General features: G+C 34.0%; 1 protein-coding gene across 1 annotated transcript; it reads right to left on the bottom strand.

Moving 5' to 3' along the window:
• Positions 1 to 66,049: 66,049 nt before the first annotated feature.
• On the bottom strand, positions 66,050 to 124,835 carry LOC145291229 (wolframin-like). The gene is made up of 5 exons (XM_080136824.1): positions 124,380 to 124,835; positions 79,741 to 79,947; positions 74,573 to 74,773; positions 72,661 to 72,800; positions 66,050 to 68,224 (listed from the first exon to the last, which is right to left on the bottom strand). The coding sequence occupies exons 1-5, from the start codon at positions 124,411 to 124,413 to the stop codon at positions 66,449 to 66,451; spliced, it is 2,358 nt and encodes a 785-aa protein (XP_079992950.1). The 5' UTR covers positions 124,414 to 124,835; the 3' UTR covers positions 66,050 to 66,448.
• Between the last annotated feature and the right edge of the window lie 19,344 nt (positions 124,836 to 144,179).

The raw sequence follows: 144,179 nt of genomic DNA, 5'->3' as shown, positions 1-144,179 counted from the left end.
GGCTTCAAGCTGGATGCATTTGCTCCACCTAGTTCTGCAATTTGTATCTGGTTTTCATGCTACTGACGCCATTTTGCCAGATCTTGCCTCTGGTTACAGATTACACTGGACTTTCAGACAGCTAACCATTTCAACATTGCACTTATCTACTGGTTGCAGAATTCTCTCTTAAAATAGTTCTCAGATAATATCAAAATAAATCATATCTATTTTCACATTGCTCTCATGCATTCTCTAGAAATTGTTTGCCCTGGCAATTCATATTTATTTTGTTTATGTTTTTGGACTCTTTCATTAGTAATTAATTACATTTGTTATTTTAACACCCTTGTACATATCATATTTTATCATGTCTATCTTATGTTTCTTTGACAAAACATTTTCTGTGAGAAATACAGGGGTGAACGATAAAAGTGTTTCCCTAAGGAAAACAACACTCCAGCTTTATTCTAAAACTTTTATTGAAAAAAATCAATTCAGCTAACTTAATTATGTAGTAGAACTGACATCTATTCAATGTAGCCGCCTTCAGCCTCAATCACTGCCTCGATATGGGTTTGGAACTGGGAGCATGCCTTTTCCACAATACCGGTGGGAGCTTGGTGGATGGCAGTTATCAGGCATGCTTTGGTGTTGTGAGAAGTCATGTTGGTGATGTTCTCAACATATGACCAAATATAGTCCCGCAGGTTCAGGTTGGGGGAGGAGGAGGGCCAGTGAGAGAAAGGTACAAAGTCGTAGCATTTCTTCTGAAGCCAAGCCTGGGTCTCTTTGGACTTGTGAACCAGCACCAAGTCCTCCTGCCACACCCAAGGTCTTCCAGCAGCCACCTGATTGTACCAGGGGATCACCACACTTTTCAACATATCCAGATACACTTTGGTGTTGACTTTCAAGCCAACTTCAAAGATGTGAGGTGGTATGATGTGGTCCTCACTTGAAACCACACCAAAGACCATAACCGTGGCCAGAAACTTTTTTTTCATCACCCTGAGCACGTCTCTGTTATTTGTGACAATACAGCGATGCATTTGGAGGGTGCTAGCAATGATCCTGTTGTCATAACTTGAATCGGTAGAGAGCATGAGTTGTACAGTGGCGCATCTCTGATCTCGCTCGTTGAACATTGTATCCTATTGCTCTTGGGATTTGTACATAACTGGCCAACTAGTAGATGATCTGCAACAAAAAAAGAAAACCAGTTTTCATCAAACAGAAATGGAATCATGTCGTCTTTTCTAGGGCACCAATTTTATTGTTTCACCCTGTACTAATTTTTATTAATGCATAATTGTACATCAAATGGATACCATAATATTTAGTTCACGACACCTTATCATAATAAATGTCCATACAAAATTTCAGTCAAATCAGTGCAGTAGTTTCTGAGAAAACTTCTAGAGTAAATGTGGTATTGTAATGATTAATCCCTATTAATCTCCAATTGTGCATTGAATGGATACCATAATACTTAGTTTGTTGCACTGTATCGTAACAGAGGTCCATGCAAAATTTCAGCCAGATCGGCCCAGTACTTTCCAAGAAAGAACAAACAGACAGAAAGAGAAATATGGCACAGATAGAACAAACAAAGAGAAATATAGCACAGATTAGTTGTTTGATGTCCATGATAGAAGACTTTTTTTTTTTAATTTATTTTTTCATTATTGGCAGGGTTTTCTACAAAAAGACCTCACAGTTATTTATTTATTTATTTTTACAGATAGGGTTACCACAAATCAAGGCCCGGAAGCCACTCGAGGATAAGGGTTAATGAGTGTATGGTAGTCATTGGCACAGTTGTACAGTAATCTTTTGTGGTGGAAATTTGGTATAATTAGATTATTTACGAGGACAGTTCAATAAGAACTTGTTTACGTTGGACTTGAAGATGACAATACTGTAGCTGGAAGCAGACCAGCAGAATAGAGTTCCTCAGGCTGGCAGCTGTGCTGAGTCAGTTGTAAAGTAGTCAGTTGGAAAGCAGACCAGTGGAACAGAGTTCTACAGGCAGGCAGTTCTAGGAACTGTTCATGGAATCCACGTTTAGGTTTAGGCACTGATAAAAAGTGGGGGAATTTATTGATAGTGATTTTGGCTAGACGAGTGTTTTTTGTGAAAGATTGGCGAGAGGGGACCAGAGAGTGGAGCTCAGTCGAACACTTGCCATGAAAATAACAATAGAGCAGAGACAGGCTTGCAGCGTCTCTTCTGTGAAAAAGACGTTGCGCAGAAGAGAAAAGGGCATTGTTTACTAGATTATGAAGTTGGTTTTGAACTCTGTCAAGGAAGAATAGGTGCCCCGAGCAGCTCCTGACCAGATGTGGCAACAGTATTCCATGATGGATGTACTTGGTTTTTAGTTCGATAAGATAATTTAAAAAAAAAATTCAAATATTGTCACAAATTATCAAAGAATGATGGGAAAAGTGTTATCTTGTTTTTTTTATTTCCACATGAAAACGTGGGAATTAAAATAAAGATTAAAATTTATATTTTAATTTTATGTCTGAATTGCCCAACGTCAATAAAAAGTGTGAGAATATTTTTGTAATTAATAAAATTCATCCGGAAAATCCATAATAATAAAAAAAGAACAATTTCAAAATTAGATCAAACTTATAATCGGAAAATAAAAGCTAAACTTCTTTGCCTTGTATAAAACAGAATTCAATATATAAAGAAAAGTTGCTCGTCTGTCTGTTCCCCCACCCCCATCCCACACACTGTTTTTTCATTTTCTTATTTTGTTCTACCTGGGGATAGAGGATCCTACTGGGTCTCAGACATTCACCTGCTATCTCATACATCCAAACTGAGAAGCCTTTTTAAGATTCTAACCACCCCTTTAAAGTGTTTGTATCTCTCTTTTTGTAAAAAAAAAATAAAAAAATAAAAAATACACAAGACACAGCTGATATATTCATTTTAAGCATTGCTTCGAAAAAATATGTAATTAAAAAAAGAAAATTCATTATTTGCGGATCAACTGTTATAGAATTAGTAAGAAGGAGGTGATCGACATTTAGAGTGACAAATGTAATTATACAGTAATTTTAAAATAAAAGTCACGAATCACTCCAAAAAAAAAAAAAAAAAATTGAGAAAACGGTAAATAAGCAAATAAGCAGTGGTTGGTTGGTTGTTCTTGTTTTACGGCATATCAACCCTTTTCAGGTTATTTAATGCCGAATCCAAAGATTTTGAAAAAAAATTTTTTTAATAGAATATATTTGTTGTTTTCACGTCGGTTTCTATTTAACCCATAGTTGGGACCCAAACAGGTACTACCACTCCAGGTCAGAGTGGACCTGGGAGCAATGGTAATTAAAGGGTGGCTCCACACTCCCTAAAGCCCACAAGCTGGGGCCTCACCATTGGATATAGTTTAAGGTCATATTCAGGACCCCCATTGAGGGACTTTTACCATCTGCAGGGGGGGGGGGGCAGTCGGCGTATTCTAATGCCCCACCGACAGGGCCAATAAGCAGTGGATTAATGTTTCTGTCCAAACTATTTTCCTCATTGTGTAGCGATCGCTACATATGGTTGGAACAAATCTCCAGCAGCAACATTTTCATAGCAATCACCGTTTTCAACAGCCATGCATATGAAGAACACGCAAGCACACAACGTTGTGATGTAACCACCCGCACATATGCAACAAAGGACTATGTTACATTTCCTGGAACATTCAAGAACTATTCTATATAAAGATTTGCCACGAAAAATCAAATCAGTTTTTCTCTTGGTTTCTCAAGAACTGGATGTTCCAATTAACTCCGTCACAAGGGAGATGTTAAAATTCCCCATCTTGAATTTACACGCTAAGCGCATGAACCTTAATTCTCATCATGGAAAGTTATTACATTGAATGAGAATTTAATTCTTTTTTTTTTTTTAAACAATTTTATTTCAAACTACTGTCCTTACAAGATGAACATAAACGCATGCTTTCACCCTGATGATTACGGACTGTTGTCTTCTTAAAAATAATCACATTAATTCCAAGTCATGCACGATACTCTGGACATAAAAATCAGTAATTTCAAGACTTGTACTACTCTCACAAAATCTGCACCTTGCTAATCCTGCATTACAAACACTCCACACAAGAAAACACTTATGTCATAACGATTTAAGCTAACATTCTTGGCATGTAAATAAATGTTGTTTATTTCATATTAATAGAGTGATTTCAAGTTCTTTGTCAAGTGTCGTTATTATCCGGTGTTATGTCTATATTTTTATTCTCATTTATTTGAGGATGTGCCTTGGTAAAAGCATTCTATTAATTGGTGATCTTGCTAAATTTACTTTTAACAGTCCCGTGGATATCTCCCTAGTTTTGAGTTCAAGAAATTTCAGCACCTGCAACTTTGGTCCTAAAAATTGATAGATCCCCATTATGTATTTGTAAACTCCTCCTCGAGTCCTACAATCGTAAGAGTCGAATAAAGTGGAAGATTGCATCCTTCCGGCTCATGGTGAGCTCAATACAAAATACAAATGTCTGCGCCCATGCCTATGGTAGTTATAGAAATCAGGGGAGGTCACTAGTTACTTCTTGTTCAGGGGAGATCACTCTGATTGCCTCATATTTTCTCTATATACTCATCAACATTATTTCTCCCAATTATTGTGAGAGATTTTTTTTTTTTTTTTTTACATATGCATCACCACTTATCAAGGCCGATAGGCCATTCAAGGATAAGGGTTAAAGAGTGTACAGTAGTCAAAAGGACAATATAGTAATCGATAGTAATGGAAGTTTGGTAAATTTGTTAACTTAAGTGGAATGGCTCATCAGAAACTTGTTCGCGTTGGACTTGAAGACAACCATATTATAGACAGCTGGAAAGCAGGAAAACGGAGGACAATTCCACAGGCGTGCAGTTCTAAGAAAGAAGCTTTGATCATGGAATCTATGTTTAGGATTAGGCACAGATAAAGAGTGGGGAGAATTATTGATAGTGTTTACAGCTAGTCGAGTGTTTCTTGTGAAAGTTTGGTGAGGGGGGATCATAGATTGAAGCTCAGTTGAACACCTTCCATGAAAATAACGATACATCAGAGACAAACTCGCAACATCTCTTCTGTGAGATAGAGGTTGCAGCGAAGAGAAAAGGACATCTCCCACCAGGCCACAAAGTCTATTTTGAACTCTATCAAGGCAGGACAAGTCTTTTCTAGCAGCTCCTGCCCATATGTGGCAACAGTATTCCATCCTTGGACGTATCTGGCTCTTATATAGATTTAAACTTGCAAAATTTAAACTTAAATGAGATAGGGAGGCACGAAACTTGGCATTGCCCAGAAGCAATAACTTTAATGCATTTCATTATAGTGCTGTATATGAGGCAAGATACTCGGCAATACACAGTAGCACAAATAATAATTATCCGATATTAAATTTGGTAAATGATGTATGTTAATCCATACTCTAGAACAGGGGTTGGCAACCTCCAGCCTGCAAGCCAAATCTGGCCCTCGAATGAATTTTCTTTGGTTTGTCATGCTACTCAAAGCACAATATCAATATAAATAAACTGAATCACAGTGCCAATTGAAAGACTGAATATATTGTGTCAAAATTCCAATTCTTATTTAAATTCACCTGAGAACATGTTTTCAAGTATTTTTGATTTTTGTTTATCAAAATTTAGACTTAAATAAAAATTTATTTTTTGTATGTGTGTTTGTGTTTGACTGTGCATGCAATTGTAGAAACATAATTGTTCATCCATGTGGTCGCTTCATGAGGGAAGAAAGAGCGCCAAAACAAAACAAAAAAATATATATATAGTTATATCACACATAATGGCACGATCCCAAACAAATTCGTCCACGCAATCCTGAACAATACCTCTAAATCAGCATGCTACGTCACCAAACAATATTGTTGAATCAACATGCCACATTCCTGAGCAACACCATCGACCGACACGAACAATATCGTCGAATTGACATGTCACAATACGAAATACAGTAACGCAAGACATCGTATCAGAGGAATATTTTTCAACTGCCCTCGAATGACTCATCGGCCATTTTTTTTTTTTTTTTTAGCAGACTTTTGATTTGCAATCTAAATGTCCTTTATGAGAATGTCATTTGTAACTCACAATTCGTTTTAAAGAGATGTAAAAATTCTGGTTGTGTGTTAGATTTAGTTTTTTTTTTTTTTTTTTTTTAAATCTTTCTTGCCAATAAATCGCGAGGAAAGCTATTAAAAAAATGTGCCCCATATTTAAAAACACCCATTAATTATTTTGAAGCCATCAATTAAATCACCTCTTGTTATTCTCTCTGGTAAAGTAATTAAACCTAAATATTCAAACTATTCACATAATTAAGATTCATCCATTTTTATTAGTTACTTTTCTTTATAAACGTTTTTCAATTTTTTAATACTAACGTGTCACAAACTCTTGCTTCGCTTATTTTATACGTTTGTCCTCGCATTCCAGGAGTGACGTTTCTGACAAAGAGGGAAGAATTGCCGTTTTATAAGTCAGAATCTGCTCCATCTAACACTTATCGTTGGCAAGTTTTGGACCTTGAAGTAGTATTGTTTTAGCTCTTACATCAAGTGGCTTCATGACTTGTCTGGAGCGATTTCATTAAAAAAAAAAATGGCACTCGAAGATAAGGGTTAACGAGTTTGTCGGGTTGATTCTGAGGCAAATACCTTTACATGATTGTGTAAGGGGACCCAACACATTGTATGCAGTATATTTGTCGCAAGGAACATAAGACAAGTAATAACTTTTTTTTCTTGTAACAACAACATTTATTTCCAGGCACTTCCCTGAATAAAACGTGATCGTGCTCCTTCCTTACCTCTGTCCTCTTTAACGTGAGCGTCCTCCCTAACGTTCTCTCTCACCTTTTTATAGTCGTTTTCTTTTTCCTTACCATGACATCATTTCGCACATGGCTCAGTATTTGCATATAGCCGCTATACACGCGTCCAAGCTCTGTTACAATTGGAGACAATGTTTGAAATCGGACAGAATTTGATTATTAAAGACGAGAACTCAACAAGAATTTATTAATATTGGACTTTAAAACGACTTTGTTGTAGCCAGCTGATAAGCAACCACGTGGGACTGTGTTCCACAGACGGGTATTTCTGTCTAGATGCTGGCATCCACAATTGGGTACAATGTTCTATATTACTCTATTGATAATGAAATAATAAATACTCATTGATTTAAAACTAAAATCGATGTATTTTTCTGTTTAGGAAAATATCTGCACATTTAACATGTGTTTTTATGGTAATCGGGGGAAAAATACCAACTTTATGGTTAAATATTTACAGATTTATAAAGAATTGGAGTGGAATTGATAATTGTATCAGAATCAGGAATTTAGTACGAAATCAGTAATTATATTGGAATCATGGAAATATATTGGAATCCTCCCATCACTAATATATATATATATATATATATATATATATATATATATATATATATTTTTTTTTTTTTCTTAATTTAGCCTTGCCTCGACAGTCGAGTTTTAAATTTCTTCCATTTTTTTATGCACATCTTATCTTTCTTTTAATAATATTATTGGAATTTATTCCCTTTTCCTTGTACCTATTTGTGAATTATTCCACGGATTTCTGCCTTTTGGATTACTTTGGACCATCTTCCAATTGTGTGATTCCCTTGGATTTTACATGTACGAATGGAAATTTAACCAACTTTCTTGGATTCTGCATTTTTGGATTTTATCATCATTGGATACTTTACCTTTCACCAGACTATCCATTCACGTGAAATCACTTTTTTCTTCACCTTATTCCCTCTGCTTCACTTTTTGTTATCAAGTAAGATCTATGACTTACTTGTAGTTTCATTAAATACTTTTGCAAGTAAAATCCGATCTCGCATTTTACTAAATCATACCCTCTGATGAAAAGGAAAGTGCTTCTTGGAAAATTTGCGGATTAAGGACTATCCACTTATTTAATGTTTCCTTTTCAAATTAAATGTTTTTAACTCTTTTTCAAAGTGTTTTTTAACATGTTTTATTAACTACTTGCTCTTTATATATATATATATATATATATATATATATATATATATATATATATATATATATATATATAATCTCCCCCTCATGTTCTTCCGTTACTAAAACATAACCTTTTTTTATCCCAAACTTTCACAAGAAACACTCGTCTAGCTGTAAACACTATCAATAATTCCCCCCACTCTTTATCTGGTACTAAACCTAAACGTAGATTCCATGAACAAAGCTTCTTTCTTTGAACTGCACGCCTGTGGAATTGTCTTCTGTGTTCCTGCTTTCCGGCTGACTACAATATGGTTGTGTTCAAGTCTAAAGTAAATAAGTTCTTGATGAGCCGTTCCATATAAGTTATCAAATTTACCAAATTTTCATTACTAATGATTACTATATTGTCCAATTTCTACTGTACACTCATTAACCCTTATCCTTGAGTGGCCTCTGGGCCTTAATAATGTGGTGATGCCTATGTAAAAAAAAAAAAAAAAAAAAAAAAATCACAATTCATATTAAATGCCAATGTGGTTCTTGGTTATACACAAAGATGCTCCAAGATGGCCTCTACCAAAACCAGAAAAAAAACTTGATTCCAGTAAAGCAACTGATCTTGACAGCATTCCAATTATAATACTAAAAAAGCTTCAACAAGAATTAGTTCCCGTGCTTATAAATTTGTTTAAGTGTTGTCTCAAAGAGAAATACTTCCCAACACCCAGGAAAACCTCATCATTATGTCCCGTATTTAAGAATTCAGGTGATCAGTCATCTCCCTCTCAGTACAGACCAATAAGTGTCCTGTGCGTCATGAGTAAGTTGCTGGAATCTGTGTTTATAATAGAGAAGTGGTTAATCACTTTAGCAAAAATAACCTTCTTAGTGACACGCAATATGGTTTCCATTCTGCTAAATCTATACCAGATGTGCTAAGTGTTATTTTTCATAGGATCAACAAATCTCTCAAGGCCTTCGTTTATAGGAAAATTCCTTTTTACATATCAAAAGCCTTTGATAGGGTATGGCATAAAGGTCTACTCCACAAGGTCTCCAGTTATGGCATAGCTGGATACGTCTTCTCAATTATTAAATCATTTCTCTCTGATAGGTTTATAAGAGTAGTGGTTGATTGGCAGAAATCAGAAGCTCACAGTATCAATGCTGGCATCCCTCATGGGTTCATTCTGGGTTCAACTCTCTTCCTGATCTTCATCAACAATCCCCCAAATCACATTCTAAGATCATTCGTAAACATTTATACTGACAACACTACCGTCTATGGCAACACGTCAAAGGCTGTAAATAACCAAAATCTCTCTGATTCTCTTTCCTTTAATCTTAAGCATGTGGTGCAGAGGGGAAAGGGGTGGCGGTTAATTTTAATGCATCTAAAACCAATTTCCTATCTTTCCATCATCAATGCTCTGATCCCTGTCTGGCATCAATTGAAATAAATGGCTCTCGTCGGGGAGGCTCCCTGTTTTGACAAGCTTCTGGGCTTGACCTTTATTCCTTAACCTGAAATGGAACACGTACATCAAATCCGTTGCCAAGGTTGCTGGAAAAATGATGGAATCATTCTATTGCTCCAGTAGATATTTCACTGCCGATGCAATTCTCTACCTGTATAAAAGCCAAGTACGTCCTAGGATGGAGTACTATTGTGACATCTGGGCAGGAGCCGCTAGAAGTACCCTATTCTGCCTGGACAGAGTTCAAAATAGACTTCATAGCCTAGTGAGGGATGCCCTTTTCTTTTCCCTGCAACCTTTTTCCCACAGAAGAGATGTTGCAAACCTGTTACTGCTCTATTGTTATTTTCATGGCATGTGCTCGGTGAGCTTCAATCTTGCCAAACTTTCACAAAAAACACTCATCTAATTGAAACGACTATCAATAATTTCCCTCACTCTTTATCTGTGCCTAAACCTAAAGGTGGATTACATGAACAAAGCTTCTTTCCAAGGATGATTACGGCGATATTGTCCCATTGACTACCATACACTCATTAAGCCTTATCCTACAGTGGCCCCTGGACCTTGATAAGTGGTGACTCCTTTGTTAAAAAAAAAGGAACCACAAATTTTTTATGTTTTTTTTAAAAACTAATTTCGACATAACGTGTCAATATGTGAAATTATTTTTACTTAAAAGGGATTTTATTAAATATCTAATTACTGGCAGACTGCCGGCATAACTTTTATAGCTGAAATCATATTAAATGTCGTTATCATTGCCATAGATCAACAAAACAACAATCTGACCCTCATTTGCCCTTGAATATAATAAATAAAAAATGTCAAAGGTGAGCGATCGGTTTGCATAAATCTGACGGCATATTGATTTACATTTATGTAAATGGCGCAATAATGTTTATGCTTGTACACAACTTGCACGCGAAATGGACTAGCTATTTATCTGGTAATCATGCATAATGACCTACTTGAGCGTGACCTACATAAATACAAGGCCGTTCTACTAAAGTCACATTATCTGCTAACGTCACAGAATAAAATACAATGGCCACGGTTAGACATTTATATTGGGGTTTTAATAGTAAGCTAACCTTCCTCTCCTCCTGTTTTCCTCTCTTTAAAATACACATAATAACAATAATAATGCAGACGTACTATGCAATATTGTTGCTACTTTGCCACAGAACTAAGTCAACTGTATAAAAACCAAAAGGCAAGGATCTTTCATGAGATGTATTAAAACTCTATTTGAGGAACGGACAACATTTAAGAATTCAGGTGATAAGTTGCCTCCCTCTCAGTACAGACCAATAAGTCTCCTGTGTGTCATGAGTAAGTTGCTGGAATCCATATTAAATAGAGAAGTAGTCAACCACCTCAGCAGAAATAACCTTCTTAGTGACATGCAATATGGCTTCCCTTCTGCCAGATCTACAGCAGATGTGCTAATTGTTATATCTCATAGGATTAGCAAATCTCTTGACAAAGGCTTCCTTTCTAGGGCAATTGTTCTTGACATATCAAAGGCCTTTGATAAGGTTTGGCATAAGGCCCTACTTCACAAGATTTCCAGCTACGGTATAACTGGAAACGTTTTCTCAATCACTAAATCATTTCTCTCTGATAGGCTCATAAGAGTAGTGGTTGATGGGCAGAAATCAGAGGCCCTCAGTATTAATGCTGGTGTCTCTCAAGGGTCCATTCTGGGCCCAACTCTCTTCCTGATCTACATTAATGATTTCCCAAAACACATACTTAAATCATTCGTTGACATCTATGCTGATGACATGACCATCTATGGCAACACAGCAAAGGTTGTAAATGACAAAGTTCTCTCTGATTCTTTCTCTTCTGATTTCAATCGCGTGGTCCAGTGGGGGAAGAGGTGGCTGGTTACTTTTAATGCATCTAAAACCAAGCTCCTATCTTTACATCATCAACGCTCTGATCCCCATCTGGCATCAATTGAAATGGATGGCTCTTGTCTAGAAGCTCCCTGTTTTGGTAAGCTTCTGGGATTGACCTTTACTCCTGACCTGAAATGGAACATGTACATCAAGTCAATTGCCAACTGGAAAAATGGTAGGAACCTTCTACCACTCCAGAAGATATCTCACTGCTGTTGCAATTCTCTATCTATATAAAAGCCAAATACGTTCAAGGATGGAGTACTGCTGCCACATCTGGGCAGGAGATGCTAAAAAAGCCTATTCTGCCTTGACAGAGTACAAAATAGGTTTTGTGGCTTAATGGAGGATACCTTTTTCTCTTCCCTGCAACCTCTCTCCCACAGGAGAGACGTTGCGAGCCTGTATTTTATTGTTACTTCCATGGCAAGTGCTCGTCTGACCTCCAATCTCTGGTCCCCCCTCGCTAATCTTTCATGAAAAACACCCGTCTAGCCGAAACCACTGTCAGTCATATTCCCCACTCTTTATCTGTGCCAAAACCAAAACGTAGATTCCATGAACAAAGCTTCTTTCTTAGAAGTGCATTCCTATGGAACTCTGTCTCGTTTGCCTGTTTTCCACCTGACTACAACCTGGATGTCTTCAAGCCCAACATAAACAAATTCCTGATGAACCACTCCCTTAAGTAAGACACTTTATCAAATCTCCAATACTAACATACTGTACTCGCACTAACTCTTATCCCTGAGTGGCTTCAGGGCCTTGATAAGTGGTGACCACCTTGTAAAAAAAACATACCTCAGTATTTGTATTTAAAGATGAAGCATATTAACCTACTCAAGCATGGTCTTTGTAAATAGAAGGCCAGTCCACTGAAGTCACATGCTGACATCGTAGAATAAAGTGCAAGGACCACTATAAGCGATAGATGACTCTTATAGGAGATAGTCATTTCTGTTTCAATTCTTAGAGAAATTGCTGAGGGATTTAAAAAACTGGTCCAAAACTTATTGAATTTGAGGATTATGCATATGAACGTACTTGAGCCATTGCTTATTGACTACATATTGAATTTGATGATCATGCATATGAACGTACTTGAGCCATTGCTTATTGACTACATATTGAATTTGACGATTATGCATATGAACGTACTTGAGCCATTGCTTATTGACTACATATTGAATTTGACGATTATGCATATGAACGTACTTGAGCCATTGCTTATTGACTACATATTGAATTTGAGGATTATGCATATGAACGTACTTGAGCCATTGCTTATTGACTACATATTGAATTTGACGATTATGCATATGAACGTACTTGAGCCATTGCTTATTGACTACATATTGAATTTGATGATTATGCATATGAACGTACTTGAGCCATTGCTTATTGACTACATATTGAATTTGACGATTATGTATATGAATGTACTTGAGCCATTGCTTATTGACTACATATTGAATTTGATGATTATGCATATGAACGTACTTGAGCCATTGCTTATTGACTACATATTGAATTTGATGATTATGCATATGAACGTACTTGAGCCATTGCTTATTGACTACATATTGAATTTGACGATTATGCATATGAACGTACTTGAGCCATTGCTTATTGACTACATATTGAATTTGACGATTATGCATATGAACGTACTTGAGCCATTGCTTATTGACTACATATTGAATTTGATGATTATGCATATGAACGTACTTGAGCCATTGCTTATTGACTACATATTGAATTTGACGATTATGCATATGAACGTACTTGAGCCATTGCTTATTGACTACATATTGAATTTGACGATTATGCATATGAACGTACTTGAGCCATTGATTATTGACTACATATTGAATTTGATGATTATGCATATGAACGTACTTGAGCCATTGCTTATTGACTACATATTGAATTTGAGGATTATGCAAATGAACGTACTTGAGCCATTGCTTATTGACTACATATTGAATTTGACGATTATGCATATGAACGTACTTGAGCCATTGATTATTGACTACATATTGAATTTGACGATTATGCATATGAACGTACTTGAGCCATTGATTATTGACTACATATTGAATTTGACGATTATGCATATGAACGTACTTGAGCACTTGCTTATTGACTACATATTGAATTTGACGATTATGTATATGAACGTACTTGAGCCATTGCTTATTGACTACATATTGAATTTGACGATTATGCATATGAACGTACTTGAGCCATTGCTTATTGACTACATATTGAATTTGACGATTATGTATATGAACGTACTTGAGCCATTGCTTATTGACTACATATTGAATTTGACGATTATGCATATGAACGTACTTGAGCCATTGCTTATTGACTACATATTGAATTTGATGATTATGCATATGAACGTACTTGAGCCATTGATTATTGACTACATATTGAATTTGACGATTATGCATATGAACGTACTTGAGCCATTGCTTATTGACTACATATTGAATTTGAGGATTATGCATATGAACGTACTTGAGCCATTGCTTATTGACTACATATTGAATTTGACGATTATGTATATGAACGTAATTGAGCCATTTCTTATTGACTACATATTGAATTTGATGATTATGCATATGAACGTACTTGAGCCATTGCTTATTGACTACATATTGAATTTGACGATTATGTATATGAACGTACTTGAGCCATTGCTTATTGACTACATATTGAATTTGACGATTATGCATATGAACGTACTTGAGCCATTGATTATTGACTACATATTGAATTTGATGATTATGCATATGAACGTACTTGAGCCATTGCTTATTGACTACATATTGAATTTGAGGATTATGCAAATGAACGTACTTGAGCCATTGCTTATTGACTACATATTGAATTTGACGATTATGCATATGAACGTACTTGAGCCATTGATTATTGACTACATATTGAATTTGACGATTATGCATATGAACGTACTTGAGCCATTGATTATTGACTACATATTGAATTTGACGATTATGCATATGAACGTACTTGAGCCATTGATTATTGACTACATATTGAATTTGACGATTATGCATATGAACGTACTTGAGCACTTGCTTATTGACTACATATTGAATTTGACGATTATGTATATGAACGTACTTGAGCCATTGCTTATTGACTACATATTGAATTTGACGATTATGCATATGAACGTACTTGAGCCATTGCTTATTGACTACATATTGAATTTGACGATTATGTATATGAACGTACTTGAGCCATTGCTTATTGACTACATATTGAATTTGACGATTATGCATATGAACGTACTTGAGCCATTGCTTATTGACTACATATTGAATTTGATGATTATGCATATGAACGTACTTGAGCCATTGATTATTGACTACATATTGAATTTGACGATTATGCATATGAACGTACTTGAGCCATTGCTTATTGACTACATATTGAATTTGAGGATTATGCATATGAACGTACTTGAGCCATTGCTTATTGACTACATATTGAATTTGACGATTATGTATATGAACGTAATTGAGCCATTTCTTATTGACTACATATTGAATTTGATGATTATGCATATGAACGTACTTGAGCCATTGCTTATTGACTACATATTGAATTTGACGATTATGTATATGAACGTACTTGAGCCATTGCTTATTGACTACATATTGAATTTGACGATTATGCATATGAACGTACTTGAGCCATTGATTATTGACTACATATTGAATTTGACGATTATGCATATGAACGTACTTGAGCCATTGCTTATTGACTACATATTGAATTTTACGATTATGCATATGAACGTACTTGAGCCATTGCTTATTGACTACATATTGAATTTGATGATTATGCATATGAACGTACTTGAGCCATTGCTTATTGACTACATATTGAATTTGATGATCATGCATATGAACGTACTTGAGCCATTGCTTATTGACTACATATTGAATTTGACGATTATGCATATGAACGTACTTGAGCCATTGCTTATTGACTACATATTGAATTTGATGATTATGCATATGAACGTACTTGAGCCATTGCTTATTGACTACATATTGAATTTGACGATTATGTATATGAACGTAGTTGAGCCATTGCTTATTGACTACATATTGAATTTGATGATTATGCATATGAACGTACTTGAGCCATTGCTTATTGACTACATATTGAATTTGATGATTATGCATATGAACGTACTTGAGCCATTGCTTATTGACTACATATTGAATTTGATGATTATGCATATGAACGTACTTGAGCCATTGCTTATTGACTACATATTGAATTTGACGATTATGCATATGAACGTACTTGAGCCATTGCTTATTGACTACATATTGAATTTGACGATTATGCATATGAACGTACTTGAGCCATTGCTTATTGACTACATATTGAATTTAACGATTATGCATATGAACGTACTTGAGCCATTGATTATTGACTACATATTGAATTTGATGATTATGCATATGAACGTACTTGAGCCATTGCTTATTGACTACATATTGAATTTGAGGATTATGCAAATGAACGTACTTGAGCCATTGCTTATTGACTACATATTGAATTTGGCGATTATGCATATGAACGTACTTGAGCCATTGATTATTGACTACATATTGAATTTGACGATTATGCATATGAACGTACTTGAGCCATTGATTATTGACTACATATTGAATTTAACGATTATGCATATGAACGTACTTGAGCACTTGCTTATTGACTACATATTGAATTTGACGATTATGTATATGAACGTACTTGAGCCATTGCTTATTGACTACATATTGAATTTGACGATTATGCATGTGAACGTACTTGAGCCATTGCTTATTGACTACATATTGAATTTGATGATTATGTATATGAACGTACTTGAGCCATTGCTTATTGACTACATATTGAATTTGACGATTATGCATATGAACGTACTTGAGCCATTGCTTATTGACTACATATTGAATTTGATGATTATGCATATGAACGTACTTGAGCCATTGCTTATTGACTACATATTGAATTTGACGATTATGCATATGAACGTACTTGAGCCATTGCTTATTGACTACATATTGAATTTGAGGATTATGCATATGAACGTACTTGAGCCATTGCTTATTGACTACATATTGAATTTGACGATTATGTATATGAACGTAATTGAGCCATTTCTTATTGACTACATATTGAATTTGATGATTATGCATATGAACGTACTTGAGCCATTGCTTATTGACTACATATTGAATTTGACGATTATGTATATGAACGTACTTGAGCCATTGCTTATTGACTACATATTGAATTTGACGATTATGCATATGAACGTACTTGAGCCATTGATTATTGACTACATATTGAATTTGACGATTATGCATATGAACGTACTTGAGCCATTGCTTATTGACTACATATTGAATTTGATGATTATGCATATGAACGTACTTGAGCCATTGCTTATTGACTACATATTGAATTTGACGATTATGCATATGAACGTACTTGAGCCATTGCTTATTGACTACATATTGAATTTGATGATCATGCATATGAACGTACTTGAGCCATTGCTTATTGACTACATATTGAATTTGACGATTATGCATATGAACGTACTTGAGCCATTGCTTATTGACTACATATTGAATTTGATGATTATGCATATGAACGTACTTGAGCCATTGCTTATTGACTACATATTGAATTTGACGATTATGTATATGAACGTAGTTGAGCCATTGCTTATTGACTACATATTGAATTTGATGATTATGCATATGAACGTACTTGAGCCATTGCTTATTGACTACATATTGAATTTGATGATTATGCATAGGAACGTACTTGAGCCATTGCTTATTGACTACATATTGAATTTGATGATTATGCATATGAACGTACTTGAGCCATTGCTTATTGACTACATATTGAATTTGACGATTATGCATATGAACGTACTTGAGCCATTGCTTATTGACTACATATTGAATTTGATGATTATGCATATGAACGTACTTGAGCCATTGCTTATTGACTACATATTGAATTTGACGCTTATGCATATGAACGTACTTGAGCCATTGCTTATTGACTACATATTGAATTTGATGATTATGCATATGAACGTACTTGAGCCATTGATTATTGACTACATATTGAATTTGATGATTATGCATATGAACGTACTTGAGCCATTGATTATTGACTACATATTGAATTTGAGGATTATGAAAATGAACGTACTTGAGCCATTGCTTATTGACTACATATTGAATTTGACGATTATGCATATGAACGTAATTGAGCCATTGATTATTGACTACATATTGAATTTGACGATTATGCATATGAACGTACTTGAGCCATTGATTATTGACTACATATTGAATTTGAGGAGTATGCATATGAACGTACTTGAGCACTTGCTTATTGACTACATATTGAATTTGACGATTATGTATATAAACGTACTTGAGCCATTGCTTATTGACTACATATTGAATTTGACGATTATGCATATGAACGTACTTGAGCCATTGCTTATTGACTACATATTGAATTTGACGATTATGTATATGAACGTACTTGAGCCATTGCTTATTGACTACATATTGAATTTGACGATTATGCATATGAACGTACTTGAGCCATTGCTTATTGACTACATATTGAATTTGATGATTATGCATATGAACGTACTTGAGCCATTGCTTATTGACTACATATTGAATTTGAGGATTATGCATATGAACGTACTTGAGCCATTGCTTATTGACTACATTTTGAATTTGACGATTATGCATATGAATGTACTTGAGCCATTGCTTATTGACTACATATTGAATTTTACGATTATGTATATGAACGTAATTGAGCCATTTCTTATTGACTACATATTGAATTTGATGATTATGCATATGAACGTACTTGAGCCATTGCTTATTGACTACATATTGAATTTGACGATTATGTATATGAACGTACTTGAGCCATTGCTTATTGACTACATATTGAATTTGACGATTATGCATATGAACGTACTTGAGCCATTGCTTATTGACTACATATTGAATTTGATGATTATGCATATGAACGTACTTGAGCCATTGCTTATTGACTACATATTGAATTTGACGATTATGTATATGAACGTACTTGAGCCATTGCTTATTGACTACATATTGAATTTGACGATAATGTATATGAACGTACTTGAGCCATTCCTTATTGACTACATATTGGACTACATATTGAATTTGATGATTATGCATATGAACGTACTTGAGCCATTGCTTATTGACTACATATTGAATTTGAGGATTATGCATATGAACGTACTTGAGCCATTGCTTATTGACTACATATTGAATTTGACGATTATGTATATGAACGTACTTGAGCCATTGCTTATTGACTACATATTGAATTTGACGATTATGTATATGAACGTACTTGAGCCATTGCTTATTGACTACATATTGAATTTGACGATTATGCATATGAACGTACTTGAGCCATTGCTTATTGACTACATATTGAATTTGACGATTATGTATATGAACGTACTTGAGCCATTGCTTATTGACTACATATTGAATTTGATGATTATGCATATGAACGTACTTGAGCCATTGCTTATTGACTACATATTGAATTTGACGATTATGCATATGAACGTACTTGAGCCATTGCTTATTGACTACATATTGAATTTGACGATTATGTATATGAACGTACTTGAGCCATTGCTTGTTGACTACATATTGAATTTGACGATTATGTATATGAACGTACTTGAGCCATTGCTTATTGACTACATATTGAATTTGACGATTATGCATATGAACGTACTTGAGCCATTGCTCATTGACTACATATTGAATTTGACGATTATGCATATGAACGTACTTGAGCCATTGCTTATTGACTACATATTGAATTTGACGATTATGCATATGAACGTTCTTGAGCCATTGCTTATTGACTACATATTGAATTTGACGATTATGCATATGAACGTACTTGAGCCATTGCTTATTGACTACATATTGAATTTGACGATTATGCATATGAACGTACTTGAGCCATTGCTTATTGACTACATATTGAATTTTACGATTATGCATATGAACGTACTTGAGCCATTGCTTATTGACTACATATTGAATTTGACGATTATGCATATGAACGTACTTGAGCCATTGCTTATTGACTACATATTGAATTTGATGATCATGCATATGAACGTACTTGAGCCATTGCTTATTGACTACATATTGAATTTGACGATTATGCATATGAACGTACTTGAGCCATTGCTTATTGACTACATATTGAATTTGATGATTATGCATATGAACGTACTTGAGCCATTGCTTATTGACTACATATTGAATTTGACGATTATGTATATGAACGTAGTTGAGCCATTGCTTATTGACTACATATTGAATTTGATGATTATGCATATGAACGTACTTGAGCCATTGCTTATTGACTACATATTGAATTTGATGATTATGCATATGAACGTACTTGAGCCATTGCTTATTGACTACATATTGAATTTGATGATTATGCATATGAACGTACTTGAGCCATTGCTTATTGACTACATATTGAATTTGACGATTATGCATATGAACGTACTTGAGCCATTGCTTATTGACTACATATTGAATTTGATGATTATGCATATGAACGTACTTGAGCCATTGCTTATTGACTACATATTGAATTTGACGCTTATGCATATGAACGTACTTGAGCCATTGCTTATTGACTACATATTGAATTTGATGATTATGCATATGAACGTACTTTAGCCATTGATTATTGACTACATATTGAATTTGATGATTATGCATATGAACGTACTTGAGCCATTGATTATTGACTACATATTGAATTTGAGGATTATGAAAATGAACGTACTTGAGCCATTGCTTATTGACTACATATTGAATTTGACGATTATGCATATGAACGTACTTGAGCCATTGCTTATTGACTACATATTGAATTTGACGATTATGCATATGAACGTACTTGAGCCATTGCTTATTGACTACATATTGAATTTGACGATTATGTATATGAACGTACTTGAGCCATTGCTTATTGACTACATATTGAATTTGACGATTATGCATATGAACGTACTTGAGCCATTGCTTATTGACTACATATTGAATTTGATGATTATGCATATGAACGTACTTGAGCCATTGCTTATTGACTACATATTGAATTTGAGGATTATGCATATGAACGTACTTGAGCCATTGCTTATTGACTACATTTTGAATTTGACGATTATGCATATGAATGTACTTGAGCCATTGCTTATTGACTACATATTGAATTTTACGATTATGTATATGAACGTAATTGAGCCATTTCTTATTGACTACATATTGAATTTGATGATTATGCATATGAACGTACTTGAGCCATTGCTTATTGACTACATATTGAATTTTACGATTATGTATATGAACGTACTTGAGCCATTGCTTATTGACTACATATTGAATTTGACGATTATGCATATGAACGTACTTGAGCCATTGATTATTGACTACATATTGAATTTGACGATTATGCATATGAACGTACTTGAGCCATTGCTTATTGACTACATATTGAATTTGATGATTATGCATATGAACGTACTTGAGCCATTGCTTATTGACTACATATTGAATTTGAGGATTATGCATATGAACGTACTTGAGCCATTGCTTATTGACTACATATTGAATTTGACGATTATGCATATGAACGTACTTGCGCCATTGCTTATTGACTACATATTGAATTTGACGATTATGCATATGAACGTACTTGAGCCATTGATTATTGACTACATATTGAATTTGAGGATTATGCATATAAACGTACTTGAGCCATTGCTTATTGACTACATATTGAATTTGACGATTATGTATATGAACGTACTTGAGCCATTGCTTATTGACTACATATTGAATTTGACGATTATGCATATGAACGTACTTGAGCCATTGCTTATTGACTACATATTGAATTTGACGATTATGCATATCAACTACTTGAGCAATTGCTTATTGACTACATATTGAATTTGACGATTATGCATATGAACGTACTTGAGCCATTGCTGATTGACTACATATTGAATTTGACGATTATGCATATGAACGTACTTGAGCCATTGCTTATTGACTACATATTGAATTTGACGATTATGCATATGAACGTACTTGAGCCATTGCTTATTGACTACATATTGAATTTGATGATTATGCATATGAACGTACTTGAGCCATTGCTTATTGACTACATATTGAATTTGACGATTATGTATATGAACGTACTTGAGCCATTGCTTATTGACTACATATTGAATTTGACGATTATGCATATGAACGTACTTGAGCCATTGCTTATTGACTACATATTGAATTTGACGATTATGCATATGAACGTACTTGAGCCATTGCTTATTGACTACATATTGAATTTGATGATTATGCATATGAACGTACTTGAGCCATTGCTTATTGACTACATATTGAATTTGACGATTATGTATATGAACGTACTTGAGCCATTGCTTATTGACTACATATTGAATTTGATGATTATGCATATGAACGTACTTGAGCCATTGCTTATTGACTACATATTGAATTTGACGATAATGTATATGAACGTACTTGAGCCATTCCTTATTGACTACATATTGGACTACATATTGAATTTGATGATTATGCATATGAACGTACTTGAGCCATTGCTTATTGACTACATATTGAATTTGAGGATTATGCATATGAACGTACTTGAGCCATTGCTTATTGACTACATATTGAATTTGACGATTATGTATATGAACGTACTTGAGCCATTGCTTATTGACTACATATTGAATTTGACGATTATGTATATGAACGTACTTGAGCCATTGCTTATTGACTACATATTGAATTTGACGATTATGCATATGAACGTACTTGAGCCATTGCTTATTGACTACATATTGAATTTGACGATTATGTATATGAACGTACTTGAGCCATTGCTTATTGACTACATATTGAATTTGACGATTATGCATATGAACGTACTTGAGCCATTGCTTATTGACTACATATTGAATTTGATGATTATGCATATGAACGTACTTGAGCCATTGCTTATTGACTACATATTGAATTTGACGATTATGTATATGAACGTACTTGAGCCATTGCTTATTGACTACATATTGAATTTGATGATTATGCATATGAACGTACTTGAGCCATTGCTTATTGACTACATATTGAATTTGACGATTATGCATATGAACGTACTTGAGCCATTGCTCATTTACTACATATTGAATTTGACGATTATGTATATGAACGTACTTGAGCCATTGCTTGTTGACTACATATTGAATTTGACGATTATGTATATGAACGTACTTGAGCCATTGCTTATTGACTACATATTGAATTTGACGATTATACATATGAACGTACTTGAGCCATTGCTCATTGACTACATATTGAATTTGACGATTATGCATATGAACGTACTTGAGCCATTGCTTATTGACTACATATTGAATTTGACGATTATGCATATGAACGTTCTTGAGCCATTGCTTATTGACTACATATTGAATTTGACGATTATGCATATGAACGTACTTGAGCCATTGCTTATTGACTACATATTGAATTTGACGATTATGCATATGAACGTACTTGAGCCATTGCTTATTGACTACATATTGAATTTGACGATTATGCATATGAACGTACTTGAGCCATTGCTTATTGACTACATATTGAATTTGACGATTATGTATTTGAACGTACTTGAGCCATTGCTTATTGACTACATATTGAATTTGACGATTATGTATATGAACGTACTTGAGCCATTGATTATTGACTACATATTGAATTTTACGATTATGCATATGAACGTACTTGAGCCATTGCTTATTGACTACATATTGAATTTTACGATTATGCATATGAACGTACTTGAGCCATTGCTTATTGACTACATATTGAATTTGACGATTATGTATATGAACGTACTTGAGCCATTGCTTGTTGACTACATATTTAATTTGACGATTATGTATATGAACGTACTTGAGCCATTGCTTATTGACTACATATTAAATTTGACGATTATGCATATGAACGTACTTGAGCCATTGCTTATTGACTACATATTGAATTTGACGAGTATGTATATGAACGTACTTGAGCCATTGCTTATTGACTACATATTGAATTTGATGATTATGCATATGAACGTACTTGAGCCATTGCTTATTGACTACATATTGAATTTTAGGATTATGCATATGAACGTACTTGAGCCATTGCTTATTGACTACATATTGAATTTGACGATTATGTATATGAACGTACTTGAGCCATTGCTTATTGACTACATATTGAATTTGACGATTATGCATATGAACGTACTTGAGCCATTGCTTATTGACTACATATTGAATTTGACGATTATGCATATGAACGTACTTGAGCCATTGCTTATTGACTACATATTGAATTTGACGATTATGCATATGAACGTACTTGAGCCATTGCTTATTGACTACATATTGAATTTGACGATTATGCATATGAACGTACTTGAGCCATTGCTTATTGACTACATATTGAATTTGACGATTATGCATATGAACGTACTTGAGCCATTGCTTATTGACTACATATTGAATTTGACGATTATGCATATGAATGTACTTGAGCCATTGCTTATTGACTACATATTGAATTTGACGATTATGCATATGAACGTACTTGAACCATTGCTTATTGACTACATATTGAATTTGACGATTATGCATATGAACGTACTTGAGCCATAGCTTATTGACTACATATTGACATCTCATAAGAAAAAGTAATTGTTAGCTGTATTATATAAAAAAAGAAAAGACAAAAGATTGTAAAAACAAATCTTATTTAAAAAAATGTTACCAGTGCCTAAAAAATTGACTTATAATAAAGCTTTCGGTGGTGGAACAATAAAAAATAAACTTGACACAAGGTCTGTATATTTGCTGTGGGTGTAATAGAAGATACTACTCACACAAGCGGTAGCTCATCTGCTTAACATGTCAAGTGCAAGAATCGAGGAAAGATACAGAAGTAAAGAACTTGTGTTTGTGTCTGGATTCATTTTAATGTGTGGCTTGAATTTGCATATGAAAGGAATGGCTGCTTTAAGAAGGACAAATTGGAGAGGATAGACGGTTGAGTGATTGATAGCCGAGAGAAAACATTGAAGCCGAGGTTTGTTGTTGATGTGAATTACAGCATTAGTGAAAAGGTGTTCCATCAGTTTTCCTTCCTGGATTAGAGTAGGGGAACATTCATCCCTCTCTAGAGAGTCTTTCTGGATTGAGACAAAATAAAAATCTCCAAAATAGCTAATGATTTCTCGTACTCTGATTTTCTGATATATATTTAAAATCAAACAAATGTTTAAAAAGAATAATAGCGATCACGCATATTAACCTACTCGAGCGTGGCCTACATAAGTAGAAGGCCGTTCCATTAAAGTCATATAACTTGCTAACGTCATAGAATAAGTAAAGCAACAGACGACTATTACATGGATAGTCATTTTCTGTTTCAATTTTCCAAAAAATGTGGAGGAATTTATAAAAATGGTTTAAAACCGATTGAATTTGAGCCATTGCTTGGTGTCAACATCATGACACCGCATAGGAAATAGACGGAGCCAGCTGTATTATATACATTAAAAAAATATTGTAAAAATATCCATTTAAAAATATATTAAAACAGATGCATTTTTCAAAATTTAATGCACTTTTTAAAAATAAAACTTCACTAGAGTATTTTCCCGGTAAAAATACTCTTCTTCTTTGGAAAATAAAATCCAATCAGTTTTATAAATCCCTCGATAATTTCTTTGAGAACTGAAGCAGAAAACGACTATCATCCGTAATAGTCGTCTATCACCTAACCGTCGCTATTGTACTTAATTCTGTGACATCAACAGGCCATGTGACATTAGCGAATGTGCCAGATCAACTACTTTCGATTCTCGTCTGTCTCTCTCTCTCTCTGTCTCTCTCTCTCTCTCTGTCTCTCTCTCTCTCTCTCTCACTTCACTCTCTTTCTCACTAACAAGAGTGATAAAAAATGACCATCCCCCGTAATAGTCGTCTATCCCCTAACCGTGGCTATTACACTTTATTTCATTACATCAGCATGTTATGCGACTTTAGTGGAACGGCCTTTTATTTACGTAGGCCATGCTGGAGTAGGTTAATATACGTGATTGCTATTTATCTTTTATTTATGACTAGCAGGGCTATGTGGTATTGCCTGGAGCAAAAGTGTAACATAATCTATTAAAGCTTCTATTAGTAACAATTTCTATCTTTCTCTCTTATCCCTTCCTAGCCTCTACCCAACCCATTCCTCTCTGTGAACATATACACAGAAAATTCGCCTTTGTATGGATTCCCTGAAGAATTAGTCAGTGTAAGGGAAGTAATTCCTTGATCAAGAATTGGAGTTATTTCCCTTTTGTTAGTACACGAAAAGTCTAGAAAACCGACCCTTTCTGACATGTTCTACACCAGTTTAGTGTCAAAGAATGAATTTTTTTTCCTAAATTTTAGATATTATTCGACTGAATCAACACCGATCTACAATACACCAACTTTGTGGGTTTTTTTTTTGTATTTTAGGACTTTTAGCTAGACATGCACATTTATATAATTCAAGGAGAGTAAAAAGTAGATTTTGGGTTTACTTTCGGCAGTTGGGTAACTCTCACTTCCTTTTTTTTTGTCCTTTAGTCCTCACATTCCAGGAGCGATGTTTCTGACAAAGAGGGAAGAATTGCTGTTTTCTGGGTCAGAATTTATTCCATCTAATGCTTATCTTTGGCAAGTTTTTAACCATGAAGTGGTATTTTTTTTTACTCTTTATATCAAGTATCTTCATGCCTTGTCTGGAGCAATTTTCATATAAAAAATAGACTAGCATGGCTACCCGGCATTGCCTGAGGCAAAGGTGTCACACATATGATTCTATCTCACTGTCTCTATTCCTTTCTCTTTCCTACCCTTCCTCACCATTTTCCCCTCTCCCCCTCTTTCTCCTTCACTTAACCCATTCCTCTCTGAACACACACACACACACACACACACACACACACACACACAAATCTCTTTTACATAATAGATTCTTTTGAGGAGTGAGTCTGAATTTTCTTTCCATATTAATACATAAAAAGTCGTAAAATATGTCTCAAACCTCACAAAACCTGAGCCAATTAACCCTCAAAGAATTAATAATTTTTTTAAAATTTTAGATATTATACATCCAGAACACTGCCAATCAAAAATATATAAACTTTGTGGGTCTTTGTTTTGTAGTTAATTTTACTGTAACATTTTCATGCTAAACAAACGGTTCACACATAGTCCTTTATACCTAAATAAATGCATTTTGCACATGTGTGTTTTGCTCATGAGCGATCAAGAAAACAAATCAACAAACCAAAATTTTTTTTTACATACATGCCAGTCGTTGGTCTTTTTTCTGATCATCGCTTTCCCAAGTGTGGAGCATTGATTCCTTCATGGTTGTTAAGCTTCTGTTTAACTCAAGATGAATCTACTCATGCATCAAAACACAATGGAGACTTGTTGGTTTTCAAAGGTTTTATTTAGAAAAAAGGTTGTTTATAAGAGGAGAGACTAATATCTAATTCTGATTGCTTTTTTAACTGTTTCTTCTTATTTGCTAACTTAGTTTGTCGATGGTTGACAGAATCTTGGGACTACATTCACTTAGATTCTTTCTACATTATCAGACGGAGGTCACCTCTCTCGCCTTCCGACTCTGACTGACTAAAAACTCTGTTCTGTTCCCTGAATGCATGATGTAATTTCTATGTAATATCATTTGACACCTGCATTTCTAGCATGTTTGGCCTAGGGAGGTAACCCTTGAACCCCTGCTTCAATCACGCCGACTGTACTGAGTCTATTTCCGTTTGCTGCCAAGTTATGCTGACATGTAGTAATGTGATCCTTGCGAAAATTCATACTAGATAACATAATCTCTGCTTACTGGCATAGGATCCCAGTACATAGCATTATTATTTTTAGCTGGACAGATAGACATACACAAAAACAACTACCCTTTATATAATAGACTACTGTGCTATGCTGGATATAGGGTTAGGAAGAACTATGATATAACAAGAAAAACAATGTGACACCTTGGGTCGCCCACTAAGCTCCGGTTAGATTATTTGAATCGGGTAAAAAGTGCCTGCAAAGTCAGTTAAAATTTCAAAAGATCAACATAAAATACCAAATTAATCGCTTGAATTTTTTGAGATGAGGATTAATTATTCGTATTATTTGGATTTTTTCAAACTACTGTTCTCATCTTTAGTGTTATTTTCACAACGTTTCGATTGATGTAACCTCTGACCTTTTTCATGTCATGTATCTGGTATCTAAGTAGTCATCTATAGTGATAACTAGGGCTGTGACAACAGCATATTCTTTTCATTGTTTTAACTCTTGAGTATATATCCATTAATATCTTATATTTTTTTATATAGACTGATGTGGTTCTCGGTTGATTGTGTCTTACTGTGTTGGATATATACTTGAGACCCAAAAGAATGAAAAGAATATTCCGTTGCCACAGCCCTAGTGATAAGTAATAAGATTTTACATTTAAAAACAGAAATAATTTTAACACTCCCCATATTCATACTAGAATTGTCCACAAAGATACGTGGCATAGTGGATAAAGTTTTTGGTAAAATTCTGGAGGTTGATGCGTCAATCCTCAGTGCAGACTACACTCAAAATTGTAAATACAGATTCCATGAACAAAGCCTTTTCCCTAAAACTGCTCGCCTATGGAACTCTGTTTTGCTGGCCTGCTTTTTAGCTGACTATAACATGATCATCTTCAAGTCCAATATAAACAAGTTCTTGTTGAGCTGTCTCCTTAAATGATCAAATTATACCAAATTTCCACCACTAGCAGTTACTATTGTGTTGTCCCGATAACCACTGTACACTCATTAATCCTTATCCTCGAGTGGTGTCCGGGCCTTGATAAGTGATGGATCCTGTGTAACAACCTGGTTCTACCTGGTTATGGTTGATAAATAACTATTCGGTTCTACCTGGTCATGGCTGATGGGACAGCAGTATAGATTAAATAAAGGGTTCTGTTTGAAATTCTGTGCAGGTTCCAGAGTTTGACAAAATACACCTAAAGGCAATTGGAGATTACATCGACCAAAACGTTAACTGCTGAGACAGTAATTTATCCTCAAAAAAGGTAACAACGTTGTTACACGAGTAGAAGAAACAACCAACAAAATACTCAACTGAAAAAAGAAAGGTTTATTGGAGTAAGGAGTAAAATGAATTACCTTTTATTTAATCAGTGTTGTATCCTTAAAAAGGGATACAATATATCCTCTATTTAATTAGTGCTGTATTCTTGAAAAGGATTACAATATACCCTCTATTAAATTAGTGTTGTATCCTTGGAAAGGGCTACAATATACCCCCTATTTAATTAGCGTTGTATCCTTAGAACGAGTTACAATATACCCTTTATTTAATTAGCGTTGTATCCTTAAAAATGGGTTACAATATACCCCCTATTTAATTAGCGTTGTATCCTTAGAACGAGTTACAATATACCCTTTATTTAATTAACGTTGTATCCTTAAAAATGGGTTACAATATACCCCCTATTTAATTAGCGTTGTATCCTTAGAACGAGTTACAATATACCCTTTATTTAATTAGCGTTGTATCCTTAAAAATGGGTTACAATATACCCCCTATTTAATTAGTATTGTATCCTTGAAAAGAGCTACAATATACCTTCTATTTAATTTGTGTTTTATCCTTAAAAAGTGTTACAATATACCCTCTATTTTATTAGTGATGTATCCTTGAAAAGAGTTACAATATACCTTCTATTTAATTTGTGTTTTATCCTTGAAAAGTGTTACAATATACCCTCTATTTTATTAGTGTTGTATCCTTAAAAAGTGTTACAATATACCTTCTATTTAATTTGTGTTTTATCCTTGAAAAGTGTTACAATATACCCTCTATTTTATTAGTGTTGTATCCTTGAAAAGAGTTACAATATACCTTCTATTTAATTTGTGTTTTATCCTTGAAAAGTGTTACAATATACCCTCTATTTTATTAGTGTTGTATCCTTAAAAAGTGTTACAATATACCTTCTATTTAATTTGTGTTTTATCCTTGAAAAGTGTTACAATATACCCTCTATTTTATTAGTGTTGTATCCTTGAAAAGAGTTACAATATACCTTCTATTTAATTTGTGTTTTATCCTTGAAAAGTGTTACAATATACCTTCTATTTAATTTGTGTTTTATCCTTGAAAAGTGTTACAATATACCTTCTATTTAATTTGTGTTTTATCCTTAAAAAGTGTTACAATATACCTTCTATTTAATTTGTGTTTTATCCTTAAAAAGTGTTACAATATACCTTCTATTTAATTTGTGTTTTATCCTTGAAAAGTGTTACAATATACCTTCTATTTAATTAGTATTGTATCCTTGAAAAGTGTTACAATATACCCTCTATTTTATTAGTGTTTTATCCTTGAAAAGTGTTACAATATACCCTCTATTTTATTAGTGTTATATCCTTGAAAAGAGTTACAATATACCTTCTATTTAATTTGTGTTTTATCCTTGAAAAGTGTTACAATATACCTTCTATTTAATTTGTGTTTTATCCTTGAAAAGTGTTACAATATACCTTCTATTTAATTTGTGTTTTATCCTTAAAAAGTGTTACAATATACCTTCTATTTAATTTGTGTTTTATCCTTAAAAAGTGTTACAATATACCTTCTATTTAATTTGTGTTTTATCCTTGAAAAGTGTTACAATATACCTTCTATTTAATTAGTATTGTATCCTTGAAAAGTGTTACAGTATACCCTCTATTTTATTAGTGTTTTATCCTTGAAAAGTGTTACAATATACCCTCTATTTTATTAGTGTTTTATCCTTAAAAAGTGTTACAATATACCTTCTATTTAATTTGTGTTTTATCCTTGAAAAGAGTTACAATATACCCTCTATTTTATTAGTGTTTTATCCTTGAAAAGAGTTACAATATACCTTCTATTTAATTTGTGTTTTATCCTTGAAAAGTGTTACAATATACCTTCTATTTAATTTGTGTTTTATCCTTAAAAAGTGTTACAATATACCCTCTATTTTATTAGTGTTGTATCCTTAAAAAGTGTTACAATATACCTTCTATTTAATTTGTGTTTTATCCTTGAAAAGTGTTACAATATACCCTCTATTTTATTAGTGTTGTATCCTTGAAAAGAGTTACAATATACCTTCTATTTAATTTGTGTTTTATCCTTGAAAAGTGTTACAATATACCTTCTATTTAATTTGTGTTTTATCCTTAAAAAGTGTTACAATATACCTTCTATTTAATTTGTTTTTTATCCTTAAAAAGTGTTACAATATACCTTCTATTTTATTAGTGTTGTATCATTGAAAAGAGTTACAATATACCTTCTATTTAATTTGTGTTTTATCCTTGAAAAGTGTTACAATATACCCTCTATTTTATTAGTGTTGTATCCTTGAAAAGAGTTACAATATACCTTCTATTTAATTTGTGTTTTATCCTTGAAAAGTGTTACAATATACTTTCTATTTAATTTGTGTTTTATCCTTAAAAAGTGTTACAATATACCTTCTATTTAATTTGTGTTTTATCCTTAAAAAGTGTTACAATATACCTTCTATTTTATTAGTGTTGTATCCTTAAAAAGTGTTACAATATACCTTCTATTTAATTTGTGTTTTATCCTTGAAAAGTGTTACAATATACCTTCTATTTTATTAGTGTTGTATCCTTGAAAAGAGTTACAATATACCTTCTATTTAATTTGTGTTTTATCCTTGAAAAGAGTTACAATATACCTTCTATTTAATTTGTGTTTTATCCTTGAAAAGAGTTACAATATACCTTCTATTTAATTTGTGTTTTATCCTTAAAAAGTGTTACAATATACCTTCTATTTAATTTGTGTTTTATCCTTGAAAAGTGTTACAATATACCTTCTATTTAATTTGTGTTTTATCCTTAAAAAGTGTTACAATATACCTTCTATTTAATTTGTGTTTTATCCTTAAAAAGTGTTACAATATACCTTCTATTTAATTTGTGTTTTATCCTTAAAAAGTGTTACAATATACCTTCTATTTAATTTGTGTTTTATCCTTGAAAAGTGTTACAATATACCTTCTATTTAATTAGTATTGTATCCTTGAAAAGTGTTACAATATACCCTCTATTTTATTAGTGTTTTATCCTTGAAAAGTGTTACAATATACCCTCTATTTTATTAGTGTTTTATCCTTAAAAAGTGTTACAATATACCTTCTATTTAATTTGTTTTATCCTTAAAAAGTGTTACAATATACCTTCTATTTTATTAGTGTTGTATCCTTAAAGAGAGTTACACTATTTAACACTGTTACTCGTTTGGCAAAAACAACTAACCTGACAACAGAATGAAGAAAAGAACGGTTATTACAATAAAGAGTATAATTAATGGATAAACAAAGATTAGTGAGACATTGTTAATCTCTGAAACAGGATATATTATAGGTCAACAATTGATCAACAAAACAGACAACACACATTATAAGTCATTAAGTCTCACTGTCCCATAAATAGGACACCAAATAATTTCTTTTTAAATCTATAAGATAATTTATAATGATGGATCAATTCGTTTAATCCTGAATCGCCATTTAGTTTGACCGAGAATGAATCTCAGGTCTATGCTTAGGCTCAATTGTGTGGACTTGATCCTTCAGTCCTTAAAAATCCATTACATTCATTGGCGTCCAAAGCAAATGTTTCAGACATCGTTCATTAAATGTGGGTCACACTGTACTGGAGTCAATCTTGCTTGAGCTCAAACCAGATCTTCTTCCATCTCCACCCTCCACCTCCTCCGTTTTAGTGGAGCAATCGTAATTGATCTGGTTTTTAATTCTTATTTGATTCTTCATTCGAGAATATTCACTCATTTTATTTTTTTTTTTTCAGATCAAGTTTCACATTGCTATTAAAGATTCTGCTTGTCTGTCTGTCGGTTGATTAGTTCCTCACTTTGTCTCCGGCGCGTCAGTTTGAAATAGAATTTTTGTTGGTCTGCCATGCTTAACCTATTAGATCGCACTGTACTATAAATAAGACACCAAATAATTTCTTTTTAAAATCTATACAATTATTTATAATAGTACTGTATAATTATACTTTCAAGAAAGAATAAAATTCATCTATATTCATTAACTTTGTTGGAACCAGCTTAAAAATTCTTGTGAAATTTGTCAAAATTTTATTTGTCAGATGATGTATGATGGTTCACTTGGGCAGTTAATTGCAAATTACAGTTTATTAGAACAATTAAAATAAAAGTTTTTTTTTTCTTTTCAAACATAACTCAATTTCAAATTGATGAATATTTTAGCATGTGTTGCATGTAATAAACAGGACACCAAATAATCTATTTTTAAAATCTATAAGATAACTTATAACAGTACTGCTTAAAACATAACTACTTTGAAGAAAGGATAAAATTCATCTATATTCATCAACTTAATCCTCTTAAAAATTTGATACTAATACAATTACCGATTCCGATTCTTTTTCTATAGAGTTTATTTTTATTTTTATTTATTTTTTTTTTTGGGGGGGGGGTCAGATAAACATAAATATCCATTAATATGTGCATATATTTTTGAAGAAAGGATAAAATTCATCTATATTCATCAACTTAATTCTCTTGAAAATTCGATACTAATACAATTACCGATTCCGATTCTTTTTCAAATTTCTAAATATTTAACTATAGAATTTATTTTTATTTTTATTGGAGGGGGAAGGGGTAGATAACCATACCTATCCATTAATATGCACAAATATCTTTGCAAATATAAAAAATAAACTTGTCGAAGAGGAGGGGGGGGTGATCTATAAATTTTAGTTTCACTGGTAGTTTAAAATTAATAAATGTTTATTATTATTTCATCGTCAGTATCAGCAATGGAGCATTAAGTTTTAAACAAAGGCATAATGGTTAAAGATGTTGCTTGACCCATTAGGTCCCACCATCCAATAAACAGAACACCAATTTTTTTTTTTTCTTTTAGTAAACCAATAAACATTTAATACAAAAAAGATTTATGAACAGAGATTAGGCAGACATCAATAATCCCTGAAACGAAATATCGATCAACAATTAATCAAAAGAAAACATAACATACATTATAAGCTTTTAACTTATAGCGGGGACAGCACTACTATCAAAGGCGTCTCCGTCCCTCCACTAGTTTGTGGGAGACCCTTGGGCATGGTCGAGAACTCACTTAGCCCCCCCCCCTCGATCAGGGTAACGTGAGGTCAGCAAACAAATAATTCTATTTCGTATTTTATTGTGCTGAGCAGAAGATACTTCTGGGTATGATGGCCAGGACAATCGCCCAGTATGGACACTGCTCGGACAGAAAAAAACTGCAACCAACTGTCTGTACAATTACAAAGAAAGCTATGGCAATACATCAAACTCTTTATTTGAGAAATAGCATGAATAGGGTTCTGAATCAGAACACTTGACTCGGTAAGGATTAACGTGATAGACAAGTGGCACCTGATCGTCATCCAACTACTCTCCTATGACCAGCAAAGAATAAACCAAAGAAAATAGCAACGTAGAATTCATGAATGCCTGGAAGGAGAGAGATAGATGAGGAACCATGGCCGTCAATGCCTGTGCTAGGCAGGACATCGCTTGGTGATGAGCCTATTAAGTCACACTGTCCTATAAACAGAACACCAAATAATTTTGATAATGTCTTCTACAAATGGAAAGCCCCCCCCCTCTCCAAAAAAAAAAAAAACTGTTCATGAATTTTCTAGACACACAGAAAAATTAAAGAAAACTTATTAACCGACTATGTCCCTACAAGACACCAAATAATTTATTTTTAAAATCTATAAGATGATATATAATAATACTACTTATTACTAGGGCTGGGACAACAGCATATTCTTTCCATTGTTTTGACTCTCGAGTGTGTATCCGTTAATATATTATATGCTTTTATATAAAGTGATGTGGTTGTCAGTTGATGAACTGTGTCTAACTGTGTCGGATATATACTCGAGAGTCAAAACAATGTTAAGAATATGCTGTTGTCATAGCCCTACTTATTACATAATTACTCTGAAGACAGTGTACAATTTATCTATGTTTATTAATTTCTGCCCTGAGAATTGTTGGAACACTCTTGAAAATTCTTATGAAATTTGCTAAGATTCTATTTGTTTGATGACGTATGAACTTATATAAATGAGTCTTGCTGAAAGTACAATGGAACTTTTTGTTTGAATTGCTTTGCTCCTTACCATAATGTGCAAATTTTATCTCGAATGTACAACATATTGATTTTTAAAATACATGTCACATGTACTCAGTTACCTATTTATAGGAGGGTCAGTATTTCGCTTTCTAAATAAAATAAATAACTTTTTACTTTCAATTTTTGAATTCTAACCCATTTTTAGTCATTACACAAAGTTTCAATTCAATAAAAAAAAAAATATATTAGATACCATGGAACTTAACGGGTTAATATTTAGTTCTCAATGACAATCGTTCGGAGGTTGAAGGCTCAATCTTTATTACAGGTGATAATAAATAACAATAATAATTGACACTTCTACCTAGTCATGGCTGATGGGATGAGAACAATCTACCCTTTAATAGGTTAATGCAGGCAGATCCAAGAACGAGCGTGTTCACTTCAATTCCTCAATTTTCTATCGCAATACTTTAATAGATTTGTTACAGTATCACTTGGTGGAATTGCGTGTTTACTTTTGAGGATTTTCAAAACAGAAACTCGTTTGGATCGGTAAAAGTATGCCAATTAACCAATTCACCAATTCGCCAATGTGTAACATCTTTATAGTAATACTTTTATCTTTCTCAATCTGTTTTTTCTTTCTTTTTCCCTTCACCCGTTGGTCCACATCCTCTACCCTGCCCTTCTGAACTTTTTCCTATACATTTTTTAATTCTAACCCATTTTTAGCCATTACACAAAGTTTGAATTCAGTAATAATAATAATAATAATAATAATAATAATAATAATAATAATAATAATTTCGTTTATGAACGTCTCTCTGGAAAGGGATGGAATTCATTTCCAGAGGATTTCCCTTAATCCCGGTTTCAAACCAAGAGCTTCAAAGATCAAGGGTTTTCCTAAGGATGTTGGTGGTACCTATAATTGCAGAGGTTTGAAGACTGCCTAAAACATCGGGGATTTGTAGTTTTTTCAATTGTTCTTCCAGATAACTTGATACTACTCCTAATGTACCAACTACGACCGGGATTATTTGTGTTTTAACCCCGTATATACGCCTTCTCTCCAAGGCCAATGGAGCATAATTGCTCCACTTCTCATTCTCCTTCTCTCTCACATTCCTGTCCCAGGGTACTGAGAAGTCTACAATCTGCCAGTTTTTTGAGACTTTGTCAATGACGACCAAATCCGGATGATTATGTTCCAATTGCTTGGTCGCTATGACACTTTTGTCCCACCATACCTCAACCTTGCCATCCTCACTTGTTCTCACTTCATAGGCACCTCCTCAAACCATTTTCCAGCACACTTCACCCCAACCCTCTTACACACCTCCCAATATATCCGGAGTCTCATGCGATCGTGTCTTTTGTGGTACTCTCTCTGGGCCAGTCCACTACACCCTCCTGCAAGGTGCACAATTGACTCTGAGGTCTTACCACAAACCCGGCATTCTGCAGCAACTTCCTCTCCTAGAACCACTTTTTTTAACAATCGTGTTCCTAATGCCTGCTCTTGTGCTGCACAAAAAAAAGTTTCAGTACTCTTAGCCAGATACCCAGCTCTAAGCCATTGCCATGATCTTTCATCAGCCACTTCTGCTATATCCTGGAAGAAGCTTCCATGCATTTTCTTCCTAGCCAGTTCCTCTGCCCTTTCTCTATCCATACGTTTCACATAATCAGCCTTGGTGTCACATACCTCCACTTCATTGGCCACAACCTTAAGCATCCACTCCTCACTTCTAACCACATGCGCCTTCAACGACATCTCCTCGGTTCTAACACAATCTTTTACACTTTTCAATCCTCTCCCACCATCTTTCCTCTTTTGATACAGCCTTGCTACGCTACTTCGAATGTGAAATATACCAAACATTGCTAAAACTTTTCTTGTTTTGATATCCATGGCATACAAATCCTAGTCAAACCATTCTAAAATTCCCGCACTGTATCTCAAAACTCTGACTGTTCATGCATTTACTGTTTTCATAAGGTTTCCTTCATACAGTTTCGACTTTGCAATTAGTTTCACTCTTCTAAGATATTCCTTCCTGACTTTTTCTTTCATTTCTCTGTTCATGATGCCTACACCCTCCAGCACTCCCAAATACTTATACCCTGTATCTTCTATTTCTTACATGATTTCTCCATTTGTCAGCACTATTCCATTCGAATGAACCGCTACTCCTCTTTTCATCACTAGCACCGCACATTTACTAATCACAAACTCCATCCCAATGTCTTCTGAGTATGTCCCCACAAGTTCTACCAGTCTCTCCATTTCCTTTTCATTTCTACCGAATATTTTCAAATCATCCATAAACAGTAGATGGTTGAGGCGTCTGTCACCAGATCCAAAGTTATACCCCAGTTTTTATCTCTTCAAGAGGATGCTCAGTGGCGTCATTATCATTACAATAATAATAATAATAATAATAATAATAATAATAATAATAATAATAGATATTGCCACCTAAATCCTAAATAAAGACCAATGGTCATTGCCAAGGAGAAATCAATGGCAAGCGACTGGTGAGATAATGCAAATTCTTTTGCAAAGATTATTGAAAGAGTCGGAGAGTACTGGAAATCTGAGGAGATTTATTGTCACTCAGACTCCACAAAATACCACAGATTGTTCACAAAAAGAAATCTTTGATGATGGCCTGTGTTAATACTCCTAGTGAGTAAATGATAATAATTAATAATAATAATTAATAATAAATAATAAAAAATAATAATAATAAATAATAGCAATAATAATAATAATAATAATAATAATAATAATAATAATAAAAATAAATAATAATAATAATAAATAATAATAAATAAATAATAATTAATAATAATAAATAATAATAAATAATAATAATAAATAATAATAATAATAAATAATAATAAATAAATACTAATTAATAATAATAATAATAATAATAAATAATAATAATAATAATAATAAATAATATTAATAATAATAAATAATAATAATAAATAATAAATAATAATAAATAAATAATAATTAATAATAATAATAATAAATAATAATAATAATAATAAATAATAATAAATAAATACTAATTAATAATAATAATAATAAATAATAATAATAATAATAAATAATAATAATAAATAATAAATAATAATAATAAATAATAATAAATAAATACTAATTAATAATAATAATAAAAATAATAATAAATAATAATAATAAATAATAATAAATAATAATAATAATAAATAATAATAATAAATAATAATAATAATAAATAATAATAATAAATAATAATAATAAATAATAATAATAATAAATAATAATAATAAATAATAATAATAAATAATAATAATAAATAATAATAATAAATAATAATAATAATAATAATAATAAATAATAATAATAAATAATAATAATAATAAATAATAATAATAATAAATAATAATAATAAATAATAATAATAATAATAATAATAAATAATAATAATAATAAATAATAATAATAAATAATAATAATAATAAATAATAATAATAAATAATAATAATAAATAATAATAATAATAAATAATAATAATAATAATAATAAATAATAATAAATAAATACTAATTAATAATAATAATAATAATAATAATAATGATTAATAATAATAATAATAATAAATAATAAATGATAATAATAATAAATAATAAATGATAATAATAAATAGTAAATAGTAATAAATAATAATAATAATAATAATAATAATAATAAATAATAATAATAATAATAATAAATAATAAATAATAATAATAAATAATAATAATAAATGATAATAATAATAATTAATAATAAATAATTAGTAGCAATAAATAATAATAATAATAATAATAATAAAAATAATAATAATAAATAACAAATAATAATAATAAATAATAATAAATAATTATAATAAATGATATTAATAATAATAAAAAATAAATTATAATGATAAAATAAATAATAACAATAATAATAATAATAAAAATAATAATAATAAATAATAAATAATAATAAATAATAATAAATAATTATAATAAATAATATTAATAATAATTAAAAATAAAGAATAATGATAAAAAAATAATAATAATATTAAATAATAACAATAATAATGAAAATAAATAATAATAATAATAAATAATAATAAATAATTATAATAAATATAAATAATAATAAAAATAAATAATGAAATAAATAATAATAATAATAATAATAATAATAATAATAATAATAATAATAATAATAATATTCACAATTCCGATTAATCGTCCCAACACTAATATATATGTTTATGAAATAAGTTTTTAAGAAATAAAACTTTCTATTTGAATTTTTATAATAAATATATATTAGGTTGACAAGAAAGTTCTTGCGGTTTTTAATTCAGATGAACATATCTCAGCTCAAACAAATATTTATCGATCTAAATAAGCACCGTCAGAATCAACACACTTTTGCCAACGCAAAACACGTGTCTTTATGCCAGTAATGTAAAAAAATCTTGTGTTCTGGTGGGGAAAGCGTTTTTGATATCGCTTAAGTTTTTGAAGCATTTTTCATGCAGAAAATGTCAAGATGCTTGAAAAAGTGGTAGTCAGTAGGTGAGAGGTGTGGAGGGTATGATGGATGAGTCAGAATTTTTAGCCCAATTCGTTCAACTTCTGCAGGGTCGGTTTAGCAACGTGCGTTTGGGCATTGTCGTGGAGGAGAATTGAGCCTTTTCTGTTGATTAATGCTGGGTGTTGTCAAAGTTTCTGATGTATTTCAACCATTTGTTGACAGTACTTCATCGTTGTAATCGTTTCGCCTGCATTCAAATAACTGTAATGGATGAGACCAGCCGCAGATCACGAAACAGTCAGCACGACCTTCTTTTGGTGCAACTCTAGCTCCGGGAAGTGTCGTGGATCTTTATCGGCATTTCACCAATTAGCTAAGCGTAACCAGTTGTCGTAAAGAACCCACTTTTCATTGTAAGTCACAACCCGGTCGAGAAACAGGTCGTTCTTGTTGTGTAAAAAACGGGAAGATGATACTTCATAACAGCGTTTCTCTTGGTTGTCGTTCAAATCGAGAGGCACCCATTTATCAAGTTTCTCTCAAGTGGTTGGAAATCGTCATATAGGTTATGTCTAATTCAGAAGCAAGTTCTCGAACAGTTGTGCATGGATTGGCTTCAACTAAGGCTCTTAATTGATTGTTGTCAACATCCGATAGCCGACCACTACGCTCATCATCTTCATGACTCTCGTCACCGCCACAAAATTTCTTAAACTATCATTGTTCTGTGCATTCAGTAGTGGTTCCTGGGCCGAATACTTTGTTGATATCGTGAGCTGTTTTAGGAGTTTTTTGGCCTAGTTTGAATTGAAATAAGCCGTTTCCGTGTCTATATGGAACAAACACACACGCGCACACACACACACACATACACACACAACAAAGTTCCTTTTATATAATAGTAGAGATATTTTATTGTATATTTCATATATTTTCTATTTATCGATAATATCGATTAACACTAGTTTTTCATCTGAATCTATATAATATTGTTTGTACCGTCCTTAGTCTGTACCTTACGCTTTGAAAAAGGCCAAATACTATTCTTGAAGGCCAAATTGCTTTAAAAAAAGGGCCAAATTCGGCAAATTTAGCTCGAAAAAGGCTAAACACGGAAAATTTAGCTTTAAAAAGGCCAATCTAGTAACCCCGGAAAAAATGTGAGAGTGACCTTTACTTGATCTAGCCTCGTTTTCATATATCATAATCATAATTATTATTGGTATGATTAATCGGAATCAGAATTGGGAATCCAAAAAAATCAGAAATTTTTTGGGTATCAGAATCAGTATCGGAATTGAAAAAATTTGAACCTCTTTTCCAATGCCAAAACCAGCCCAAATGTGACAACAATAATTCACAAATGGGCGAATGGTGACCTTGGAGATTACTATTACCAATTCTGTTAAAAATTTTTGATTTCGATGCAATTACTCAATTTCGATTGTAATTATTTTCAAATTTCTAAATATTTAGCTATAGAGTGGTTTATTTTGTTTAAGGGAAGGGGCGGATTACTGCAAATATCCATTAATATATGTGCAGCTATTTTTGCAAATATAAAAAATACACTTGTGGAAGGAAGGAGGGGAGATCTATAGATTTTAGTTTTACTGGTAGTTTAAAATCAATAAATATTTATCATTTTATTGTTAATATCAGCAATGGAGCATTAAGTTTTAAAAACAAAACGAAACAACTTCAAGAATCGTTTTTGGCATTAGAAAATAAGAACAAAAATTTCTAATTCAAATATCGATTTTGATATACCAAAAAGTTTTGATTTTTTCCGATTCCTGATTCCGATTAATCGTCCCAACACTAGTCAATCTGCTGTTTTTGAGATAATCGCATTTCGTTCTTGTTAGCCAAAATGGCTTCATGCTTTGTCTAAAGCGATTTCCATAAAAAATAAATAAATAATACTGCGACGTGTGACGTCATTAGGAAAAAGCAGAAAATCAATTTTTCCTTCACTAAAAAGATAATGAGATCATTAATAATAGACCATAATAAAACAAATAACAACCAAACACAATCTGTTTCTGAAGCATTTGCATATTAAATGGCAAGAAAACACTTGTAATTTCAATGTATTCCTCTGACCAACCACGTGGTTTCCATTTAACAGATGATCGCCATCAACTGCAGCCCTGTTTACATGATTTTCTTCATATCTTCTCTTCTGATTGTGCTGCCGTCTCCCATATTAGTGGCTATCAAGGGAATTCATGGGTTCACATGGGTGTGTGTGTGTGTGTTTTGTGTTTGTTTTGTGCTTGTGTGTGTTTGTGTATGTGAGTGTGTGTGTATGTTTTGTGTTTGTGTGTTTTTGTGTGTGTTTGTATGTGTGTATGTTTTGTATGTTAGGTCATGTCATATGCTACTGGTACCATGTAATCATGGTCGGGTCATCGGCGACTAAACTGGTTCCCCCATCAGACTTGTTTGTGTGTATGTATGTGTGTGTTGGGGTGGAGAGGGCTCCCGTAAGCCGTGGCGAAGGCAACCTTTCTAGAAGAAGCAAATCTCTGATTTAAAAAACCATAAAGCGGGAGACCAGTACCCGCATTAAGCTGGTCTGCAGTTTAACTTGTTGCTGGCTCTCAACATTTTAAACCGAGAGAGAGACTTAGCTGTCGTACAAAGCTAAGACTCTGTAACATCATCTGTGTATAGATACTCCCTCAGGCATTTGTCTATTAAAATAGCGTTGTGGCGATGGAAGTCATTTTTGGGCTCATGGACTTTAAGTGTCTGAGGGAGTGGCACTCGTCTGACAAGATGTTGCAATCATCATGTTTTGTGCTTGCGTGAGTTTTTGTGTGTGTTTTTGTGGGTGTTTGTGTGTGTGTGTTTGTATGTGTGTGTTTTGTGTTTGTGTGTGTTTGTGTATGTGAGTGTGTGCGTGTGTATGTTTTGTGTTTGTGTGTGCACTTTTTTGTGTGTGCGCTTGTTTGTGTGTGTTTGTGTGTGCGCTTGTTTGTGTGTGTTTGTGTATGTGAGTGTGTGTGTGTATGTTTTGTGTTTGTGTGTGCGCTTGTTTGTCTATGTTTGTGTGCGTGTGTGCTTGTTTGTGTGTATGTTTACTTTTATATGTGTATGTGTGTATATGTCCGTGTGTATATGTGTGCATGTATGCTACATTATAGACTTTCTGAACACTAAAGTCCACATTTGCATCTACTGTTGAGGCTGTGTTCTTCAGTGAGTTGATCAATTCATTTCCACCTCTCCTCTGAGCCACAACCTGCCTTCGACTATCCCTAACTCACAAATGCCCTCAACTGTGTCCACCTGGCAACTGTCTCAACTGCACTCTGTCATTAACTGTCATTGTCCTCAACCAACTTTTGTAAAACTCATTGCCAATCCTAAAACTAACTCTAAAATATATTGACTTTCTTTTTTGTCCCAATCACTGCCACACCTTGACCAACAATCCCACTTCAGCTTCATTTTGTCTTCCTTGGTGAGCAATTTCTTATCCATTGCCTTTACACCAACCATATTTCTGATACTTTTGTTTCTTATGATAAACTTATTTCCTCTTTTATTTTTTCATACTTCTTTGTTTCTTTCTCCCTCATTTCCCAACATTTGGAGGGGGAGGGGAACGCCATTATTATCACTGTTCCTTTTTTTGTTTTCTTAAGCTTCTCTTCAGTATAGAAAGGAGGAGAGTCAAGTAACACAGAAAGACTGGTTTTAGTAGTGCTTTGGAGGCATCCTTACTTTTATTTGGGTGATTTCAGTAGAGCTCTATATGGGAGCAATAAATGTAAGATTATAGTTTCACATTTGTTAAATGGTATTTAGTAATCCAAATGTACTCAACATTCTCGATAGAGTAGGTGCGTTCTATTATCTTCCTAAGTTAATTTTACATAAAAATGTGTTTCTAAATTTTATGCCATATTAGTGGGAATTGCTACGGCTTTTCCTTCGCCGTGGTTAACAAGAAACAAATTTTCATTTTTTTCTCTTTCTTCCCAACCATGCCCTTCTCTCAACAATTCTGCTGGCCTTTACCACAAAACTTTCAAACTCCACCATGAATAGAAAAAAGATATTAAAAAAGATTAAATCCAGAATCTCAGTTTCCAACATAGACACCCACTACCAGGTCTCCTTCTCCAACATCAGGGGGTCTATGTTCCAACCTTCCAGAGGTTGAAATCTGACTACAGGAGATCAAACCTGACCTCTTGTTGTTCCTACAGTAGAACCCCCAGATACAGTGGCTCTAGGATACAGTTTTTTTCATGTTAAGATGTGAAAGCCGATGTTTTCCGGACCCGGGTTACGGTATTTGCTCTGCCTTATGGTGTTATAATATTATTTGATTATATGCATGTATATTATATACTATATTTTGTTACTAATTTTTGATGCCGTATCCCAGGGTTCTACTATATTTAAAGTTGCATTTAGAGATTCAGAAACGCTTTCTTTGTCTTCCAGTGTAAATTTGACAAAGAAATACACTTTTAGATTTTCTGTAGATTTTCTAACAATTTTTTCTATAGGGAGCACATACATACAGACATTGAGCTTTTGTAAATAGGTGTTACTGTCACCATTTTCTGAATCTGAATTCTCCATTCTACTGAATACTAATTTGCCTTTAGTGATTTTCTGGCCTCTGGTTATAGTATTTGCCCCGCCTTACGGATGTATAATGTTATTTAATTATATACATATGTATTATATACTGTACTCTATTTTGTTACTAATTTTTAATATGTACTGTATAAAATTTTGCTTAGGCCCTGCTATATGGCAATTTCACCTTACGGTACCAACCCCGGAATGGATAAATGATGTATCCCGGGGTTCTACTGTATGTGAAACAGGCATTGGCTCAATTATTACTTTAGATGATTTTTTGATTAAAGCTTATTCTTACTTAACCTCCAAGCCTGACCCTCAAGATTTCTATCTATTCACCCACCATAGTCTTGAGCCCCTAAGGGGCATAGGCCATCTACAACTTTTTGTAGATGCTTTTGTAGTGACTGAGTTCTTTTTACGGGGTGAGGGTGCTGTCCCCACGCTTAACCTTCCCAGAAGGTACATACAGCGCTTAGCCTTCCCAAATGGTCACCCATTTGGTACTGTCCAGGCTCACCGTTGCTTATCTTCGGTGATCTGACGAGAACCAGTGTGTCAACGTGATTGTGCCGTACCAAGATTGCTATGGACATGGAATATGTACCTACATTAAGTATGGCTTTTCCTATTGCAGGGACATCTCCAAAGATCTTAAAACTACTCTACATGTGAGAGTATCGATAAAAAAAAAAAAAACACATCCTGTCTACTCATCCCCTTGCCAACATTCACGTTTGTGGAGATTTCAACATTCGCAACACTGAATGGCTGGTCCACTCAGACAAAACAGATGATGACGGGATGTTGTGTCATATTTCACTTGCCTATGATCTAACGCAGATTGTTGACAGAACGCACCCGCATTCCCAATGCTGATTGACAATTTGCAAGCCTTCTAGATCCTTTTCTGACAACTTGCCTTGAACTGTGCTCATCCTCTCTTCTGTCTCCACTGGGATCCTCTGATCACTTGGTTGTCTCAATTAAGATTGAAGCAAAATGCAACAAAACCTCAGATGTTCCTCTCCATTGCACTGTGTATCACCACTCAATGACTGACTGAGATAGTTTCCAAACGTTCATATCCAGAATATCCCCATGCTCCATGTTGACCTCAAGGAAAGAGGGATAAATAAAGACCTGGCCAGAGATAGACTAATTTGGAAGTCAGTTTCTAAGAGTAGTCTAACATATAACGACATGTAAAACGAATGTTAAAATGATGATGGTGATGACAGTGATGATGATGATGACGATGACGCTGATGATGATGATAGTGTTGATGGTGATGATAGTGTTGATGGTGGTGATTATGATGATAATAGTGATGATTTTTTTTTTTATACTCATCTTCACCCCCAAACAAGGAAGTAAGGGGCTATTAATTGGGATCATGCCTAAGAAAGCTTAACAAGATGTTGGTTTACATTACATTTAAATTTCTGCCTATCAGTACATGTTGGAAAGCAGGTAGCAGGAAGAGTATCCCAAAGTCTAGCTGTTCTAGGGAAGAAGCTATTTGAGTAGAAAACTTTCTGACATTTAGAGACCTCAACAGTGAAGGGGTGTGATTTTGTTGCCAAGAGATATTTATTTTGGAGATATGTATGCCAAGGAGGCACAATAATGATGATGATGATGATGATTGATCACTGATTTTGTTTTCCATTCTCTTAACAATTCTACCATTACGTAGCATTTGCAAAATAAGTTTCAGATGAATGAAATAAAAGAAAGTCGGTTAGATCTATGTTTCGTTATGATGAGCGTTAAACATCGAATGGCACTTGCATTAACTAGCTGTATAAATTTAAATTATTCTTCAATTACCAACTTGTCGCAGTGAAGGAGCTAGAGCGTTTCAATGATCCCTAGATGTATGCTGGCGGGAGCAAAAGCTCCTGATAGGGCCAACCTTGCCAGAAGGGTCGACGGATAGAAACCAGACAAAGAGTGATCCCTAGTCCTCTAGGTTGGGGGTTGAGCATAGGGCTAATGACTCTTTCTTGTAAAACAAGTATGTTACGGAAAACGGCAACAAAGAGAATCCCTACTTTAGCGTGTGGAGGCCTTCTGAATCAAATGAAACTCGTATGAATACTGGTCACCAAAGCCGAGAGGACGTTAGGGAGAGGAAAGCTATGCAGCATTCTTGGGATTCACTGGCTAGGCTGGCTCAGGATAGGTGGAGGTAGAAGGGATTTGTTGCTGCCCAACACACCACTGGGTGTAATGGTTGATGATAAATTTAAATAGATGTATAAATGTAAAAAGCTGTATAAATAAACTTAAAGTTACAATTGTTGTTCTAAAAAAAAACAAAAAAACAACAACAAAAAAAAAAAACAACAACAACAACAAAAAAAGAAACGTCCTCAGTAGAAGATCCGGTTTCCTTAAATATTTCACGTATAAATAAAAAAAAGATTCGATTTTGACCATCGACAGAAACGCAAGCAGCTATAATAAACATGGAAACAGATGCTGTTGGTACAAACTGTTGGTCACAGCTGCAACAGATTTTAATATTTTGTCCGAAAGTTTACACTTTATGAGGCGTACCTGTGACCCGTTGGGTCATAATCGCTTCAACTATTTAGTCTACTTTGCTTCCATTGCAAAACACATAAATCACATTGCATGACTAAAAGTGATAATTCTACAGAAATTAGACAGATTGATTTCTAATAAGCAAAACAGTTTTATTGAGTCGTCTTTGTTTTGGTAAAAGTTTTTATGCTTCAAGCACTATATAACCTTCAAATATTTATTCATTGTGTTTGGTTTGGTTGTTTTGTTTTACGGCATATCAACCTTTTTCAGGTTATTTAATGCCAAATCTAGTAATGTCGGAAAAAGTTTTTATGCTTCAAATTCTTTATATCTTCAAATATTTATTCATGGTATTTGGTTTGGTTATTGTTTTACAGCATATCAACCCTTTTCAAGTTATTTTATGCTTCAAATACCGTCATATTGGTAAAAGTTTTTTATGCATCAAGTTCTTTATAGCTCCAAATTATATTACTATATTAGTAGTGACCAACAAAAAGCATGTTATATCAAACAATTTAAAACATATTTTTACTCTTGTGATACTATGGATCCCTCTCCCCCCTTTTGAGAGACTTAGGAAGTAACTCATAAAAAAAAAAAAAAAATAGAAAAAGTTGTTGAAATAAATGACCCAGGACAATAATAAGAAAAGATTCATCAAGGCATGCAAAGGTGATAGGCAATGGAATGAGTGGTCGGCTGGGAGTGGCTGAGGAGGGCAGTCATTTTCAACTTATTGGTCACTTTTAAAGAAAAGACCGGACATAGGATTTCCGATTTTGAGTCAATAAATTTAGGAGTCAGAGTTAGTTTGTAGACAGTTTGCTGTTCTCCAAGACATATCAGAGATATTAGAAATCTAATTGGGCAGAACATATGAGGAAATGAACTGATCAACCGAGTGATAGATAACTTTGTGGGTTTTTTTTATTACACACATTCAGGACACAACTGATTTGTAATCTATGTATGGAGTAGTGTTTTCTCTTGTAAGTTTCCATTTTTTTATGTGGTTTTTATACTTGAAAGCTAGTGCTTGTTGTCATTAGCAATCGCAAATATGACGCAACTGGAATGAGAAACAATAAAAAACAAATGGAAAACCATGACACATACTGTTGGAGTCAAGGGAACGGAATTATCCCATTTTTTTGTAAATATTGAAATTAAATAAAAAAATAAACAATTTAACTCAATATTTTCTTTCAACAGTTTTATATGCATTACATTCTATTGTTATGCATATCAATATGTAGTTCACTTTTTTTAGAAGTCAAGATAAAAACTGAAAAATGATGCATGTATGGAGTATTGTTGTCACATTTGGGTTGGTGCATCTGCTACTAATATCTCACTCCTGGACAGGATTCAAAGAGTTGCCAACCTGATAGGTCCTGAACTGTCATCTAAGCTTCAGCCTCTGTCCCATCGATGAAATGTTGCATCCCTCTACCTGTTCTACAAATATTTTAATGGTGGATGCTCTGATGAACTACAAGCACTTGTACCCCCTCGGTATAAATACCTCCGACAAACCTGACAATCAGCAAAATCCCACCTCTACACAGTAGAGATCCCTAGGTGTGAGAAGCCCTTCTACTTTAATAGTTTCTTCCCCAGAACTGCTAAACTTTGGAACTCCCTTCCAAGTTCTTGATCTCCCAACTGTACTGACATGCAGAAGTTCAAGTGTAATGTAAACAGACATCTTGCTGCTAAACTCCCTACATAGTATCCTTGCAACATATGGCCCCGATAGTAGCCCGCTACATCAAAGTGACACTGTGCCTTGTTTGGGGTGAAAATGGAAAAAAAAGAAAAAAAACTTATGATGTTGGCAACCTTCCTGTCGTACCTCCTGCAATTCCCGATGTCTTTCTAGAAAAAAATTTCAATTAGAAAAATATTGGGGAAACCAATACCGACAATGGAATCTTTGGATTTATACAATATGATGATGACTTGTTTTAGATGTTTTCTTTTGAATAACAACAATCATAAACATTAATATTAAAGAAGAGCACAGATTCATTTGGGTTTTAACAAGTTTTTGTGGTTTTATTAATTTTACTTTTAACAGAATACATAAAGATTAGGTTCCTGAGTTCTAAAAGATGCGCCAGAAAAAGGATTACTGTAGAGTCGAATGTAATAATCAACGAAGCAAGCGCTCATGTGTGTGTACATTGTGTGGCTATACGATTTACCTTCAGTTGGGATCTGAGAGAGAGAGAGAGATTAAAGATGGCGGCCGTGGCTTTATAAGGTGTGGCCTTGTGGAATCACACTGCCCACCGCATACATATGTAAATGAAATGCAGTCAGTTTTTTTTTTAATAAAACGCCTGTTGGCAGAGGTGAGTGGGGAGAGACACGTGCTGGAAGTCGAGAGAGAAAGTTGTGAGATGGAAATACATTGACAAATTCTATCTGTGAATTGTGTGTGTGTGTGTGTGTTTCCCCCCCCCCCAAAAAAAGTACCAGTCCATTTAACTGCAGTTACATCAGCCGAAACGTTTGGAATATGCCAAACAAGATGAGTAATTTTAATAATATGACTGAGTTTTATTTTTAGTTTTAATGGCTGATGTCTTTCAGATAGTCAATTCCATGGATCAAGTCGTTTAATCCTGAATCCTCATTTGGTTTGATCGAGAATCCCAGGTCTATTCTCAGGCTCAATTATGCGTGGACTTGATCCTTTAGTTCTTTTTAAAAATCCATTACATTCTTTGGTGTTCAAAGCAAATGTTTCAGGAATCGTTCATTAAACATGGGTCATTCTGTAATGGAGTCAATCTCACTTGAGCCAAAACCAGAGCTTCCTCCACTTCCGCCCTCCCCCATTTTAGTGGCTCAATTGTAATTGAACAGAATTTTCTAAAACCGCATTTTGTTTGCAATACAAAGAAACTTGATCCTAACTTTAATTCTTATTTGATTCTTCATTCTAGAATGTTCACTCATTTTATTTTTTTGCAGATCATAATTATTCTGAATAAAAGATAAAATTCATCTATATTCATTAACTTCTCTGAGAGTTGTTGAAACCCTCTTAAAAATTCTTGTGAAATTTGCTAAAATTTTATTTGTTCGATGATGTATGAACTTACATAAATGAGCCTTACAATAGTAAGCCACTAATTTATTTCCAAAAAATGAAATGTAACTCTTTGTGTGAACTGCTTTGCTCTTTGCCATAATGTGTAAATTTTATTTTATTTTATTTATTTTTTTAATTTTCTTCCTTTGAAGATTGTAATCTTGGGTATGGGGCAGCCAAACCAGCTGCCAACATTGCCCTGCTTTTTATTGAAACCAACCGAGAACTCTTTTTAGTATCCTCGTTGTTCCCTTAAGTGCAATTGTCTGGATCTCTTTTGCACTTGGTTCACCAGGAATATTAGTTAGGTAGGACTTCAGGTTCCTCTTCATAAGCCCTGTGGCACCTATAATAACTGGTATGATTGATATCTCTATAAGATTCCAGTTTCTTTTCATATCATACATGAGACCCTGATATTTGGTCTGTTTCTCTATTTCAGCTCTGTTCAGACCTCCATCATTAGGGACACTCACTTCTACCAAGGTTACACTCTTTCTGACTTATTCCATATAACCATGTCAGGTTTCACAGCAGCATTTGTCAAGATAGGTGACTGTAGGGATTACATGGTCATAATGTATGGTATATAAGTCATTTCCAACTGTTCTTTCAGGTTGATGTTCCCAGGACTTGCTGCTATGTATAACGTCTTGATTTCTAAAATTATATCACATGTATTCAGTTGTCCTGTGAGTCAATATTTCTCTTTTAAATAAAACTAGCGAGGGGTACCCGGCATTGCCTGGGTGTTTGGAGGTGTGTGTGGAAACTCTGGAGGTGGGGGGTAAAAAACAAATGTTTTGGTAGTCAAGTATGAGGATCGAACCCGAACCCTTGAGGCAAAGTTGTAAATTAAAGTGTGAAAAAAAAAAAAAGTGTGACGTTAACCATTGCCCCACCACGAGATGCTAACGGAAACACGTTTGAATTTATTTAATTACTTGGATTTGGCAGATGCCCGTTTTAATGAGTTAATGAGGTCAAGTTTGACTGCGGAATAGTATTTCATTTACTGCGGAAGGCTTTTTTTTTTTCTTTTTTTTTTTTCTCAAGATGTTATAGGAAAAAGACTAACCCACATGCGGCGAGCAACAAATGTTGAATATTTATCTTCCCGAAATCGAGCAAATTAAATAGACAGACGAGCTTCATTGTTAACTGTGAGATATTACGATTTATATGTGATATAAAAAGTTTTAAAAAGTTGTGAACTGATAGACCGCTTCTCTGAAAAAAGCCTTTTGTAGACATACAGAAAAAGCGAACACACATACAAACATACATACATTTTCGCTTTTATACATATAGATAAATAATTTTTTCATTTCAATTTGTTAATTCTGATCCATTTTTAATCATTGTACAAAGTTTCAACTGAATATATATAAAAAAATATTTAGATACCTTCGGACTTAACAGGTTACAATATTCAATTCCAAATGATAATCTTCTGGAGGTTGAAAGTTCAATTGTTACTGCAGGTGATAATAATTAAGACTTCTACCTGGGCATGATAGAACGAGAATAATCTACCCTTGTGGATTCAGTAAAAGTGTTCAGTTCGAAATTCCATACAGTTTCCCAAGATTGACATCTAAAGAAGGCTGAAGGTTACATTGGTCGAAATATTGTTAGAATAACATTAAAGATGAGAATAGTAACCTGAATAAACCAAGTTATCAATCTTTTTGCCTATTAAATTGTTAGGTGAAAGTATGGAATAATTAACATCCTCCTTCCTCATGTTAAGAATGGGTTTCTAAATAATAGCATTATTTCAGCACAATCCCTATGTGGTGTGACTGCTGCCGGGAGTAACAGGGCTCCCCCCACTGAAGAATGCTGCGCAACTATGCTTGTATTAATTGTTAAGCATTATTGCGTACCCGGGCAATGGCAGCTGACCTTGCTGAAGGGAAGAGTTAAGTTATGAGTTTTATTATGTTTTTGTAAAACCGACATATACACTTTATTGTTTGATGGAAAAGTGACAATTTGATGTCGTTTTGAGAATATAATGAATATAATTTTGCTTCTGGGGCCAGCCGAGGAGTCACGGGGGTTAACCTCCCTGTTTGTGGGAACCGAAACTATGAGCGTTCGCAGAATCACCAGCACACACGCAAGGAATCGGGAATTCCCCTGGAATGACGTACTGATTGACGATTGGTCTAGAGAACAACCTACCCCACCCTAATACTTTCTATATCAGTGAATACCCGCACCAAACTCAGTGATTTGAAGCTGGGTCTTGAGCGAAAGCCAAAGTGTTGTTGCCACACCCCTTTCCACTGTCCGTCGCTACCACAAAAATGGAGAATACTAAATCTAATTAAGATTAAATAGTGTGTTTTGTAAGAACTCTACAACTGGACAATTGTATATAAGTTTCTATCATATTTTGTAAATTTGACTTGAATTAACTCATAGAATAGAGAAATCTGAGTTTATCTTTCTTTTGTGTGCATGAAACTATTCACTTCCAGTGTGACACGGCATATCAACCTGAAGGTGAAATCGACACTGACCAACGAGATCCCACTGCACCGAGAGAACTTGCGGAGAATTCCCTGTGAAAGACGATCACGACGCATATGTGATAAGGGATTCCTGTTTAGGGATCGCTGAGGGTTCACACATGTTGCCAGTGACCCGGAAAGGTCACATGTGGTGATCTGTGACAGGGTCCCCTTCAATCCTAAACTGCGTAAGTACTCTGACGATAATAACTAAGAATAAACATAATTAAGATGTCTATCCGGCCATGGCTGATGGAATGAGCTACCCCTGTGGATTAAAAAGGGTTCATTTCAAAATCCGTATAGATTCTAGAAAAGATTCACCTGAAGAAGGTCAAGGTTTAAATTAACTGAAACATTGCAAATATAACAACCAAGATGAGAATAATAATATGAATAATAAAAACAAATTCGTAAATAGTATATAACCGAAAAAAAATTTCTTGTTTATAGGTATAAGAGTTGTCTATACAAGAAGTAAACAGGGGTAATCTCCCCTGAACAGAAAATAACCACTTGTTATCTCCCCATATATATATCTATAAAAGTGAAAATGTCTGTCTGTCTGTCTGTGTGTGTGTGTACACTTTCCTACCAAATAACTGTCAATTTTCGGTCTATAGACTCGAGATTTGACATAAGGGGTATTGAGATTCATGTTCAACAATTTGACCTCTGCAAACTACCAAACTCCTCCACCAATTTTGGGGCTAAACACTTGAAATTTTAGATATAGGTTACTTGGATATGGATCTAACTTTATAATTTGATTTGAGCCCAAAACAATAAATGTTAAGGGGTCATAATTGGGATCAAAGTTTTTTAAAAATTGACCTCTGCGGTCTCTATCAAATTACTCAGCCAATTTTTGGTTTAAACATTTGAAATTACATAAAGTGTATTCAGACATAGGGCAAACTTTTTAATCGTTTTATTGTGGAAAATTTGGCTTCCAAGGGTTCAAAGTTCAAAAGATTTTACCTTTGCGGTCTCTAGCAAACTACTCAGCCAATTTTAGGTGTAAACGTTTGAAATTTTACATAAAGCGTATTCAGACATGCAGCAAGCTTTTTAATCAGTTTTTGGGCGAAAATTTCGCTGGCAAGAGGTCAAAGTTTACAGAGTTGACCGTTGCAGATTATACCAAAATTTTGGGTCTAAACACTTGAAATATTAGATGTAAATTGGACATGGATTAAACATTTTAATTTAATAATTTGAGCTACAAACAATAAATGTTAAGGGGTCAAAGTTTAAAAACAAATTAATATCTGAGGTCTCTACCACTTTTCTCTATGGTAGTTAAGGAAGCCTATTTTATAGAAAGGCATTACCGCACATATTCACACTTTTTAATATATACATATGCACATAAAGTTATGAACGGTACATAGGGACTGAGCAAACCGGGCGGAACTGCTAGTATATATATAATTTAAAATGGCATAATGTAAACATTATTAGGCAGAAACAGCTTCTCTTCAAATTTTCGGATTTTTAATCATGTCAAAACACACTTTATCTCCTTTTGATGGATTGATTGTTGCTATTTCTTCTGAAGAGTTAAGGGCAAAATAGATTCACTGATTGATCTAATAATCAAGTGATTGATTTTGTGCTATGAAACAGATACTGTCAAGAATTGTAAATGTTAACTGAATTGAAGGAATAAACTGTAAGATGGTCAACATCATGAACTTTGGAATATAGACTTTTCATTCATTCATTATATTGCTCTGTAATTACATTAAGCTTCTTAAATAAGGAGTGGTATATATCATAAGGAAATAAAGTATATTTCCACATATATAATGAGCAAATAGTTAATAAAATATGTTAAAAAACACTTTGAAATGAGTTAAAAACATACTTAATCTGAAAAGGAAACACTAGATAAATGGATAGTCCTTAATCCACGGAGTTTCAAAGAAATACTTTCCTTCTCTCTATATATATATATCAGCGACATGGGGGCAGCCATTTGCTTTTTGTGTGGCGCTCAGTAACAAGCTAGAAGGACACATTTTCCCCACTTTACACACATTCTTTTATATAAATTTTAAAAAAAGTAACTAATACATTTTAAAAATATTATATAAACAAATTAAAAAAAAAAAACGCATAGGGTCAATTTCAGTTGAACAAAGATTTATTTTTTAGTCAAAATTAATAACAATTTCAAAATTGGATATAAAAAAAGAAACAAATAACAACAATAAAAAAGCATTGATGTAGAAAATAGATAGAAAAGCTTCTCTGGGTAAAAATGAATAAAAATAAAGCTTTTTTTTTTTTTGTAGTCGTGCAAGCGTCACAAGTTTTAAAAAGGCACGCGTGTTAAGCGGGAGATTTAATTTTTTAAAAAGCCTTTAAGGCAATTGAAATTAAAAATAATTTGTGTAATTAAAAAAAAAAATTGTATTTACAGAGCAAAAAAATACTTAGAATCAGGCTGGCTTATAATGAAAGCTATATGCGTGCATATAGTACATAACGCGGAAACATGGGGAGGTGTTTACGAGAGTATGATTTAAATAATGGGTACTTGTACACTTTAATCAAGACATTAAAAATTGAAAATATCGAAAAAAGAAAAAAAAAGGTTATATTGTACATATCCATTTTGGACTGAAGATCTCCGAAAAAAAAATCACTCAATTTGATCGAGTAGTTTTTCTTTTTTATTTATTTATTCATTTTTTTTTTTTTTTTTTACAACGGAAAAACACTTTTTATGACAGCACGTTGATGGTAGACATCTTTGAATTTTTTGAACACGCCATGGGGAGATAACTCAGTTTAAAGCACTGACACTCTCCCCATCTTTAATACTAGCTTTTTTCCCCCCTAAAAATCGAACCTTTTGCTCGGTATCATAACAAATTGTTTTTCGCAGAGAACTTCATTCCATAACGGATACGTACAATATAAACGTTTTTCGATATTTTCATTTTTAATGTCTTGATTAAACTGTACAAGTACCAAATAATGACTAAAAAAACAAAATGATTTGAAATTCATGACATTTCAGTACAATTTATACGTTATTCAGACATATAAACCTCAAAGAAAAATTCGTTATCAATACAGAGAGAATATTACAAAAATGAATAAGGTAAAATGGTAAAATCCCTTGAGAACGTATGGTGGTTATATGAGAAAATAAAGCTGTGTACGCATTACAAATGTTTCTTTTCTGTTTGTTATGTTATACATTAGTACATTAGGGGTCATTTCGAGTTGAAAGTTTATTTTACTGCACCCATCTGAACTAGAGAAAATCATGATTTAAATGTGTATGTCTCGTGTAAATAACTAACGATGAATATCTAATATGGCCGACCAGACGGGTGATTAAAAAGTCAGATCGAGCGTACCGGAAAAACGAAATGAGACCAACTTGACAACTGGCCCTTTTTTTTTTTTTTATCTTTTTTTTTTTTTGTTATAACCACCACACGCTCTCAAGGGATTTTGCCAGTAAAGTTTAGAAACTGCATCGAAAAAACAAGATGGCTACCTGATTTCGAGTTTTATGTAAAGACAGAAAGTGAAACAATATATGAAATGAATAATTAACAGTAGGTAATGAAACGATGTAAAAGTGTTGTGTAATTATTTTAAAAAATGTTTTATTAAAAAAAAAAAGATTTTATAACGAAAAAAATCTTGTGTAATTATTATTCAAAATTTAAATCTTTAATTGAAGTGTAAAAATATTTCGAAAAACTATACTATATTATAAACAATACTTTTTCTGAAATATTTTTTATTCTTCAATGAAAGAGATTGGCATTTTAAATAATAATTGCTTTTACTTTATGAAACACGGTTTTTCATTTCGTTACTTATTGTTAACAATTCCGTTTTTATTTTGTTTCAGTTTCACTCAGTTTTTTTCATGAGTACTCATTTCGTTTTTCGTTTCAGTTTTACTCAGTTTCCATTTTTACATATTACTCGAAATCAGGCGGCCATCTTGTCTTTTTGACGCGATCTCCCAGACTTTATCAAGAATAAAGGAACATTGGTTAGAGCTAAAGAAAACGAAAAGATTTCCATTGTCTATCTTTTGGTGTGTAAGATAATAAAAACAAACAATTAAAAAAAAAACAATTCAGAAACTTTAAAACAATTTAAATGATAAAAACAATTAAAAAAGCATTAAAAAAAAACGCTTAACTCATTTTCTTACCTTTCAATCTACATGTATGATCTGCAAATATTTTAATTTTACATTTCACAATAAATAACATTTTTATTGGTGCTTATTTAGAATTACACTTATTTAAAGAGACGGTAAATTTTTACATTAGGATCATCTCCACAATTTTCTTTAAAATGACGACTTGAAAGGTTTTTGACTATGCTGAATATAAAAATCATATTTAAATTTTGCAGAGATAAGTAGTTATCAAGATATAAAGACCTGTATTATGCACTGTAATTCTTTGGCGGCCATGGTTTTACGTGCAATAACCAAGCCTACTTCGCAGAGAAGTATACTTGTTTATCGTGCATGCGCGTAAAAACATGGCCGATAAAGAATTACAGTGCATAATACAAGTCTATATCTCGATAACTACTAGGCTCAGCGCAATTTAAATGTGATTTTCGTATTCAGCATAGTCAAAAAAGTATAAAAGTCATTTTAAAAGAAAATTGTGGAGGTAGACCTAATGTAAAAATTTACCAAAAAACAAATACAGAAAAATCTTTATGATGTAAATATCTGTCAAGGAACGAAGATGTCATATTCCAAAAAATCACGTAACTTGATCAAATAAATTCTTTTTAACAAAGAAAATAAAAATTTACGATTTTTAACGATTTTAATATTTAATGCATCGATTATAAAGCTGATATTGATCTCAATAGTTTGAACCGAGTTGTCTCCCTCTTATTTATTCAACATGGCTGATCAAAATCTTACATCTTGCTTTGTCATAAAATTTGATTTTTTTAATTAAAAAAAAAAAAAAAACTACTTGATCAATTTATGATTTTTGGAATATGACATCTTCGTTCTGTGATAAATATGTACATCATAAAAAATTTTTCTGTAATTCTAAATAAGCACCTTTTTTCTCACTGTTTATAATACAGAAGAAGCTAATCATTTCACTGAAATGCCATATGAATTAAATAAAGTCTATTTCGCAGATAAACATATCTTTTTTAAATTTCTGAAATGTAGTTACAGAATTTTAGGTGCTTGTTGTTCATAATTTCTCCGATATTAAAAATAAAGAAAAATCTGCATGATGTATGTACCCGTGTCAGAAAGAAATATATTGTTCATCAAAATTCACATAAATTGAACAAAAAGAAAATCATCTTTAAACAAATTTGAATTTTTCCAAACCCCTCGCCTCTCCATGTTAAGAATGGCTTTCTAAGATCTCACAAGTTTGAATTGTTTAGAGTTCTCTCTCTTTTTTCACCTTGTTTTCAAGATGGTATTTTGGTATCATCATTGTTTGTTTAGTCACAAAATTCGATTTTATGTAAAAATAAAACTACTTGATCGATTTATGAGATTCTTGGGATATCATATTTTCTTTCCGTTGCAGGTATGTACATAAAAAAAAAGTTTCTTTATTTTTTGATTTTTAATATAGGAGGAATTCTGAACAAGCACTGATTTTTAAATATTATTGGTTGGGCTAAAATGAGTTTTTTTTTTTTTTTTTTTGTTAAATCGATCCATTTTTTTTCAAAAAGCATATATTGGTAGCAAGCCTTTGCAAACATAAAATACAATAAAAAAAAAAAAAAGAAAAAAAATTTACATTCGTTGCTAGCGTAAAGTAATTAATTCATATCACATCAATGTTGCAAATTTTATACTTCCAAGAGATCTTAATTTCATTTTGAAATTTTAATAGCAACAAGAATTAGCAAGATACATTCAAAATTTTGGCAGGAAAATATTTTAATGAAAACAGAATTAACAAATTAAAATAAAAATAAATAAAATCACAAAAAAAAAAAAGTACGATTTATTCAATTCTTATAAACTATTCATGTATGCCTTTCATAAGGAGTATTTATTTCATCATCATTATATTGCTATTATTTTACTATTTTATTATTATTTTTATGATTATTATCATTATTATATTAGTATCATTTATTATTATTTTTTATAGTCATTATTATCATGATTATTATTTCATTAATATTATCATTATTATTATTATTATTATTATTATTATTATTATTATTATTATTAATATGATAGCATGTATGTTATTCATTTTGTGTGTAACGCTTACATATTTTTTTTTCTTCCAAGTGAATGTTATTTGTTATGACCTTCCATTTTTTGTAATAAATAATTTTACCAAGAATTCTTCATAAATTTTGATTTAGGTTTCGCTTATAAGCTGAAGAAACTCAAGTTATATATGTATGCATATATTTTTTTCATAAGTTTTGGTTTTGATTCAAGTTGATGCACCCAAGTCATATGGATATATTTTTTAATTTTTGAAATCGCGACGTTATAATATATAAGAATCGATAAAAAAAATTGACTCTAATATAATATATACAAAATCTGCATAAATTAAAATATCATATTTAAGCGTATTTTACGACTGGGCTATGCCGGACGCCTTTCCTAGCTTAGATAAATACTTTTGCAGTTTTAACAAAAGAGCTACAATAATATCAAAGCGCCTCCTGAAAATAAAAATAAAAAAATTTTAAATTCAGATTCAGTATCACTAAGTAAAAAAAATATATAAAAAATGGTATTATTTTTAATCTATATATCAATATGATAACGTGTCTGTTATTTTCTATGTCACGTTTACATCCGGGTCGTTTAATTGTTATGTACTTCCATTTCTTGTAATAAATGATTTTACCAAGAATTCTTCATAAGTTTTGGTTTCGGTCTCGATTATAGCTGAAGGAGTTCAAGTTATATATATTCTTCATAAGTTTTGGTTTTGATTCAAGCTGATGCACTCAAATCATACGGATATATATTTTTTTTAGTTTTGAAATCACAACTTTATAATATATGAGAATCGATAGAAAATTGACTCTGTATATATAGAGTATATATGCAAAATCTGCATACATTAAAATTTCATATTTAAGCATATTTTACGACCGGGCTATGTCAAGCGTCCCTGCTAGCTTAGATAAATACTTTTGCAGTTTTAACAAAAGAGCTACAATAATATCAGGGCGCCGCCATTTATGCTGAACATCTACAGAATGCCAACATCAATATATTGCATGTGAAAGAGTTCGCTGTGGAATTTCCACAGGTCCCGCTAGTAACAATTTTGACAAATATGGATGGGCAAAATAGTAACAAAAAACAAAAAGTAAACAGCCAGGATCTGAATCTTACTTGCCGTATTCTTTGTAATTATTAATAAATTGTTTTTCCTTATTGTTTCAATTAATACATTGTCAGTGTAATCAGTTGACTTTTTTCACACTTAAAATGCACTTTTACTTTATTTTAAAAAGAATCAATTTAATTCATCGAGTCATCGTGTAAATATTCTAATCAAACAAGCACTTCTTTTTTATTACAACAAAATAGGATTACCTCAATTAATGAATATTTTTTATATAGCATCTCTGTTAGATTAGATAAATAGTTTTGCAGTTTTAACAAAAGGGCTACAATAATATCAGGGCGTCTCCATTTACGCTGAACATCCACAGAATGCCAACATCAATATATTACATGTGAAAGAGTCCACTGTGGCATTTCCACAGGTCCCACTAGTTTATTTGATTTGATTTTTATTATCATCATTGTTATTTAAATTTTCATTATCATCATTATTAGTTTTGTTATTATTTCATTATTACCCTCATTATCATTTATTATTGTTATTATTTATTTAATTTTTAAACAATAACCTTTTGGGATCAATTTAAGTAAATTTGACCCCCACACCCACCTCTTAATACATTTGTAGTCAGCGACCACCAGGTGCATAAAAAGAAAATTTTTTTTTTTTTTTTTTACTTTTTATAAAGTAAAAATCCTATCTAGGAATCTAATATGATTTTATTTTTAAGAAAAACTAAAACTGCAAAATATATTTTTAAATAAAAAGAATTCAAGATTGTTTTATATGTTTGTATAAAATTATGCCATTGCAATTGTTAAGTAATACTTTGGAGAAAAAAAAAACATTATCATCAAACGAATCTTTAATCCTGTTTTTTTTCTCTCCATGTTATTCGCCAATCAATCTTATAACATACATTCACTATATTAAAGCCAAGTTAATAATCGTTTATTTCCCTAAGGCGCTTTTCCTATATATATTTTAATCACACAAAATACTTAAAATATTATGTTAAATCAAAATCTGAAAGGCGTCTGAAAATGACTGAAAAATTCACTGTATGACACTTTGTAGGGTTTGTTTTACTATACACGTAAATTCAAAAAAGTTGTCAAAAAACAAATATATAACAAATAAATGTTATCAAAGGTAAGTAAGTAACTTTTCTAACTGGATAATTTTTTTGTGCTTTTATTTAATGTAACATGTTTATTTAGCTTGAAAAACATACAGTGTTTACCGATGTATTGGAAAATTTAAAATGGTGCCGGACTCTCTGTTGAACACGGTTTAGGAAAATAAGTTAAAAAAAAAAACTACACAAAATACTGTCAAAAACTCACTGAATATATGTCACCCTATGTTACAGTAACATATATTGATCGATTTTCTAACAGTATTTTGTATATTTTTTTTTTATTTTAACTCATTTTCCATAACTTATTGTGTTCGACAGAGAGTCTGGCGCCATTTAAAATTTTCTAATACATCGGTAAACACTATGTTTTTCGAGCTGAATAAACATGTTACATTAAATAAAAACACTAAAAATTATCCAGTTAGGTAGAAAAGTAACTTATCTTACCTTTGATAACATTTATTTGTTATATGTTAGTTTTTTGACAACTTTTTCGAATCTACATGTATAGTAATACAAACCCACATCTTATATTACAAATTTAACGTGTCTTTCTGACGATGCATCTGAAATCAAACATTTTTGATTAAAAACTTATGCTGGTGCCAAGACCAGAATTATCTTCCTTCTCTATGCTAGAGTTATGCCCCTTGATTTAAAAAAAAAAAAAGCATCCATTTTCCTGACAAAAAGGGTAAATGTTAAATCTCCTCACGAATATAAGATCTCGTTAATGATGTATATAGTAGTAGGGGGCTACTATCGGGAACATAAGTAGCAGGAATATGAAGGGAGATGAGCAGCAAAATGTCTGTTCACATTATACTTGAACTTATGCATGTCCATACAGTTGAGAAAGCAGGAACCCGGAAGGGAGTTCCAAAATCCAGCATCGAGGGGGCACAAGTGCTTGTAGTTCATCAGAGCATTCACCATTAAAATACTAGTAGAACAAGCAGATGGATGCAACATTTCATCGATGGGACAGAGGCTGAAGCTTAAATGTCAGTTCAGGACCTATCAGGTTGAACATGTTCATGTTTCGGACAAATGGTCAATTAAAACCAGAAGTCCTCATCAGATTGCTTTCTACAGAAGAAAACAGATTTGAGAATTTTTCTTTCGTGGATAGCAACCGTTTATTCAGTCTCATGATGAGGACTTCTGGTTTTTACTGACCATTTGTCCAAAACATTAACATGTCCAATGTCAGGACCAAGTAAATTTGTTTATATTAATAAAAACAAATATATATATATATAACTTTATACTTATATATAGTAGTCTAAATTTTATTTATACAAACATTTTTGGCTACATATATGCATACATGCTTTAGCTATGACCTTATTCAAGGTCTGGCATCATCAAGCCATAAACAGAATATTCTGATTAGACGTATGAATTTCATGTTAATCTCTATCCAGTTCCTGTGGAGTCAGCTATTATCATAACCACCAAAAGCTTAAACTGTGTGTGGAAATAGGCTTATCCTGTCTGTAGTTTTAATAGTCTGCAATATCAATTCAGAGTGAATCTTCTTTCCGTACACACTCCAACAACTTTTATTTTAAAAAAAATTAAAATACAAACATGGATTAAACAAAAACGTTTGAACATTAAAATGTCTCAAATAAAAAAAAAAACAGGGAGCAGAAAAATTAAACTGAAATCCAAAAAATATTCATGGTAAAAATCTTAAAAAAAACAAAAAAAATAAACAAAACAAAAAAGCAAAACAAAAAAACAAACACCTTTATTTTTTTTTTTTTTATCTCATTACAATAATGCCAATAAATTCTTAATTTAAGGAATCCTCTCTGGGATTTAAAAGGTGTAAATTTTTAAGGAAGTTACCCGTAATTAAGTGGGTCTGAATTAAAGTTTCTTAATACATTCTACTTTTTTTAATATCTTTAATATCAGATGGGATACAAAGTCAGTTTAATGTGAGAAGTAAATTAATCTCTAAGAAAAAAAAAAACAAAAAAACAGGGATGCCATGGTTAGGACAAATAAGATTCCAGACTAATTTTCTTAAGAAAAAATTTTTTTAATTTAAACATTAGACTTAATTATTGTTCAATTTAGGAACACTTTTTTTTAAAAATTATGACAAATGTAAAAAATAAAAAAAAAAAGAAGAAAAATATGTATTTAACGTGAGAAAAAAAATGTTTTTAAATTCAAAAAGAATATGAATAAAAAATTTTTTAAATTAAAAAAAAAAGTTTTACACTTAATCATTGTTCAATTTAGGAATACTTTTTAAAATTATGACAAATGCAAAAAAATATGAATTTAACATGGGGAAAAAAATGTTTTTAAATTAAAAAAAAAAAAAAACTATGGCTAAAAAATAAAGAAATAAAAAAAAAACTTTACACTTAATCATTGTTCATTTCTGAAACCGTTTTTAAAATTATGACAAAAACAAGAAAAAAATAAAAATTTACTATGAGACAAAATACGACAAAAAGTTAGATCCATGGGATGCGCATACAGGGAATTTATTTGGTACTTTAATATTTTGCACATCAGGGCAACAGACAATGTGAACATAACAACATTGCTGTTATTACAGAAAAGAAAAGTAACCCTGCCATTTTGTTCATTAAAAAAAAATAGATGTGCTTATAATTTGTGTCAGTAATTTAAACTCAGTTCTGAAACCAATCCTGCTCAGTAAGAACTAAAAATGTGTTACTTGTTATATACCAGCAGTAGATATTCAAAATGGCTGGTAGTATTTTACGGGAAACGGAAAGGTGGTAAGGGTTTTGCAATTTATGATGCACAAGCTAATAAAAAAAATAATTCCGGTAAATTTAGCAAATTATTTCCCACAATTCCCTCTAGCTCATTTGCATACAATTATACCTTTTTCACCAGAAATTTATGAAGTTCATAGTGCGATATCATTGTTAACATACATTTGAACAATGCATTGGACAGCATCGTTGGCAATGTTTTGTTGGGTTCAAAATAAGTTTTAGGCATCTTCAACATGAGACTTCTTTTTCCAGAGAGGGTCCATCAAGACGGGTAATCCCCGATTCTGAGCCTGCTACTTTGTGGCACTAAAGTCATCTCCATTGAATTAGATAATAAAAACTGCTGACACTGTTGTACGAGTTCATTAATAATTAAGCTTTTACCAAAACCCTGTCAGCATTTTGAGATTTGGTCACGATGTGTTGCTTTTAGAATGTCAAACACATTGTTTGGAGGTTTTTTTTTTGTCATCATCGTTGTTGTTAGTAGTATGCAACTGTTTAAACTGTTTTATATTAGTCACAAAGAATAACTGTTTTTTTTTTTTTTTTTTTAATTAATTGATAAAAAAAAAGGAAAAAAAATCGTTATTAATTTACAGCACAATGAAAAAGGTGGCATTTAAGACTTAAAAACATTTTCAAATAATTAATATCTCATATCAAACAATCATAAAATATTGCTGAACAACAAAACATTAGGCTTTCATATTGCATAATATATATATATATATATTTTAAATTCATGGGAGTAAAGGAGTGAAATGACTGCCATTCTATAAATATGGCTAATAACACAAAGCATTTATCAGAATTAAATAATAAAACCAATGAAATTGATAACAATAAAATTTTTCCTTTAAATAACATGATCAATATTTTTCATATCTGACTGACGAAATTGATTTTTATGTACCTTTTGAAGAAGGCTATTTAATGAAATAGGGAAAAGTCGTCTTCATCTTATGTATAAAAGTGTTTTCCAAGATAAGTAAAAATTGAGACCCCCCCGCCCCTCAAAAAACAGTAGAAACAAAAAAAATGGTTCTCTCTATGCAACAATAAGATTTTTACACCAAAAAATAAACAGATTCTTCAAACAAATAATCATTAAAAGAAACTTAGGATAATTTTGACATTAAAAATAAAAACAGAAATGTTTTAATTAATAATTTTTTAAATGGTAAAAATGCTGTATAGTAGCAGTTAAAAACTAAACAAAAATAAAAACAACCAATAACTTATACCAAACACAATAAAATTTAATCATCTATCGACATATTAAAACTTTAAAAACACTTTTTTTATTTCCAAATTAAATTCTTTTAAGTCATCTTTACAACACACAAGAGAAAAAAAAATAGACACTCGTCACTTAACTGTTTAAAGAGTTCTATTCCTAAAAAGATAATAAAAAAATATGGTTTATTCTATCACTAACTTACCACTTAGACTTAAGGTTTGTGTTAGGGTAAGTCATTTTTATTTTTTACTATCTTTTCAGAAATGAAACCTCCCAAACATGTAATTGACAAGCAGCCATTTTTTTTTCTCATTTGTCATAAAAAATTTGAATAGAAAAATAATTTTGAAATAAAAAAACTTCAAAATAATTTGAAATAAAAAAACTTCAAAATAATTTCAACAAAGATGTTGATAGACAAATTTTTCTGCATTTTGTACGAGTCATTTGTTGTTTTTTTTATTATTATTTACAATTTTTGGTGCTTGGATATCTAAAAAAGTTTAAAATGCATTTTATGTAAAAAAAACAAACAACACCATTATGTAATTATGTGTCATACTGAAATTAGTAAAAATTCCGAATAATGATTAAGTAGAAAATTTGCTAAACATATTTTTTTTACAAAAGACATTGTTAAACCGAGGGAGATAAGTCAGCTTTTCATACGGAGTTGGATGGAAGAAGTGCTGTTTTATGTGTTGGAATCTATTCTAATACTTATTGTTGGCTATATTTTTACTTTGAAGTAATATTTTGTTGTTTTTTTTTTTTTTAGCAATACTTTCTTCTTTTTTTTATTTATTTTTTAGTTTCTTACATCAGGTGGCTTCATGTCTTGTCTGGAACAATTTCTATATAAAATATAATATTCTCAATCGACCATTTCTTAATTTGAAATAACAAAAGTTAATTGATAACAAGGGAAATAAGTCAGTTTGTAATACGAAATTGGCCACAATAGACTAAACTGATAAACTAGCATTATTCGATAAATTTTATTTTTTCTTGTAATTAGTTTTCTATTCTTATTATTTTTCATATTTTTTTTTTAATTTCTTTTACTAATTTCGACAAGACAAGTCAGTACGTAATAGTGTTTTTACTTAAAATGCATTTTTTGAAATCCAATTATAATGTACAAAACCCCAATTTCTTTATTTGTTAATTATTCTGCACTTTTACCCAGTGAAATCAAAAACCATAATGTCAGAAAGGTTGAGATTAATTGTTTGAGTATTTATTCATCTCCTCTTCACACATATGCGGGTTTGATGAAAGTGTTTGTGTGGAACAAACTGGATTTGAACTTGGCATGCACAGGTTTTCGGTCCGTGCTATTAACCACTTAGCTACCAAGTTTGAGTAGATCACAATAAATTTTTGTAGCTGCAATTCAGGCTGATTACAGATTGCGAACAAATCAAAGTAAATATAAATATTTGAACAAAAAAAAACATACCTTGAAGAATACCAAGCTCATTAGAATTTTACAAAATATGAAATAAAATTAAAAAAAAAAAAACAGATATTTGACACCCTCTCCTCCCTCTCTCTCTCTCAAAAAAAAAAAAAAAAAGGAAAATTTCATCAAGGGCAATAGAGGTCTGATCAAGTTCAGTAAACATGTCCCTCAGGGGTAAATTCAAAAAGAGGGAACCAGAAAAAGCGCACAGTGACCGACAAGGCCTCGACCAACGTTATCTTCAGAATGTCCTGCATCTCTGCAATCTCCAGCATGGCAGGAAGTTCTCGGTTCTTGGCGCTCACTTGCCGCAGGTAGAGTTTGGGTCCAGTAAACATCAAATTTTCTCCCAAAAGCCCCACAAACTCGATCTCATCCCCCTCTCGAAGTGTAAGCAGTTGCTCTGTAAAACGATAATCCGCAATTAAAGTGCATGGCAAGTAATCCTCTTCTAGGCGGACTTGTACTTGGAAGCTGTAGTAGTCGTAGCGTTTCAGGTGACACAGGCGACCAATAGATACCATTAGTTCACAGTGCTGCAGTTCAAGGGTGTCGTGAACACTCGGATCAGTGCAATTATAATAATCTCCATATGAACACCGCACTTGGTTTGCGAGAAATGCCGGAAGGCTTTCAATAAATTTTTCAACAGAGTTTTCGATTTTGGTAATTCTGACGTTGGTGACTGTTCCTGCCCATGCGACTTTGATTCCCTTCATGTGGGCACATCGGGTGGCTGTCAGGGCTTCGGTTGTTTCGCTATCCTTTACGACACAGTTGTCATAGTAACTCGACCAATGCAGTTCACTTTGAGTCTCGTCATGAACTGCCGGGATACGAATAAAAAACAACGGGATGACAGCCAGAACACAGAACATGAAGATAACAATGCGTTTCAGAAATCGATACTTGCTATCTAATTCATCGCCAAGTATCTTCCGGCTCTGTGTCAGCGCCAGCGGAACACCCAACAAGAAGACAGTGACAAGGATCTTCCCAAACATGGCAGACTGAACTAATTTTATGATAAAATAAATCAAGGAGAGGCCGATCGTAAAAACCGAGAGGGGTACGAGCAATGGAAGCATCAGGTAACCGACTGTAGCTCTCAGCATGGTCCACCAGGTGGTATAGCCGAACAGTATGGTCATGAAGTTCCACCAGAAGTAGCAGACGAGGTGTGGGATGAGGATGCGATAGACGCCATTCCAGGATTTTTGTCGAGCCATAAAAATAAAGAGGAACGGCAGCAAGAGGAATGATACGGAGGGTAACCCAAAGTTTATTTTTAGGCCAAAACCCAAATTAAATACAAACAACGGAGAAGAGATCAGTTTGAGGAGGTGAATGATGACAGGAATGTGAGGAAAGCCATCCAACATGATCGGCAAGGATGCAAGCAAATTGGATCCGACGGTCAGCAGGGTCAAGTGGTCATGGCTATCACTTAGAGCAATGAAGCAACTCACTGCGAATATCAAGGCGATGACACACACCTCCGAGCAAGGTATATACGATTTGTTAGCAAGAGAGAAACTAATGACGGCCGCTACGACGGAAGAAAAAAACACAATGTATGGAGTTAAGGAATTCCAACAGAATTGGGATTTCACTGATTCAACATCGACGCCGATGTCGAAATTCTTTAGAGCCGATGTTAGAGTCGAGGTGTCGGACAGCTTCTGGCGTCCATAGAACATTTGTAGGGTGGAGATAACCATAGCAGCAAAGGAAAGGTAGAAGAAGAAGAGCGGGACGAAAAAGAAGACCAGGCTTGGAGTGATGAAGCCGTAGAGGAAGAGGAGGAGCATGATGTAGATCTGATTGGTCGGAATGATGGAGATGAGCCAACTGGTTCCTTTGGTGGAGGCGATCTCGAGCATCTGTTGACCGATCACTTTCCCCGTTGTGACGGGATGTTTCAGAATCTGAAGAGAAAGAGAAGAAAAGAATAACAATTCAAACAAAACCAGATGCACCTGTTCAATTTGCATTATCGGCATATTGGCACGGGAGGACATTTTCCCCATAAAAGTATCAAGATATTACAATTTCTTATGATAATATTAAAAATGTATAATTATTATTATTAAAAACGTTACATTGAAATTAGAATATAAAAATGTTCTTTTTAAGAGTTTCTGGAGAGTTCTAAATATAAGAATATAATAATGTCCTTTTTCAAGAGCTTCTGGAATGTCTTAAATTGTGGTGTCCCATTTGGAGTGTTTCTGGAACTTTCCATAAACCGAAACTAAAAGAACGCTGATAGTGCCAACTTTTCAGTTAGTCAATTAGCGAGTCAGTTGGAGTTGTTGTGCTGCTCCAGGTTGTCAGACGCTGACTAGATTAACTCTAGACAATATTTCCTGGATCCACATCTGGTCAAAATAAATCTTATAAAATGAATCAATTACAAACACCCTCAAAGAAAAAAAATGGATATTTTTTAACCATAAAGATTTTCTGACCTTCTTTCCGACCAAAGAAATATTGTTATTAATTCTCGATAACTTGGTCTTTCTTCTCAATGTAAACTAGATTGAAATAATAACTTGCTTATCTCCCTTAGATCATTTGTAACTACTTTTGTTTCTTTGGTTTTATGTACAATAAATACTCTTTATGTTTCTTTAAACTCTGAATTTTAGTTTATATATATATATATATATATATATATATATATATATATATATATATATATATATATATATGTTGCATGTTTAATACCCCTAGACTCAAACACATAACAATATTTACTACATATTCTGGAAGTTCATTTATCATTTAATCATAGTCATGTACATAACTAACGCTTATGTAGTCTGCAGTAGAATAAGGACATGGATGGTAACATTTAATGCAACAAAGACTAAGAGTCTTTCCTTTAACAATTAAGAGACATTCTCAACCAGAATCTAAAGAGAAAGATTAAAAAAAAAAAAAAAGTCAATTAAAAAAAAAAATCAATCAGCCATTACTTTTGGTTTTGGTTTGTTTGTTTTGTGGCATATCAACCCTTTTCAGGTTATTTTATGCCAAATCTGATCATTTTGGAAAAAAAGTTTTTATTCTTTAAATTCTTTATATCTTCAAATATTTATTCATGAAGTTTGCTTTGATTGTTTTGTAGGAGAAAATTGTTGTTTCTGTTTTTGACTTTGCAGAACATGATTGAGTTTTACAAATGGAGAAAAAAATGTTTGGTGTATTTTAGGTCATGAAATCCAGTATCTTCAAACAGCCTGATCAGGCAATGCCAAATATCCCAACAGGTGTTACCACTCTAGGCCAAAGTGGACCTGGGAACAATGGTAACTAAGGGGGGCAACTCCACATTCCCCAAATGCGGCCTCACCACTGAAGGTCTTTGAATTTGCGATATAGAGAAAGAGAGGGAAATAGAAATTTATGCAGAAAAGTGTCCAGTGGTCTAGCACTTGTCCAATTTCACATTAAATTGCTATATCATTGGTCTATTTACTACATATCATATTGAGTTATAGTCGAGCGAGCACCTACATATCTGTATAGCCACCATTCGCCCATGCATGGAGTATTGTTGTCACATTTGGGCTGGTACTTCCACTACTAGTCTCTTCCTCTTAGAGTCCAAAACATGTCTCTAATAGGTCCCACATTATCAATCAAACTCCGACCCCTGTCCCATCACTGCAATGTAGCATCCCTGTGCTTGTTTTAGAAGTATTGTAATGGAATGTGTTTCGATGAACTCACAGAACTTGTACCCACTTGTTCTAAATAGCTCTGGTTAACCTGTCAAGCAGCAAAATCACATTCCTTCATTGTTGAGGTTCCTAGATACTGGATAGCCTTCTACTCTAATAGTTTCTTCCTTCAGACTGCTAGACTTTGGAACTTCCTTATTATTTTCTGCCTCCCTGACTGTACTAGCAGGCTGAAGTTTAAATGTAATGTGAACAGAAGTCTTGTTTTTTTATTTCGTCATATAATCCTCTGTAGACATTAGTAACAATTAGTAGCCCCCTTACATCCAATATGAGGTCAACAAGTGTTAAAAAAAAGAAAAGAAAAATAAGAAAAAAAAGAAAAAAAAAGAAGAAAAAAAGAAGAAAAAGAAAGTATTGTTTGCTCTTTTTGACTTCTGGTTTTTGCTGTCTATTTGTGACTGGATCATTTTCAGTCAATCATTTTCATTTTTTGTTGATAGTTGCATAAAAAGAAAAAATAATGAATTATCTCAAAATTTGAAAAGAATTTGCAAACATTTAAACTGTTGAATATGAATTATTTAAATTTATTTTAATGTTCTTAGCAAATCCTTGTGTATTAAAAGATTGAACGATATTTAAATCCAATGATTTTAAAGAGATTGAAATATCACCTTAACAAAATTGTTTTAGTTTTATAACAATTTGGTTCAATTAACAATTTAGAGACCAAACAATCCTATAATAATTAAATTAAACTTTTAAAATCTAATCTATATATCTATAAAAGTGAAATTGTCTGTGTGTGTACATTTCCCTACCAAACTACTCTGCCAATTTTAAGTCTACAGATTTGAGATTTGACATAAGGGGTATTGAGATTTGGGAAAATCTTTTTAATTGATTTTCAGCCATCAGATTTGACCTTTGAAAACTTTACCAAACTCCTCCACCAATTTTGGGTCTAAACACTTGAAATTTTAGATGTAGGTTATTTAGACATGAAGCGAACTTTTTAATTTGATTTGAGACCAAAACAATAGAAGTTAAGAGGTCAAAATTGGGGTCAAAGTTTTAAAAAATTTTACCTCTGTGGTCTCTACCAAATTACTCAGCTAATTTTTGGTCTAAACATTTGAAATTTTACATAAAGTGTATTCAGACATATTGTCAAGCCCAAATATCAGCTGATGTGATATTATACACAAACAGAAGGAATTTGATGAATGACATCCTCATCATTTCTTTTTTATCTTTTGCGAATTAGTCCACTGGGTAAATTATTCCTCGTAATATATAATATTCAAAAGAGGATTGATCCTATGATAATACATACACAATCTGCATAAATTAAAATATCATGTACCATACAACCGGGCAACGCTGGGCATCCAGCTAGTTTGTTTATAACTAAAAGTTCCCAGGTTTGCACTGGCATCACTCATTTGAGAAAGTCACCATCCCTCTTCCATTACAGACACACCATACAAGATGGTGACTAATGAGGATGGCCATCACTACCAGAGGCAGTGAGCCATCCATTTTGCATACCAACTCCATTATAGCTGTGATACCCATTTTTCCAATTTCTCTCTATAACTCAAATTACTATCTACTTTAGTCATCGTTTCAAGCTTTTCATGTCCATAATTCAATTTTTATGCATACAAAAACCTTATTAAGAAGACTTGATCTTTTTTCTATGTATACAAAAACCAAAAAGACCTAGGCTATTAAGAACTAGTAGACCACCTAGCAATGCCCGGTCACAAAATACACTTAAATATGATATTTTCATTAATGCGGATTTTGTATTTATTATTAAACTAGCATTTCAGCCCGGCGTTGCCCGGGTGTTTGGAAGTGTATGTTTAGCAAAAAAAAAAAAAAAAAAAAAAATAAAGACAAAAACAAGGACTCGTGTACCACTACTGAGAATTGAAACCAAAACATTTAGCTTACGATTTACTTTTTCCTTTGATGTTAATGCCTGAGCTATGAAGGCATATTTACTGCAAGGCTAAAAATTAAAACATGGACCAATAGCTATTACGTTACTCATGCATATTTGTTATACTGTTGTTCAACCTTCACCTGGCAAATTTACTTTTTTTAATTTTCACATATTTACACTGATTTTCCCCAGCTAAAACCCAAATATAAATTTTCACATGGGTGTGAATACCCTATATATGAAGTTTCATGTCTGTAGACCAAAATCTCTAGGAGTTTGGTAGGCAAAATTTTATAAACAAATATATATGCATACATAAATATATATAAAAAGAGGTTTGTGTTCACTATAACATTTTTACGCAAATATATGCAAGTATAAATCATGTAGAATATCTGCATGAATATCATTGCATGTAATAGTTAACTAAAGATGATCATCCCATAACAAAACCGAAAAAATCTGATTAAAGTGTTCAATTTCTTGTATATACAAGAATATGCAAATTAGCTAGATATTTTGCAGATGTATACAATTCTATGACCCATACGTAACAAAGTTGTATTTTCTTTTTAAAAAAATAGAAAAAAGACTTTAATATGAATATTAATTCACACAAACACAAAAAAAATTTATAGGAGTATAGATAAGCTTTTCATACCCATAAGTGACAATGTTCAATTTCTTTCTTACATATACAAAAACCGTATGGACCTACCTTAGTAAGAAGACTTGATCTTTTGTATGCCTCAGTCTGTTCGGCAGCTTCCTCTTCAGTGAGATTAATTTTCCCTTGAACTCTTTTCGATACAGTTTTAACGAAAGCATCTTCAGAAATCACATCACCAATTTTCTTGCCTATGAAAGAAAAAAATAATCAATATTGTGTACGAGTAAATAAATAACATTTTGATCATAGCAGAAAAGATCCATCACTTTTTATATTTGAAAAATACATAATTCATTAAAAAAAACTTTAGAAAAATTAAAAAAGAATTAACTTTGCGGACTTTGGTGTCTCAATATACCATCTCTAATGAAAAAAAAAAAGATGTCTTGTACAGTCACCAATGACAGCTTTTAAGTGTATATTATTGCACAATATTAAAACTGATAATATTCTTTGCTTGTTTGCATATTAAATGTACTAGATAGGAGGAAACGGGGAATAGAGGAAGAAAGAAAGTTATGAGAACAGAGGAGGAAGTTGTGAAAATAAAAGGCATGGGGAAAGTTGTGAGAATAGAGGGAAAGGGAAGTTGTGAGAATAGAAGGAAAGGGAAGTTGTGAGAATAGAAGGAAAGGGAAGTTGTGAGAATAGAGAGAAGGGGAAGTTGTGAGAATAGAGAGAAGGGGAAGTTGTGAGAATAGAGGGAGGAGAAAGTTGTGAGAATAGAGGGAGGAGGAAGTTGTGAGAACAGAGGGAGGAGGAAGTTGTGAGAACAGAGGGAGGAGGAAGTTGTGAAAATAAAAGGCATGGGGAAAGTTGTGAGAATAGAGGGAAAGGGAAGTTGTGAGAATAGAAGGAAAGGGAAGTTGTGAGAATAGAGAGAAGGGGAAGTTGTGAGAATAGAGAGAAGGGGAAGTTGTGAGAATAGAGGGAGGAGGAAGTTGTGAGAATAGAGGGAGGATGAAGTTGTGAGAATAGAGGGAGGAGGAAGTTGTGAGAATAGAGGGAGGAGGAAGTTGCGAGAATAGAGGGAGGAGGAAGTTGCGAGAATAGAGGCAGGAGGAAGTTGCGAGAATAAAGGGAATAGTAGCATTATACCAGCTGCCACCAGAAACCAAAAAGCTTGCTTGTCGTGTTGAAAAAATTAGCAAGAAAATTAATAAACAAGAAAACTGCGATATTTGATCAAACTTGCATAAACAAAAGATAATTATTTTATGTATCCACAGAAAATATAAGGAGATATATTTTATGTATCAATTTTCAGTATGTACTTCAAGAGGGCTTAATATGCAAGTAGAGCTAGGTAGTAAGTTATAAAAATATATGGCAATTAAGCTACACAGAATCTTCTGTGTTTCATCCCTGTAGGAAATCATCAGGTTAAAATGCATTAAATCCATTTACCTGGCCTTTAGCTAGCCAACCAATCAAGTTCATTTTTATTCCTGTCTGCTAGCTTATGCTTTTTATCAGCAAATGGCCAGGCTTTTTTCAGACAAAATTTGTCTGACTTCTATTTCCTCTTCTACTGTTCTGTTGTGTATAGGTTGACACACCTTTTTTTTTTTTTAAATGTATCAAATCAATAATTGAGTTTATCTAAAGATGTGCATGTTTGGAGTATTTTTTCTTGACTAGTTATTTTTTTATTTTAGTTAATTTTTCTTACATATTTTATCCCAAAGTAAAGTTCATTTTGTGTATACAGTTGTTTGCTATTTCACTTCCAAAGTTTAATAAGTTTGGAAAGTCCTTAAATTTTAAGAATCTCAAATTTCTCATTTAGGTAAAACCTACACAGGTGGTCTACATTTCTACATGTACTGACCTAGGTCATATTATTTTCCACTTGACTATTGGCTGCTTTTATTCTGCGTATATATGCTTTCATAGTTGTAATATCTTAATAATTGCATTGTTATTTGCCACATGTGATAGCAAAAAGGAGTATATTTACCAGCAGCAACAAGGAGTTTCCGAGTGTGTTTGTCTCCTGTGATTTCTTTGATCGCCTCAAGGTACTCTTCTTTACTCAGCACGTCTTTGTGAGCTTTGTTGATGGCACCAAACATCCTGCGGGCAGCGTAACGCACTTTCTTCTCCATGCTGCTAGTCGTCAGACACCACTTTATCATTTCTTCATTCTTTTCAGTGATGCCTGTAAATAACAATAGGAAACAATTAACGGACATCATTTTTTAAAAATTTTGTTTGTATTATTCCTTTTCTATTTTTATTTTCATATTGTTATTTTAAACATAAGGAGCTGCTATTTGGGATTGTATCTAACAGGGGACTATGAAGAAATGAACAAGGAGATTGTTGTAGACCCGTGCTAGGGGTTACAAATGAAAGAAACCACAACTAGTGTAAAGTGTATAAAATATAATATGTATTTATCATAAAGAATACAGGAGCCACTAAAGTGGTATGAAAGGAACGTGTTCGTAGAATGCGGTTGAACTTTCTTATATTTGAATGGTATGAATGTCTCCATTTAGTTTTTGAAACCAGTGTTTTTCATAGGACTGGTTGATTCCACTTAGTACTCAAATAGGGGTGATTTGTATCCCACAACAGAGATGTTGTTTGCACATTAAATGTATTAGCTAGGTAGTTAAACTTTTGCAGGTTAGCATAGTCAGAAAAGAAGGAAACAGGGGGGGGGGGAGAATTCCAAAGCCTAGCAGTCCAAGAGAAGAAAGCATTAGAATAGAAGACTTTCCTGCATCTAAGGATCTCAACAGTGATGGGGTGGGATTTTGTTGTTCATCAGATTAGTTCGAGGTATGTATGCCGAGAGGATACAAGTGCTAAGAGTTCATTTAAGCCCATTCCATTGAGTTACTTATAACTTGGAATGTAAGGAGCTGCTTTTTGGGATTGTACCTAACAGGGGACTATGAGAAGATGAACAGGGAGATGTCTGTTCAAATTATATTTAAACTTCTGCAGGTTAGCACAATCAGAGCAGCAGGAAACAGAGATGCAATTCCAAATTCTAGCAGTCTGAGGGAAGAAAGTATTAGAGTAGATGGATTTCCAGCATCTAAGAACCTCAACAGCCAAGGGGTGGGATTTTGTTGCTTGCCGAGCTAGTTGGGAGTACATATGTTCAGAGGAGACAAGTGCTATGAGTTCATCTAAGCGCATTCCATTGAATTACATATAAAACAGGCACGGGAATGTGACATTGCTGCGATGAGGGAAAGAGGTTCAAGCTTGGTAAAATCTATACAACTGGTAAATTTAAAAAAAACAATCTGGACATGAGGACAAGTTAGAATAATGACATGCAATAAAATTCTGTTTTAAACTTGGAAAAAATGCCACAGAAACGTATGGAATACTTCAGACTGCTTTTAGACCATCTTGAATCGAGCATCAGTTTTTGAGCAGCATAAGAGATTCAAGGAAGGCAGGAAGTCTGTGAAGGATGATTAAAGATGTGGGAGAAGTAAGGAAGTTAGAATACCAGAGTTGATTGGCCAAATAAAGAATTTCATCGATAAAGACCGTTGTGTGTCTATAGAGACAATCAGTGTGGGAACTGTACACACGATTATTTGCGAGTAACTGAAGATGTGGAAGATTTGTGCAAAGTTTGTCCTAAGGATGCTCAGAGAAGATCAGAAAGAAATATGCTGTCATGACCAAGATGGGCATCAAGACAGTTTCTCACCCTTCCTATAGTCCAGACCTTGCTCCTTGTGACTTTTTGTTATTCTCTAAGCTCAAGGAAACTTTAGAGGCTGTTATGAGACAATTGAGGAGATGAAAGGGGTTATGATGAGGGTCATTGACACACTCACACAAGAGGACTTTCATTGGGCCTTCCAGAAGTTGTCGAAATGGTACAAGTGGGTTTCAACCGGAGGAGATTACTTCAAAGAGGACTAGAGTTTCATGTGTGTACTATCAATAAAAGTGCCCATACGAAAAAAGTCTGGATCTTATTGAAGATACATTGTAAATATTTCAAATCCCATACCTCACAAAAAAGTTTGTTTTTTTTTTTCAAAAAATTCAAAATGTACATTGAAAAGTTTTTATTTCCAAACATGCAATCGTAAATAATTATTTAAAAAACAAATTCCTTTCATGTTTATGAATTTTTGAGATAAGGATTAATACTCGTATCATTTGAATTATTTCGACTACTGTTCTCATTTTAAGTGTTATTATCACAATGATTTCGTCGATGTAATCTCTGACCTTCTTCAGATGTATTTTGTCGAACACAGGAATCTTTGTCAAACCTGGAAATCTGCAGTAATGTACAGTGATATGTAATAAGATTGATTATTTAAAAACAAAAGTCTAAAATTCCTAAAATTCATACTGCAAGGGCATGTAGCAGAGTGTATATAGTACTTGGTAAAGTTTTGTAGTAAATTATTACATTATCTCAAGGTTTTCGCAAATATTTTCAATTTTCAATCTGCAAGAATTTCCTTTTCTGATTTTAGCATGGTTAACAGATTTTCTATCTCTTACTATAACCTCGATTGGGGCGGAGATCTGCTTTCCTTTTTTTGTTATTTTATGTGAACAAATTCTGCAAAATCTTTCACATTTTTTCTAATGGCTGGGAATATTTGATGCTTCACCAAGGCTGTCAAGGGTGTTTTTTTTTTTTGTGACACCATCATTAGATGGGTTACCTACTATGGCTTACGAGAGGCCCATTTAACCTCGAGAGAAAGATAGACCATGCCAGTTTCCCAACCTGATATTTTTACCTCGCGGTACATACAGTGCCTCGCCTTCCTAAATAGTCACTCATCTGGTAGGTATTTATTTGCTTCCCCACGTAAGCAAAATGTGACACAAGGTCGGCTTTATGTGAGGTGAAGGGGGAGGGGGGGGAAGGGGATGGTACATATAGGGTTGCCCCTACATGTACCAATAACCAATTGCCACAAGGGCAATGGTCACAAAGTGCAACATCTGCCGGAACAGATACTACACTTTGCTCCTAGTCACTCATCTGGTAATAGCCAAGCTCAACGTTGCTTAACTTCAGTGATCTATTGAGAACTGGTGTATCAATGTGATTGTGCCGTATAATTGCCATTGTAGAGAAATTAATTTTTTCCACAATAATAGGATTGTAAATTTAAAATGGAGTCTTCCTATGTAACTAAATTAATCATTTCGTTTATTTCCAGTTCTTCTCCCAAACTTAAAAAAACGGTCTCTGCAATTTTGATGTTACGAGGTGTCTTAAGTTTCCAGTTTTTGTATAGGCATTTAAAATTGTCGTAGACACTTGAAAATTCAGTCTGTTATTGCTATACATCTTATAAGGTGACTGGCCAATTTTTATGATTTCAGGTTCAAATGAACAGCTACAGCAGAAACTAGAATACACCCCACTAAAGCCTGATTGTCATAGCTGATGAATTTCCAAAATGCAATCTGGATATGAGGACACGTTAGAAGAATGATTTTGAAACCAGCTGACCTATTTGTCATCAGAATTTTCCTATTCACTCGATGAGAAAAACAGTTCTTCACTTTCAAACCAAATTTTCTAATTAAATTATAAGTTTTTTCTTTTTCAGAAAAAAAAAACAGGTGTCACCTCAATCCTTTTCAATCTGACAATCTTGTCATATTCTTACCAAATTTTGTGTCCATACAATGGCACAGCAGTTTTGTTGAAACTTCATTTCCTTGTTTTGAACACATTCTGTTGCTTTGATTGCATTCTCTTCAGCAGTCGCATGAGATTCTGCCAGAACCATGTCTTATTTTCTTCCAGCCAGGTATGTGTCGATACGAAAATACACCTATTTCTGTCACATAAATTTTTACTATACATGGTTTGGATATTTAATATTGACACAGTCCTAGTTAACTTCTAATGGAAATTTCCATTTTCTTTGCTTACTCTAAGCTTATGTGGAAAATCAAGTTTTTAATTTTTTTTTTAAAATTTTCTTCCTTTGATGATTGTAATGCTGGGTATGGGGCAGCCAAACCAGCTGCCAATATTGCCCTGCTTTTTATTGAAACAAACCGAGGGCTCTTTTTAGTATCCTCATTGTTCCCTTAAGTGCAATTTTCTGGATCTCTTTTGCACTTGGTTCACCAGGAATATTAGTTAGGTAGGACTTCAGGTTTTTCTTCATAAGCTCTGTGGCACCTATGATTGATATATCTCTCTAAGATTCCAGTTTTATGAACATGCATGTGTGTGTGTTCCCTGCACAGATCGTAATTATCCCGCTCGTTGTGCCAGTTCAAAGTTGTTGCTTGATTCAGCCATTGTTGCAACAAAGGAATTCTCTCCCTAGAAACAAAAACCACAACTCCAGTTCAAAAACAATTCAAAAAGATTTTTCTTTGGAGATTAGAATGGCACTAGTGAATAATAATAATATTGATGTCTCCATTCAGTCTCAAGAGACAATGGACAACCCTGTTAGGGTAGCTGCACATGTAATTGTGAGGCAAGGGTTGTGCAATCTTCAACCACACCTCTCCTAAATTTAAACTGCTTGGGTCCAGTGGCAAGGAGAGGCCTAAGACTAACTGGAAAAAATACCGAGATAAGTGGAGAACACATACAGCATTTGGAATTCCCAAATGCTTACCCATCTTAGTATTCACCAGGCTCAACGTTGTGTAACTTTGGTGATCTGAAGGGAACCTATGTGTCAATGTGATTATGCCATAATAATATATTATGCCTGAATAATAAGAATAATTATGATAATAATAATAATTATGATAAGAAAAAAATTAAAAACTATCAGTTTCGGAGAAAAATTGGAAACTATAAAATTCCTAATGTCAATTAGGTAAACAATGGATACTGAGAAATCTAGATTTATTAAAATATTTAAAAACAAATCTAATTTGGATGTCTTTTCTCTCATTATCGTTACGTGTCACTTTAGTCTTCCCATCTATGACGTCACATCCTTACATGCAGCCCTAATTCTAATATTTTAACTTCTAATGGAAATTTCTACTTTCTTTGCTTAATCTAACCTTCTGCAGAAAATTCCGTTTTTAACACTTTTACACAACCATATAACATAATCTTGTAATAGAGTGATAGAAATTTATCGGTGATCAAAAACAGAAAAAAATTTTTAACCGTCACATTCTCACCCAATTTTGTATCCATACAATGACACAATAATTCTGTTGCAGCTTCGTTTCCTTGCTTTGAAGACAAGATTAACCATTCTGTTGCCTTGATTGCGTTCTCTTCAGGATTCACGCCAGATTCTGCGAGAACCATATAGTGCTTGCCCACTGCCAGTTGGTCGGCTTCTTCCCCAGAATTGGCTCGATCCAACACTTCTGGATCCATTACTACAAGAAAGAAAGAAAAATAAAATGAATCATCGACTTTGTTAGTGGATACAAGTATTACATGGTGAAACAATAAATTTGTTGCCCTAAAGAAAACAACACTAAATTTTTTTTAAAAACTTTTATTGAAAAAAAGAAGAAGCTTGTCAAAACACGGAGCTTCTCCCAAACGAGCGCCATCCATTTCAATTGATGCCAGATGGGGATCAGAGCGTTGATGATGTAAAGATAGGAGTTTGGTTTTAGATGCATTAAAGGTAACCAGCCACGACTTCCCCCACTGAACCACGCGCTCGAGATCAGAGGAGAGAGAATCAGAGAGAACTTTGTCATTTACAGTCTTTGATGTGTTGCCGTAGATGGTCGTGTCATCAGCATAGATGTCAACAAATAATTTAAGTATGTGTTTAGGGAGGTCATTGATGTAGATCAGGAAGAGAGTTGGGCCCAGGATTGACCCTTGAGGGTCTCCAGCATTAATACTGCAGGCCTCTGATTTTTGTCCATCGACCGCTACTCTTATGAGCCTATCGGAGAGAAATGATTTAATGATTGAGAAAACATTTCCAGTTATACCCTAGCTGTAAATCTTGTGAAGTAGGCCCTTATGCCATACCTTGTCGAAGGCCTTTGATATGTCAAGAGCAATTGCCCTAGAAAGGAAGCCTTTGTAATCCTGTGAGATATAACCGTTAGCACATCTGCGGTAGATCTTGTAGAACGGAAACCATATTGTGTGCCACTAAGAAGGTTGTTTCTGCTGAGGTGGTTTACTATTTCTCTATTATTTAATATGGATTCCAGCAACTTACTCATAGCACACAGGAGGCTTATTGGTCTGTACTGAGAAGGAGATGACTTATCACCTGAATTCTTAAATACAGGGCATACTGATGAGGTTTTCCAGGGAGTCGGAAAGCACTTCTCCTTAAGGCAACGCTTAAATAGTTTCGTAAGTATGGGAGCAAGTTCTGGTTGAAGCTTTTTTAACACTATAATTGGGATGGCGTCAGGTCCAGTTGCTTTACAGGAATCAAGGTTCTTGATTAGCTTGGCGACCTCATGCACAGATATTTGTATGTTACCTAGCGTGTTCTGTGTTATAGGAGGAAATATGGGGAGTTGATGGCCTTCATCGCATAGAGTAGAATTAGCTGCAAAGTTCTTGGCAAATAGTTTGGCCTTGTCTGATGCTGACGAGATGACCTCTGGTCCATTGATGATGGTTGGGATAGAACGCACACTTCTGTTCAGGATTCCTATTTATTATTTGTCAGAACTGGTGCGAACCAAGCCGCTGATCAGCTACTTTGGATTTAACAGACTGGGCATATAGCTCTCTTGCAGTTTTTATTACTCTTTTACAGTGGTTGCTGGCAGTCCTGAAAGCAGCTTTAGTCTCAGTGCATCTATTACGTTGGTAGCTATGGAAAAAGTGATTTCTGTGCGCGATGGCAGCAGCACATTCTGGGGAGAACCATGGCTGGTTGTTAGGTTTTTGTTGGAATTTTTTAGATGGTATGAATTGGTCTATGCCTACAATTAACCATACGGTCAGATCTGATACTATAGAGGACACATCCTTTTTAAACATGGAATGCGGAGGTAAATCAGATATGAATGTACAGAAGCTATCCCAGTCAGCCATAGAGTATCGGTATACAGTACAGTGGAGGGGTACGTTTGGGGACTTATTATATTTCATTTTTATTTTAACTGATACGACGGAGTGGTCGGAGGATCCTAGAGGAGAATGAACGGAACATGAACATAGCTCAGGGGAAGTTGAGAGAAAAAGGTCTAGGAGGCTTGCATATTGACCAGTAGTATCAGGCACACGGGTGGGTTCGTGAAAAATCTGAGTGAGGTCATAAGCAATGGCAAAATCATGACAAAACCTCCCCTCGTCATCTGTCTTATTTGAATGGGTCAGCCATTCCACGTTATGGATGTTGAAGTCACCACAGATGTGGATGTTAGCCGAGGGATGTGAAGACAGTATGTGGTCTATTTTCTCAGATATGCTCTTAAAGATAGTAACTCCGCTGTTGTGAGGCCTATAGAGGGCAAATAAAAATGCAGTGGTGTAAGCAAGTGCAACCCTGAAGCACATATAGGGTAAATTAGGATCTTCTCTAGAGATATCCCTGCCACACGGGAAGCCATCTTTAATGTAGGCACATATTCCATGCCCATGGCGGTCTTGGGGGTCAGATTTAGCTGTTAAGTTAGAGTATCCGTTAACTATGAACTCATCTAGGGAAGTGGTCGGCCCTATTCCAGTTTCACTTAGAAAGAATATGTCCGGTTTCGGCTCCTGTAATTGGGTTTCAACCTCTGGAAGGTTGGAACGTAGACCCCTGATGTTGGAGAAGGAGACCTGGTAGTAGGGGTCTACATTGGAAGATGGGGTTCTAGGTTTATTCGAGTTTTTTTTCTGGAGATAATTCATGTTGAGTTTTTTGGATTTGTGGAGCAGGTCGGCATACTTGATTAGAGCAGTACAGAGAGGGAAAGTAAGAGAGAAAAAGATAGGAATTTTTTTTTTTTTGTAGCACATGAAAAGGTAAAACCGTAACAATTACCCACTAGTATAGCATCGAGAGGCCCCACCAGAGACTACTGCATGGTCCAGAATCCATTCACCAAATGGCAATACAGCAGTCCCAGTACTTTGCGCCTGCTGATAGGACAGCCTCCTTAGTGGTTAATCCAAGGTTCGGGTCCCTGACTATCAGGCGGATAACGTCAGCCCAGACAAAACGTTTACCTCCAGCACCCTTACTAGTGACATGGCCACAAGGATAGACATAGAGATAGAAAATTTCCGACATCTCAGACTACTGTTCACCAAGTACTACCGTCCCTTAAAGCAGCTTTTTCTTCACCCTTTGTCAGAAAAATCACTCATTTGAATGAGGACTGAGGGACAAAAAAGAATATATATATATATATATATATATATATATATATATATATATATAGATAGATGATCGCCATACTTTTTTAACTCTCCCCATTATTAATTTTAGTTTTGGATTTAATTCTAGCTAATGACACACAAATCATATTTATCTACATACTGCAGAGTTCTTATTCAAGAGAGGTAATCTCTAATAAGCAAGGTAATTGTGTTTCAGAATTTTGAGACGAGAATTGATAATTCGTATTATTCAAGCCACTGTTCTTATCTTGAGTATTAATCACACAATGTTTTGGCCGATATAACTTCCAACCTTCTTTAGTTATTTCTTGTTAAACTCTGGAATTTTCTCCATCAAATTCAGGAATCTGAACTGAATTATGAATGGATACTCAAAATACAATCGCGGAACCACTTAGGACCTCTACCTGGTCATGGTTGACGGAACAAGAGCATGCTACCTTGGGAATTAAAGTTCTGTTCAAAATTCCATGCAGATTCCCGAGTTTGGCAAGATACATGTAAAAGAGGTCAGAGATTACATTGACCGAAATATTGTGAAAATAACACTAATGGTGAAAACAGTAGTCCAAATAATACAAATTATTAATCCTCATCTCAAAAATTCAAAAACATAATCTATTATAATAAAGTTGTATTCCTGTTTGTTCATAATTTTGTTAATATACAAAAGGCATTCTGCTTCACAAATAGATTTTAATATTGAAAACAGATTTTTATGATCTTTTATTTCTGCATGGTATCTATATATACTAATTATTCAAAAGGAATCAGTATTCAAGAGGCTATCTCATTTGCATATTACTTAAATAAAATCTGTTTTAATAATTAACTCTAAATTTTAAATGACAATTAGTAATAGAATTGCTTTAAGTATTCTATTTAGAAATATTATATAAAGTTGATTTTATTTTAAATTTAATTTATTTTTAATTATTAGTATAACCAATATCAGCTGCATTTATAAATGAAAGTTTTCATTTAATCTTTGAGTTAGTTCCCTTTAAGCTATGAGATTTTATTTCCCTGTTTGAATTTTATAGATGAAAGTGGCTACGTTTTATGCTTCCAAAAATCTAAAATATGATCAACTTTCAGGAAAGTCGTAACAACTTATATCTGGTTTATCTTAAATAGTATGTGACTAAACCCTCCAAGCTGCAATATGTTTTTTACCTGGCAATGCTGGGTATGTGCAGCTAGTATTAAATATATAACTTTCCCATTTCTGAAAACTACCAGCAAACTATTCTTCCATTACATAGAAAAATGCGAGCATGAAAAGTAATATGGTTAAGATAAAACTTAGAAAAGTAAAAGGACTAATTGCTAAAGCTGGAAAAGAAAAGAACAAGATATTCTAGTAAAATATATAATAAATTTATAACTTAAAATATTGCAACATTAAGAATTAAAAAAAAATTTCAATTTAACATTATATAATTAATTCTTAATGCTGCAATATTTAAGTTATAAATTTATTATTCAATCTTAACCATATTACTTTTCATGCTTGCATTTTTCTATGTAATCCATGATTTTTCCAGACTTTGTTTTATTAACAATCCATAAAAAAATTTATTACCAACTTCTTAAATTGACTAAATAAAAAAATAAAATAAAATATGTAATTAAGTAAATAAATAGTCAGCAGTCAGTTTTGGCCATCGAGCCAAAGCGAAAGGTCGGTTAGCGATTGAGCACAGCGATGGTGAATTATTAGCGACAGTAGAGCTGAATGATAGATCGGGACAGCAGTGAATTGTTAGCAACAGTAATAGCTGAATCAACATAATTATGGCAACAGGGTGAACAATGTGGGTGCGCAACGAATGAAAGCATTGCAAGGAGGGCAAAATATAAGAGACAATATATATGTATATATAATAATAATATTTTATCGTTGTCATTGAGAATTGGGTATCTCCATTTTTCCTTACGTTAGCACTTTGCTATAAACCCGCGTGGAACTTTCCTTCTTTTTTTTTTATATCTTGTTACGCCATCATCTTTGGTGTTCTAAGCCAATTTGAATAGTGTAATTGATTTGGTTGCTATGGTAACCAACAGCCAATCAGAAAGAAACTTCTCTCGTTCCTTACAGATTCTGAGAACTTTTGAACATCAGTAATTTTATTATAATTTTTGTTTTACTGAAGGAAAATTGAAAATTTTTGTTTTCAAAATATAGCTGAGGTTACCTATGAACTGTAAAAATTGTTTGAAATTTGGTCGCAAAATGAGTGAGCGGTGAAGCTTTAAAGCAATTCTAAATGATTAAAACTAATACTTAACCATAGATTCAAACACTACCATGTTTGAATGATATAAAGTTACTAAATGAAAATTTTATTATAATTATTAACATCCAAACAATTCCATTCTTTGTGGTAAATAATGCACTTCTTATTATTTAACTTATTTATTTAAATCATTTTTAAACATTGTTTTCTGTTTCCTTTCTTTTTTAACAAACTATTAAGAAACAGACTTTAAGACTGCTTTCCTATAGGACCCCATATGGCTCCACTGACAAGCTGCCGACCCCAAACGTTGTTCACCATGGCTTTTTCCTTTAATTTAACTTTCTAATTCTGACCGTATCATCATTTTCTTGGTGGTGACTGCGAATGAAAACGCACACAGATCCACAACAAACACAATAAAAACATAGATGCTGATGCTTTACATATATATTGGTTGGAATCTGAGTGCGTGTTAAATGGCCTTCTTCACAATGAGGTTCACATTCATATCTACTGTCGAGGCCGTATGCGCCTACTACTGTCAGTTCATCTCCCCATTTCCCTCAGAGAACCTCCGAGCGACCAGCTGCTCTCAGCCGCATCCAAAATCCAATTATCTATCTCAGAATCCAAGCCTAAACTGACTAAACATATGAGTGACCCTTCCCTCCATCATGTGTCGTTCCTATTGTTCCCAATCTATCGGTCATTTGGTCACCTGGTCACTCATCACACCCTGAATTTAAATCTACCCTTATTTCTCTTTGTCTGCGTTAAGAACAATTTCCTATCCATTGTCTATTGATAAGTTCTTTTATTACTCGCTTAACCTACTTCATTTTTGTCATCCTTTGTTTTTTTGTTTTTTTCCTACCTCTCCAGCACTCAATGACTTCAGTTGAACATTGTGTCACACATATTTCAATAAAAAAATGAACAAAACATAACTTTTAACAACATCTTTCGTTTTAATTGAGTGGGTACTGTTTAAATTATAAAAGAAAAAAAAAATAGTAAATCAGTCACAACATTTTTAACATTTATTCAGATTTTGTCTCTTTCAAAATTGTCACATTTTTTAAAACTTTTTTTTTTTGATGGGGGCAGGAGGTAGAGTAATTATGAAAACAATTTTGCTTCGAAGACTGATCAAGAATCATTAGTAACCTATTTGCTTTACCCCATTTTAGAAGACATCAACTTTCTGTACAGTTACTGGGAAATCCACATGTATAAGCGAATGATTTTTCTATTCTGGGACAGGAAAATTGGGGTGATGGTATTTTTTGCTGTTACTCATCCAAATCATTTTTGTCCTGTTTCCATTCAAAATTCTGTGTAGATTCCCCACTTCGACAGAAAGATTCCAGAGTTCAACAAGATACACTTTACGAAGGTCGAAGGTCACATGGGCAAAACGTTGTGTGAATAACACTCAAGATTAGAGCAGTCGTCTGAATAATCAAAATTATCAAGCCTCATCTAAAAAAATTCATTTGTAATTAAAATGTTTATCAATGGTATACTCGTCACTTGTTTATTTCTGTGTCAGTGTACCCCTTTTTCGAAAAAGGAGAAGGGGATGTGATAATGAATAGGTGATTAATGACACAATTTGACAACCTAAGTGTACCAAGTTCGAATCCAGTTTCATTTAGGATGTTGGCAACCTTCATATGGTCCCTTCTCTAAGTACTGAATGTCTTTTTAGAAAGATATCAAGAAAACTAATGTCAAAAGGAAGTTTGGTTTGGTCATTTTATTTTACGGCACCCATTACTTATCCTTTTTCAGGTTATTTAATGCCAAATTCGGTGATTTTGAAAAAAGTTTTCATGCTTCACATTCTTTATATATTTAAATATTTATTCATGATGTTTGGTTTGGTCGTTTTGTTTTACAACATACCAACCCTTTTTCAAGTTTATTTTATGTCAAACTTTCCATGCTGTAAGTTGTTTACATCTTCAAATATTTATTTATGGTGTTTGATTTGGTTGTTTTGTAGGGGGAAATTATTTTTGTTTTTGACTTTGCAGAACATGATCAAGAAAAGAAAAAGAAAAAAACATCAATGTTTGGTGCAATTAAGTCAGAAATTCGATATCTTCAGACAGCCCGATCTGGTAATACTAGACAAAAAAAAAAAAAAAAAAAAAAAAAAAAAAAAAAAAAAAATGGACCACAAAAGGAAAATAGACCAGTAATGAAGTGCTATCACAAAAGAGGCTCATTTGCATATATAGAACATAATCTTGAACTTATGCCACCGATTTTGCAAACAGCTTATACATGGTTTGAAATTAATGGTTTGGGGCATTGATTTTTGCCTACACACGAGGGGCTATTAAGCCTGACATATTTTCCCATGGTGGGAGGGAGATTAAATACACTTTGTTTCTAATTACACGCCTTCACACAAGGATGGGACTATTAAGCCTGACATAGTGATATGGGACAAGAAGGAGAAAGTAGCAACCCTAGTTGAAGTAAGCATCCCTAATGATGCTGGACTTAACAAAGCAGAGATGGAGAAAATAACAAAATACCAAGGACTTATGTACGACATGAAAAAAAAACTGGAATCTTAAGAAGATATCAATCATACAAGTCATTATAGGAGTAACCAGGCTATTGAAAAAGAATTTCAAAAACTATCTGGCGAATATACCCGGTGAACCAAGTGCAAGAGAAATACAAACAATAGCACTTAAGGGAGCAGTTAGTGGTTGGAGTAACTAAACTAATGAGAGAATGTTTGGCCTCCGGTAGAATGCCCCATCCCCAGCAAAAACAAAGTGATAAGAAAATTAAAACAAAAAAGTGAGAATATATACCAAAAGAAACATTTAGAAAACAATTCATACACCATTCACTATGACTATGAAATTCTTACAGCTAGAAAATGGAACCTGTTAAACCTGACAGTGATATGTGACAAGAGGAAACAAGTAGCAACCCTAGTTAAAGTCAGTGCCGAGAATGATGTGGACTTGAACAGAGCTGAGAAGATAACAAAATAAGTTCTTATGTACAACATGAAAAGAAACTGGAATCTTAAAAAGATCTCCATCATGTCCTCTTTTCTTCTTTAGATTCTTATGGGTAGCTCTGCTCTCGATGAGAAATCGACTCTAAAAATTCTTGGCCTTTCTTTCTCATCAAATCTTTCTTGGTGTCCAAATATTAAATCCATTGCTCTTTCTGCTTCTCGTAAAATCGGTTCTCGCTATCGCTCTAAACACTTTCTCACACTTGAGACAATTCTCTATCTCTACAAATCAGACCATGTATGGAGTATTGTTGTCATATTTGGACTGAGGAATCTGTGTCCCATTTGAAGGTTCTTGATAAATTGTGAAAACATATCTGTAATATGATTGGCCCCACACTTTTTTCTTCACTTCAACCTCTCTCTCACAGACGTGATGTTGCTAGTCTCAGTCTTTTCTACAAACACTATAACAGCATGTGTTCATCAGAATTGTCTAATCTATTCTCTGCTTTCTTTTTTCGAGCTCGTTTGACCCGTTGGTCTAGAGGCCTCCATCAATTCATTGTTTTAATACCTCATTGTAATAATTTCCAATTCCAGAAGCTTCTTTTCAAGAATTGTGAGGTTGTGGAACTCAATTCCTGCTCACTGTTTTCTTTTCTACCTACAGCCTTGGTCTTTTCAAGACTAAGGTCAATAGGCATGTCTTGTCTTTGCAATAACCATCTTTTGTTCTTAACCCCTTACATCAAGTGGCTTCATGCCTTGTCTCAAGCAATTTCCATAAAAAACAAAAATTCTAGTAATTATAGGAATAACTGAGCTCATGGAAAAACGTTTTAAAAAAAAACTACCTGGTGCATATACTTAGTGAACCAAGTGCAAGAGAGATACAAACAATTGCACTTAGAGGGAGGTTTAAACCTGATTTCTCACTGGCGGTTTTCAAAGCCTTACTATTTCTGTGCTGGTTTATAACAAATTGGAAATGTGCGTTTTATTTGTGACACTTACAGGGGCCTACGTGTTCCCTTTATCCACTTTGTTTTTTAAACAGAGCCCCTCTTTCATAGATGTATTGCCTTTACTGTGGCTGACGAACTCCATCTACTGTATGGTAATCCCCCAGAATATTAGAAGGAAGCAGACAGGTGCTATACCTTGCTCAAGGGTAACCTGGAACTGTGCAACACAGAAGGGTTCATCTCCCTGAGCTATTATACCTACTTACCTGGAGGGATGGATAGAAACTTAAGATCTTTCAGTCAGTCTCTAAAATAGAGAGTAAATTTCTAGCATCCATTAGGATGTCCCATTCACCCCCCCCCCAAAAAAAATGATTTAGAAATAGTATATAGATGACAAGCTTTTAAGAAACTGCAATGAAGACAGTCACAATAGATCTTTTCAATCTCATGTGAGGAAAATACAATGTAGCGTGATGCCTATAAATAGTAACGGTGACGCATGTTATTGGTTGCGGCTGTGGTTAACGAGCTAAATAATTACGGGGATGATAGCAGACTGTGAAAGAGACTCGTTTTGACAACAAAGACGGAAACTTTTAACAACTCTTTCCAACGGAATCATGTTATTTCGGCTGAAAGTTTGGGAACAGCTGGCACCACGATTTCATCCAGTTTAACATTACAATTACTCAAACAGGTCAATCCGAAAAAGTCTTGGACACACAAACTCCGGTCAAATAAAAAATTTTATTCCGGATTTTAAAACTTGAATAAATTTAAAAAAAAAATAAAAATTATCGAGCTTCTTGATTAGAGATGTCAAATTTCTTTCGTTTTGTAAATCAGAGATATGGCTCGTCATCATTCTCGTCATCATCATCATATGAATCCAAAGATTCTATTGTTGGCATTCGCCCCCCCCCCCCCGGACATTTTTCTAGTCAGAACTATTTCTAGAAAGACATCAGGTACTTACAGAAGGGACCACAACAAGGTTGCGAACATCCTATGTAAAAATGATTTTTGTGGAACAAACTGGATTCGAACTTGAAACACTCAGGTTGTCAGCCCGTGTCATTAACCACTAGACTACCGTCACCTCTCAGAAATGTGATTGATGTAATAAAAACCGCTACAAACAAATGATTTGATTATGCAAAGCTTGAATCCTATTGGGTGTTTTACGGCATATCAACCCTTTCAGGTCATTTTATATCGAATAGAATAATTCTTATAAAAGTTTCTATGTTTAATGTCTTATAATAATTAGAAAAATTACTTTATTCGGTATTGAATGACCTGAAAAGTTATAAAAAAACTAGCCATGGACACTTATTAACCCTTATCCTTGAGTGGCTTTTGAACCTTGATAAGTGATGACTTTCTTGTGAAAAAAAAAAGCCAATAAGGTTTAAGCCAAGCATAGCCAATTCAGCAGTCTGCAATCTGACCTGCAAATATTTATCCATGATTTCAATTTTGGTATAATTCATTTCATATAGTAATTTTCACTGACATCTATATTCCTATATTTTTTTTATGTGTGTATTGATATTCATATTAACTTCTTAATCTAATATTCACAGGAAATATAAACTGCAATAAATGCTAGAAGATACTGCTAAGTCTGCTGCAAAGTAGGTGGACAAAAAATCCTCTCCAACCTAATAGATCCTGCATTGTCGGCAAAACTCATCACTATAATGTTGCATCCCCCTTTTTTTTTTTATTTTACAAGTAATTCCATGAAATGTGATCAAATGACCCTACTCCACTTGTAACCTCCACCCCTCAAAGTAAATACCCCAAACCAACCCAACTATCAGCAAAATCCCACCCCTTCATTGTTGAGGTCCCCAGATGTCAGAAAATTCTAATAGCATTTTTCCTTGGAGCGCTTTCCTATGAAATTCCCCTCCTGCTTCCTGTTCCCTCCCGACTGTACCAATATGTACAAATTTAAATGTAATGCAAACAAACATCTTGTCACACAAATATTCACTTAGGATGTTTCTTATAAATTTGGCCCCTGATCACAGCAGCCCCATATGTCTGTCTCACTGGGAATATGTCTTGTTTGGAGCAAAGAAAAAATAAAAACAAAAAGGTATTGCATGGGTTTTAATTGTGGAATGATTTTTTTATTTTTATTTTTTATGTTAATTGCTTAGTATGATTGCGTATAGATGTGGGACAATCACGTTGATACAACATTTCTCATTAGATCACCAAAGTTAAGCAATGTTGAGTCTGGTCAGTACCAGATGGGTAACCATTTGGGATTATCAGGTGCTGTATGTATACCAGATAAGCAAGTAAGTATAATACACCAGGGAAATGAATACCCTCTCCTTTGTACAGTTTCAGGACTCTCCTCTAATATTCTGGAGGCAGATGGAGTTCCTTAGCCGTGATGCAGGCCATACAGCTAGGAAAGCGACGGAGGGGGGATGTTTTGAAAAACAAGCTGGATAGAAGAAAGCTGTTGGTCTTGTAAGACAATCCTTCACCGATGCTGTCACAAACAAAACACCCAATTTGTCATGAGTCTACAAGGCTCAGTAAACTGTCATGAGGATGCTCATATCAGTGCACAATCTGGTCTAACTGGAGATGGCGGGAACTTGAATGCCTACTAAACACTATCCTCGAGTGTCTAAGGTCTCTATATACAAGGATTTGTCAGGACAACCTGGCATAAGGATACTTTTCTATAGAAGTAAACCCTGACTAAATATTCAAAAACACATAGTATTCACAGCCCAGATAAGATCTTGGTATAGCTAACCTACACTTGCTTTTACAAGGAATGGTGCACCTTCTCCAAGTAATGTTACCTCAAGTAATAACACAAAGCTGGATACTCCACCAGACTAGATGTATTTTTGTCCTGGAATCCAGTAAGAGCAAGACACTAAAAAGAAAAGATATATAACATTAAAATGGTCAATTGAGGAAAGGAAAATTATGTTCTCAACTTCTTTACTAACTTAACTAACTAAACTAACCGTTTATGAGTGATAAAGAACTTTAATGGAACATTGAAATATCTATGTATCTCATATAGAAATCAAGGGTTAGTCCCAGGAAGGGGGCCACTTGCTTTCTGAGAACTTTGAATAAAGTAAAATGAAACAAAAAAAGAGGAGACTGCAAAATGTAAATGATTAGATTTTTTTTGTGAATAATATGATAAATGAATGTGACTGACCTTACATGAGACTGGTCTTCCCCTACACTACCTTCCCCTACACACCCCCACACTACCTTCCCCTACACGCCCCTACACTACCTTCCCCTACACGCCCCCCCACACTACCTTCCCCTACACGCCCCTACACTACCTTCCCCTACACACCCATTTTTTACTTTGTGCTATATTCATATTTATACAATATTGACAATAAATTCGGTAAGTCATCCAATTAAACCAATTATCAAGTTATAGTCAAATTGATAAATTATATCTATAATATAAAGCTGAATGTCTGTGTGTGTACACGTGTGTGTGTGTGTGTGTCTGGCCACGAATAGGCTCCTATATGGTGGACTATTATAGAAAACTGATCACATATAATGATAGAAGATGTATCGAGATACAGGAATGGGTATGTTTGATCTGGCAGGACAGTGGTTCATTAAAATTGTGGGGTCTGCGTTCGCGCCTGAGCCACAAAGTATGGAAATAAAAAATTTAAAACTTAGAAAAAAACCTTTACAAGTGTTTTTGATACAGATGTACATAATAATACTTTGATAAGTATGTTTTAACTTAAATAGGGATGGTATAATAAAATTGTGGGGTCTGCGTTCACACCAGGCCTCCATAGAATGGAAATAGGCACAAATTTTAATAAAGACGTTTCAGATCTATCTGTGTAAGTATACTTTGATAATTATGTTTCAGTTTGAAGAAATATGGTATAATAAAATTATGGTGTGTTCATTCGCGTCTGACCTCCATAGAATGGAAATATGTCACAACGTTTAACAAGGTTTTTTAATATAGATCCACAGAATATTGTGATAAGTGTTTCAGTGTGAACAGGTATGGTATAATAAATTATGGGGTTTATCTATTTTATTTTTTACTTTCATCATATTTTGCTTTGGTTTTGATACCTCCAAATTCGAAGCTATCTCTTTACAACCCTTTCTTTTCATAACGTATCATACTTTCATAAATCAGAGTTCATTTTCTGTACGCTGTTTTTGAACCCAGTCAACGACGGGTACTTTTGCTAGTATATATATATATATATATATATATATATATATATATATATATATATATATATGGCATAATCGCATAGTACCAGATGGGTGAGCATTTGGGAATTCTAGGCGCTGTATGTGTTCTCCGCTTATCACAGCATTTGTTTCCAATCATCTTGTACATACACTTCACCTGCCACTGGTATTTAACAATGTTGACTCAGGTTGGAGATTTCACACCTCCTGCCATAAAAATTTCATGCGCAGGCATCCCTACGGTGGGTATCCATAGTCTGTCATATATATGATGATTGCTGCATCTTTCCAGATCATCACCATCACATTGAATTCTCCTCATCACGTCATCCATGCCATTTCAGATGACTCTGCAGTCCCGCCACAGATTTGCACATCTTGAAGCAGATGTGACATACAAATCGAGCAATTTCCGCTGAGTTAACTTCCTCTTGAGGCTGAGGGGTATTCCTATGAACAATCATATATCTTCTCAAACCAGCAGTAGTCGTGCAAACCCTGCTGCATATTAAACAGATCATTTGGTCTCGACTAATACGTACAAAGTTAACCAGAACAGGAGTTTTGTGTGACTTAAGGTGATTGACTTGGCCAGCTTTTGACAGAAGTATTCGTTCACAAGTGTTACACTTCCAGCTCTGAGTGTCATGGTTAAGATCATCAATTAAGCCTTTATGAAGCTCTTGCTTCAGATTGCCTACAAATTGTCATGTAGTTTTGTCCCATAGAACCAAAGATATGAGCATTTCAATACTCAATTTGGCTATCAGTATATATATATATACATATATATATATTAAAAACTATATATATATATATATATATATATATATATATATATATATATATATATATATATTAGTTTTTAAAATATAATTATCCACTGACACGTGTTTCGTCGTCTATGACTCATCAGAGTGGCTGAATCTAGCGAGATTACAAAATCGAGACCCCATGGTAAGAAGTCTAAACTCCTACCAGTGAACCATCTTGCACGACTGTTTGGATATATCACGATTTACGTAGATGTTAATTATTTGTTTTTGCGATACGCTTTGAATGAATTCAATTATTTATACGAAAGTACATTTTTACCTAAATGCGAGTTGGAAATAATTTTCTGGTGGTGGGTATTCATAGTCTATCAAAGACTGAAGGAGCCTTAATGACAAAAGTCTATATTCCAAATATCATGTTGACCATCTTACAATTTATTCTTTTAATTACAATGACATTTACAATTCCTGACTATAACTGTTTCAATGAATAAATTGTAAGATGGTCAACATCATGAAATTTGGAATATACACTTTTGTCAATATATCTCACTGCTGATGCAATTCTCTATCTATATAAGAGCCAAGTACATCCAAGGATGGAGTACTGATGCCACATCTGGGCAGAAGCTGCTAGAAGCACCTTATCCAGCCTTGACAGAGTTCAAAATAGACTTTGTAGTCTCGTGGGGGATGCCCTTTTCTCTTCCCTGCAACCTCTTTCCCACAGAAGAGATATTTTATTGTTATTTTCCTGACTAGTGCTCATCTGAGCTCTATTCTATGGTCCCCCTCTTGCCAAACTTTCACGAAAAATACTCATCTAACTGTAATCACTATCAATAATTTCCCACACTCTTTATCTGTTCCTAAACATATACATATATTCCATGAACAAAGCTTCTTAGAACTGCGTGCCTGTTGAACTCTCTTCCATTTTCCTGCTTTCCAGCTGACTACAATATGGTTGTCTTCAAGTCAAATGTAAACAAGTTCTTGATGAACCAACCCCTTAAGTAATCCAATTTATCAAACTTGCACTACTAACGATTACTATGATATTGTCCATTGACTACTATACACGCATTTATCCTTATCCTCGAGTGGATCCCGGGCCTTGATAAGTGGTGACATCTTTGTATAAAAAAAGGGGGCGACTCATTCATATATATATATAGTTATAAAACTCAAATGACCTTGTAACGAGTGATGTAACCCACTTTCCGGTTTACAGCATCCGGTTGCGCATGCGCACATAAACATTAACCCATAACAACATAAACAAATAAACACAAATCGCTTCTCTTGCAGATTTTGACCTGCACACTGAAATATTAACGTTATTATTTCAAAATTATTATTTAACATGAGAAGAGTGGGGGTGTTTTGCAACTATTCTTTATTACAACTATACTGTTGCTATTTTCTTACAACTAAACAACTTTAACTCGTTGACAAACATAAGAATAATTGCAGTAAAGCCAAGACTACTACTACTACTACTACTTTCTATCCGTCCCTTTTCCTTCCTTCCTTCTTTTATTTTTTGTTTGCATTTCTAGATACAAAATAGTTGTGTGAGAACGGTGAATTTGTTGACACATTTACTAATCTGTTTCAATATTAGTTTTATTTTATTTTATTTATTTAGGTTTTATTTTTTTTGCTTCAGGTTTTATTAATTATTTTTTTTTTTAGATTTTAAGTTTCTATAACTTGGTTGAAGGATTCCAATATGGGTTTTTCATTCTTATATTTCTCATTGGTAGGTTCATGTGCATTTTTGCTGCTAAATGACTTTCGTCGGCGTTTGATTCGTAGGAAAATCATGTTTAATTTTCGATTTTTGAGCGATTATTCGGAAAAATAGGTAACTTTACACGAATAGGAAGGATTTTTTTTTCATGTTTGAGTGATCCGTCCGTGATTTTTCATTTTAATATACTTTCATAGAAATGTTTCTGTTATCTCAAAAAAAACCTATTTTCTTTACGTCACAAGTGTCACGCTCATACATGAATTCCATAGCTAATATAACATACTGACCCAACGGGTCACAGGTAGTCTAGTCTAGTATATATATATATATATATATATATATATATAAAGATAAGATAAAGATAAAGATAAAGTACTAAGTATAATTTAGTTCTTGTGACACTCTTTTGGATGTTGAAGGTTCAGATTTCTGAGATCAATAGAAAGATTCCCGGATCTGACAAGATACACCTGAAGAAGGCCGGAGGTTATATCAGCCAAACCGTTGAGAAAATTACACTCAAGATGAGAAAAGTAATCCAAATTTCTAAAACCTTAAATATTACTTTTCTAAAATGAAAATGGAGGGCTTAAAAAATATTTTTCCAGAACTACCCTGTACTTAGCCTTAGTGTTGAGGGCATGCTTTCCTGAAATGAAATTTTTAAAAAAGAAAATATACCCGTCATTAATACCAACCACAAGTCTAGGGTTGTAATTTGAAAGAAAGAAATAATAAAATCCATATAATTATCAAACTCAGATCAGCTTGCTTGGGTAAACCGTCTTTCCTGTTTCTGACTTCCGGTTTCAAAAAATTTGTGTGTTTACCTATTTCATACCCTCCCTCTCTTAAGTCCGATATCAAAAGCCACTGCTGCTATTCAAAGCATACACAAGGCCAACAAAATTTTTTTGTTTTAACTTATTTTAACATGTTTATCTTACAAATAAATGTAATTTAACCCCGTTGAATTAAAAAAAAGAAAAAGAAAATAGGATTTAAATATAAATATACAATATATATTTATAATCATATTTACTGCTTTTAATTGCGCTCTTGTGGATTCTGACGATTTATTTTTTTCAGGCCTTACTTAAATATTTTCTCTTTGTGGAGGGGTGGGGTAGAAACCTGGTTTTAACAGTGCTTTTAGTAGGGCCTCCTTAATTTTAATTAGTGCTTGTACTAGTGCTCTGGAAGCTTCCTGAGTTTCATTTTTTTTCACTCATCATGTAAAAAAAATGTTTTCTTAAGACAATAAAATCTCAAAATCACTTTTTATTTTGAACTTTTTTCATCTTACCCTTCAAGGACTAATGGGTAGACTAGTCTATATTTCTACTATTATAAAATTATAAATGTTTATTTATTCATGTGTGTGTGTGTGTGTGTGTGTGTGTGTGTCTATATACCAATAAAACTTTCGAATGGATGCACTGAATTGAAAAATTTCTTTTTTTTCCTGAAAGGTGAGAGTCCCTAGATTGTCCTTATCTATATATGGTTCGTAACGAACAACAAAAAGCCCGAAATAAGGGTTTTGGGGCCGTTTCATAAACTTGTCGAAAAAGTTACCTGCCCATGTCAACGGAATTTAGCACTGTCTGTATATAGTCGTGGTAACATCTTTCGGCATATGGATAGGACTTGTGACGCAATGGATAACAGATCTGACTACGGATCAGAGGATTCCAGGTTCGAATCCTGGCAAGTCCGTAATAATTTTAACCATCATTTTATCCAACGTTTATTCATTATCCTTACCCTTAGTTTAGGGTATTTTTGTTTTTTTAGTGATTTTATTTTGTGCATATGGGAATTTCCCATACTCCGAGTCCACAGGATAAGCATTGATGGTAAGACGATGTGGAGTGTACTCAATTTTTTGTTTGACTTGTCATTGTGTGTGCCGACACGGCGCAGGTGCTAGTATAAAATAAAATTCAAGGAAATGGTATGTGAATGATGCTCTTTAGTGAATCTAGTTATCGTTCTTGGTACATGATAACTAAGGCTGTGACAACAGCATATTCTTTTCATTGTTTTGACTCTTGAGTATATATCCGTTAATATCTTATATGTTTTTATATAGACTGATGTGGTTTTCGGTTGACTGACTGTGTCGGATATATACTTGAGAGTCAGAAGAATGAAAAGAATATTCTGTTGTCACAGCCCTAATGATAACATATTTTTTACCAACATTTAATTTTTTTTTTTTTTTTTTTGCTACGCTTTATCACAATTGAATACAAAGTTCAGCAAAAAAAAAAAAATACTGCGTCTGATATATATGCACAAAAAAGGAAATCTATGATTATCGGTTATAATAGCAAATTTTTCTTTCGTAAATACCAGACTCACAGTATTGCATTCATTTGTAAATTGAACTTTGTATTTAATAAATACATTATAAAATGTCGTTTATTATTTTTTTTCAAAATTTCATAGCGGAATAATATGCCAAAAAATAATGTATATTTCTATTTGGTTTGGTTTGGTTTTACAACATATCAATCCTTTTTAGGTTATTTAATGCCGAATACAGTAATTTTGGAAAAAAGTTTTTATGCTTAAAGTTCTTTATATTTTCAAATATTTATTCATCTTATTTTTGTTTGGTTTTACGACATATCAACCCTTTTCGGGCTATTTAATGCCAAATCCAGTAATTTTGAGAAAAAGGTTTTATGCTTCGATGTGTTTATATCTTCAAATATTTATTCCTGGCTTTTGGTTTGGTTGTTTTTGTGGAGAAAAAATGTTTTTTTTATGCAGAACATAATTGAGTTTTGCAAAGGAAAAAAAAAAAACACATCAATGTTTGGTGTGTTCAAATTAACATGCCAATATCTTCAGACAGCCTGATATATTTAGTTGAAATGTATTGTTAATTTTTTAATGATAATGACAACTTTGTTCAAAGAAATACGCTTCTTTAATATTTATTTTTATCGGTGGTGATAACTGCAGTCAATAATTGTAAATATAAATTACTAGAACAAAGCAAAAAGCGTGGCCTTCTTTAACTCTATGACTAACCCAAAGTCTGTGTGGTGATGTCGACATACTTGAAAATAAAATACACAATATATCATAAAATAAAATGCCATGGATACAGGATGTAAAAAAAAACAAAAAAAACAAACCAAAACACTGATTGAGATTGTCGGACTGACTTCCTCATCTTGGTTGTTAGCGTCACAACTTTTCGGCCGTTTTGCCCTCCGGCCTTCATCAGGTGTTTTGTAACGAACTGTGGAACCGTTTGTTAGGAGTCTCGAACAAAACCCTTTATTATTATTACGGGGGTACTGCGTTCGGACTCCAGCTAGGCTCTGGGACATAGTTGCTGATTCTCTATTTTGAATGTTACTTTTTATTGCCTTCGTTCAGGATTGAACTCAGCACCTTTTGGGTAACTGTAAACTTTGATACAACGTCTAGGACCACTCGGCCATATGTCACTAGGACAATTCTTAGTTGGTTTTTGTTAATGTTAAATGTCTTTGTTAATGTTTAAACCTATGTCAAGGTTTTCTCTCTCTATCAGAGGTGTCCAAATTGCATTCAGCTCTATGCTTGGTTTGCTCAGTAGGTTGTTATGTCCGAGCATGTGAGCTGTTTCTTTAAGTTTTCTCACTTTCCAGTGGGTCTCTCTGTTTATTATTTTTACTTCATCCCATAGGGGGCGATGGTCCCCCCTCTCCATCCAGACATGGTTGGCTATACCCGATTTTTCCGTCTCCCCTTTAGTTACCGCTTTTTGGTGTTCTTCCACCCTTACTTTAAGGGGCCGGCATGTTTCACCCTTGTAAACCTTTCTGCAACTGCATGGGATGGAGTATATGCAATTCTTGGTCATGTTCTCATCCATGCGGGACTTCACTCATACCAGGTGTCGTCTGAGTGTTTACTCGCTCTTGAATACCGTCCTGATGTTGTAGGGGGCACATATTCTCTGAATCTTTTCGGAGATGCCTCGTATGTATGGTAGGCAGACCATTGGAGGTTTTTGGGTTTCATTCTCCTCTCTTATACTATTAACACGTCTGGCGGATAGTATGCTATCGGGGTTGTTGTTACGACGGAGGGTATTCTTCAACCTGACCATTTCTTGGTGGTATGTAATGGTATCGCTACTTATTGTCTCTGCTTGATGTTGTAAGCAGCGTGCGATTCCATGTTTGATACTGTATGGGTGATGGGAGTTGAAGTTTAGGTATTGTCCGGTGAAGGTAGGCTTGCGATATACGGATGTCTTAACCCATGCTCTGTGCGTGATATGAGTATATCAAGGAAGGCCAGTTGGTTATCTTTTTCTTTCTCCATTGTGAACTTTATCGATGGTCTTATTGAGTTCACATGATCTAGGAGAGCCTGGATGTCTTCCTGATGGGGCCAGAGTATGAAGGTGTCATCAACGTATCTTAGCCACATGGTTGGCTTTAAGGGAGCTGAACCTAAGGCCATGTCTTCGAAGTATTCCATGTATATATTCGCCATCACTGGTGATAATGGCGAGCCCATAGCTAGCCCCTCCTCTTGTCGATATAGGTCAGTACCCATTCTGAAGTAGGTTGTTTCTATGCAGAATGTCAGCATTTCCATTAAGTTTGGCAATGGTACACATGTGCGCTCTTCTATGGAGTTGAGGAAGTCAGTCCGACAATCTCAATCAATGAAAACACCTCATCTCAAAAATACAGACAATTACAAACCAAAACACGTTTTTCGATAATTTCTGTTTGTTCTTTCTTTTGTTTTATTATACTATCTCTTTTTCAAAAAGAAAGGCCAAAAGAATGTTTTATTTTTATTTTTTAACATTCTTTTGGTCCCTTTCTTTTTGAAAAAGAGATGATATCCTCGAAATATTAAAGACTTCAGGTTTACTATACACATAGATTAGAAAAAGTTGTCAAAAAACAAATATATAACAAATAAATATCATCAAAGGCAAGATAAGTTACTTTTCTACCTAACTGGATAATATTTTAGTGTTTTTATTTAATGTAAAATGTTTATTCAGCTCGAAAAACATACAGTGTTTACCAATGTATTGGAAAATTAAAAATGGCGCCGGACTCTCTGTTGAAACATGGTAAGTTTGAAAAAATGAGTTAAAAATAAAAAAATATACAAAATACTGTTAAAAACTCACCGAATATATGTCAGCCTATGCCGCAGTAACATATATTGAGCGAGTTTAATAATATACCTGAAGAAGGTTGGAGGTTACATTGTGAAAATAACACTCAAGATGAGAACAGTCGTCTGAATAATCCAAGTAATATGACAGATTATTTTTCATTTTAATTTGATGGATAAATAAATATTGTAATTTATTAAACTTTTATTTCCATCATTATAAAATTTCTTATATATATATATATATATATATATATATATATAAAAGAATAAAATTTCTTATATATATATATATATATATATATATAAGTGCATAGGTTTAATAAAATATGTTGAGAAATACTTTAGTAAGAGTTAAAAACATATTTATTATTCGGAAAGGAAACAAATAGAGGTGAAAGTCCTTCATTCGCAGAGTTTCAAAGAAATACTTTCCTTCTCGTCATGTATAAAGAAAATTTGCTTGTAAAGTATTTAAAGAAATTATGTTCTCATGGTTGTTGAGCCCAAAATCCAGTGAACCCAAGAAGGTGGTGAAGGTAAAATATCCAAGTTTGTGGGAGTCCAAATTGTTGTTGGAATATATAAATGCCCCCAAAAATAAATTTATGTGTGAATAGGCGCAGATGAAAAAGTCCAGTCTGTGAGTTTAACCAAAGAGAAAGTGATTTGAAGAATAAGTAGTGAGAATTAGCATGCGGTGGACTGAGTTAATTTAAGGGTAAGGGAGAGTATTGACCCAATAATCAAGGAGTTCAATGATGTGGAGTGAGGCAGGGTGATGATCTGGTTGTCATGATAACTTATTGCTGTAAAAATGGTGATTAGGGCAGTGGGGAGGTAAAGTGAAATAGGTCAGCGGTACGGTTTGGTGGAATTATGGACAGAGTTAACGAGGTTGAAGCAAAAGTATTTGAAAAAATTGAGGGCTGTTCCGAGAACGAATTTATCTGAAAGATTGGAGAGTTTTATTAAGAATTTTAGTGAATTGTAAGGGTTGAGGAAAGAATAAAGGAGAATTAAAGGAAGAAGGAAGTAGCTGGTGCCCGCAGACATATATAATATATATATAATAGAAAAATTTTATTATTGAAAATAGATTCAAATTTTCAAAAGGACATTAAAAATCTGTAAAAGAGGTATACAGAATTTTTAACTGACAAGAAGTATGAATAAACTTGAAAAACCTTATTCCATGGAGTTTCGAAAAATACAATTCTTCTCATCAGAGGAAAGAGTTTTGCAAAATAAACAATTTTGTAGGTTAATGCATTAAAAGAAACTACAAATATGAATCAAATCATATTTGAATAAAAAAGTTATTAAACAGTCAGTGAAAGGTCATAAGGATTCATAATGATTATGAAAGCAGAAACAAGGAAAAAAAAAAAGGGTATGGTAAAAATCCATTGAAAAAGAATGTAAAATCCAGGAAGAAACGGGATAAATCCAAATAAGTCAATATGCATATACATGTATTAATTTATTTTTATTTCGGACTATTATTCTCATCTTTATTAGTTGTTGTTTTTAATCTTTTATTGGTTTTGTTTATTCACAACGTTTCAGCCAACTATTCCTCTGGCCTTCGTCAGGTGGTAATCGCGACGGATAGGAACTTCGAATCTCCTAACTGCATTCTCAGCCATCACTGCCATCCGTAGTTGTTGTCGTCTCACCACATTTTGGCCAATTAACCTCTGATACGCTTTGGGTGGGATTGAAACCGCTATCTTCAGACAATGTTCATCTGGAACTGTAGAGATTCAACGTCTCTATCAACTGCGCCACGGGCCCCGAAGGGCGATCAAGGTTGGATTCTTTGATCTTATAAATCTACGTTTATTTATCTGATCTTCGAAGTTCCTATCCGTCGTGGTTACCACCTGACAAAGGCCAGAGGAATAGTTGGCCGAAACATTGTGAATAAACAAAACCAATAAAAGATCAAAAACAACAACTAATAAAGATGAGACTAGTTGTCCGAAATAAAAATAAATCAATATATATAATGCTCATCTCAAATATGAATTCCAATTAAGGAATAATATATATACCAATCGGTACAGACCCGACTATGAAAGATCAGATAAATAAATAAATGTGGATTTATAAGATCAAAGAATCCAACCTTGATCGCCCTTCGGGGCCCGTGGCGCAGTTGATAGAGACGTTGAATCTCTACAGTTCCAGATGAACATTGTCTGAAGATAGCGGTTTCAATTCCACCCAAAGCGTGCCAGAGGTTAATTGGCCAAAATGTGGTGAGACGACAACAACTACAGATGGCAGTGATGGCTGAGAATGCTGTTAGGAGATTCGAAGTTCCTATCCATCACGGTTACCACCTGACGAAGGCCAGAGGAATAGTTGGCCGAAACGTTGTGAATAAACAAAACCAATAAAAGATCAAAAACAACAACTAATAAAGATGAGAATAATAGTCCGAAATAAAAATAAATTAATATATAATGCTCATCTCAAAAATGAATTCCAATTAAGGAATAATGTATATGCATATACATGTGTATATATATAATCACGTTGACACACCAGTTTTCGTCAGATCACCAAAGTTAAGCAACAGCCTGGTTAATACCAGATGAGTGACCATTTGGGAATTCTAGGTGCTGTATGTGCTCTCCGCTTATCTCGGCATTTGTTTCCAATTGTCCTGTACATACATTCCACTTGCCACTAGTATTTAACAATGTCGACTCAAGAGAGTTTTGGTTGGAGATTTCGCACCTCCTACCACAAATATTTCGCACGCTAGCATGCCTACGGTGGGTATCCATAGTCTGTCACAGACTGAAGGAGCCCCTATATACATATTGCATATATGACTGCTGCATCCAGATGATTGCCGTCACATTGAATTCTCCCCATCACGTCATCCATGCCATTTCAGATGACTCTGCAGTCCCGCCACAGATTTGCACATCTTGAAGCAGATGTGACATACAAACCGAGCAATTTCCGCTGAGTTAACTTCCTCTTGAGGCTGAGGGGTATTCCTATGAACAATCATATATCTTCTCAAACCAGCAGTAGTCGTGCAAACCCTGCTGCATATTAAACAGATCATTTGGTCTCGACTAATACGTACAAAGTTAACCAGAACAGGAGTTTTGTGTGACTTAAGGTGATTGACTTGGCCAGCTTTTGACAGAAGTATTCGTTACAAGTGTTACACTTCCAGCTCTGAGTGTCATGGTTAAGATCATCAATTAAGCCTTTATGAAGCTCTTGCTTCAGATTTCCTACAAATTTTCATGTAGTTTTGTCCCATAGAACCAAAGATATGAGCATTTCAATACTCAATTTGGCTACCAGTATATATATATATATGTTTTTAAAATATAATTATCCACTGATATGTTTCGTCGTCTATGACTCATCAGAGTGGCTGAATCTAGAGAGATTCGAAATTGGGACCCCATGGTAAGAAGCCTAAACTCCTACCACTGGACCATCTTGTACGACTGTTTGGATATATCATGATTTACATAGATATTATTTATTTGTTTTTGCGATACTTTTTGAATAAATTCAATTATTTATACGAAAGTACATTTTTACCTAAATGCGAGTTGGGAATAATTTTCCCTGTCACCAATTTGGTACCCCCAAATGGGAAATGGAATATGGTATATATATATATATATATATATATATATATATATATATATATATATATATATATATACACCACTTTCTTTTTATATCAGAGCAGAAATGGTTATATATATATATATATATATATATATATATATATATTATATATACACATACACCACTTTTTTTTGCAATTTTATAAGTTCGAAATCTCGGCAACTATTAATCAAAATTTTACAAGTGAAAGCTCGTTGGAAAGGTAATGACCCGAATTGTGTAGTGGGCTATGTGACATTTACCCTTAAAGTCACACAATATTTTTTAAACTGGTGGGGGATCACTTTTCTCTATTAATTTAACATAAAATGAGCACCCACTTTATGGCCACCTTGGCTATAATGTGGTGTTTATTTTACGTTAAATTAATATAGAAAAGTGATCCTCCACTTTTTAAAACCATAATTTATTCATATCATCGAAATTACTCGTTTCCTGGGATTTTAACTGTTGTTTTCGTTTTCAGCATTCTCAAAAACCTATAATAGTGGTAATTTTCAAGGATTTTTCGTGGGTGGAAAAATACTGCACCTTTACCAATATTTCGATCGTAATCATTTGTTTTCCTAGTTTTGCATATGAATTACAAAATATCTAATATTTCCCCAAACCTCTGGCCTTGATGGATGGGAGACTAAAACTGGCTGCTATGGTCTCAAATGATATGAAATAACAGCAAGGAGAAACTCGATTCCAAATATTTCTAATATGTTATATCTCCCCTGTTTGGGTTTCATATATAAAGCACAATTAAACAATGTGCAGGTTTCTATAATGTAGCACCATTAATAAGTAAACTTTTATTGAAAGAACAATTTAATTGTAGACACAGGTTAACGTTCTTACACCATAGAAACACCCCCCCTCTAATAATTAATACATATAATCTCAATCAATAAATTAAATAACAAAAACACACTCAATTCATTTCTGTTACAAACCTATATTTGAATTTTTAACAGACATCTTTTTTTCCAGAAAGAATATTAACTGCATTGATATTTTTTAAAAACATTTAACGACTATATGACGTTATTAAAAAAAAAATCTCCCTCTCTTTAACGCAAGCTCCCCTCCTTTTTTTGAATTTCCAATGTCCTTTTCCGTTTCTGAAATAGAAGAGCGTCACACTTTGCACATGAAAAATTTTGAAATATTTTGTACTGGTGTTTTTTTTTTTCTTTAATCTCATTCATCCAGAGGAAGTCTCGAAATAAAGATGAAACGTTGATGATCGGTTTGTTCCTTTTTATTTTCTTTATAAAGTATAAAGTGTATAAAGATTATTTGATAGTGGAGATATTCATAATCATAGCCTATTTCCAAAAGAGTTTCTAAGTAATAATGTAATTATTTAGAAATATATTCTTAACATGCAGAGGTGTAATAATGGTGTTGAGAACCACAGCAATAAACGCCTACAGTTGGCGTGTGCCCCCTGTGGAGAAGCACTGGTATTCGAACCTGAAACCCATCCGTTATAAAAAATAAGATAAATACAAATTTAGACGCTATCGTGATAGTATAAAAAGAAGTTTATTTTGTTCCATGGGATGACATCTATCTCATGCATGTAAGGTTGCTGTCAGTTGGGAAGGCAAAAAAAAAATAAAATAAAAAAAATACGACGGATGATTGAGGAAGAAGCAAACGAGTGATGGAAGAGGAAAAACTCCTTAAGGACAACACTGAGAGTTCCGATTTACTTGCCTCTCCATAATTTTAATGTGGGGAAAATCCAACTCCCCAAAAAGGGGCACCACTCTGAATAGGAACAAAAATAATACTGAGAGCTAAGAAAAATTCTGGCACCCCTTTTTGTTTTCTTCTTTTTCTGTTTTGAGAACAAGCATAAATTTCGTCGAACATGAATACAACTTGTATGTCAAATGAATTTACCTGACTAAAATAGGGAATATTTCCTGGGGAAAAAACCCCCCAAAAAACTACAAATAATCTTTCAAGAGAGTGGGGACCTTTGTTAACTATTCTGTACCTTTGGCAATAAACACAAGGCAGGCATTTGTGTGTGTTAGATTAAGGCTGGCTGGCATGTTTACTATTATGATTCTTTGAAATTCAAAATTGGCTTCTGGCTTGAATTGAATTAGAACAGCAAAAGTCTTGTACATTTTTGTGTTTTTCACCAAAAAAAAAAAAAAAATCATTAATTTTTCTATGCACAACTATTGTAAAAAAAAAAACTGTTAGAACTTAAAATTGCCTTAACAGTTGTAGAAACATTATTTACAATTTTTTTTTTTTTTTTTGTAATAAAATAGAAAGTACCCATTTCATCATGGCTGCCATATCTAAAATTGGAAATAGCAAATGGCATTGAGGCGGGGGGGGGGGGGAATTTTTCAATGATTTGTTTAACTATTAAATTAAATCAAACTTTTTTTATAATTGGTATGTTTTTATTTTTTAAATATTTTTTAATTTTAAAAAAAGAATTTTTTTAAATATTTTTTATTTTTTTTAAATATTTTTTTATTTTTAAATATATTTTTATTTTTTAATATACAATGCCACTTAGACCTAAGAAGTTGGAATAATGTCTACAAAGGACTCCCTGGGGAGTTGAGCAGCTAGATCTGCTGATATTACATCTAAACTTTTGCATTCAGGGAAACAGTAAACAGAGAGGGAATTCCAAGGTCTATCAGTCTGAAGGAAGAAACTATAAGAGTAGAAGGCTTTCTGGCTTCTATGAACCTCAACAGTGAAGGGATGGGATTTTGCTCCTTGGATTTTTGGTTAGTCATTGGTATGTACGTCAAGGGAGCACAAGTGCTATGAATTCATCAAAGCACTTGTAAAACAGGTACAAGAATGCAACATTGCAGTGATGGAACAGAGGTTGGAACTTGGTTGATAGTACAAAACCTATTAGATTTGAGATTAGTGGTGAATGCACCAGCCAAAATGTGGCAGGAATACTCAAATGGTGGCTTTGTAGAGATATAGGATACTCGGTGCTTATTCAAATTGGCACTTATGGCGGCAATTAAAAAGGTGGAACGATAAAGTTGTCGTCCTAAAGAAAACAACATTACAAACTTTTCTTGAAAAAATCAATTAAGATAACTTGATTATGAAGTGGAGCGGACATCTATTCAATGTAGCTGCCTTCAGCCTCAATCACCGCCTCAATATGAGTCTGGAACTAGGAGCATGCTTTTTCCACAAGCATTGGTGAATGCTTAGTGGATGGCGGTGATCAGGCTGGCTTTGGTGCTGTGGGAGGCCATGCTGGTGATGTTCTCGACAAACAAAGTAGTCCAGCGGGTTCAGGTCGGGGAAGGAGAATGGTCAGTGAGAGAAGGGTACAAAGTCATAGCACTCCTTCTGAAGCCAAGCCTGGGTCTCTTTAGACTTGTGGGCTGGCGTGGAGTCTCACTGCCCCACCCAGGGTCTGCCAGCAGCCACCTCATTGCACCAGAGGATCACCACACTCTTTAGCACATCCAATTTTCTACAGGGGGGAAGGGTCAGCAAAAACCGTTCTCTCATGACGAGATCAGTTCCACGCATGCATCAGACGACGCCATGACCTGATTTAGTTTAAATATTTGAAGAACTGAGAGAATTTCATGTTTGCCATGTTAGCTCAGTTGGTTGGAGCGTTGGTTCATTATCTAAACGTTTTGGGTTCGAATTGTGGTGTGAGATTTTTTTTTTTTTTTCGATTTTTTAAATTTTAATATTGAAGCAGTGTTATTTAAGCCATTTTTAACTTAACGTTCGTTTTTCTGTTTTTTTTTTAATTCGCTTATTCTTAGGTTTTCATTAACACCCCCACCCCCGACCGACCACACACACCCAAAAACACCTGAGTACCCACCGATTTTTTAAATTTTAATATCGAAACAGGCTTATTTAAGCCATTTTTCACGTGTATTTTTTTTTTTGGTCTTTCTTTTTCAGATTTTTTAAAGCAGTTTTAATGTTCGTTTTTCTGTTTTCTTTTTTGTTTTTGCTTTTTCGATTTTTACATTTAACATCGTTCGTTTGCCTTACGTTAGTTTTTTTATGCTTTTTTTTTCGATGTTTTGATTACCCCCCCCCAACCGCCCGGGTACCTCCCGCTTAAGTTTTAACATTCGTTTTTCTGTTTTCTTTTTTTACTTTGCTTATTCTTAGGTTTTCATTAACCCCCCCCCACCGTCCGACCACACACACCTCCAAACACTTGGGCAACGCCAGGTACCCCGCCACAAGTCTAATATATAAAAGGCAAAATGGGCACGAGCGTTTCTATATGTCTACAAAAGGCTTTTTGCATCCGGGTTCTTGCGTCGGTTAGATTCCACGAGAAATTTTCTTATACTTCCTAAATCGTAATATCTCAGATTCGCAAATGGACATTGTTTCTATCTTTTTTTTGATAGAGTTTTAAAAAATTCACGCCGTCCTCTCATTTTGGTTGTTTGTTTGTCTTTTACATATAAATAAAGCGAAACTAATCGAATGCAACTGCCAGCGCCTGACCTCCGCCCGGGTAGTATCTGTTCTCTAATTGCTCCTTGGTCAATGTAGGGGAAACCCTTCATAGACAAATACTATTTATTTGGATACTGCCAGAGTTCCCCCCTTTTTGGCCTAGCTGCTTTTCCCCCCACATATGTGGGAGGTTTAAAAGCAACGCCATTTCTGCAAGTCATCTTTTGGATTGACTATGTTTCATTTGAACGCTTCACACTTCCGGTTGCATCATGGCATAGCGGTAAGATGTCAGGTTTTCTTTCACTTTCTTTTCCGCCGCCTTCGTGTCGTGGGTTTGAACCTGCCTGCCTACTCCCACTTTTTTTTTTTTTTTTTTTTTTTTTACACCTACAAACACCCAGGCTAGTTTATTATAAACAGAAATACCGTAAGTATCAAACATAACGTTAAATTACTTCAAAAAAAAAAAAAAAGAAAAAAAAGAATAAAACTAAGACATGCATGTGTATTTATATTTTTTCTAAACAGTTCACTTATTGTAAATAAGAGAAAAAAATACTCGAGCTGAGATCGAAACCAAAACCTAAAAACAGTGTCAAGTACGATAACCATTGGACCACTTTTTTGTTCTCGGTTGGTGTAAGAGAAATCCTTCATGACTGAGAATTTTTATTTTTGTTCCTTTCTCCACATTAAACGACCTGGTGTCTGACTCTTCCCTCGTGAGGAGTCAAAGTAAATAGGAACCATTAGGCCACGATCTTTAAAAAGTGTTTTCAAATATACTTATTCTTAACATAAGCAAGCTATCATGTTTATGACCATACATGTGCAGTTGTGAAACAGTTGACATACAAATAAAAATCCAATGACTCCCACCCTTCCAACTACCAATTTTTCAAGTTTGACCCCTTAGCAGCCCTTTTTTTTTTTTTTTAGATGAAAACCGATTTAAATATTTTTCCTCATGTCTGAATACCCTATGTACCAAATTTCATGTATGTAGATCAAAAATTTGTTGAGTATATAGGTTGAGAAGTGTCCTCACACACACACACACACACATTCTCACTTTTATAGATATATAAATAGATAATAAAGAAAAAATCCCTGCAAAAACTATGCAGTCTAAAATAATAGGGGATTTATTTTTAGATTAACACTGGTTCACATTTTTTTGATTTTAGATACGGCAGTCATGATAAAGTGAATACTTTCTATTTACGTTATAATTAGTTACTGTGATGCAGTAATGGTGCAGGATTTGTTTTTTCATTCATCGTTGTTGGACATAAATGGTAAATGCAGAACCGTTTGCTGCACTAAGAAAGAAACGTTGCACCCATCTAGATCCCACCCCCTTCTCCCCTATAGAACATTTGCGATGGAAACTTGATAAATAATTACTTAATCTCTTAATGTATTTCAGCTTTTCAATACAAATTCCGATTACGTATCCAGTATATTTCAGTATTTACGTCATTAATTCTGAGTTTCACTGAAAACTTCCGAAACATGCAAATATTAATGAAGCTCCTACAATAGCCAACAAAAATAAAAAGGTGGAATATATATATATATATATATATATATATATATATATATATATGAGCAAACAGTTAATAAAAATATGTTAAAAAAACACTTTGAAATGAGTTAAAAACATATTTAATCTGAATAGGAAACACTAGATAAATGGATAGTCCTTAATCCACGGAGTTTCGAAGAAATACTCTCCTTCTCATCAGAGGGTAGGAATTAGCAAAATGCTGGATCGGATTTTGCATGCAGAAGTATTTGATGAAACAACAAGTCAAAGATCTTACTTGAAAACAAAATAAGTTAAGCAGAGGGAATATGGTAAAGAAAAAGGTGATTACACATGAATGGATAATCTGGTGGAAGATAAAAAATCCAGTGACGGTAAAATCCAAATGTAAAACTTCAAGAAAGTTAAAAGAATTTCCATTTGTACAAGTAAAATCCAAGGAAATCCCGTAATTGGAAGAAGATGGTCCATAATAATCCAAATGCAGAAATCCATGGAATAATTCACAAACATGTGTACAAGGAAAAAAAAAAAAAAAATAATAATAATATTAATAAAAGAAAAATAAGATGTGCTTTTCACTCTACTTCCGAGACATAACTATAAATAAAAAAGATCTGGGAAGGAAAAGAAGAGAGAGAAGAAAAAAAAAATGATAAAGTTAAATATAAAATAAAGGGAAACAAAAGTCAAAACGACCCAGACAGGAAATGTTAAAGGCGCGAAAATATATATAGGGCAAAATAATATAGGTCAACTGAAATGTACAGGTCATCACTTAAAAAAAATGTCAGCAAGAGTTATTAAACGACACTAAAAGGAAAATAAAAAATAAAAAAGGAAAATAAAAATAAATAAATAAATAAATATATAATAAATAAATAGAAAACAAAGAATAAATAAATAATATATATATATATATATATATATATAATATAAAGCTGAACGTCTGTGTGTGTCTGGTCACAAATAGGCTCCTATATGGTTGACTATTATAGAAAACTGATCACATATAATGATAGATGTATCGAGACACAGGAATGGGTATGTTTGATCTGGCATAATGATGATTCATTAAAATTGTGGGGTCTGCATACGTCCCTGGTCCACAAAGTATGGAAATAAAAAATTAAAAAAAAACATTTACAAGTGTTTTTGACATAGATGTACATAATAATACTTTGATAAGTATGTTTTAACTTAAATAGGGATGGTATAATAAAATTGTGGGGTCTGCATTCGCGCCTGGCCTGCATAGAATGGAAATATGTCACAAAGTTTAATAAAGACGATTCATATTTTCTGCATAAGTATACTTTGATAATTATGTTTCAGTTTGAAGAAATAGGGTATAATAAAATTATGGGGTGTTCGTTCGTGCCTGACCTCCATAGAATGGAAATATGTCACAAAGTTTAACAAGGTTTTTTAATATAGATCCACAGAATATTGTGATATGTGTTTCAGTGTGAACAGGTATGGTATAATAAATTATGGGGTCTATCTATTTTATTTTTACTTTCATCATATTTTGCTTTGGTTTTGACACCCCCAAATTTGAAGCTATCTCTTTACAACCCTTCCTTTTCATAAATCAGAGTCCATTTTCTGTAGGCTATTTTTGAACCCAGTCAACGACAGATACTTTTGCTAGTATATATATATATCAAATTAATGCTACCAAAGGCAAGATAAGTTACACTCTTCAAGTCCAATATAAACAAATTCCTGACAAACCGCCCCCTTAAGTAAGACACAAATCTCTCCAATACTAATGATTACTACAATACTATCTCATTGATTACTGTACACGCAATAACCCTTATCCCTGAGTGGCCTCCGGGCCTTGATAAGTGGTGACCCCCTGTAAAAAAAAAACCCCAAAAAACAAACTTTTACCTATCTGAATAAGTTTTTATGTTTGAACTTCTTTTAAAGCATTTATTTACTTTGAAACAAAGTAGTGTCAAGTCTGTTCAGTTAAAATTGAAAAAAAAAAACAAAAAAAAAACAATGGCGGTTTTGTTATAACCATTTGGGCCCACAATAATTACTCAAAAAAGCGAAAATTAAACAAAATATTGGTAGAACATTACATTTTCTTATGATTGGTGACATTTATTGTATGGGTTTTTGCCACTATTTTGTTTAATTTTGAATGATTATCAAAGCACTACATGGCTGTAATTAAACCGCCATTGTTTTTGTTTTAACTCAGACTTAACACTATTTTTGTTTTGAAGTAAAAAAACGCTTTAAAATAAGTTAAAACAGAGATAAAAAAAAAAATAACTTATCTTGCCTTTAGTAACATTTATTTGTTGTATACTTTTTTTCATGTCCATTTTTGTTTTGTTGATCATTGTAAAACATATCCAGAATTTGTTTTTTTTGTTTTTTTTTTTTTTTAATCTTGGAAAATAGCAAAACAAAACTTAAGTTCATCTTTGGTATTCTTCCACACAATAAAAACTAAATTTTTTCGTTTGTTTTTAGACCTAGTCAAAATTTTAGGCTTAGTGTTGTAAAATTAAGTTTAGTTCATATTGTGTAGAAGCAGCTGACAGTTTTTACTATAAACAACAAACCAAAAATATGGTAAAAAAATACTGAAATCCACCCAATAACTGTCACCATGACATTTATTAGGCGGATTTCTATCAGTATTTTGTTTAATTTTGGAGTTTTGAGCGATTATCAAAACTCAAAAAATGACGGTCTCATGTCAGTCATCTTATTCTAACTTGGCAACTCGGTACTACTTGTATTTCAAATTTAATAAATGCTTTAAAACAAGTTAAAGCACTAAAAAACATATTCCGGTAGGTAGAAGAGTAACTTATCTTGCCTTTAATAACATTGGTTATATATTTGCTTTTTGACCACTTTTTCAGTTTGTTGTCTATAGTAAAACATGCTCCAATTATTTTCCAACAAATTTATCCCAATCAAAAGGAATGAATGTTTAATTGTCTGAATGGGTTCTTGTCTACTATTCCTCCTATATTAAAAAAAAAAAAAAAATCTATATGATGTACATACCCGTGATGAAATGAAAATATCATACTCCAAAAATCATATAAATTGATCGAGTAGTTTTATTTTTATAAAGAAACTATTTTTACACGATTAATGGAAATTTGTAGATGTTACAGCATAAATCTAGGAAATATAAATTATTGTTGAGTTGTCTCCCTTTCTTTCTTTTTCAAAATGGCAGAAGAGAGTCATTTGTCAGATTTAATTTTTATTGAAGAGGAATATGAAAAAAATAGAGTTCTCACACAAGTCATCTTCAAAGATTACTCACTCATAATAACTGGTGGTCTTCCTTGAAGCCCCCCCCCCCCCGGTCTTCCACTACTATTAACCTTTTCTGATAACCTTTGCAAATATTTTGCCTTTTTTGCAACAGCAAATTGATTTCTTGCTGGCATTGATCTTTATCATACTTCTTCTTCTTCTTATTATTATTATTATTGTTCTTCTTATTATTCTTATTGTTATTATTATCATTATCATTCTTATTATTATCATTATTCTTCTTATTATTATTGTTATTTTCATCATTATTATTCTTATTATTATCATTATTATTATTGTTATTATTATTGTTATCATTATTATTACTATTCTTCTTATTATTATTATTCTTATTATTGTTATTATTACTCACAGGGGGTTTTAACACAGGTCATCATGAAAGATTTACTCACTGATAATAACCGGTGGTATTCCCTGGAGTCTGAGTGACAAGTCTCCCTAGCTTTCCACTACTCTCCATTTTTTTCTGCTAAGCTTTGCGAATAACTTGACATTATCGCAACAGTCGTTTCCCATTGATTTATCACAGGCATCAACCATTAGTCATTACTATTAAACATGCATTCGCACATATCAATATTATTGATATTATTAATGATGAATGGCGACATGAATTTCATTAAAAAAATATTAATTATTTAAAAAAATATTAATTATTTAAAAAATATTAATTATTTTAAAAAATATTAATTATTTAAAAAGATTAATTATTTAAAAAGATATTAATTATTTAAAAATATTAATTATTTAAAAAGATATTAATTATTTAAAAAGATTAATTATTTAAAAAGATTAATTATTTAAAAATATTATTTAAAAAAATATTAATTATTTAAAAAATATTAATTATTTAAAAAAAATATCAAACTCTCCTGCTATCTTGGTGCTAAGTGAAACTAACCTATGCTACTCCATCTCCTCTAACCACTAACATGCCTGCCTATCTCCGACTTTGCCATAAGGACTCAGGCAGACATATGCACAAACTGTCTATATTCGAAACACCCTCCCCTTGACTAGAAAATCAAATCTAGAATCAGACAACGAAACCTTCATATGCGTTAGGGTTAGCTACTTATATTTTCTGTACAGGTCTTTCTCGACCCAGGACTGCACCCTAATCAACCAAATCTCTGACAGCATAGATACAGCACTCTCCCTTGATACTAGCACACAAGTATATATATTTGGTGACTTTAATGTCAGTAATTGGCTTGGTTTCTCTACTTACACAGACGCAACTTATAGCATAACACATAGCTTCTCTGTATCTCATTCTCTATCACAGACAGTTACGTTTCCGATCCGTCTCCCAGATCGTCAAGATCAACAAGCCTCACTTCTAGATCTATTTCTGACCACGGTTTCCAATGTTTGTGTAACGAATGCCCACAGCCCTATCAGGAATGCTCACGTGATAATGGTAGAAATTACCCTAAACTCTCAACCCAAAGCTGAAGAGCCATTACTCAAAATGACAAGATACTATAAGCTGACTGGGAAGCCATCAGAGATCTTATCAGAAATGTTCTATGGGGAAAAATCTTTTCTCTTCCTGCAGAACAGTGCAAATGAGACCACTAAAATAGTCCAAAGCGGCAATTGAAGTACATGTTCCCACACGGAAGTTCTGTAGCAAACCCCACTCTCCCCAATAGTTTACTTCTTGTGCAGTTGCCATTGCTCAAAAGCAGCATGCATACCGCGGTTTTATCTTTTTTTTTTTAAATTTTTTTTTTTATTACATTTTCACCCCAAACAAGGCACATTGCCACTTTGGTGTAGGGGGCTACTATCAGGGGAAACATCTACTGGGGTACTATGTAGGGATTTGGGCAGCGAGATGTTGGTTCACATTGCACTTGAACTTATGCATGTCAGTACAGTTGAGGAAGCAGTGACCTGGAATGGAATTCCAAAGTCTAGCAGTTCTGGGGAAGAAACTACTGGAGTAGAAAGATCTTTTACATCTAGGGATCTTTACAGTGTGGGGGTGGGATTTTGCAGCTTGTCTGGTCTCTCGAGAGTGTTTACGTCGTGGGGGCACAAGTGCTTGCAGTTCATCAGAGCATTCACCACTATAATACTTGTAGAACAGGCAGAGGGATGCAACGTTTCGACGATGTGACAGAGGCTGAAGCTTAGATGCCAGTTTAGGGCCTATCAGATTTGCGACTCTCTTTTGAACCCTGTCAAGGAGCGAGAGACTAGTAGCCGATGCACCAGCCCAAATATGACAGCAATACTCTATACATGGGCGAATAGTGGCCTTGTAGAGGTACAGGATACTTTCGGGTGTTAGAAGTTTTCTAGCACGGTAGAGAGAGCCCATCTTCCTCGCAGCGGCCCTGGCAATGCTCTCGATGTAATTGTTCCAGCTCATGTTTCCTGTGAACGTTAGGACAAGCAAGAAGCTTGAGAGACGTACTCTCAGATAAAGAGTCGTTGGCCATTGCTATAGGTGGTAGAGAAGGTTTCTTGTAATTATTGAATGAAACCAGTTTTGTCTTGGCGGCATTGAACGTGACCATCCATTTTTGTCCCCATTCCACTACTGATTGGAGGTCATCCTCTAGTGTTTCTGCCATTACTTTAGATATATGTTCATTTGTTTTCCTGTGGTGCCTGCTATAGAGTGTGGTGTCATCAGCATATATACCCATCTCAGAGGCAATTTTGTCAGGGAGGTCATTTATGAATATCAGGAACAGCAGAGGTCCAAGGATAGATCCCTGGGGCACTCCCGCATTTATATCATATTGTTTAGATGTACGACCGTCGAGGACAACCTGGATTTTTCTCTGATCTAAGAAGGATTTAATTATGTTAAGTATTCTACCAGTGATACCGTATGATCTAATCTTCCTGAGGAGACCCTCATGCCATACCCTGTCAAAAGCCTTGGATATATCTAGAGCTACCTAAGTCCAGTATAAACAGACAAAAGTTTATAGAAGCTAGAAGTAATTGCAAGAAAGAAAAAGTCACAGCTAAGAGAAAATATACTGAAACCACCAGAAAAACGCATTGAAGCACAGAAATTTAGGAACTCGAGATTTCTGGAAAATCTACAACAGTGTAGTAAATAATGAGCAATCAACAATTCCCCCACTATCAAACAATCATAAGGTTGTTTGCATGGCAACCGAGAAGGCTAACATGCTTGCCAATTAGTTTGCCTCAAACTCTACATTGCCCCAGCAAACCACTCCTTCCCTGATTTTCCTTTGTGAACAGAAACCACATTAGATGATCTAAAAATCACCCCTTCTCAAGTGCACGATATCATAAAAAGCCTAGACACCTCAAAAGCATGTGAACCTATCTCAGCCCGGCTATCCTATTAAAAAAATTCTCTGCTGAGGTTGTTCCAGTCCTCTCCAAACTTTTCAACAAATGCCTTAATGAATCTTGCTTTTCTGACTACTGGAAAATTGCTTCTGTGGTACCAGTTTACAAGAATTCTGGGGAAAGAATTATCGCCCCATTAGCCTCCTCCTTCTTTTTGCCAAAATATTTGAGTCCATAATTAATAAAGTTCTAGTCCACCATCTTACAGCTGCTCAACTTCTGTCCGACCAACAATATGGATTTAGGCAAGTCCATTCTACCGCAGATGTTCTAACTAATCTCTGAACATATTTACCTTGATAAAGCAAGGGAAGGTAGGGCAGTAGTCCTAGATATATCCAAGGCTTTTGACAGGGTATGGTATGAGGGTCTCCTCAGGAAAATCAGATCATATGGTATTACTGGACGAATACTTAACATAATTAAATCCTTCTTAAATAAAAGAAGAATCCAAGCTTTCCTCAATGGACGTACGTCAAAACAATATGATATAAATGTGGGTGTTCCTCAGAGGTCGATCCTTGGACCTTTATTATTCCTGATATTCATAAATGACCTCCCTGATAAAATTGTTTCCGAGATGGGTATATTTACTGATGACACCATACTGTATAACAGACACGAGGGGAAAACAAATGAATACATATTTAAGGAAATGGCTGAAACCTTAGCGGAAATCTCCAGCCTTTAGTGGAATGGGGACATAAATAAATGGTAACATTCAATGCTGCCAAGACTAAGCTTCTTTTCTTTAATAATTACAAGAAACCTTCTCAACCACCAATAGCTATGGCTAATGATACACTGCCTGGAAGTACTTCATTCAAACTCCTCAGCTTAATGTTCACAGGGAACATGAGCTGGAATAGATACATTGAAGGCATTGCCGCGGCTGCTGCAAGGAAAGTAGGATCTCTCTACTGTGCTAGAAAATTACTTATGTCTGGATGTATCCTGTACAAGGTCATCATTCGCCCGTGGATGGAGTATTGTTATCACGTTTAGGCTGGTGCGTCTGCTACTAGTCTCCTAAACAGGGTTCAGAAGAGAGTCGCCAACCTAATAGATCTCGAACTGTCAGCTAGGCTTCAGCCTCTCTCACCGACGAAATGTTACATCTCTTTGCCTGTTTTAAAAGTATTTTAATGGTACATACTTCGACGAACTACAAACCCTGGTACCCCCCCCCTTGACGTAAATACCCTCGACAAACCCAACAAGCAGCAAAATCCCACCCCTACACAGTAGAAATCCCTAGATGCCAGAAAGCCTACTTTAATAGTTTCTTTCCCAGAACTGCCAGACTTTGGAATTCCCTTCCAGGTTCCTTCTTCCAACTGTACTGACATGCAGAAGTTCAAGTGTAATGTAAACAGATATCTTGCTGCTCAACTCCCTTCATAGTATCCTTGCAATTAGGTCCCAGATAGTAGTCCTCTACATCAAAGTGGCACCTTGCCTTATTTGGGGTGAAAAAAAAAAAAACACTACTATATATTGGGTACAATATAATAATTAATAGGGAATTGGCTCTATAATAATGATTAAAATCTGTATAAATTAAAATATCATATTCTAGTTTTCAGATAAAATCGAAGAATTATCGTTTATTGGACGACAGAGATTTTTTTAAAAGGAAGTTTATTTTGATTAAACATCTTGATAAAATAAAAGTAATAATTCATCAATCGTTCATTACCTGTTTTTGATAAAATTGGGTCCTTTTCCTGAATTTAACCTAATTAAAAACCAAAAATACAGAAACATCTTTATGATATACATACTCGTCATGCAATGACAATGTCATATGCCAAAAATTATGTGAATTGATCAAGTAGTTTATTTTTAACTAAGAAAATAAAATTTTATGAGTAAGCAAAAATAAAGGAGTCTTGCATTGTCATCTTGAAAAAAAATGAAACAAAAGCAGATAAGTCCACAATAATTCAAACTTGCGAGATCAGCCTTGTAATGCTAACGATTTTACATTAATTGCTTAGAAATGATTTTCTTTATGCAAAACAAATACTTGATTAATTTACGTAATTTTTGGAATATGACATTTTTGCTCCATGACGAGTATGTATGCCATAAATATTGTACTGTTTTATTATTATTATTATTTAGGTTGAATTCTGGACAAGGACTTAAAATTGAAAGAAAAATTGTTAGTTGAATCACAGAGATTTTAATAAAAGTTTATTTTGACATATCTTCAAGTAATAGCAGTTTCCTGTCCAAAATCCTCCATATTAAAAAGAAAAATCTGTATGGTGTACTAATCCATGATAAAACGAAAATATCATATTCCAAATTCATGTAAATTTATCAAGTAGTTTTTTTTTAATAAGAAAATCAAATTTTATTGAGTATCCAAAGAGTGACTATCTCACCCACTATTTTGAAAAGAAAATTACAAGAAACAAAGGGAGATAATTAAACAATAATTCATACTTACTAAATTTATGTTGTAAGACCCACAAATTCCGATTAATCACTTAAAACTGATTTTCTTTATAAAAATAAAACTACTTGGTCAATTTATGATATTTGGAATATGATATTTTCGATTCGTCACAAATACGTACACCATAAAACTTTTTGGTTATAATCAGTTAACATACCTCCTACTTTGTGGCATAGCGCTACCGGAAGTATTGACAAGGTAAATCAGTTTCTTCACTTTTATTGTTCTTCAGTATTTCTATTGTGAAACAATTTATTGAAATAAAATATAAGAGGACAAGAAAAGGACATTATTGAAAATAAAGGATATTATGGAAAAAGTATACAATAAAAATTAACAAAATTATAAAAAGATAAAAAACAAAACAATTAGTCTTTATTTGCACTTTTAATAACAAAATTTAAAAAGTAAAAGTTTTTATTTTATTTGAAATTTTATTAGAAATATATGCTTATGGAATTATAACTTTTTTTTGTTAAATCTTAAAAATAAGTTTTTTTTTAATTTGAATTTATATAATAAATATATGTTTATGAAAAAAAAAAAAAAGAAAGATCTAAAAAAAAAAACGTCATAAAAAAAGGGTACTTGTACAGTTTAGTCAAGACATTAAAAAATGAAAATATCGAAAAAAGGTTATATTGTATGTATCTGTTATGGAACGAAGTTCTCCGAAAAAATTTTTCACTTAATTTCATCAAGTAGTTTTTTTTTTTTTTTTTTTTTTTTTTACAGCGAAACAACAATTTGTTATGATACTGAGCAAAAGGTTTGATTTTTAGGAAGAAAAGTTAGAATTAAAGATGGGAAGGGTGTATCGGCGCTTTATATGGAGTTATCTCCCCGTGGCGTGTTCAGCAAATTTCACAATGGCTGACTTCAATGTGCTCTCATAAGAACGTGTTTTTTCGCTGTAAAAAAAAAAACAAAAAACTACTCGATCAAATTAAATGAAATTTTTTTTTCCGGAGATCTTCAGTCCAAAATGGATACGTACAATATAACCTTTTTTTTTTGTTTTTTTTCGATATTTTCATTTTTTAATATCTTGACTAAACTGTACAAGTACGAAAAAAAGAGTACATGCACAGGGGAGATATACGTGATAGAAAAAGCGAAAGGACTGATTTGCCTTGTCACTGTTTCCGGTAGTGAGTGCTCTACGCTGGAAATTAGGAAGTACGTTGACCGACAATAATCGATTTTTGTTTGTGTTTATTTTTTAATATAGGAGGATTCTCGGCAAGAACCTAAAATCAGTAACAGTACTGTGTCGGTAATTTTTAGACATTTTATTTCTTTTTTAATAATATTGTGTGGCTCTGATTGCCAAAGGTCAGCTCTGAGAGAAATGAGATATTTATCAACAAAACTATAGATTCATTGTCTATGAATCTAATACATTTATGGATTCAGTCTGTTAACAGCTGTGGTAACACCAGAAGGCTTCAAACGCTTCAAACCCATGCAGACAGATGGCGATTTGAATTTATTTGTGGATTATGAATTTGTTGATGGTGTTTCTTGAGTACTGAAAAAATATTTTTTAATGAGTCATCTATATCATAGATATAACAACCCATTAAAAAATATTATCTATTAGATGACTGTGTATTGTTTTCATTATTGACAATCCCTGGCGAACTATGATCCTTCTCTTTGGGTGTCTTTCGGTTCTTGCTTATATGGAAATATTTGGTAGGTGCTCGGCTCCCAGAATGACAATTTCTGATTGGTTGAAAGCATCTTAGGCGCTTCTACAGAATTGGGACGAGATTTTGTTGTCAATAAATGGAGTTTTCAGATAAAAATATAACTGATTTTTTTTTTTGTTGTTATCAATTCTAATATATTACAATGGTAGCTTCCAAATTATGCAGTCGAAATTACCTGAATTATAACTGAATTATTAAACAAAACAACTTTAAACATTAATTAAAAAAATTGCCGCCATCTTATTTAAATCGAAACGGAACATTAATCAAAATTCTTTTTGAACTCTCCCGTGTCTTATGATCGTTTCCATCAAATTCTATTTTTTTTATTATTTTCTTTAATAAATAATTTTCTACCTTATCAATTTTCGTATTTTTTGGATATAATCATATTAAAAATACGAGAAATACGTAGATACCATTTTTTTCATGTGAAATTCAGTATTACGATTTCCGAAATTTCGCCCTAATAGTGTAGAAGCGTTGGATCTTATTAACCAATCCAAATTAATATTTTACAGAAATGTTTTTTTTTCCTCGGCTTTTGCTGTTTTTGTTCGCTGCAATTATTTTTGTTAGCTTGAAACAAGGTTCTATCAATTAGGCGTTTTCTGTTAGAAGAAAAACTTAATAAATTGGAACAAAATCTGCCCATAATTCTGTAACACGTTATATGAGAGGGAGATAATCATTAATCTGAAGAGACCATCCATATCTGGCTTGTCTTCGTCGCCTCGTTTGTGGAGCAGAAACCGGAAATCAAAAAGAGCAGACAATGTTGACTATAACCAAATAGATTTAAACTCGAATACTTCATGAACTATTTCGAGTTAAAATCTATAATATAATTTATTGCGCTTATGCACTTTTGTTACCGCGCTATTTTTTTTTTTTTTTTTTTTTTTTTTAGTATTTTCAAGTTTTACGATATCTTTTATACAGTGTGACCCGAATATAAGAGAGATTTTCTCTGGTCCCAAATTAGAGCCTGTGTTAATGAACAGTGTAACCCGGATATAAGAGCGTTGTAGGGACCATGTAAGGGGTCTTTTATATCCGGGTTACACTGTATTAAATTGTTAAGTGAAAGTAGAGAAGAGTTAGAAAACACCCTCCCCATGTTAAGAATGGCTTTCTAAATAATAACGTTATTATTTCAGTACGGTAACAAAAGTGCATAAGTACCACCATTTTTATCGCCAATACAGAATTTCTTTTTTTAAATCGTTTAGGACGGCGATCTCATTATCTATGTATTAATACGATAGCGTATGTGTTATTTTCTGTGTCACGCTTAAATCACGGCCACCGAAAGTAAGACCAAGAATTCTTCATAAATTTTGGTTTCGGTTTCGATTATAACTGATGGAACTTAAATCATCTATTTTTTTTTTTTATAAATAATTTTATCAAGAATTCTTCAGAAATTTTGGTTTCGATTATGAATGTAGGAACTCAAGTTTATATATATATATATATATATATATATATATATATATATATATATATCATAAGTGTTTTTCGGTTTCGATTCAAGCTAATGCACCCATGGACATGGATATATTTTTTTTATTTTGAAATCGCAACTTTATAATATATAAAAATCGATAGAACATTAACTCTATAATAATATATACGAAATCTGCACGAATTAAAATATATTTAAGCGTACTTTACGACCTGGCGTTGCCGGGCGTTCGTGCTAGCTTAGATAAATACTTTTGCAGTTTTAACAACAAAAAAAAAAGCTACAATAATATCAGAGCGTCTCCATTTACACTGAACATCTACAGAATGCAAACATAGAATGAGTCCTCTGTGGAATTTCCACAGAACTCGCTAGTTAACCATTAATAGCCCCTATTAACCCTGCAGCAGTGCAGCTGCAGCACACACACACACACACACACACACACACACACACACACACACAGAAGTGCAGAGTTAGGCATAATGACGGTTTATAATGTGGGGAACTCCAATCCTTCGAAAGGAGCACTTGATTGTGAAAATTTAAATCGGTCTTCTTTGCTGACTCAGAACAGGAAAGTCGAAGTGTGGTATCAGAACAGATACTACACTTTTCTCCTAATTAAATAGAGTATTAAAAATGGATACTTATGCAGAATGGGGACCGTACTAAAATATTAATGTTATTATTTTGAAACCTATTGGTCTTAAAAAAAAATCTGTATTTTCACCCAACAAAAACAAAAAAGATGCCGTAAAAATTAAATTTAACTTTTTTTTTTTTAAATCCCATCTAAAAATAGCACAAAAATGTTCTGCCTTAGTACAAAAAAAAAAGAAAAAGAAAAAAGGCTAATGATTTTTACACACAAATAAAAACAATACAGGACCCCCCCCCCCGCCAAAAAAAAACAAAAACAAAAAAAACCCACAACGCATATATTTTATAGGATGGTCGGTCTTGTTTTTAGTTTTTAATACGTTCCCTTGCCAAAGAAATTAAAATTTAAAATAAATGATAGCGAAAGAAAAAGGTTTTAAATTTGCTTTTCATTATTTTTCCGACGTTAAACTCTTATTAACAATGAACCGCACCCAAAACATTACATTGCTGGAGAGTTATTATTATTATTATTATTTCTATTAGTTGAAATACTTAACTATGTGGCTCAATTTTCTACGCTATAACAAAATTTAACGTCAGATATATAAAAATAAATAAATTACTGGATGTCGGCTGTGAATTTATCAACCATCTGATTCACTTGGGATTTTGTTTTAAATATATGTATATATATGAAGACTATTTTTTTTAGGTAAACAAAGTGACGGAATTTACCTGGGGGTTGCGCAGGTTGTGCGTTTGGGTCCATCGTCCCGTTGCGTCGCAAGAAACTCGGGAGAGGAGAAGGGAAGAGGGAGGTAGGGGGTATTGGGAGGTAAGCAAGGGCAGGTAACTCTAAATGTTATTCCAGAATACCTTAAAAAATGGGCGAAACAAGTATTACTGCCACTTTGGCATTACTGGCGAGAGGGAGAAAAAAGAAAGAAAGAAGAATCGCCCACATAAAAAAGAGAGAGAAACATTTGCGGTACTAAAATAGGTGAATAGCAAAGGAAACACAAAGCGACTGTTGGAAAATAAATACGGACACTTTCTCTCCCCCCCTCCCTCTCTCTTTCTCTCTTTTTCTACCCCCCTCTCTCTCTCTCTCTCTCTCTCTCCCTCTCTCTCCCTCTCTCTCTCTTCTTCTCTCTTACTGCAGAAGCCGACGACGCAGTTCAGGTTGGTTCTGTCACGGTGATCATTGATCCTAGGAAAAATAACAGTGAACTAAAAATAGCAGAAAAATCTGAGTTCTTATCCAGAATTCTATTTACAAAAAAAAACAACAACAAAAAAAAAAACCCCAGAAAAATCGGTGTTCATGAAATATATTTTCAAAATAAACGTGCATGAATACTTAAAAAAAAAAAATGTATGCAGTATTGCAGTAGCAGTACGTATTCGTCACAGAACGAAGATGTCATATTCCAAAAATCACGTAAATAGATCAGGTATTTTTTTTAACTAAGAAAATCAAATTTTATGGCGTTTAGGAAGACAACTCAATTCTAACTATAGATATAAAAATCAGCCCTGTAATGGCTACGATTTCCGACTAAAATCGCTAAAAATGGTTAAAACAAATGATTTTTATATGATAGTTTTTTTTTTAAGTAGATAACATACGTGATTTTTGGAATATGACATTTAATGAGACATAGGTACATCATAAAGATTTTTCTGTATTTTTTTTTTTTTTTAAATTAGGTAAGATTTTGGACTTGCACCAAAATCTATAATTACGGCCCTCAGCAGCACACGCATAATTTTTTTCATTTGATTAAACGTCATGGTGCTTATTTATATAAAGATAATGCAAACTATGGCAGTTCAAATTAAAATCATAGCAGCAATATGGGTCTTCGTAGGTTGAATAGGCAACATGGCCGACTGATGCTGACGTCACGTAGAAACTTAAAATTGTGAAATGTGGAATTAGAAGCCAAATGTGTTTTAATAATACAATACTTGAAATAAATTATATGAAATATAATTAAAAATGATTTAAATAAATAAAGTTAAAATAATATTTAAATGAAGAAGTCTATTTTGCAAGTATTAGGTAATAAATTGTCGGGGAAAGAAAAGACACACGCAAAAAAAAGAAACAAAGATTTAGGTAATTGTTGCGAGATTAATAAGTACGTTAACCCCGGAAACTGAAGAAAAATAAGAAGTGAGTTAAACACAACCAAAGCAAAGATGACCAAATCGAATATTAAATTTATATAGAATTTATTTTCTCGAAACAGAAAAATAAATAAAAAAATTATCTTCTGCAGAAACGCAATGTGTTCGTTGAAATCGGGTCTTTCGGCAGGGCTAGTAGTGGTAGGTCTCTGTAGGCCTGGGGTCCACAAGGAAGTTATGTCTGACTGGTTGGTAATTGAGGTACTGGCTGGGAGTTGGTCAGAAGCTGGGAAGTTTTCTTTTAGAAAGGCCATGGCCTGCATGTATGAGGCTAAGAGCCGAGTTGTTCTGAAAATGGGCAGTTTATGACAGGTGTCTTTAAATGGACAGTTGTGGTATTGTTTTTGCGGACGACGAGTACCGGTCGTAGTAGATACGCTGAAAATATTAGTGCGTGTATCGTTGCTGTCGGGTTGACTACTGCCTGTAGAGTCGTCTGTTGAAGTGGCTGTATGAACAAGGAGCTGATTCCGAGATGCCCACTGATAAGATGGAGAAATCATCACTCTTTTATAGTGATTTCGACCTGAAAATCAGCTGCAAATTCAACTCAGGAAATATGCTTTTTTGTGCATTTTGATTTACTAGAAAGTTAATAGCCTCTGTCATGTGGGGTGTATTCACTTACATCCACTGAAGAATGGGTTTGATCAAGTCGGGGGGGGGTAGTGGTTGACAAAATATTTTCGTTTTTTATATGTTGACTGGAAGGGTACGTAAATGTAGCCAGAGGTTGGCGAGTAGATATGTGTTACGTTTTGCTATTGGTTTTAGTTGAGTAACCAACACCGTTGTTTGTTAGGGTGAAAGTGAGGCTATGATATGGCCTCCTTCTTAGAAAATTGATTGGGAAAATCATTTCAGTAATAAATGTATGTTTTTACGTTGTTAGTAAGGTGCACTATTCTTCCTGATTTGGTGTGGATGACAGGTTTGGGTGCTTCTTCATCTGTTTCTGTCAGTGAGTTCGTGTGAGAGAAATCTCCCTCCATCCAAGTGGGTTTAATGCGATTGATGTAGACTGTGTCTTTGCTGTTGTTCCGCATTATAGTGAAGTGTTTCTTGGCCTGATGTAAAACTTTGAAAGGTCCCTGGTAATTTGGTGTGAGTAGTCTTTTAACTGCATCATTTCTGGGGAAAATGAATTCGCTTTTCTCCAGGTTTTAAAGCAAATATGATGAGAATCCCTGTCAGCGAGGAGGGGTGTATGTAAGTTTTGAGATTTTGTGGCGAAGGTCCTGCACAAATGAACTTGTTGAGGTTGGAGCAATGTTCTGGGGAGTGCAGAAATATTGGCCCGGCAAGGAGAGAGGCATCATGTACACTAGTTCTGAGGTTGAACACTCTAGGTCGGTTTTAAGCATATTGCAGAGGGACAGCATTGTCAAAGGCAAGATTTTTGACTCAGTCGTGTATGGTGAGTTTCGTTGATAGGGATGTCTTCAAAGATCAGTGGAATCATTCGAAAAGTCTGTTTGCGCATGTGTGGTATCCAGTTGTCTTAATATGTTTAATGCCAAGTAACTTAAATAATTCATTATAAGGTGCCAATTGAACTTGTGGTCCATGATCTATCGTGAGAACCTGGGATACGCTGAAATTAGCTATCCAATTAGTAAGGATAGTTTTCACCACAGCTGAGGTATCTTTGATTGAGACAGTAACCGACCATCTGGAAAATCGTTCTACAACTTTTAACAGGTATTGGTACCCCTGGCATAGTGGGAGAGGTCCGACGATGTCTATGTAAATGTGCAAAAAGCATCGGGGCGGCGAAAGTTCCAACTGGTAATTTGGTGTGCCTGTAGATCTTGCACTTTTGGCATTCTGTACATGCAGAGACCCAATTCCTGATGTCCACGTTCATGTTAGGCCAGACGAAACGATCAGCTATGAGTTTGAGTGTAGCTCGTTTGCTGGGATGAGATAGGTTGCGGAGTAGGTTGAATACTCTTCTGCAGAGAAGGAGGAATGTATGGTCGTGGTGCTTCTAGTGCGACGTTACCATATAATGTTTTGCTGCTGAACGCAGATTGCAATTCTACTAAACACAGAGAGGTTTGTTTTATGACGTCAGGTAAAGTTGAGTCGTTTTTTTTTGTTGGTCGGCTATCAGGTCCTAACTCAATAAGTTCTCATCCAGTGTGTTAATGTATGTTCTGGACAGTGTATCAGCGACCTTATTGAATTTTCCTTTAACGTGTCGTATATCCATAGTAAGTTGGGATATGTAGTCGAGGTGGCATGTCTCACAGGTTGCGTATCTGTCTGTGCTCACGTTCACTGCCTTGGTGATTGGTTTATGATCGGTATAGACGGTGAAATTCCTTCCCTCTAGATGTCGAAAATGTCGTATGGATAAGTAAATTGCCAGGAGTTCACGGGAGAAAGTGCTGTATCTCATCTGGGCGCTGGTTAGTTTAGTCGAAAAGAAAGCTATCGGTTTCCGTTCTGTGTTCATCAGTTGTTCTACGATCACTCCTACTCCGACATCAGATGCATCTGTTGTGAGGAAGATTTTTGTGTTGAGGTCGTTCTCTATGAATAAAAGTTTCATGAAATTAGCCAGGGCCATCTTTGCTGTTTCAAAGGCTTATAGAGTATCTCCTTTGAGAGTAACTTTTCTATTGTTCTGCTTGATTATGTTCGTTTGGTAGAGCAGTTGAGTCGAAGCCTCCAGTAGAAGTTTATCGATGAAATGCCTTATTTGTCTTGTCGATGTTGGTGTTGGGAATTGCATTGATTTTTTTTTTCAACAAGTGGGGTGATTCCGTTTTCATCGATGCGATGACCCAGGAAATTCATGGTGGGTTCTCCGAAGATGCATTTTACAATATTTATACGTAAGGTCATAGTAGGATATTCTCTGGAAGATCTTGTGCAGGTGTTTCTTGCAGATGTCTTCGTTTTTGCTGGCTACTAAAATGTCGTCGATGTAGGCGTATGCGAAGGTAGGTCACATAGTACTTCGTCCATAAACCTTTGGAAGGTCTGGGCCATATCACTGAGTCTGAATGTCATCTTGACATATTTGAACAAGCCAAAAGGAGTAGTGACGCCTGTCTTAAGGATGTCTTCAGGAGCTACTGGCATTTGGTGTTAGGCTTTTGTAAGGTCGATTTTGGAAAATACCCATGTGCCTTGCAGTCTAGATGCAAAATCGTAAATGTCTGGCACTGGATAACGATCAGGAGTAGTTGAGGCATTCAGCCGTCTGTAACTGTAATTGACGCATATTCGAAAGTCGGTCCTGCTAGGTTTCGGTACGAGATGTAGAAGTGAGGCATTTGGGCTATTAGACGGTCAGATTATGCCTTCCTTCAGCATCTTGTCAAACTCCCAATCTGCAAATTCATATTTGTGTGGAGGAATTTGTTGTGGTTGCGAAAATATTGACTGACCTAGGGTCTTAATGAAATGTCGCGTCTGATGTTTCAGTACTTGTTATCGGCTGTATAACTTCAGGGTATCTCGCCAAAATGTTGGTGTATTCCTTTGCACAAGGAGTTGCGAAACTGATCCCGGTTGTATTGAGTTGCGACAGTGTTCCTATGATGTTGATGTTTGTTGTGTTTTGTCCATGAGTATTCTGGAGTGCATGTGAACAGACAAAGTTTAAATGTGCTAAGAAGTCTGCACCGAGGATCAGTGTTCTTACATCTGCCTGGGTGAAGATCCAGGTAAACTCATGCCGCATACTGATGTTGAGGGTGTGCACTTTGGTGGCGTAAGTATCAATCATAGTACCATTCACTGCCTGGAGTTTGTATAGGGTGGCTTTCACATTCTTTTTGTCTGTTGGGGGGTATGATACTTATTGCTGCGTCTGTATTCACCAAAAACCTCATACCGTTTTATCTGTCAAAGATGAAAAAGAGGTAGCATAGCGTGTCTTTCCCGGTGGGTTTCACCACTTTTATCCACCGACTGGCTAGTTTCCTGACTTGGGTTTGGCTGTGGCTTGCTTGCAGGGGGGGGGGGGGCTTGCATTTTCTAGCAAACAATCCGAAGGTCTAGTGATACCAGCATAGGTCCAGGTTCTGTTGCCAATTTCTGCTTATGCTATGTCTGCGTGGCTGTCTGTTGTCGAAGAAGGGCTCTGGGGTCCTCAAACAGTGCTGTAAAAGTAGTCGCATATCCTGGAGTTATCGCTGCCACTCAGCCACTATCTTCTCTAGGTTGCTATGGAAAATAGCCATATTGACGCCAAGCCTTCTTGTGGCACACCTATCATAAAAATCAGTACTTTCAAGCCTTGTGCCACACACACAAAATTCACACTCCAATAATCATTCGTTTAAAACATTCAAACACAAGAAAACACTTATGTTGAAACACTTTATTTTAATATTTCTTTCACATAAATAAATGTTTTTTTTTTTACATAAACTCAGAAATTCCGTGTTCTTTATTGAGTGCCGTCTTTTCCTGACTTTGTTTTTATTTCTTAATTATGGGATGTAAATTGGTGACCCTTCCTATAAATTGGTGACCCCGTTTAACTTATTATTAAAGGTACTGAAAATGCACCCATTAACTTGAACACCAACTTTAAGCCTAAATAAGTGGTGGGCGCAGGGAAGGGAACGTGATCATAGATTTGGTTCTTATCCAGATCTCAACCTAATTTAAAAAAAAAATACCAAAAAATGTTTATAATGTACGTACCCATCATGGAACAAAAATATCATATTCCAAAAATCGTATAAATTGATTAAGTAGCTTTTTTTATATAAAAAAATCATTTTTTTTTTAACGATTTTTAGCGATTAATAATACATTATAGCCATTACAAGATTGATTTTAAAATATCGGTAGTTCGAATTGAGTTGACTCTCTTTATTGAATATGGAGGATCAAAACACGTCTCACTTCATCATAAAATTTAATTTTCTTAGTTAAAAAAAGAAAAAGTAAATTTTTACTTATTCTCCACCTTAACAATTACTTTTAAAATGACGACTACCACAGGTTTTCGGGTATGCTGAAAACGAATATCGCATTTAAATTTTCCGCAAACAAGCAGTTTTCCGGATATTAAGCAATGTAACTCCTTATGTTATAAGTAATGGCCATTTTTTATGCACAAAAGCGCATATATTTTTGACGCAAGTGCGTCAAAAATGGACACACTTATGACATAAGGAATTACATTTTTTAATATCGAGAAAACTACTTATTTGAGGCAAATTTAAATGCGATATTCGTTTTCAGCATACCCAAAAATCTTTAAAGGCGTCATTTTAAAGGTGATTATTAAGGTGGGAAAGTAAGTACAAATTTACACAAAAAATAAAATAAATAAAAAAAAATAAAATAAAAAAATAAAACTGGTTGATAAATTTAAGTGATTTTTGGAATATGATATTTTCGTTCCATAATGATGGGTACGTACATCATAAACATTTTTCGGGTTTGTATTACTGTACACATAGATTCGAAAAAGTTGTCAAAAAACAAATATATAACAAATAAATGTTATCAAAGGCAAGATAAGTTACTTTTCTGCCAAACTGGATATATTTTTTGTGCTTTTATTCAATGTAACATATTTATTCAGCTCGAAAACCATACAGTGTTTACCGATGTATTCGAAAATTCAAGATGGCGTCTCACACCCTCTTTAACACCATAAGTTTGGAAAAAGGTGTTATAAATAAAAAACTATACAAAATACTATTAAAAACCCGCCGAATATATGTCAACCTATGTCACGGTAACAAGTGCTACTGCTACGGTAACATATATAGAGCGAGTTTTTAACAGTATTTTATCCGGTTTTTTATTTATAACATCTTTTCCCAAACTTACCGTGTTAAAGAGAGAATCAGACGCCATCTTGAATGTTCCAATATATCGGTAAACACTGTATGGTTTTCGAGCTGAATAAACATGTTAAATTGAATAAAAACACGAAAAATATATCCAGTTTGGTAGAAAAGTAACTTATCTTGCCTTTGATAACATTTATTTGTTATATATTTGTTTTTTGACAACTTTTTCGAATCTATGTGTACAGTAATACAAACCTATTATTATTATTATTATTATTAGTATTATTATTATTATTATTATTATTATTATTATTATTAACAACAACAACAACAACAACAACTATTATGTAACTATGAGAAATGTGTGTGAAAGTTTGCGCGTTATGTTAATGTAGGTTCACACTGACATGATACACCCATCTGCGTGGCCTTGCTAAAGCTTTGCGAAGGCCACACCCCTCTCTCCATCGCTCCTCAAAACTATTTGTTACACACAAAAAAAAAAAAAAAAAAATGTGATTATTAATCGAATTTGAGCATCACTGTTTAAAATTATAAAAAGCAAAATTTGGGGACAAAGTACATCTGCAATTTTTAGGGATAGTGTTCAAATTTTATATGTAAATTAAGCATAAAACCCTCCTACTCTCCCTCGCCTACATTTGTGTCTTTTTTTTTTTTTTGTTTTAGACACCGACCTGCTTTTTTGCACTTTTAAACAACGAGATTAGTTTACATTATTAAACTTGCGGAACGTAACGAAACAGAAACGCAACCCACTTAATGTCACCGTGACATTTATTGGTTGAATTGCTACCAGTATGTTGTTTAATTTTTTCTTTTTGAGCGATTATCGAAACTCCATCGATGACTAACTCATGTCCGCCATTTTGTTCTCGTTCTAACATAGCACGAGACTACTTGTATTTCGAAGTAAATAAACACTTAACAAAGTTAAACCACAAAAAAAAAAAAAAAAAAAAAAAAATCGGTAAATGTTACCTTACGCTACATCTGAACACCGACCACTCTAATTTGTTTTTTTTAGGGGTATTCGAGGTCGCTGACAACGAATCTGATAATCAAACTCATCGCAAATTTACCGTTTGCATGGTATAAACCTCAAGACCTTGGGACTATTTTACGCCAATTTCACCACCTTCAGTACTGTTTTTCTTACGTAATGCGTTTGCGTGCGAACGGGCGTAGTAGACTTCCTTGCTTGTCCGCCCCAACACCACCTCGCCCCCGCCTCCTCCCCAATGTAAACAGAAAACAGTAAAATCTCCTAAAAATGTTAAATGGTATTTTAATCGGTAAATGTCGGTGCGTTACTTAAAAAAAAAAAAAAAAAAGACGGTTAATTAAACTGCAGAAGCACCTGTTAAGCTACACAAGTTCGATAATGGAATCCCCCCCCCCAAAAAAGCATGAAAAACATAAAAAAGTTTGGTGCTTATGTTTTTGTAAACCGCTCATGAAAACTTTATTTTTTAGATCAATTAAAATGCATTAAAAACTACGTAAGAAAAAAATAAAAAAAAAATATGAACCACATATATATAGAGTAGTGGTTGATGGGCAGAAATCAGAGGCCCACAGTATTAATGCTGGAGTCTCTCAGGAGTCCATCCTGTGCCCAACTCTCTTCTTGATCTACACCAATGATCTCCCAAAACACATACTAAAATCATTCGCTGACATCAATGCTGATGACACGACTATCTATGGCAACACATCAAAGGCCATAAATGACAAAGTTCTCTCTGATTCTCTCTCCTAAGATCTTCAGCGTGTGGTACAGTGGGGGAAGAGGTGGCTGGTTACCTTTAATGCATCTAAGACCAAACTCCTATCCTTATATCATAAACGCTCTGATCCCCATCTGGCATCGATTGAAATGAATGGCTTTCGTCGAGGGGAGGCCCCATGTTTTGATAAGCTTCTGGGTTTGACCTTTACTCCTGATCTGAAATGGAACACATACATCAAGTCTGTGGCCAAGGTCGCTGGGAAAATGGTGGGATCCTTCTACCACTCCAGAAGATATCTCACTAATGATGCAATTCTCTATCTATATAAAAGCCAAGTATGTCCAAGGATGGAGTACTGCTGCCGCATCTGGGCAGGAGCTGCTAAAAACAGCTTATCCTGCCTTGACAGAGTACAAAATAGACTTCGTGGTTTAGTGGGGGATGCCCTTTTCTCTTCTCTGCAATCTCTCTCCCACAGAAGAGACGTTGCGAGCCTGTCTCTGTTTTATCGTTATTTCCATGGCAAGTGCTCGTCTGAGCTCCATTCTCTGGTCCCCCCTCGCCAATCTTTCACGAAAAACACCCGACTAGCTGAAACCACTGTCAATAATTTTCCCCACTCTTTATCCGTGCCTAAATCAAACCGTAGATTCCATGAACAAAGCTTCTTTCTTAGAACTGCATGGCTGTGGAACTCTCTGCCGCTTGCCTGTTTCCCCCCCCCCCGACTTCAACTTGGATGTCTTCAAGTCCAACACAAACAAATTCCTGATGAACCGCCCCCTTAAGTAATGACACCTTATCAAATCTCCAATACTAACTAATACTACGATACTATCCCATTGATTACTGTACACACACACACACACACACAATAACCCTTATCCCCGAGTGGCTTCTGGGCCTTGATAAGTGGTGACCACCATGTAAAAAAAAAAAGAAAAAAGTTTCTTATTTCAAATGGCCGCTTAAAGATTCCTGCGCGATGTGATAAGTCACTTCACTATGCCCGTTGCTGTTCACACGCAAACACATCATGTAAGAAAATCACAAGGTCTATGGCAATAGAGATTCAACAGCAGCAGCAGTGAGATGCTGGTAGCTCAGTGGTTAATGATGCGAGCTGACACCCTGGGTGTGCCAAGTTCGAACCCAGTTCACTTAGAAACGTTGGAAACCTTCATGTAAGTACATGATATCTTTCTAGAAAGAATTCCTAATGGAATACAGGGTGGAACAATAAAATTGTTGCCTAGAAAAGACGACATGATTCCATTTCCATTTGAAAAACCTGTTTTGTTTTTGATGCAGACCATGTACTAGTTGACCAGTTGTGTACAAATCCCAAGAGCTATAGAAGCCTTGTATCATGTCTGAAAGTGACACAATATTCAAAGAATAAGGTCGAAGATGCGCTGCTATACAACTCGTGCTCTCTACCGATCATGAATCGACATGAATAATTGGGACATGCCCAAGGTGATGAAAACAAAGTTTCCGGCCACGGTCTTTGATGTGGTTTCAAATGAGGGCCACCTCATGCCACCTCACATCTTTGAAGTCGGCTTGAAAGTGAACACAAAAGTGTACCTGGATGTGTTGAAGAGTGTGGTGATCCCCTCGTGCAATCAGGTGACCACTGGCAGTCCTTGGGTTTGGTAGCAAAACTTGGCGCCAGACCACAAGTCCAAAGAGAGCTAGACTTGATTTCAGAAAGAGTGCTATGACTTTGTACCGTTCTCTCAATGGCTCTCCTCCTCCCCTGACCTGAATCCATTAGCCTACTTTGTTTGGTCATACGTTGAAAACATCCCCAACATGACCTCCCACAACATCAAAGTCAGCCTGATCTCTGCCATCTGCTGAGTATTCACTGAGCTCCTGCTGGCAGTTGTGTAAAAGGCATACTCACAGTTCCGAACCTGTATCGAGGTGGTGATTGAGGCTGAAGGCGGCTACATTGAATAGATGTCAGCTCTACTACATGAATTGATTTTTCAATAAAAGTTTTAAAATAAGGCTGTAGTATTGTTTTGAACGTACAAAACCCGCTAAGATTATGCTCATGTTCGAACCCATTTTTAAGAATGTGTTCAACATTTGAACAGGATGCGATCCCAGCTCTGATTGTCAAGTATGTGATCACATTACCAAAACACGAGGGACAGAGATGGTGAGGAGGAATTTGAGGATGAGAGACTCATAGCTCTGCTGAACACAAGTTTAGTAAAATTATTTGCAAATTATTCTTATTTACTTGCCTCTCCACTAGGGAAGAGTTAGTGACAAGGCCTTTTTTCTTTTTTTTTTTAATGAGGGGAAAACCCATTTCCCCCAAAAAAGGTACTCTTAACTGGAATAAAAATAAAATTGACTCAGTCTAGAAGGATATCTCCTTTACTGATCAAAATGTATCAAAACAGCAAAAACTTGCTTAGTCATAATCACAGGAAAGAACTTTCCTTTTACTCTCTGTCTCAGTACCAAAAACCAACTGGAACTTCCATGAACAAGGTTTCTGTTCTAGGGTAGTTAACACCTCAATATCCATGGACAATATGTATTCTTCTAACTTATATAATGCCAGACATTTCTACCTTCAAGCAGAGAGTACACTTTTAGTTTAACTGCTTGCAGTGAACTCCAGGACTCTTTCATCTTATAATTGTGACCCCTTAAACCAGACCGAAACATTGGCGATCAAAGGATTTCGAAAAAGGACCAACAAGGATTTCTTTTGGATAAACGACTAACATTTATTAAACAGACTCATATTTTTTCTACCTTCTTTGAAAATACAAAGATTGGCTCCACAATCGTTTTTCAACGAGACAAAAAACAACCCTGTAAAAGTTTCTTTTTCAAAAACCGTGAGTAGAAAAAAAATTTAATTACTGTGACTTTAAAAATTCTCTGTTGACTTATTTTTCTCGGTAAAACAACAAGAAAAAGAAAAAAATATACAAAAGTAGATTAATAAAGGATTGAAACCGCATTCACTCTATTATGAGAATTCTGGACAACAACTCAAATTCTCGACTGGATTTTCGTTTTTATTTCAAAATTTAAAATAAATTCTTAATTAACTCTTGTTCTCCATGGAAAATTGAACATTCTTTCTATTAAAACCACATGTTAAAACCACATGTTAAAACCACATGTACATGACGTTTTCTTCATTTTTGAGACCTGGATTTGTCTTGTGATTCTATTTATTTTTTTTCAAAATGGAAGAGCGTTCGAGGCAACTTGTTGAAATGATGCGTTTACAGCAAGCTCAGACATTAGAGTTGCAAACACAAAATATGGGAAGACAGAATAAAATTGAGGATAGACAACTGCAGCTGATGAAGTTTGTCAAAGAAAAGCAGAGTAAGATGCAGAAGGAGTTAAATAGATAGCGAGAAATGGAGAGAAAGAAAAGAGAATGATGTGTTGTGTATAATGTTAAGCAAGCGTTCAACAACCAACCTGTTCAAGTTGGTGTTGGTTTATAAATATATGCTCATATGTAAATTATACTTAATTTGCATATCACTACAGAGAAGAAGAAAGAAGAGAAAGAGAAAAGGAAAGAAAGGAACTCAACAAACAAATACTCGAAATGCAGATGCAGGCAGAGGAAAAATTGGAACTGCTAACTAAAGTAATAGCAAATAAGACAGTAACAAGTTAAACCATTTGTTTTTCCAAACCGCAATCTGGTCGGCATTCAAAACATTTTACTACATTCTGGAAAAGGATTTGTAGTTTTGAAGCCTATTTTCGCAGATTTGGTGATGTATTCAGGACAGATTGCAAGTCATGGAGTGAGCAGATGAAGGTTCACCTTTTATTACAAAAATTGGGAGCTGCAGAACATAACAAGTTTGTGGACTACATCAGCCTAAAACAGACGAGTGAATTGTCCTTCGACGAGGCGGTGAAATCTTTGATGGAATTATACTGTCCAAAAACGAACTTATTTCATAAAAGATGGAAATGTATCAATCTGATCCGTAAAGAAGGCCAAGATTACACCACATTTGCTTCAGTCGTAAATAAATACTGTGACGACTTCGGGCTATCCTCATTGACAGCCAACAACTTTAAGGTCCTAATTTTCATTCAAAGCTTAATGCCGACCAAGGACGCTGAACTCATACGCTGAGCACTAAACAGATCCCAAAAGGAAGCCAAATATAACCCTTCAACAATTGGCATAAGAATGCCAAAGGATCATCTCAGAGAAGCAAAACTCCAAAAATATAGAAGTGGCAGGAGTAGCACACATTAGAAAGGTATGAAATAACAAAAAATCTTACTCTTTCAACAATCAAGTGAAAGCCAAACATAACTTTCCAGAAAAATCTCAAAAGAAGCTGGATTCACCGACAGAACAATTGTCCATACCAGTTCCAGAAATGTGCAGACGCAACAGACTCACATTGCAGACTAAAAGGACCCTGTGGTAGCTACTTAAAAGCAACGAGGACTCAAGTGGAGGACGAAAATGTACGGTAAAAATCAAGGGCAAGGATGTTAGACTTCAACTTGACAGGGGTTCAGATTTTTCCATTATAAACCATACTTGATGCAAAATTGGAAAATCGAGGATGATGAGTAAGTTGTTTCTTCAGTAACTGGAGGAAGGATAAGATTTGAGGATGAGGTTACTACTCACGTAACGCTGAAGGGAAAGACACTGAAACTGGATCCAAAAATGGATAACCTTACAGCCGAAGCTGAAAAACTAAAGAAAGACCTGAAAGAGTCATTCACTAATGTTTTTCTAGATAAACTAGGCCGCTGTACAAAAATAGAAGTGAAGTTCAAATTACAAGATAATGTCACCCCAGTCTTCAAAAAGAAACGGAGTATACCGTTTGCCTCTATGCAAAAGATCAATGAAGAACTGAAGAGACTTGACAAAACAGGAATTTTGACTACAGTTTACTACAGCAAGTGGGCTGCTCCCCTATGTATGTAAAGAAAAAATCTAAGGATATCAGAGTCTGTACAGACTTCTCGACTAGGTTGAATGCAGCACTAATGGATCATCATTACCTGATACCCAGTCCCGAGGAAATGTTTGCTAAACTAAATGGAGGGAAAATATTCTTAGAAATAGATCTGAGTGAAGCGTACTTACAAATTCCCGTTGAAGAAGAAAGCTCTAAACTTAATAGGAATTATTTAAATTCAATAGATCAATTGGAATCAAAGTTGCACTAGCTATCTTTCAACAGATAATTGATACGATGTTGAACCGCCTTGATTTTTCCATTGAGTACTTGGACGATATTCTAATGAAAAGTGAAACTATAGAGCAACATAGAAAACACCTTTTTCAGGTATTCGAAAGGATAAATGAGTATAGCTCTACACTTAAAGATACTAAATGTGAATTTTTCTTTGACAAAATAAAGTACTTAAAGCAGATAATAGACAAAAATGGGAGATGGCCCGATCCAGAAAGGTCTGTAGCAATAAAAAATATGCCTGAGCCACACAATCTAACAACAGTACAAAGTTTTTTAGGCTTAGCTAATTACTACCAGTCCTTCATTCCCAATATGCACACATTGTGCGCACCTTTAAACAAACTATTTATGAAGGACAAGGTTTAGAACTGAACTATGATGGCATTCAAAAAGCTGTAAAGGTGCTCACATCGGAACTATTCCTGACTCACTACAACCCAGATTTAGACATATTTGTCGCATATGGAATCGGCGCGTGTATCCTGCAAAAAATGTTGGACGGATCTACAAAACCAATAGCACACACATTGAGAACTCTACTACCTGCAGAAAGGAATTATTTCCGGATAGAGAAAGAATCCTTAAGTATCATTTTCAAGATAACAAAATTCTACAGATACCTGCATGAAAAACACTTCAAACTACAAATGGATCACAAGCCGCTGATCTCTCTCTTTGGCTCGAAGAAAGATCAGAGAGAGATTACAGTTGGATCCTATTCAACACTGTGAAAGAACTCCCTGTTACCCTGGACAATATAATGAAAGAATCCAAATGTGATGACTTCATAAGAGAAACCAAGGAAAAACTGCAGACTGATGAACAAGTAGCAGAGGTTTTCTCAACATGCGACCAGGTGTTATTATATCAGGAGAGAGTAGTTGTTCCAGCGACCTTCCAAAAGAAAATCTTAAAGGATTTTCACACAGGACACCCAGGCAGCACCAAAATGAAAAGTTTAATGTGTTCATATGTGTATTGGAGAAACATGGACAAGGATATTGAAAAAAAGGTGAAATCACGCAGAGGATGTATACTAGCTGCTAAAGTCAACCAATTCAATTTAGCTCATGGCCCAAAGCAGACTACCTGTAGTCACAGATATATGTGGACTATGTGGGACCATTTGATGGATAGTACTGCTTTGTAGTAGTGGACAGTTTCTCCAAATCGCCAGAGGTCTTTAGGTGTAAAAGCCTGACTACTGACTTCACTATAAAAACTCTTCATGAATTATTTGCACGGTTCGGAGTTGCCAACTGCTTAGTGTCAGATAATGCCACTTAGTTTACTTCCAAGTGGACCACATCACAACTCCGACATACCACCACAGGTCAAATGGGCAGGCCCAAAGGTTCATAGACACCTTGAAGAGGGCTTTGAAAAATACAAAGGACACTCCATCTGAAAAGACTTTGCAACAATTTCTTTAGGTGTACCGCATAACTCCTAACAAGAATACACCATCCCAAATGTTTCCGGTGGAAGTGATGTTTGCTAGAAAAATATGGCTAGTCTTTGACAAATTGTTGCCATAACAGGTAAAACCCGCAAAGACAACTGTTCCCACAAAGAAATACATCCTGGGAGAAAAAAATATTATTCCAGATCCACAAGGATAATAAGAATTTCTGGGAACAACGATCTAGAACAAGATTGTCCGTATGGTCAACATGGTGGAAGGATCACGTATCACATATAAGTAACACTTGAACCATATAGGCAAATGCACTTCAGTCAAGTGAAACTCTGCCAGAAGAACAGATGTTGCACCTACTGTATGACATGTTTGACCTAGAACCCTCTCAAACATGTACCGAAATACGTCGTTCTGGAAGAAAAAAGAAATTGACGGACCCCTTGGAGGTCAACTCGAGAAAGAAAAACTATAGGGATATTTTGGGGAAATAAATCTTCGGAGCGGGTTGTTCTGGGGCAGTTAACACCCCTATATCCATGGACAATATGAATTCGTCTGGCTTATATAATGCCAGAAATTTCTACCTTCAAGCAAAGAGTACACTCGTTCGGCCTGGTGGCCGGAGTGTGATGTCTGCTCTGATGCTGCACTCAGGTTAAACTGTTCTCAATCAATGGAGGGGGAAACCCTTCTATACTAAGACAATTTTATTTTTGCATACTGCCAGAGTGCCCTCTTTTGGGGGAGATGGTTTTCTCTCACATTAAAAACGATCTTACGTCACATTTTGTTTTTGTGGGGAAGCAAATAAATACCAAGAGTACACTGGTAGTTTAACCACTCGCACTGAACCCCAGAACTTTTTCATCTTATAATTGTAACCCCTTAAACTGGACCACAACAGTTTCTTCCTTAGAACATCGCATCTGTGAAACACAATACCATGAGTCTGCTTTCCAATAGACTACAACATGGTCATCTTCAAGTCTAATGTAAGCAAATACTTGAACCGCCTTCTTGTATAATCACTTTCTCTTAAGTAATCTTCAGCCCATTCTACTCATTATTTCCGATCCTGTAGTGGTGGTGACAATCATCTTTCAATTGGCAATCTATTTAACACTTTTGTCCTTGAGTAGCCTCCAGGCCTTGATAAGTAGTAACCTATCAGTAAAAAACATCAATAAATAAATGAATAAAATAATAGCTGATGCTATATAAGAAAATAAGAAAACACAGGCATAAGAAGTCCAAATGTGGGTTATATTTACTTTGATTCAAAGTGTGGGGGACGATTATTGGCAAACTGATAATCTCTTAGACCCTTATCTTTGGGTGGCTCCTAGGCCTTGATAAGCAGTAACTTCCCGTTTTCCCTTTCTGCACTAAAAAAACAAACAAATGGAACATACACAAAGTTTCTTCCCTAGAACATCTCATCTGTGGAACAAAATACCATGAGTTTCTTCCCAACCAGAAAACATTAGTGCTCAACAAAGCTCCAATCTTTAATCTTCCTCATAAAACATTCACAGCACAAACTCACCTGGCTATAACAACAGCAAAAAAAGCGTTCATTTCTCTTTGGGTGTAATTGATGTAATTTGATGTAAAAATACTCAAATGTGACAACTATTGAAGTTCTTTATTATTCTTATAATTGCTTCCATTATTTCAGGAAAAAAAATCACCAACATCTGCTACCATCATAAGAAAAGCATCACTTTCTATTGAGCAATGATTTATATGCTAAGAGAAGCGTACAGCTGTTTCTGCTTATTATCATTGTTATGTTACAGATTTACCAATTAAGATGAAGCCTCTAAACTTTTAATGATTGGAACTGAGGATACTAAAGTATTATGAACTGAACTTTCTCAATATTTTTTTGGAGAATAATTCATTCTTATCTGAAGAATTTGACTAAATTCACTCTTTCACCTAATATTCACGTGACATAAATTGGGATAAATACATAACTGAACATGACTGTGTGTGTTAACTCACTGTGACATTGTGATTGCCTACATATTGGGGCCAAAGTTGTTTGTCGATCCATCCAGTCAGTGTTTCAATGAAGAGTCCTCAAACAAAGCAAAACCAGAACTCTATCTTATAAACAAAATAGCAGGGGCACCCAGCATTGCTCGGTAATAAAATATGCTTTAATTTATGCAGATTTCATATTTATTATTATAGAGTCAATTATTTCATATCATATTGAACCCAATATATAGTCATGATTTCAAAAGTAAAAAAAAAAAAATTGAGTGCCATCAACTAGAATCAAAACTAAAATCAAAGCCTAACAAATGATTGAAACTATGTCTACAAGTTAAGCAAAGACTGAAGTTTATTTATACTCAATGTGATTGGACTGTGGAAAAGAGTGTGAATTTTATTATATACAAGCTGGTTTTCATGACAAGAACGTTTTTAAAAAGACAAGATGCAAGCAAGGGTGGTTGGACGGTTAACAGAGTTTTATAATTATATAGATAATACATGTCTATTTTTTGATGGAGTTTACAAAAAGTACCTACTTAGTTGAATGACAAACGCAACATCAGCTAACTGTCTGATCAGACCAAAACACATAATACCAACTATAGAGTCCTTTGGCCAAGAACCTTCAAGGGAGCCACCTGGACTAGCAAGACAAACTGGCTTAGTAGCTCTCACCAAAATCAACTGGCTGCTCTCCAACTCTTCCGGTTACAAATTCTAGGGTTAACTAGCTGTAGTTGTTCCGAGCAAAGAAATAAAAAAGATAACAGCAGAGAAGCTTTCCCAAGTAAAGAATTAATCAAGTCATGTTGGAATTTTTTTTGTACCAACAATTGTGTATCCCTATGTATATATCTGTTAGATTTTTATTCTGGTTCATGAGTTATATTTGCTGTATTTTGTACCTTTATTAAACTTGATTTCATACATTTTGATATTTGTACGAAACTACCATTAAATTTTAATAAAAAGCAAGACTAGCTCCTTAAATGATGCCATCAAATCCAGTGCGAAAAATCCGCTTTTTCGAATTCTGCCGACCAGGAGAGTGAACGTGCACTTCATTGCCTGCCGTGAACAAGGATTCCTGAGCCTTTCCTTCTGGAAGTACAACCTGGCAAGAAGAAAACACCAGTTGCGACGAGGCGAACACTTCCTTAAAACTTTTATATACGCGCCAACAATATGCATATTTTATGGGAAAAATTTGGAGTAATTTCAAAGCCTTTAAACTGACAGTAAAAAAAAAAAAGGCAAATGACTCTATAATCTATATTCAAACATACCTGAATTGATTTTTTGGCACTTCTAAACTAGTGGGACGAGATTTTGTAGTCGATAAATGGAGCTTTCAGATTAAAAAAAAAAACAATGGTTTCTAATATTTAGCTTCCAAATTATGTAGGCGAAATTACCTGAATATTACTGAATTATTAAAAAAAAACAACTTTAATTGTATTAGCAGATGAAAAATTGCCACCATCTTGTTTAAATAGAAATGGAAAATTGCCTCCTTTTTTGAACTCTGTGTATTACGATCATTTTCATCAAATTCTATTTTTTTATCATCTTCAATAAATAACTTTCTACCTTATCGCTTTTTGTAATTTTTTCATATAATCATCTTTAAAATATGAGGAATACGTAGATACCATTGTTTTAATGTGAAATTCAGTTTTACGAGTTCCGAAATTTCGTCCTAGTAGTGTAGAAGCGCCAATTAAAAAAAAAAAAAAAAAATTTTTGAAATAAGGCTTTAATGTTGTTTCCTTTAGGGCGACAACTTTATCGTTCCACCCTGTAGAGAGGGAATACTGGACAAGCACCCAACCATCTTCTGGCAAACTTAATTCTTGTCAGTTCTAAATTTCTGAGATGAGGATTAATCATTATTATTTGCAAGGACCCGTTGTGCAGTGGATAGAGTACTTTGATGAAATTCAGTCGTAAAAAATTACATTCCTGGAGATAGAAGGTTCAATCCTCAGTGCGGGGTAACCCAAAAATATGATTGCGAATTACTTAGGACTTCTTAGTCGTGGCTGACGGAACAAGTGCTTGCTACCCCCATGGATTAAATAAGGCGTTACATTCGAGATTGCCGAACATGACAAGATACATCTTAAGAAGGTTTAAGGTTACTT

The sequence above is a fragment of the Euprymna scolopes genome, chromosome 12, assembly GCF_053919585.1.
Source record: "Euprymna scolopes isolate OS-2025 chromosome 12, ASM5391958v1, whole genome shotgun sequence".
NCBI classification, from domain to species: Eukaryota; Metazoa; Mollusca; class Cephalopoda; order Sepiida; family Sepiolidae; genus Euprymna; species Euprymna scolopes.
This window is presented reverse-complemented; position numbering and strand designations above follow the sequence as displayed.

Bases quoted from the DNA above. Each gene is read 5' to 3' on its own strand.
- LOC145291229 (XM_080136824.1), bottom strand. From the start codon at position 124,413: ATGGACCCAAACGCACAACCTGCGCAACCCCCAG. The intron at 72,801-74,572 runs GTAAATATACTC...TTTCTTTCATAG, and splicing joins GAAACTCCTTGTTGCTGCTG to GCAAGAAAATTGGTGATGTG. The intron at 68,225-72,660 runs GTAGGTCCATAC...CTTTCTCTTCAG, and splicing joins GATCAAGTCTTCTTACTAAG to ATTCTGAAACATCCCGTCAC.